Below are 116,564 nucleotides of genomic sequence, written 5' to 3' on the forward strand. Positions count from 1 at the left end.
CCTATCTTACTCCTCCCGACCATCTTCACTTTTTAATCTATTTTGAGGCACAACAACATCCACATCATCTGGATTTGATTCCTCACTCTGCAAGGCAGTAATTAACACCTGTTTCTCCAGTTCTTTCTCTCTACTATAATACAAGTTTAACATGTTCACATGGCATACTCAATATCTTTTTTTTCTATCTGGCATCTTTACTAGGTAGTTCACCTGACTCAACTTTTTCTCAATTTGATAGGGACCACCAAACCTGGCTTTGAAGGGATCTCCTCTCACTGGTAACAGTACTAATAAATCATCCCCTCGGGAAATGTCTGAGTCTCAGAACTTTTATCTGCCACCTGCTTCATTCTATATTGTGCCCTCTTTAGGTGCTGTTTAGCTAACTCACCTACTCGATTTAGTCTCTCCCTCAACTCCAATATATAATCTAATAGTGACATCTCTGACTTTGGTCCTGTCAAATTTTCTTTAATTAATTTCAAAGGGCGCGTCCCACTTTACTAGAGTGGAAACACCTGAAGACTTTCACCTCTTTTCCACCCTATTGGGCTTCTTTTTTAACCTGTGGTAAATTCTTACCAGTGTTGTCTACTCTTGGTTTCATTGTATAGGATCTTCCCTTCTTCCAACTTTTATCCTTCACAGGTCGAAATTCTGGCCGAAAGTTTGTCATATGCACCAACATGTATTTATCTGCTAATTCTGCTGCCCTTCTCACTTCCTGAACTTTATTCTTCCACGTAAATTTTTACCATCTCTGGAAGTGAGTTTTTAAACTCCTTCAGCAGAACAATCTCTCGTACAGCCCCAAAGTCTTATCTATTTTTAAAGCACACACTCAACTATCAAAATGACTATGTTTAATTCTTTTGAACTCAACATAAATCTGACCTGGTTCCTTCTTTATGTTTCTGAACCGCTGTCTATATGCTTATGGTACCAATTCACAAGCACCTAAAATAACCTGTTTAACATCTTCACAACCTCTTGACCCCTCATCTAACAGCGCGGCAAATACCTCATTAGCTCTACCTACCAGTTTAGTCTGAACCAGCATTACCCATAAATCCTCGGACCACTCCAATTGCCTAGCCAATTTTCAAATGAAATAAAGAAGGTTTTGATATTTTCCTCATCAAAATGTGACAGTTTTGACATACTTGTATATATCACTATCTTCTCTTTTAATCTCCATCCTGCTGATTTGACTTTGCTGACTAAGTCACAACTTTGAGTTCAAATTCCGTCTCTCTTTGTCTCTCCCTTTCGTCTCTCTCTTTACTCAGCTAAGAACCTTCTCTCTCTCTCTTTCTCACTCTCTTTTCTCTCTCTCTCTCTTTGTTTATCTTCTAACTCCACTTTTCTCAATTGTAATTGTAAGTTTTTCGACTGCACTTGCCTGTTCTCTGATACACCTAAGTATTTGAGTAATTACCTTCCAATTTCAGCTTTACTTTTGTCTTTGGTTAAACCCAAATCTAACTTATTTGCTAATTCTAAAAGTATGGCCTTTTTCTTTCCTTCTAAACTTTCTTGGCAAATTTGAGAATCATCTTCAAATCCCAGAAGCTCTTTAGCAATTTTAGGAGCCATTTCTCTCACTTTTAATTTATTCAACCACAAGTCACCGAAATAAAACAAATTGTCTCCCCTATGTTTTATTTAATGATCTAGGACACTAACCTGCAAGTGTTTAAATCTGCTGGGATTTTTCATATCCCCAAATCTATTCAAATCTGTCTAAACTAGTTCAAATCCCGGTTGAGCCCCCAAACTGCTGTGACACGTGGTAAACCCCGCACCCCTGCTAGTTTAAACCTGCAACACAGAAATGATTTAATCCGTGCTTAAGATGTTAAAATTCAAGAGGCTAAAAACTATCCCAAAAGTCATTATTTAAAGTACAAAAAATTTAAGAACTTTATTTGTTAAGTCTAACATAGAATATTAACTTACAACTATTTACAACTCTTTTCTCTAACCTATATTTTACTTTCCATTCTACAATACTAGTCCAATCAAACCCCCATTTAAGATTTACCAAAAAATTCAAAATTTCAAAACCAACCAGCTGTCAAGTCTTCTCTTTGTATCTTCCTCTGTCTTTTCTTCTTAGGGATTTCTGTTTTACAGTTCATTGAGAGATAAAGATACCTTTAAAAGAGCTATTCTCCAGGCAGTCTGCATATGTTGGTAGCTTGGCAGTTCTCCTTCAATTGTACAATTTTTCCCGTTCTTATACCCCAAAGCATTGGATCATTTCATTGGTTTTAATATTGTCAAAATATTAAATTAAAACTTGATAGGAGGTTAGTATCTTGGAGTATAATTTAAACTGATTGGCCAAATATGAATTTATTTTTTGTTTCATAGTAACCCAGGTACTGCTAGCTGCTGGACCAAATGTTACATTGTAAATTCTCCAGCACTCTGTGTGCTTGCTAAGTTCTTCAACTCCCTTAAACGTATCCCTTACACCTTCATAACAGTAGCAGAAGAAATTCAATGGAGGGTGAGGGAAATGGAAAGATTAGATGGAAGGGGGGGGGGTCAAGGTCACTGCAAACTTTGGATTTTAAAGGTGAGTTATGTATTAACAATCTCCTTTAACTTAATTTCCAGATGCACCCCAGTTTAGAATCATGCCTATGTGATCTGATTATTATAAGAGTTAAACACGAACAGAACCTATTGAAATCCAATGAACACTTACACATCCATAGTCACAAATACAACGAACAGTAAAAGAATTCCTGTCAGGGTGAAAGGGAAGGCTGGTAGGTATAGGGAATGCTGGATGACTAAAGAAATTGAGGGTTTGGTTAAGAAAAAGAAGGAAGCATATGTCAGGTATAGACAGGATAGATCGAGTGAATCCTTAGAAGAGTATAAAGAAAGTAGGAGTATACGTAAGAGGGAAATCAGGAGGGCAAAAAGGGGACATGAGATAGCCTTGGCAAATAGAATTAAGGAGAATCCAAAGGGTTTTTACAAATATATTAAGGACAAAAGGGTAACCAGGGAGAGAGTAGGGCCCCTCAAAGATCGGCAAGGCGGCCTTGGTGTGGAGCCACAGAAAACGGGGGAGATACTAAATGAATATTTTGAATCAGTATTTACTGTGGAAAAGGATATGGAAGATATAGACTGTAGGGAAATAGATGGTGATATCTTGCAAAATGTCCAGATTACAGAGGAGGAAGTGCTGGATGTCTTGAAACGGTTAAAAGTGGATAAATCCCCAGGACCTGATCAGGTCTACCCGAGAACTCTGTGGGAAGCTAGAGAAGCGATTGTTGGGTGTCTTGCTGAGATATTTGTATCATCGATAGTCACAGGTGATTTGCCGGAAGACTGGAGGTTGGCAAACGTGATGCCACTGTATAAGAAGGGCGGTAAAGACAAGCCAGGGAACTATAGACTGGTGATCCTGACCTCAGTGGTGGGCAAGTTGTTGGAGGGAATCCTGAGGGACAGGATGTACATGTATTTGGAAAGGCAAGGACTGATTCAAGAAAGTCAACATGGCTTTGTGCGTGGGAAATCATGTCTCACAAACTTGATTGAGATTTTTGAAGTAGTAACAAAGAAGATTGATGAGGGCAGAACAGTAGATGTGATCTTTATGGACTTCAGTAAGGCATTTGACAAGGTTCCCCATGGGAGACTGATTAGCAAGATAAGATCTCATGGAATATAGGGAGAACTAGCCATTTGGATACAGAACAGGCTCAAAGTTAGAAGACAGAGGGTGGTGGTAGAGGGTTGTTTTTCAGACTGGAGGCCTGTGACCAGTGGAGTGCCACAAGGATTGGTGCTGGGCCCTCTACTTTCTGTCATTTTCATAAATGATTTGGATGCTAGCATAAGAGGTACAGTTAGTAAGTTTGCAGACTACACCAAAATTGGAGGTGTCATGGACAGCGAAGAGGGTTACCTCAGATTACAATAGGATCGGGACCAGATGGGCCAATGGGCTGAGAAGTGGCAGATGGAGTTTAATTCAGATAAATGCGAGGTGCTGCATTTTGGGAAAGCAAATCTTAGCAGGACTTATACACTTAATGGTAAGGTCCTAGGGAGTGTTGCTGAACAAAGAGACCTTGGAGTGCAGGTTCATAGCTCCTTGAAAATGAAATCGCAGGTAAATAGGATAGTGAAGAAGGCATTTGGTACACTTTGCTTTATTGGTCAGAGTACTGAGTACAGGAGTTGGGAGATCATGTTGCGGCTGTACAGGTCATTGGTTAGTCCACTGTTGGAATATTATGTGCAATTCTTGCCTCCTTCCTATTGGAAAGATGTTGTGAAACTTGAAGGGGTTCAGAAAAGATTTACAAGGATGTTACCAGGGTTGGAGGATCTGAGCTACAGGGAGAGGCTGAACAGGCTGGGGCTGTTTTCCCAGGAGCGTCAGAGGCTGAGGGGTGACCTTAAAGAGGTTTACAAAATTATGTGGAGCACGGATAGGATAAATAGGCAAAGTCTTTTCCCTGGGGTCAGGGAGTCCAGAACTAGAGGGCATAGGTTTAGGGTGAGAGGGGAAAGATATAAAAGAGATCTAAGAGGCAACTTTTTCATGCAGAGGATGGTACGTTTATGGAATGAGTTGCCAGGGGATGTGGTGGAGGCTGGTACAATTGCAACATTTAAGAGGCATTTGGATGGGTATATGAATAGGAAGGGTTTGGAGGGATTTGAGCCGGGTACTGGCAGGTGGGACTAGATTGGGTTGGGATATCTGGTCGGCATGGACAGGTTGGACTGAAGGGTCTGTTTCCATGCTGTACATCTCTATGACTCTATGACAGCTGTTTTTGTGAGATGCTGGAAGAGCAAGAAAGCAACTGCTGTGTGGGGAGAATCAAACAGCTGCTGCTATGGAGAAGCAGAATACTCATTAGAGTTTGCTTTCTATTCAAAAGAGAGGAGAGCTACTTTTGAAGATTTAATGGCCATGGAGCTGCTGGAGTGGAATTTGCTGGTGGGAAAAGTTAGATCTAGAAGATTTGGGCTGAGTGGAATGACTTTTGAAAAACACTGGAAATTATGATTAAATACAAAGGGGAGAATGAGCCTATTGGAAAGCAAAGTAATATGGGATTTGTTCTTGTAATGCTGCACATCTGCAGAAGTGCAGTGCACAATGTTATAGACCAGGCCAGACCCCCTCAAAACATTTTAAGTAGCCCAAAACCTAAGTTTTCTAGTTATTTTAAGCGAATATAAGATTAATATTCCAGGAGCAATGGAGCTGGTCAAATCACTCGGTTTTAAAAAAACAGAATTTATTTGCAGACTATGGTAGAACCACAAAACAAAAGAAAACTCAATTTAGAATAACATAACTATTTGAAAACCCAACCGACACAAAAACGCAATTTAACAGAGTTGTTCCAATTTCCTGCAACATCCCATAAACACCCCTTGGCAAAAAAGGTAAATTCAAACACAGGTCCTTACAGGAAAGTGATGTCAGAGAGAGAGAAGATCAGTATGGAGCTGTTTCTTTGGGTCCCCAGCTTAAACTAACCCAAAACTAGAAAAAGTCCTGAACTGGGACAACTAACGAATCCCCTTTCATTGTAGAAGTGTTTTTAAAATAAAAACTGAAAGCCCTTTCTAGTTGTTGACTTCGGCAGCATCTGTTAAGAATTATTAAAGTAGCCAGTTCAGACATTTCAGCACCTGTGCCATTATGAACCCTCTTGGAAAAAAAACCAAGGACAGAATAATCTTGTTGAAGGAGCAACATCATCACAATAGCAAGAGCTTTTGTAGCCATATTTCAATTGTGTTCATTTATTAATGCAGGAGTGCATGATGTCTCAATGGTTTGCACTGCTACCTCATAGTACCAGGGACCCAGGTTCAATTCCAGCCTCGGGCAACCGCTTGTGGAGAGTTTGCACATTTTCCCCGTGTCTGTGTGAGTTTTCCTATGGGTTCTCCAGTTTCCTCCCACAGTCCAAAGAGGTGTGGGTCAGGTGAATTGGCCATGCTAAATTGCTCATAGTGTTAGGTGCATTAGTCAGAGGGAACTGGGTCTGGGTGGGTTACTCTTCAGAGGGTCAACGTGGACTTGTTGGGCCGAAGGGTCTGTTTCCACACTGTAGGGTATCTAACTAAAAGAAAAAGTCCCTTTTCTTTATTTAGGTATATTAGCTTCATGTAAATTGATATTTGATATACATAATGATTGTTTGTTGAAGTAGAAGCCAATTAGCTGTTTGAAAATTCACTTTTTAAAGATTTTAGGTCTCTACGGAGATGGTAACAAGGAGAAGAGCATTCACAGCGTGTGAAGGCAGAGGCAGGATTTACATTGGTCTTTGGTTCAGAAGGTGCTGTCTAAGGTGCCTTACTGAATTTCTGCAGTGCATCTTGTAGATAGTACCGACTGCTCCTACTGAAAGTTGATGGTGAAGGGGGAAGTTGTTTGTAGATGTGGTACTAATTAAGTATGCTGCTTTGTTCTGAATATTGTCAAGCTTATTGAATGCCATTGGAGCTGTACTCAACAGGCAAGTAGGGATTATTTCATCACATTCTTGACTTGTGCCTTGTGGACAGACTTTGAGGAGTCAGGAGATGATTTGCTCTCTGCAGGCCTCCTTCCTGCTCTTCTCTCCACTGTATTTATATGCCTAATCCAGTTTAGTTTCTCGTCAATAGTAACCCTAGGAATGTTGTTATTGGGTGATTCAGTGATGTGAACACCATATAATGACAATAGATGATGGTTAGATGCTCTCTTATTGAAGATGGGCATTCCTTGGCGCAAATGTCACTTACCACTTTTCAGCCTAAACCTTTTCAGTTCTTGTTGCTTCAGTATCTGAGGAGTCACAAATGGTGTTGAATATTGTATCATCATCAACGATGATAATACAATTTGACCTTATAATAAAGAGAACTTCATTAATGAAGCAGCTGAAGATGGGCCGAGGATACTACCTGAGGAACACCAGTAGAGATGTCCTGGAGCTCAGACGATTGACTTCGAAAAACCACAGCCATCTTTTTATGTGCCAGACATGACTCCAACCAGCAGAGTATTTTCCCCTGATTCTCATTGACTTGAGTCTTGTTAGGGCTTCTAGAAACCACAGTTGTCAACTATGGTTTTGATATCAAAGGTGGTCACTCTCACTTCATCTCTGGAATTCAGCCCTTCTGTCCATGTTTGAACCAAGGTTGTATTGAGGTCAGTAGCTGAATGGCCCTGGCAGAACCCAAACTGGGCAACAGCAAGTGGTTGCTCAGCAAGTTAACACTGTTGATTACTCCTTCGATCACTTTACTAATGATGGAGAGTCTAGTTGGCTGGTTAGGGTTTCTCCTGTTTTTTTGTGGCAATCTTCCACAAAATTGGGTAACTGCCAGTTTTGTAGCCACACTGGAACATTGTGGCTAGGGATATGGCAAGTTCTGCAGCACGAATCTTCAGTTCTATTGCCAGAACGGTGTTGTGGCCCATTGCTTTTGCATTATCCCATGTCTCCAGCTTTGAATTGAATTGAATTAGTTGAAGACTGACACCTATCATTTCTTTTACACTGATGTGCTAAGTTGTTCCCTAATTGAGGATGGAGCTGTTTATAGAGTCTCCTCCTCCAGAGAGTTGTTTAACTGCCCACCATCATTCACGACTGGATGTGGCGGGAGTGCAGAGCTTAGATCTGCTTCACTGATTATGGAATTATAGAGTCATAGAGTCATACAGTATGGAAACAGACACTTCGATCCATCTATTCCATGCCAACCAGACATCCCAATGTGACCGAGTCCCATTTGCCAGCACTTGGCTCATATCCTTCTAAACCATTCTAATTCTTAGCTTTAACTATCACTTATTGCTTATGCTTTTAGACACACGAATCATCTCGCTTCATTTTTATGTATATCTGGTGTTGCTCCTGGCATGCCCTCCTGCACTCTTCGTTGAACCAAGGTTGATTCCCTGGCTTGGTGGTAATGGTAAAGTGGGAGTAGTGCTGGACCATTAAGTTGCAGATTGTATTGAAGTATAGGTCTGCTGCTGCTGGCCCTAGGCACCTCATAGATGCCCATTTTTAAGTGGCTAGATCTGTTCAAAGTCTGTCCCATTTAGCATGGTGATAGTACCACACAAAACAATGTAAAGGATTTTTAATGTGAAGCTGGCGCTTCATCTCAAGGACTGTGCAAATGTCACTCTTACTGATACTGTCAAGGTATCTGTGGCAGATAGATTGGTGAGTATGAGGTAAAGTACGTTTTTCTCTTTTGTTTGTTCCCTCAACACCTTCCACAGACCTTGTACAGCAGCAATATCCTGTAGGACTCGATCAGCTCTTCTCATTAGTGCTGCTGCTGAGCATCTTTTGGTGGTAGACATTGAAATCCCCCAACCAGACTGCTTTCTGCATCCTTGCTATCTTTTGTTCTTGTTGAATGGCTGGTGTTCACCAAGGAGCTTTGACTCATCAGCTGGCAATTGGAGGGGAGGCAAAGGGGTGGTAATCAGCAGGAGGTTTCCTTGTTTGATCTGGTGCCATGCTACTTCACTGTATAGGGGAGTCAATGTTTAGGATTCCCAGGGCAGCTCTCTTCTGATTGTGTACCACAGTATCATCACCTATTCTGAGGCTATGCTTCCAGTTGGGACATGGCATCCTCAGGGATGGTGTGTCTGGGACATTATCTAGATAATTCATACCGTCAGGAAAAACAAAGGTAAGATGGAAGGAGGAAACAGAGGGGGAGGTAAGGTAAGATGCAGGTGCTTTGGTTTAGCAGGGTCACCGTCGCTGACAAGCACACGGTTACCGGCGTCTGCGCTGCGGCCGTTTCCGCAGCTTCGTTTTCCCAAGCAGGCGGGAGCGAGCTCCGGGTAACGTGGCCGCGCGCTCAGCGCGCGCCTCATTGAATGGAAGAGAAACATTGCCAACGCAGCGCGTGCCGGAAACGATGCGCGTCAACGCCTGGGCTCATGTAACCAATTCAGTGACCCAGAGAAGCCGGAACCCAGTCATTACCGCGAGGGAGATACAGTGTATACATACACAGTGAGAGAGAGAGAGAGAGAGAGAAAGCTGAACTTATACCATTCACACTGGCACTGACTTATTGATTGAAAGCTGCAAGGTAAGTAGTATGAGTATTACACCAGGACGGAAACGTTTGAGAAGTTATAATTTTGGATGATTTGGACAACATTAGTTGGGCTCCTGTCACTTGGTGACATTGAGTCGTGCCCGTCCTTCGCGCTGTAAAACCTCGCTTATATTCGTACCGATTTTCCCCACCTTGCTCCAACCGGGAGAGATTCGGCATTTGGAAATAATGAATACTCGCTGTAACTTTACCGGTGAAATATTTAAAAGCTCTGGGCTGGGCGCTGACTTGATTATAACTTAATCGAATTTTAGAAGTTTAGAATGTATTCCTGATGAAGGGCTTTTGCCCGAAACGTCGATTCTCCTGCTCCTCGATGCTGCTGTGGTTTTCCAGCACCACAGTCTCTAGTTTAGAATGTAGTTAGAGTTGGCAACCCGTCTGAGAGAAATAACCCAGAAGCAATATGTTAATTTTGTGCGTCCAAATTTGTATAAAAGAAACATTTTTCTTTGCCTGTATGACGTGCAAAAAAAGGGTGTTTGTAGTTGTTCCAAAACCATGCAACAAAACCCCATCTTTCTCCAAGCTGGTGTTTCACTCCTGGTCATCCTATCTTAAATGATGATGGTAATCAGTATTTTTGAGTAGCGCGTATCTTGTCAAAAAGAATAATTTCGAGCTGGTGTGATTTATTCGGAATATTTACTGACTGGTCTGTGACGTTCATTGTCACAGGGAAATCCCTTGAGTGATCACATTTTTCAGCTAGGTGGTAGGAATGACTCAACTGGGTCAACTTTCTGTTTGTATGCTGATTTTAGCTTTTGAATATGGAAATATCTAATTAAATCTAAAATGCTAAGATACACAACAAATTCTAGAATGGGATTAGTATTTTAAGTGTAGATCCTTCATCAAAAATGAAACTTAAAAGATACGTGTTGTCCTTTCGAGCTGAGCATTTGATCAACTTTCAGACTTTGAGAAGGGGTCTACTACTGAAACAAAACTTTTTATTTTCTCCTGATGAACTTGCTATCAGCTTTTGACATATTCTCTTTATTTTATGAAATGGACAAAGAATCAATTCTTAAATAATAAAATAATTCCCTTTATGCAGTCTTTCTACCAGCCCCACAACATAAATAAGTATTAGTATGGTGATTTTGAAAATAAATCTGTTCGCATTGTGTTAAATCAAACAATGCAGGTCTTAACATTACAAATGCTTTTACCTCTGCATCACCGTACTCAGAATTTTGACCTTAATAATGCAAGATGTGGAAATCATAGAACTCTCAATTTCAGTTCATCTTTTTGATGTCAACTTCAGATTACATATTTAAAATTTCCATTTGAATTAAAATATATTGATTGGTAATCATTGCTGGCAATTGGTATGAAATGACTAACAACAATTAGCTGAATTTGCAACAGATTGAGATTTAAGGCCAACAGAGAAAGTTAAGAGTAGTGTTAAGTATGAATACAAGGAAAGTCTGCTCAAGTACATATAAATGCAGAATGCAAAAGGACGGGGAGACTTTCATGTAAAATCAATGTAAATTCAAAAGGATGGGAAGACTTTACTCTAAATTCAATGTAAATTCAAAAAATGCAAAAAGTACTGCAAATTTGAAGTGTAATTTATTTAATTACCCAACCAGAGGATATAAAAAGAATGTAATGAAACAAAAATAGAAATCGCTGGAGAAACTCAGTAGGTTTCACTGTATCAATGACAGAAAGCAGAGGAATGTTTTGAGTTCAGTGACCCTTCTTCTGGGAGAAAGCAGAGTGAACACTTTCATGTCCAATTTAGAGACTGTTTTTGTGTTCAGATGGAGCGATAATGAGATCCAGCTGGGTGTCATGCGTACCAGTGGAAATTGACATGTTTCTGGTTAATATCACGACGGTAGTCTGTAGATGAAAAATTGGAGGGCCAGTAGTCACATTGTGTCAATTAAAGTGACTGCCCATTATCCTTACTCTTTGTTCCATTCTTTTCTAACCAGGCGTAGCCAGATAATTACTTGCAATGGCTACTTTTCCTGCTGTCTCACCATTGCATTGGTGCCCACCAATAATTTCTGCTTAGCTCCTGGTGTCCTGCAAAATCTGTTTTGGTTCAGAATTATGGTCCAGGTTTATTTATGACTTAGATGATGATGGAATAGAATGCCACAATCAAATTTACAGAAGGCACAAAGACAGACAGCATTAGAGATAGAAGAAAATTGTGCAATAGAAGAATATTGATAAATTAACTGATGGGGGGGGAGGGGGGGAGAGGAGGGAGTGCAGCACAGATTTACCAGAATGAAAACTGGGCTCTGAGGGTTAGATTAGGAGAAGAGTTTAGACAAACTAGGCTCAATTTTCAGGTCGATCATGCTTTGTCATGAAGGGTCATCAACATGAATCATGCACCCTATTTCTCCCCATAGATGATGTCTGGGCTGTTGAGTATTTCCAGAATTTTCTGTTTTTATTGAAGGTTTTCAGCATCTCCAGGTTTTGGGTTTGTGGTAAACAGTTTAGGACTATTTATGTTGGATTATTTGAGGAGTCTTTTTTTGATTTGTTCAGCTAAGTGTTTGATTTATTTTTTACTATTTATGTTCAAATTCTTTTTTTCTATTTTATGCATGCTTAATATTAAATCTGCGGGTAAGGAAAGGTAGTTTATTTTTATAAGGATGCAATTGAGAGCTGCTGCTTGTTAAGCTTAATGTCAGTGAGGGCATAAAAGAGACACTGGGTATGAAGACTAGTAGATTTAAAAGTGATTACACAGCAGAAACAGTCTGACAGATGATTGACTGTCAGGAAAGGTAAGAAGGTAGTTCAGAAGTCTTCTGCAGCTATTCTTGTCTTAAACAGAATTTCTGTTTTGAGTACTGTTGAAAGCGTGAATCTCTCAGAGGAAAATAGAAGTGTTAGTCAGATCTTGGACACCAAGATCTATGCTAAACAGTGCTTGTCAAGAGTTAAAAGAATAATGATTATAGAGGACTCTTCTGTCCGGGGCACAAACAGGACATATTGCAACAGTGAGTGTGAATCTACGACAGTATGTTGCTTTCCTGGTGCCAAGTTTAAGGATACCTCCAAATGTTTGAAACATATTGTTAAAGGGGAGAGTGAGAAGCCAGAGGTTGTTGTACACATTGGTAGGAATGACATAAGTTAGAGAAAGAGCTAAGGCTTTGAAGAGTGAACTTAAGAGGTTAAGTAGAAGTTTAAGAAACAGAGCCTCAAAAGTAGTAATCACTGGTTTATTTCTAATGCCAAGTTCTAATGAGGGAAGGAACAAAAGGATAGGGCAGATAAATCAATGGCTGAAGAGGTGGCACAAAGCATAGGGATTCAGTTTTTTGAATCATTGGGATCTCTCCTGGGATAGAAAAGACCTCTTCAAAAAGGGTGGGTTTCTTCTGAACTGGAAAGGGACAAATATTCTGGTGAGGAGGTTTGCTAGTTCCATTTTTTCGGTGGGTGGGGGGGTGGATGTAGAAGTGTGGAGTCTTCCTAAGTAACAGCGAAGATAGAAAGAAAGAGGAGGATAGTTCTAAATCAGAAAAGAGCAAGTTATTTAGAAAAGACAGACAAGAGCAAGTTAGAGAATGAAGTAATTCTGAAGAACATATGGGAACATGTAAATGGGACATGCGGCTATTACAGAAATATGGCTGAGGGATGAACAGGACTGACTGCTCAATATCCTGGGCTTTAGATATTATAGGAAGAATACAAGAATACAAAGATGGGCAGGAGAGGAGGGGAAGTGGCATTATTGATGAAGGAAAGCTTTATTACTGTAATTGAGAAAAGATATTTCCAAGCAATCATTTAGTGAAAATATATGGGTTGAAATTAGAAATAAGAAAGGGATGATCACCTTGATGGGATTGTACTATATGCCTCTCTTCTCTCTTTTCTACCCCCCCCCCCACCCCTCCACCACCACAAAAAACAGTCAGAGGGAAATTGAGAAGCAAATATGGAGAGCGATCTCAAATGTCTGGAAGAATAAGAAGATTGTAAAATCATGAGGGGCAGAGTCTTTTCCCTAGAGTGGTGGGGAGGTTCAAAATTAGCGGCATATTTTTTAAAGTGAGAGGAGAAACATTTAAAAAAAGGACAGAAGGAACACCTTTTTTAGACAGTGGTTCATGTGTGGAATTGAATTTGAATTGAATTGAATTGATTTGATTGTCACTTGTACCGAGGCACAGTGAAAAACTTTGCCTTGTGAGCAATACAGGCAGATCACTGAGTTAAGTAACATAGATAAGTAAATAATAGGTAAACAGCGGCAAAAACAAAATCACAGGGACAGGTGAACATTAAGAGTTTGAGAGTCCATTCAGTATTCTAACAACAGTAGGGTAGAAACTGTTTCAAAAGTGACTGGTCTAAACTTCCAGAGAAAGTGGTGGATGCAAGTATGGTTACAACGTTTAGAAGACATTTGGATAAGTTCATGAATAGGAAAGGTTTGGAGGGATATGGGCCAAGTGCAGGCAGATGGCACTAGTTTAGTTTGCGAACATAGTTGGCATGGACTGGTTGGACCGATGGATATTTGCTCTTGCTGTATGATTCTATGACTCTGATTATATTTGCTGGAATCCATAACAATAGTTAGTCTTTGGTTGGTCTATACTGTTTTATTTGAACAGTTTAATAGATTTATCTATTGATGGATTTTTGGTGAGTGGTGTCAGGCAAATGAGGAAGCACATAAGGTGAAAGAAGAATTGGAATGTGAGAGGATTAGAGGCTGCCAACAGGTGATGGCAGTGGGGGGTGGGGGGTGGGGGGGGGGGATTTGAGTGATTTTTATGGAAGTTAAAAGGCAGTGGAAGATAAGGACAGGTAAAGGTTATACTGGCTAGAGAAACAAACACAGATATTGCTGGAGAAACTCAGCAAGTCTGGCAACATCTTTGGAGATAGAAACAGACTTAATGTTTCATTTCAGATGTGACACCTCTTCAGAATGGTGTAAAAACAATGACTGCAGATGCTGGGAACCAGATTCTGGATTAGTGGTGCTGGTAGAGCACAGCTGTTCAGGCAGCATCCAAGTAGCTTCGAAATTGACGTTTCGGGCAAAAGCCCTTCATCAGGAATAAAGGCAGTGAGCCTGAAGCGTGGAGAGATAAGCTAGAGGAGAGTGGGGGTGGGGAGAAAGTAGCATAGAGTACAATGGGTGAGTGGGGGAGGGGATGAAGGAGGAGGAGGAGAGGGTGGAGTGGATAGGTGGAAAAGGAGATTGGCAGGTCGGACAAGTCCGGACAAGTTATGGGGACAGTTACTGAGCTGGAAGTTTAGAGCTAGGGTGAGGTGGGGGAAGGGGAAAATGAGGACACTGTTGAAGTCCACATTGATGCCCTGGGGTTGAAGTGTTCCGAGGCAGAAGATGAGGCGTTCTTCCTCCAGGCGTCTGATGGTGAGGGAGTGGCGGTGAAGGAGGCCCAGGACCTCCATGTCCGTGGCAGAGTGGGAGGGGGAGTTGAAAAGTTGGGCCACGGGGCGGTGTGGTTGATTGGTGCGGGTGTCCCGGAGATGTTCCCTAAAGCGCTCTGCTAGGAGGCGCCCAGTCTCCCCAATGTAGAGGAGACCGCATCGGGAGCAACAGATACAATAAATGATATTAGTGGATGTGCAAGTAAAACTTTGATGGATGTGGAAGGCTCCTTTAGGGCCTTGGACAGAGGTGAGGGAGGAGGTGTGGGCGCAGGTTTTACAGTTCCTGCGGTGGTAGGGGAAAGTGCCAGGATTGGAGGGTGGGTTGTTTGGGGGTGTGGACCTGACCAGGTAATCACGGAGCGAACCGTCTTTGCGGAAGGCGGAAAGGAGTGGGGAGGAAATATATCCCTGGTGGTGGGGTCTGTTTGGAGGTGGCGGAAATGTCGGCGGATGATTTGGTTTATGCGAAGGTTGGTAGGGTGGAAGGTGAGCACCAGGGGCGTTCTGTCCTTGTTACGGTTGGAGGGGTGGGGTCTGAGGGCGGAGGTGCGGAATGTGGACGAGATGCGTTGGAGGGCATCTTTAACCACGTGGGAAGGGAAATTGCGGTCTCTAAAGAAGGAGGCCATCTGGTGTGTTGTGTGATGGAACTGGTCCTCCTGGGAGCAGATCCAGCAGAGGCGGAGGAATTGGGAATACGGGATGGCATTTTTGCAAGAGGTAGGGTGGGAGGTGGTGTAATCCAGGTAGCTGTGGGAGTCGGTGGGTTTGTAAAAAAATGTCAGTGTCAAGTTGGTCGTCATTAATGGAGATGGAGAGGTCCAGGAAGGGGAGGGAGGTGTCAGAGATGGTCCAGGTAAATTTAAGGTCAGGGTGGAATGTGTTGGTGAAGTTGATGAATTGCTCAACCTCCTCACGGGAGCATGAGGTGGCGCCAATGCAGTCATCAATGTAACGGAGGAAGATGTGGGGAGTGGTGCCGGTGTAATTAAGGAAGATCAACTGCTCTACGTAGCCAACAAAGAGACAGCCATAGCTGAGGCCCATACGTGTGCCCATGGCTACCCCTTTGGTCTGGAGGAAGTGGGAGGATTCAAAGGAGACATCGTTAAGGGTGAGGACGAGTTCGACCAAACGAATGAGAGTGTCAGTGGAAGGGTACTGTTGGGGACGTCTGGAGAGGAAATAACAGAGGGCTTGGAGGCCCTGGTCATGGCGGATGGAGGTGTAGAGGGATTGGATATCCACGGTGAAGATGAGGCGTTGGGGGCCAGGGAAACAGAAGTCTTGGAGGAGGTGGAGGGCGTGAGTGGTGTCTCGAACGTACATGGGGAGTTTCTGGACTGGGGGGATAGGACAGTGTTGAGGTAGGTAGAGATATGAGTTCAATGGGGCAGGAGCATGCTGAGGCAATGGGTCGGCCAGGGTGGTCAGGCTTGTGGATCTTGGGAAGGAGGTAGAACCGGGCAGTGCGGGGTTCCCGGACTATGAGGTTGGAAGCTGTGGGTGGGAGATCTCCTGAGGTGATGAGGTTCTGTATGGTCTGGGAGATGATGGTTTGGTGATGGGGGGGTGGGGTCATGGTCGAGGGGGCAGTAGGAAGAGGTGTTCTCGAGTTGACGTTTGGCTTCAGCGGTGTAGAGGTCAGTGTGCCAGACTACCACTGCGCCCCCTTTATCCGCTGGCTTGATGGTGAGGTTGGGATTGGAGGGCTGCGCATTGTGAGGGTGAGCGGTTGGAGTGGGGGAGGGAAGTAGACAGGTTGAGGCGGTTAATGTCCCGGCGGTAGTTGGAAATGAAGAGGTAGAGGGCAGGTAATAGGCCAGCGTGGGGTGTCCAGGTGGATGCAGTGTGTTGGAGGTGGGCGAAGGGGTCCTCGGAAGATGGGCGGGAGTCCTGATTGTGAAAGTAAGCTCGGAGGCGGAGGTGACGGAAGAATTGTTCGACATCACGGCTGAGGAATAAAATTAAATTGATGGGAGAGATGAGAATAGCTTTGAATATCACGAAAGGGATGACAAGAGAAGGCACTGGATAAGGGTGTCTTGGTTGAGGTGAATGAGACAATTCAGTTGGTAAAATAGCAAAATGGTAGGCACAATTATTTGTTAACATTACTTAAAAGCTACTCTTAGTACTAAAAATGAACTCTCAGTACCTTTGAATAAATATTGTAGAAACGTGGTCAGCAGAATTTAAAACAACACTTTGTAAAATAAAAATTGAAAGATACAGTTAACGAAGTTTGTGAGAAGATTTGTAGCTCGGGTGCTCGTTGTTGTGGTTCTGTTCGCCGAGCTGGGAATTTGTGTTGCAGACGTTTCGTCCTCTGTCTAGGTGACATCTTCAGTGCTTGGCAGCCTCCTGTGAAGCGCTTCTGTGATCTTTCCTCCAGCATTTGTAGTGGTTTGAATCTGCCGCTTCCAGTTGTCAGTTCCAGCTGTCCGCTGCAGTGGCCGGTATATTGGGTCCAGATCGATGTGCTTATTGATTGAATCTCTGGATGCGTGCCATGCCTCTAGGAATTCCCTGGCTGTTCTGTTTGGGACAACACTACTATTATAGAACAAGCCAAACAGAGAACAGCCAGGGAATTCCTAGAGGCATGGCACGCATCCAGAGATTCAATCAGTAAGCACATCGATCTGGACCCAATATACCAGCCATTGTAACGGACAGCTGGAACTGACTACCGGAAGCAACAGATTCAAACCACTACAAATGCCGGAAGAAAGATCACAGAAGCGCTTCACAGGAGGCTCCCAAGCACTGAAGATGTCACCTAGACAAGGGACGAAACGTCTGCAACACAAATTCCCAGCTCGGCGAACAGAACCACAACATACAGTTAACGAGAAAGATGAGAGCATTATATACAAGTAATATCATCCAGTGCATAAGCCACTGCACAAACTTTGATTTTAAGGAGGGAACAGCCAAAATATTGCTATAAAAGTTAATTCTGAAACAAAATATTTATCATGGAACAAAATTCCTTGTTAGATAACTGTTTCCTTCAATGATAGATGCTGGAAACGGCAGATTTCAAGCAATATAGAAGCATATATGTTCTTCAAATGACACTGAAAACATCAGATGTAATCCTGCCATTTCAATCCAAATAAAATACTTCTTACTTAGACTTTCATATGTATGACCATTTTCAAATCACAACATATGGCTCTTGACGATATTTGTGTTTGCCAATGACCTGTTGTTATTACACAATACCTAGTAAAGATGCCAGATAAAGTACTAAAAATAGTATCAAATTTAAAGAAAAAGCACATAATTACGTACAATCTGGTGGCATGTCAGAACATTGGATGGAAAAAAAAATAAGGAATGACGGAAAGATTAATTAGGAGGGAAAGTTAGAGAAATATAAAATGGACAGTTTTGATAAATATTTTTTTTCACGAGTTAATAAAATGAGTGCTGTTCTTTTAAGAATTGAGACTGGAGAATTAATAATAGAAAAAAAAGGAAATGGAAGGTGAACAGAAACTGTATTTTTCATTTGTCTTCACTCTGAAGGATCTGTTTCCCAGAAACAGGTAAATCAGGAAATGGATGGGAGGGAGAAACTCAGGAAAATTGCAATGACTAGAAAAGTGATATATGGAGTGAATTATTGATGACGGCTATCACCCTACAGTTTTAAAAGAAGTGCTTATGAGATAGTTGATGTGTTTAATTTTCTAACACTCCCTTGATTCAGGGATTCAATTAGATTAGAAGATAGCAAATGTAACTCCCTTATTCAAAACAGGAGGGAAGACATAAAACCAGAAACTATTAGATCAGATAGCTTCTTATAGGGAAAATGATGGAAGCTATGATAAAAGAAGTCAATCATAAGTTAATTAGATAAGTTCAAGGTAATCAGGCAGTGTTAAAGTGGTTTTATGAATGAAAATTCATGTTTGACTAAGCTATTGAAGTTCCTTGAGGTGGTAACATCTGTTGTAGATAAAGGAGAACCAGCGAATGTGTTGTAATTAGATTTCCAGAAGAAGTGTGATATTGCGAACATAAACGCTCATGTTGTAGGGGGTAACATATTGACATAGGTAGAAGATTGACTGGCTAGCATTTGTATAAATTATTGGCACTATGTAACAAGTGGTGTGCCACAGGAAGCTTTGTAACTTATGTATAAGACTTAGATGAAGAGATGCTAGATATGGTTGCTAAATTTGCTGACAGCACAAAGATATGCAGGAAAGTAAGTTGTGAAGGGAACAAGGAGGCGACAGTAAAATAGATTAAGTGAATAGACTCTGGAAAATAGAGTACAAAGTTGAAAAATGTAACATTATTTATCTTGGCGGGAAGAATAAAAATAATCTTATCTAAATGATGAGTGATTACGGAGATATAGAAGGATTTGGTCCACATGCATGAATCAGGAAAGGTTAGTAATCAGGAATAGCAAGTAAATAGGAGAAATGATAGAGCACTACTATTTCTCATGAGGTGATTGAATAGAAAACTAAGGACATTATGCTTCACTTAGACAAACACTGGTGGGGACTGCATCTGGAGTACTGTATACAATATTGAGCATCTTATTTAAGGAAGAATGGAAATGCATTGAGGAAGGTCAGAGGAGGTTTACTAGTCTAATTCCAGAAATGGGCATGTTCTCTGATGTGAATAGGTTAAGCTTGTACTTGCTGGAGTTTAGAAGAGTAATAGGCGACCAGATTGAAATGCTTAAAATCCTGAATGGTGTTGACAGTGTCGATGTGAAGAGAATGTGTCCTCTAAATGGGAGAATCTAGAACCAGGGGTCATTAGTTAAAAATCAGGGATTGCCTGCTTAAAACAGAGACGATACTGGATTAGTGGTGCTGGAAGAGCACAGCAGTTCAGGCAGCATCCAACGAGCAGCGAAATCAACGTTTCGGGCAAAAGCCCTTCATCAGGAACGTTGCCCGAAACGTTGATTTCGCTGCTCGTTGGATGCTGCCTGAACTGCTGTGCTCTTCCAGCACCACTAATCCAGTATTTGATTTTCAGCATCTGCAGTCATTGTTTTTACCTAAAACAGAGACGAGGTGAGCTTTCTTTTTCCACAGGGATTGTGTGTCTTTGGAACTCATTTCCTGAGAACATGATGGAAACAGCATCTTTGAATTTTTTTTTGGTCAAAACTGGGTAGATTCATGTTAAGCTCGATGGTGAAAAATTCAGGGGTTGATGGGAATGCATATTTGAGATTACAACCAGAACAGCAGTGATCTTATTGAGTGATGGAGCAGGCTCAAGGGCTGAATGGCCAACACCCTCCTAATTTGTATAATATGGACTGGACTGGGCCAGGCCAATCTAATGTGACTTCTTTGAAGCTTTGTTTCTATTTAAGTCTTTGGTGAAATAATAACTAAAAATCCTGAATTTTATGAAGCACTGTTGCAAACATATACTAATTTAACTGTGGATGTTTGCTAGTCCCTCTACTGGTAGACCTTTCCAGACTGATATTAGGAAACACTATTGCATGAAATAATGCCAGATAAATTATTACAATTAAAACCAAGTGTTAGAATTTTAATTTCTGAAATTATTCAGGCATATAGGAAAATTTCTAGTCAATAGTGTTATGTTATGTTGAAGATCATCCAAGGTATCATTAAAAGACAGGATAGGCATGAATGATTACATGGCAAAAGTGAGGACTGTAGATGCTGGAGACCAGAGTTTAGATCAGAGTGGTGCTGGAAAAGCACAGCAGGTCAGGCAGCATCCGAGGAGTAGGGAAAAAAAAAAATCAACGTTTCGGGATGAAGGGCTTTTGCCCGAAACATTGATTTTCCTGGTCTTCAGATGCCGCCTGACCTGCGCTTTTCCTGCACCACTCTGATCTAAATAATGACGGATTACATGGCCTACTCCTGTTCCTAGCTTGCCATACAATTTGGTAACCAGCCAGTTAGATAATGGTGGATAGGCATTCAAGGAGAATAGTGTAGTCAGTTGTATTAAAGGCTGAACACCATTGATGTATGTGAGGCAGGATAGTTTATTTCATTCCAGTTCCTATAGAATACCATTTGACTGTTTGATTAAAGCTATTTTGATATCACGTAAACCTGACTGGAGGGAGTTCTAGGGAGGATGGGCATCATTTTGGAAGGGGAGATCATAATCAATGAAATTGGAGATGGAACGAAGATTGAAAGTAAGGTGATATGGTGAATTCCAAGAGAGAAGGTAGCAGATATTTTTTTGAACAACAAATGTGAGAGCGCGAAGTTGTACTAGTAGTTCTTCTAAAACATGATGGTTGCGTTCTTGTGCAACCCTGCTTTATAGAAAAATAGCACCTAAAGTAGATAAGTATGTACCTGTCAGGCAGGGAGGAAGATGATATAGAACGCGTGAGCCGTGGTTTACTAAGGAAGTGGAATCCCTGGTCAAGAAGGTGACGGCGGCTTATGTTAGGACAAAATGTGAAAACTCAGTTAGGGGGCTTGAGGGTTACAAGGAAGTCAGGAAAGACCTAAAAAGAGAGCTCAGAAGAGCCAGGAGGAGACATGAGAAGTTGTTGGCAGATAGGATCAGGGTTAACCCTAAGGCTTTCCATAGGTATGTCAGGAATAAAAGAATGGTGAGAGTTAAATTAGGGCCAATCAAGGATAATAGTGGGAAGTTGTGTGTGGAGTCAGAGGAGATAGGGGAAGCACTAAATAAATATTTTTTCAGCAGTGTTCACTATAGAAAACGAAAATGCTGGCGAGGAAGATACAGAGATACTTGCATCTAGACTAGATGAGATTGAGATTCACAAGGAAGAGGTGTTAGAAATACTGACAAGTCCCCTGGGCCGGATGGGATCTATCCTAGCATCCTCTGGGAAGCAAGGGAAGAGATTGCCAAGCCTTTGGCATTGATCTTCAAATCATCATTGTCTACAGGAATAGTGCCTGAGGACTGGAGGATAACAAATGTGGTTCCTTTGTTCAAAAAGGGTAGTAGAGACAACCTTGGTAATTACAGATCAGTGAGTCTCACTTCAGTTGTTGGTTAAGTGTTGGAAAAGGTTATAAGTGTTAGGATTTATAACCATCTAGAAAAGAATAATCTGATCAGGGACAGTCAGCACTGTTTTGTGAAGGGTAGGTCGTGCCTAACGAATCTTATTGATTTTTTTGACAGTGACCAAACAGGTAGAGGAGAATAAACTGGTTGATGTGGTGTATATGGATTTCAGCAAGGCATTCGATAAGGTTCCCCACAGTAGGCTATTATACAAAATGCGGAGGAATGGGATTGTGGGAGACATAGCAGTTTGGATTAGTAATTGGCTTACTGAAAGAAAACAGAGGGTTGTAGTTGATGGAACATGTTCATCTTGGTGTCCAGTTACTAGCGGCGTACCGCAAGGGTCAGTGTCGGGTCCACTGCTGTTCGTCATTTTTATAAATGACCTGGATGAGGGCTTAGAAGGGTGGGTTAGTAAATTTGCGGATGACACCAAGGTCGGTGGAGTTGTGGATAGTGACGAAGAATGTAGTAGGTTGCAGAGAGACGTAGATAGGATGCAGAGCTTAGCTGAGAGGTGGCAAATGGAGTTTAATGTGGACAAGTGTGAGGTGATACACTTTGGCTGTAGTAATCGGAATGCAAAGTACTGGGCTAATGGTAGACTTCTTGGGCGTGCGGATGAGCAGACAGATCTCTGTGTCCATGTACACAGATCCCTGAAAGTTGCCACCCAGATTGACAGGGTTGTTAAGGAGGCATACAGTGTTTTGGCCTTTATTAATAGAGGGATTGAGTTCCGGAACCAGGAGGTTATGTTGCAGCTGTACAAAGCTCTGGTACGGCCGCACTTGGAGTATTGGGTACAGTTCTGGTCACCGCATTATAAGAAGGATGTGGAAGCTTTGGAAAGGGTGCAGAGGAGAGTTACTAGGATGTTGCCTGGTATGGAAGGAATGTCTTACGAGGAAAGGCTGAGGGCCTTGAGGCTGTTCTCGTTCGAGAGAAGAAGGTTGAGAGGTGACTTAATAGAGACATACAAGATAATCATAGGGTGGATAGGGAGAGCCTTTTTCCAAGTATGGGAATGGCAAACACAAGGGGACACAAATTTGAAGTGAGGGGGGATAGGTATAAGACAGATGTCAGAAGTAGTTTCTTTGTACTCAGAGTATGGAATGCTTTGCCTGCAATGGTAGTAGATTCACCAAGTTTAAGTGCATTTACGTCATCATTGGACAGGCAAATGGACATACATGGAATAGTGTAGATGGGATGGGCTTCAGATTAGTATGACAGGGCGGCGCAACATCGAGGGCCATAGGGCCCGTACTGCGCTGTAATGTTCTATGTTAAAGTGTTGGAGATGTAATTGCTATAGAGCCGATGCACATTTTGAAAGTTTGCTCTTAGAAACAGTGTCCCCAATTTGTCAATTGCATTACAGCAAATTTGCGTTGACGAAACCAATGTTATAGCAAAACAACCTGTACGTGAGCAGAGACAGCTGCTATCATGGAAGTCAGGGGGGATGTTGGGTTGGCAGCAGTTTATTTAGGAACATGGTCAAAGAATCAGAAAATTAGATTTACAGATGAGATGAGCCTGGAGAAGCATGTGATAGGAGAGAAACGTGAGAAGATGTGTGTTCAGGGGAACCTCATAACATTAGATCTTGCAGAGCAAAGGGGCAGACTGTTTACCACCTCAATCTGATCTGACCATCTTATCTCCTTTTCCTAAAGACTGCCTAATTTCACCTCTGCATTATAACCTTAGCTCCCTTCCCCACTTCCCATTCTGAACCAACCTGTGAGTAGAACCCTGTTCCATTGCTCCAGCCTGCATCTAGATGAGCACATCTAAACCACTGCTGTCCTCTCATCCTTGTTAACATTATTTCACAGACTCGCCTATCTCTGAACCCCAACCAGCCCAAAAGCCCACAATAAATTTTGCATTCCCCCTAATTGGACCCCCTTTTGCTTTAAGATTCATAATGGTGCCTTCAACTGTCTGGGCCCTAAGCTTTGTGTTTTGCCTCACCATCTTTCTTTCTTTCCCCTCTGAGTTACTGATTAAAACCTAGCCCATTCCCAGCAATCAAGGTGACAATGAACTGAAAGTAGAATATGCATCAAAAGCATAATGTAAGGTAAAAATTGCACAAAACAGTAACAAAAATAAAATTTGCTGGAAAAACTGAGCAGTTCTGGCAGCATCTGTAGAGAGAAATCAGAGTTAACGTTTCAGGTCCAGTGACCCTTCCTCAGAACTGAAAGTAGAACATAGAGCCAAAGAGGCATACAGCATGGAAGCAGATCCTTCAGTCCATTCTGAACATAATCCCAAACAAAACTAGTTCCACTTGTCTGCTCCTGGCCCATGTCCTTCTATAGCTTTCTTATTCACATAAGAATCCAAATGTCTTTGAGACATTGTAATTATGTCCACATCTACCACTTCCTCAGGAAGTTCATTCCACAAAACAAGCCACCCTCTACATGAAAAGATTTGCCCCCATGTCTTTTTTTTAAAATCTCTCATCTTAAAATGTGTCCCTTAAAAATTGCACAAAAAAAGTGTTTGATTTAACACAACACAGTTATCAATATCAGGGATTTGTTCAGAATAACGTTTATGATAATAATGAGAAATTTGAACACTCATTTACCAAATGGTGTTAGATTTTCTCTTTACCTTCCCTGTACATCAGGAATTGGGCACATCCATCATTATTTTCCAGTCAGTTATTTTCAGATTAAGATGCATCAACATTTTCAGAGTAGAAAAAAATATACCATTCTGGCACTACATGATGAAGACAAACCCAGGTTGGAAATGTCACAGTATTTGTGTTTGTGGTTGCATTATATTTTATATTTTGTGGTAAAATACCTGTAACACTTTCACATGTTCACACCTTTTTTCCCTTATGAAACTCAGAAGATTGTCAGATATTCTGCTTTTTTTGAAATGACCTACCTTCTATTAAAATACATACTGACTCATATTGAGTTTTGTTACAGCTGACATTGCAACAAATAATACATTTTCTAATATATTTTTCACAATTATCTACTATATCCAATAGAAGTAATAATTGCTGGTTATATTCCTGTGTTAGCAAAATGTTCCAAACTACACATTTACAATAAATAATAATTCAGCCAGGGGAACAGGGTGTGTGTGGGTGTATTATGTAAGTGGGTCAGTTATACATGAGCAGTTGTAGGAAACAGGAAAGAGAAGAGGTAACATTAAGAGCACTTTAAATAGCAACGTTTGAAAATCACATTGGTTTTCTTCAAAATCTGATCACTTTATTCTTTAATTTCCAATAATTAGATTTTATTCTGAAATGATTGCTTTTGTTTTTCAAACTTTTTGACAGAATGTCCCAATGGCATCAACTTCATCAACTGGATACACAGCTCCTGGAAAAAGTAGACCAGTTATATGATGATACTTTTCCCATGGAGGTCCGTCAGTTCCTAGCACATTGGCTGGAGCACCAGGATTGGTGAGATCTTTGTTATATTCACCTGCCTTTGATATCAAAGTTTATTTTGGAATGTTGATATATAGATAAATTAACTTTGTTTCTTATAACACACTCATTCATCCTCAAAGTTTTCTTCTTTAAAGCAGGAATAAAGACAGAATCAGGGCATGTCATGATGTGTAAAAAGGGGTAACAAAAGTTCAAATGATTTAAGTCTTTAGGAAACAAAAATCTTGCACAGAAGATCACTTAATACCTGTGAAGAGAAGAGGCAGTTTGGGCAGGACCCAACTTAAGAAGTGAAAAATGCAAGTTGAACAAACACTCCAATAGAATAACTTTAAAATGTAGAGGAAGGGGAAAGATAAAGTAGTTGTGCGATTACCAGTTACTTGCTCAAAAGAAAAACTCTTTAGTTCTGAGAAAGATTATTTATCCAAAACGTTTTGGATATATTTTATTGACTGGCAAACTGCAGATTTTAAATAGGTGTTATGCATCTACAGGAATGTCACACTGGCAGCAGTGGGTATCTTTTAAATGAACCTATATGCAGGGAAACATAGCAGCCAATTTGTGCACATTGAGGCTGGTGGTTGCAGGTGTGGGAACAACAACCGGGGACACAGTTCAGAAATTATTAATAATCAATTAGTAAATGATAGAGCAGGCTAGAGGGGCCAAATGGCCTACTGCTGCTCCAGATTTGCATGTTCATCCATAAAATGAAGGCCCTTCAATTGAATGGCTTGCTTGGCCTTTTCAGAGGGCAATTTTATTTCAAAAGAATCACCATATTCTTGTAGTTCTGGAGTCACCAGATATGTTGTATGAAAATAAACAGTGTTATGACTAATGTAGCACTGGAAAAGCACAGCAGGTCAGGCAGCATCTGAGGAGCAGGACAATCGATGTTTCAGGCTTATGCCTGAAATGTAAATTGTCCTGCTCCTTGGATCCTGCCTGACCTGCTGTGCTTTTCCAGCACCATACTTTTGGACTCCGATCTCTGGCATCTGCAGTCCTCACTTTCTCCTAGTGTTATGACAAATTCCCGAAATTATTATGGTTTCTGGGTACCTACTCACTTGGAATACTCCAAATTGTCAAGTACTGAGTGAGGAGGGCTGAACTGGTTCCCATTTATAATCTCCTGCCCCCTTAATTACCAACAAGGTTAATTTACAAGGGATCCCCTTCCTTATGGATACCTTTTTCCCCAGGTCAAATTAATTTGTCTTTCGAAAAGAGCCAATTTAACATCTCTTGAGTTAACAAAGAGTAAGTTTCTTAGTTACTAAATGTGAGTAGATGTTATAAAATAATGCACATACACACAGATTAAAAATGAAAAGTAATTCTGAAAATATTGTAAACGATATATGATTCAGTCTCCCGGTCATTCAAGAAAAGATGATAATGGAAGGTTGAGCAGTCAATATTGACATTTGATAAATCACCAGGACCAAAGAGCTTCATGCCAGTGTGTTAAAGAGAGGAGTGATAGAAACATTGGATGCATTAATGAATGTGTTTTGTAATTCTATTGATTCTGGAAAGGTTCTTGCTTACTGAAATTTGGCAATGTAACCCAGCTTTTTAAAAAGGGAGAACAGAGAAATATAGACAGGTTCACTTAATACCACTAATAGGTGAAATGTTAAACTATTATAATGGATATCATAACTGCACATTCAGAAAAGATGGCAAATCTGGACATAGTCAGCATGGATTAATGAAAGGGAAACAGTGTTTGACAAATCTGGTGGATTTTTTTTTAAGGCTGTAACTTGTATCATAGACAACGGAAAAAATCAGTGAATGTTGTGTATTTGGATTTTGATAAGGTCCCACAAAAGATTGTAATAGTAATAAAATTAGAGCTTGTGGAATTTTGGGGAATATACTTTTATGGATTGAAATTTAGTTAATAGAAAGCAAAGTCTGAACAAATGGAGTATTCTCAAGATCAAAAACAGAAAATCCTGGTGAAACTCAGGTCTGGTAGCATTTGTATAAAAAACACAGAGCTCTTCATCAGGATGGCTGCTGTTTGTGGGCAACCACAAGGATCAATGCTAGATCCACAACTATTCAACATCTATATTAAGCTAGAGAGGGTTCAGAAGAGATTTATCAGGATGTTGCAGGGTATGGGAGATTTGAGTTATAAAGAAAGGCTGGGACTTTTTTCACTGAAGCATAGGAGGTTGAAATGTCAGTTATACAACATGGAAACAGATTCTGGAATAGGAAAGGTTTGGAGGGATATGGGCCAGCAACAGACAAATGAGACTAGTTTGGTTTGGATTATGTCTGGCATGACTGGTTGGACCGAAGGGTCTGTTTCTGTGCCGTGTGACTCTATCTATCTAAATGATTTAGATTTGGAGACAGATTTTAATATTTCTAAGTTTGTTGATGACTTCAAGCTAGATGGAAACAAAAGTTGAGAAGGATGCAAGGAGGCTTTAAAACAATGTACAAAAGGTGTTACATTACGTTTAACATGACAAACAGATTCTAGAAGAACGGAGGCTTGCAATAGATTGTTGGTGACAATGGATTTGTGGGAATAGAGATGAGTTTCCTTTCCAACTTCCCATCCAATAACGGACTGAGGAACAGTCGTCATAAACATCCTTTGCCTTGTCAAAAATCACAATTTGTAAAATTTGCAGTTGTGGTTTAGTCAACAGACCAACTTGCCTGATATTTTTGGCATCACCAAAGGTTGTACCGTGAGAGTCATAATGCCAAGTTTGTTCCTGCTTTCACACACTCACACTTTCCAGTATATTCAAAGAGAAAAATGTCTAAACTTTCCAGGTACCAGATTCTGGACATGAGATACACCTACAGAATTAGGTTTGTTCATTTCTTTATGTTCTGAATCATCATGGATTTTCCATTGTGGGACAAAGTTTAATAATTATTTTCATTAATGATGTATAACGTAACAATTTCAAAAACTGTTTTAGTGAAGGATGAGGTACTAAGCCTCTATTTAATTGTTTGTCATTGTTTTCAACAGGGATCTTGCCTCGAATAATGATTCACTGGCCACTCTTCTGTTCCATAATTTATTAAAACAAATAGATGACCAGTACAGTCGTTTCTTTCTTGAAAAAAATTTTCTGCTTCAGCACAATCTTAAAAGAATTAAACAAAACCTTCAGGTAAGATTTTAATAATGCTTCCAGACTGTCTTGACTCATTGAAATTCTTGCTTCCCTATTATGTGCCACAAGAAAGTAAGGAGGCACGGGATACAGGGAAATTTGGCTGTCTGGATACAGAATTGACTGGCTCATAGAAGACAGAGGGTGACAGTAGATGGAAAGTATTCAGTCCAGAGCTGGGTGACCAGTGGTGTTTTTCAGAGATCTGTTTTGGGACCTCTGCTCCTCGTGATTTTTATAAATGACTTGATGAGGAAGTGGAAGGGTAGGTTAGTAAGTTTGCTGATGACACAAACATTGGTGGAGTGGTGGATAATGTGGACCGCTGATATAGATTGCAACTGGACGTTGACAGGATGCAGAACTGGGCTGATAAATGGCAGATGGAGTTCAACCTGGAAAAGTGTGAAGTGACTCATTTTGGGAGGTTGAATTTGAATACAGAATACAGTGTTAAAGGCAGGATTTTTGGTAATGTGGAGGAACAGAGGGATCTTGGGGTCCATGTCCATAGATCCTTCAAAGTTGCCACCCAAGCTGGTAGGGTTGTTAAGAAGGCATATGCTGTTCATTAGCAGGGGGATTGAGTTTAAGAGCCGCAAGTTTATGCTGCAGCTCTATAGAGCACTGGTTTGGCCATACCTGGAATATTGTTTTGTTCTAGTTGCCTCATTATAAGAAGCTGTAGAAGAGATTTACCAAGATACTGCCTGGACTGGAGGGCATGTCTTATGAAGAAAGATTGAGGGAGCTAGGACTTCTCATTGGAAAGAAGGGCGAGACGAGAATGGATAGAGGTGTACAAACTGATGAGAGGTATAGATAAAGTGAATAGTCAGAGACAGCTATCATAAGGGAACATAATTTTAAGGTGATTGCAGCAAGGTTTAGGGGAGATGTCAGAGGTAGATTCTTTACACAGAGTGGTGGGTGTGGGGAATGCACTGCCAGAGGTGGTAGTAGAGTCAGATACATTAGGAACGTTTAAGGAACTCTTGGATGATAGTAAAATGAAGGATATGTAGGTTAGTTTGATTTTGAGTAAGGTAAGCACAACATAGAGGGCTGAAGGTCCTGTACTGTGCAATGTTCTGAGTGTGTAATTTGGACTAATGGTTCATCCAGAGTTTGAAATTGATATGTTTTTCACTTTAACATTGATATTCTACATAATCTGGTATATATTAATATTGAAAAGGCAGGAAATACATTTGCATGGTTTATCTAAAGGTTGTGTCTTGGCCAATTTCATTTTGGAAACGTGAGAACTTGAGGTATTAAAGAAGTTATGAATTGACTTTCACAGATCTATGGACAGTTTATATAAAAAAAAGAATGAAGAGGTTGTGGATCAGTGATTTTACTATATAAATTATTCATGTAGAATAGAAAAGCTTTCTTATGCTGTTGACTTTTTCCATATCATCATTGGCACAAGTTCACTGTTACATACATAAAGATGCCAGTTTATTATTTTGTAGGTGCCTAAGACTATTTAATCATTAAATGTAACCTACTGTTGATAAAATTTTGTTTGCTAGTCCATCAAAATAACATTGAAGACAATAATTGGTGAGTGGATCCAACCAGTTGGCACACTGATTTATTCCACTGTTTTTGGACACCAGATTAGTAGGGTAAAACCAAATCTATAGATTAGGAGGAGAAGTACACAATGGCCTAAACAAAGTTAACAGGAAAGTAATGTCTAAGGAGTTGAAGCTCTCAAGGGAGATGGTGTTAAGAGGGAATATCTTCAGTTAAGTACCATGGCAATAGGAGCCAGTAGCAGTTCTTAAGTCACAATACCAATGTTTATTCTCAACCACGAGAGTCAAACCTACATATTTCCCAATACCTTAACAGCTTAACCATCTTAGCAAGGAACAGTACCTAGGAAGCTATGAACACTATGGAATACATGCATGGCATGACGGAGCTGGATAGTAAATTCACAAATGATAGGCTTAACAATGCTGTTGACTCATTTGCCATGGGCAAAAATCCAGATGCTGATTCTATACCATTAAGCCAGGTTTCTTGCTGGATCTGCATGAATGTCTCCGCCTCTGCTGGAGTGAGGGAACAGTGCCCAGGAATATGCATTGATTAAATATTGAGGACCACCATTGTGAACATCAATAGAAAAGTATTTGTCTGTGTTGCCCTTGTCAGATTTCAAATCCCAACTGATCCAACTCAGTTGACCTGATCATTTCTGTGTGGCAGCTATAAGGAAAATGTAAAAATGATAGATCACTATATATTGCCTGAATCAACCTCATGAAGGCATCAGAGTATGTACATAATTACACTGTATTGAAATTCCTGGACAACTTTTGTTGCCTACTGTGGCTGCTCAATATGATCTGCTGTTTCCATGAAAACATGAGAGCTATAATGTAACGTTAAGTCTGATGGAGCAATGTTGAAACTGGTTGTGATCTGCAGTGGGGTTTGGCAAAATTATACAACAGCACTGACACTGAGCATTTTTTTCTCTCTGCTCCTATTGTATGCCATTAGTGTTTGGAAGACTAATGTCATGGTGAAGGTTGAGGACATAAAATCACCATGGACAATGTAACCCTGGATGTTGTTCATTGGTTTACACATATTGGCTTACACATATTGGCTTCACAACCACCGAAAATCGATCGCTTCATGATGAAATCACATATGCTTCACAAAAGGTGCAGCTGTCATGTTATGTCCAAGCTCAATAAAAGTCTGCAATGACAACCTGACTTGAGAACGCCAAACTGTGATTCTTCTCAACTAATGTCATCCTCCATTTTTTAATTCACCAGTAGGACACGGTTGGCAATTGTTGCCTGTCTCTATCAAACTTAATTAATTTATTAAGTACTTAAGTAAATGATACATGCCATAACTACTAAAGATATTTCAACCACAGTCGTTTACTACCCTAGGTTCTGCAACTAACCTCAAACATTATTACCCAGGAGAGTTGGCAGCTGGCTAGGCTGGAACTCTCCTCGATGTCTTCACCACTTCTCCTGCCATATTGTACCCCTTGCAGTGTTATTAGAGTCAGAGATGTACAGCACGCAAACAGACCCTTCAGTCCAATTCATCCAAGTCGACCAAATATCAGAAATTAATCTAGTCGCATTTGCCAGAACTTATCCCATATCCCTCTAAACCCTTCCTATTCATTTACCCATCCAGGTGCCTTTTAAATGTTGTAATTTTCCCAGCCTCCACCACTTCCTCTGGCAGCTCATTCCTAACACGCACCACCCTCTGCATGAAAACGTTGCCGCTTTAGGTCCCTTTAAAATCTTTCCCCTCTCACCCTAAACCTATGCCCTCTACTTGTCTATTTACCCTATCTGTGCACCCAAGGATTTTATAAACGTTTATAAGGTCACCTCTAAGCCTCCAACACTGCAGGGAAAACATTCCCAGTCTATTCAGCCTCTGCCTACAGCTCAAACCCTTCAACCCAGTCAACATCCTTGTAAATCTTTTCTGTACCCTTTCAAGTTCCACAACATCCTTCCTATAGGAGGGAGACCAAGTTGCACACAATATTCCAAAAGTGGCTTAACCAAATGTCCTGTACAGCTGCAACATGACCTCCCAACCCCTATACTCAATGCTCTGACCAATAAAAGGAAAGCAGACCAAACGCTTTCTTCACAATTCTATCCAACTGCAATTCTACTTTCAATGAACTTTGAACCTGCACTCCAAGGTCTCTTTGTTCAGCCACTCTCCCCAAGACCTTACAATTGTGTAAAAATCCTGTTCTAATTTCTTTCCAAAGTACAGCACCTCACATTTACCTAAATTAAACTCCATCTGCCACTCCTCTGCCCATTGGATCAAGATCCCATTGTACTCAGAGGTAACCATCTTCACTGTCTGCTACACCTCCAATTTTGCTGTCACCTGCAAACTTACTAACTATACCTCCTACGTTCACATCAAAATCATTTGCATAAAATGTCAAAAAGCAGTGGACCCAGTACCGATCCTTGTGGCACACCACTGGTCACAGGCTTCAAGTCTGAAAAACAATCCTCGACCGCCGCCACCCTCATTCGTCTGCCTTCAAGCCAGTTCTGTATCCATTTGGCTAGTTCTCCCTGTATTCCATGGTAGTCTAACTTTGCTAACCAATCTACCATGAGGAACTTTGTCAAATGCCGTACTGAAGTCCATATAAATCACTGCCATCATCAATCCTCCTTGTTATTTTTTCAAAAAGCTCAGTCAAGTTAGTGAGACATGATTTCCCATGCACAAAGCTAAGTTGACTATCCTTAATCAGTCCTTGCCTTTCCAAATACATGTACATCCTGTCCCTCAGGATTCCTTCCAACAACTTGCCCAAGATTGAAGTCAGGCTCACTGGTCTACAGTTCCCTGGCTTTATCTTACCACCCTTCTTAAGTAGTGGCATCCCATTATCCAACCTCTGGTCTTCGAGCACCTGTGACTATTGATGATACAAATATCTCAGTAAGGGGACCAGCAATCATTTCCCTAGCTTCCCAGGAGTTCTAGGTTACACCTGATTAGTTCCTGGGGATTTATCCATCTTTATGCATTTTAAGACATCCAGCTCCATCTCCTCTGTAACATGGACATTTTTCAAGATGTCACTATTTATTTCCCCACCTTTTCTATCTTCCATGTCCTTCTCCACAGTAAACACTGATGCAATATACTTGTTTAGAATCCCCCCGACCTCCTGCAGTTCCACACATCAGCAGCCTTGCTGATCTTTAAGGGGGCCCTATTCTCTCCAAAGTTACCATTTTGTCCTTACTGCATTTGGATTCTCCTTAACCCTATTTGCCAAAGCTATTTCATGTCGCTTTTTTGCCCTCCTGATTTCCCTCTTAAGTAAACTCTTCCTGTATTTATACTCTAAGAATTCACTCAACCTCTGCTGTCTATACCTGACATATGTTCCTCCTTTTTCTTAACCAAAACCTCTATCTCTTCAGTCACCCAGCATTCCCTAAACCTACCAGACTTGCCCTTCACCTTAAAACGGGAACATAATGTCTCTGGACTCTCGTTATCTCATATTTGAAGGTTTTCCATTTTCCAGCTATCCCACCCCCCAATCAACTTTTGAAAATTTTTGCATAGTACCATCAAAATCGGCCTTCCTCCTATTTAGAACTAAAACTTCTAGATCTGGCCAATCCTTTCCTTACTATTTAAAAACTAATAGAATTATGAATGCTTTGGAGCTAAGATGACTGACCTCCAATAACCACAACCATCTTCTTGTGTGCCAGGTTTGACTCCAACCAGCAAACAGTTTACCCTGATGCCCATTTATTGCAGTTTTGCTATGGCTTCTTGATGCCACACCTGATGTCAAAGGCTGTCACTCTATCCTCACATGAGATGTGAATAACAGATGCTAGGCAGGAGTAAAAGCAGAGCAGTTTCCACCTTGCTGTTTCAGACATGTTCTTAGCAGGAAAAGAATTTGAACTCCGAGGCCCTGGAGCAGACTAATTCCATCAGCATATAGTCATTGCTAAACAAGTGATGTTTCCACTGCCTTGGCCATTCTGGTTGGATGAGGGCCAACTACTCAAATACCTTCTGTACACTGGATTGGCAACAGAACCACAAACTCTTGGACATCAAAACCTTCGCTACCACATCTGCAAATAAGATATGAAGATGGTGGATATTGACACTGGCAACTGGGAGGCGGTCACTGATGGTTACGGCCTCTAGATGCTAACCTTTTTAGAACAGGTGGAAACAGGTCCTTTGCCCAACAAGTCCACGCCGACCCTCCAAAGAGCAACTCACCCAGACCCATTCACCTACTCTATTATCCTATATTCACTCCTGACTAATGCACCTAACCTACACATTCCTGAACACTGTGGATGGTTTAGCTTGGCCAATTCACCTAACCTGCACGTTGTTGGACTGTGGGAGGAAACTGGAGCACCCAAAAAAATCCCACGCAGACATGGGGAGAATGTGCAAACTCCACACAGACAGTTTCCCGGAGTTTGGAACTTAACCTGGGTTCCCGGTGCTGTGAGGCAGCAGTACTAGACATTGCCCTACCGTGCTGCCCAGTGGGCTGTGGAAGAACTATGGAAGTTGTAAGCAGAAATTAAAATCACACCAGCAGAGAAGACCCAGTGACAAGAGAAACCTGCGCCATTTTAATCCACTGTCCTCATTTGCAGTAAATGTGAGATGAGGTGGATTTATTTAGCCAGAGGGTGGTTAATCTGTGGAATTTATTGTTGCTGAGGGCTGTGGAGGTCAAGTCATTGAGTGTATTCAAGGCAGAGATCAATAGGTTCTTGATTAGTAAGGGAATCGAGGGCTATCGGGAGAAAGCAGGAGAAAAAAAACCCAAAAAATTTACAGCCCAAGAACAGGCCCTTCAGCCCTCCAAGCCTGAGCTGATCCAAATTCACTGTCTAAACCTATCGCCCAATTCCTAAGGATCTGTTTTCCTCTGCTCCCCACCTACTCATGCATCTGTCCAGACGCACCTTAAATGAATCTACTGTGCCTGCCTCTGCTACCAACGCTTTCCAGGCACCTACCGCCCTCTATGTAAAGTACTTTCCGAGTGTATCCCCCTTAAACTTTTCACCTCTCACCTTGAACGCGTGACCACTTGTTATTGAATCCCTCACCCTATCTCTATTCACCTGGTCTATACTCTTTGCAGATCTCAATCAGGTCCCCCCTCAATCTCCTTTTTTCCAATGAAAACAATACTAACTTGCTCAACCTCTCTTCATAACTAGCACCTTCCATACCAGGCAACATCCTCATAAACCTTCTCTGCACCCTCTCCAAAGTGTCCACATCCTTTGGGTAATGTGGCGACCAGAACTGTACACAGTATTCTAAGTATGGCTGAACCAAAGTCTTGTACAATTTTAACATGACTTGCCAATTCTTATACTCAATACCCCGTCTGATGAAGGCAAGCATACCATATGTCGTCTTGACCTCTCTATCCATCTGTGCAGCTACCTTCCGGGTACAACAGATCTGAACTCCCAGATCTCTCTGCCCATAAACTTTTCCCAAGGCTCTTCCTTTTACTGTGTAGTTCGCTTTCAAATTAGGCTTCCCAAACCTCATATTTGCCTGGATTGAACTCCATCTGCCTCTTCTCTGCCCAATCTCCAGTCTATCTATAGTCTCCTGTATTCTTTGACAGTCCTCTATGCCTTCTGCTATTCCACCAATCTTTGTATCATCTGCAAACTTGCGGATCATACCGACAGTGCCCTCTTCCAGATCATTAATGTATATCACAAACAGTGGCCCCAGCACTGGTCCCTGTGGAACACCACTGGTCACCCTTCTCCATTTTGAGAAACTCCCTTCAATTACTACCCTTTGTTTCCTGTTGCTCAATCAGTTCTTTATCCACCTAGCTAGAACACCCTGCACACCATGTGACTTCACTTCCTCCATTAATTTGCCATCAAATGCCTTACTAAAGTCCATGCATATGACATCTACAGCCCTTCGTTCATCAATCAACTTAGTCACTTCCTCAAAGAACTCTATCAAGTTGGTAAGGCATGATCTTCCCTGCACAAAACTTTCCTGTTGCCAATCACTGATAAGCCCATTCTTTTCCAAATATAAATAGATTTTATCCCTCCGTACCTTTTCTAGCAACTTTCCCACCATTGACGTAAGGCTCACTGGTCTGTAGTTACCTCAAATATCCCTACTACCCTTGTACAGGGGGAAAACATTAGGAACCCTCCAGTCCTCCGGCACCTCACCTGTGTTTAAGGATGCTACAGAGATGTCTGTCAGGGCCCCAGCTATTTCGGCACTTGCCTCCCTCAGCACATGAAATCTGGTCCTGGGGATTTGTCCACCTTAACATCCTTTAGCCTACCCAACACATCTTCCCTCCTTATGTCAACGTGATCCAGAGTAAACAAACTTCTGTCTCTAATCTCAACATTCATCACGTCCCTCTCCTCAGATGGAACCCTGATGCAAAGTAATCACTGAGAATCTCACCCATTTTCTCAGGTTCGACACACAGCCTTCCTTCCTTCTCCTTTAGTGGTTGAGAAACCATAAAGCCATTATTGAATGGTAGAGAAACCTTGATGGGCCGAATGGTTCAATTCTGCTCCTGTATCTTATGGTAGAGACTGATTTAGCAGAGTGGGGCTCCTGAGCTATATCACTTAACACAGAATTGACCACCATCTTATAAGACAGAAGGTTGCTACTGACACTTGTTACTTAATCTGATGCCCTTTATGGTGCATTTTCATTCAACCTCTTCTCCAGGTAAAAATTTGGAGAGTCAGACCATTGACAGTATGTTCAGTGCAATGGAGATAGTATTCCTTTAGTTGCTTTGTTAATAAGATTGTAAATGCATTTGTAAAACTTTCTTTCTCAATATTGTTATGATTCACTGGGTTAAGTATTTTGGAAATCAAGCCCTGCTATTCCTCGAGTTTTCACATAAATCTTAAGATTTAAAAAGTACTTAAAGTTCCCCAGGTTACCAGATTTTTAGACCCGGACTGATAGAAAGCACAGATCAGATTTCTACTGTGGAAGAATTATTATTTATTACAAGTAAATAGACTCTAGTTACAGGTAAACAGTTATAAACTGTTGGCATATAATATTGATAATTACAACTCTAGTCACTTTATAGACTCCCCTCACACATTTTACCCTGTCACAACTAAGTTATTGACAGAGGGGAAAAACTGGAAAGATAATTTAGTTGTCTGCTTCCACTGATTGGTAAGAGGCAGAAGGTGGCTGCTTCCCTTATAAAAAGTCTCCTGACTTATTAGTTAAAAGTCATAGCGTACAAGAATGTTGCAGGAAATATAAACTTGGTTTACTTCAGATTTAAAAGTTAGCTTTGACTGCAGAGAACAGTGAAACAGCTCCCTCGCTGGGAAGAACAGAACACTTCTCCCCCTCTAACTTGTTCCCAGCTCCAAGCTGTTCATTCACCTGAGAACCAATGACAGAGTTATTGGCAGGCACTGTGGTCTCTTCATTAGTAATTGGTCACTATTCTATAGACCAATCAACAGCTTGTTGCCTGCTAAAGCCGCAAATGTAACGTCCTCAGTTCCAAAATATCTGCTATTCAATTGCTGCATGGTCAAACAGCTATTTACGATGCTTACCATGAATATTAAGTTATTTGCTTTCAAAACTGCAGCCATTCTTTCCAACACTGTCATTTAAAACAGTTCTCTCTCATTTCAGTCCACAGCTTTTAAGAACATAAAAGTATTTTGAGAAATGTCTGCTAAAATATCATGCTTGTAACTGCATTAGAAATATTGAACAGAAAGAATATTTAACAGACATGTTGAGTAATGTTGCTACTGACTAGAGAAATGTTTATCCAGTGTTGTTCAATGCTTAGGTATACCACAACAGTTTAAAACCACATGACTAGCATAACAGCTTTTCACTTCAAAACCATACTAACTCTGGCACAGATCCAAAAGTAGCATTGCCTGTTTGTAAATGTTTCAGCTGCATAAGCATGCACTATAGATGGCCAGTAACCTCTCTGAACTAATTGAATTTGTCATTGTATCGTGATGTTTAATTTGTAGTTTATTGTAACATTGCCAGATGAATGTTGGGCAAGTACCTTAGTTATTCAGTATCTTAGTGTGTGAATATTCTGCACCAGAGAGTTGCAGGACCCCAGTTCTTGTTCTGCAGACTTCAATGTGGCTTAGTTTTCCATCAAAGTCGTCATTGAAAGATGCTGAGCTACTAGGAGGAACTTTGCTGTGATAGAAGGGGAGAAATTAGAGGGGCAGCAAACCACAATGGCTGTCACATTCTTCTACATGCCTTATCAGAGTAGCTTTGATTAAAAACTTGCAGACCTATTATCTGAATAGCTTCTAAACCTGCAGAGAAAAAAGATTAAATATGAAAGAAGAGTTTTTAATTAGAAGATTGTTAGAATTTCCTCCAAACTGATTTCACCTTTAGATTATCTGCATAGAGTCAGAGTTTTTACAGCGTAGAAAGAGACCCTTTGATCCAAAATTGTCAAATTGGACACTTTGGAGCTGAGGAGGTTGTCTGTGCCATTCTTCAAATATCCATCTTTGAATCCTATTTTCCAACACTTAAGCCATAGCCTTGTCTGCAGTGGTATTTCAAATGTTCATCTAAATATTTCTTCAATATCTTGAGGGTTCCTGTCTCTACCATTCTTTCAAGAAGTGAGTTCCAGATACCTACAACACTGGATAAAAAAGCTTTTATTAAATCTGCTCTAAGTCTCCTCCTTCCCTTGAAATAAGAGTCCTCTGGTATTGACCCCTCTACCATGGAGAATCATTCCTCCCTGTCTACGCCCCTCAGGAATTTCATACACCTCCAATCAGATATCACATCCCCCAAACGCCTCAAACTTGCCTGCTCAAAAGAAAACAGCCCCAGTGTATCTAGTCTCTCCTCACAGCTGAATAGCTCCAGCCCAGGCACCATCCTGGGTAATCTTCTCGGCACTCTCGAGTGCAATCATATCCTTTCTCTTTCCATCTTTTAATTTACTTTGTAAAACATATGTTGAATACTTTATTAATGTCTCAACAAGTTTGAATCATTGTGTAGTTGAGCCAGAAACTAAACAATAGTTTACAGTTAGCAAAATACTAACACAGATGCTTCTCAGGAGTATAAATCAGAAATCAGTGGTGATTTGGTCGTAATCTCACTGGAACTGGGGTGGGTGGGGGGGGGGGGGGGGGGGTGGGGAGGTGCGGGAAGTGGAAATGAGGAAGCTGTTGAAGTCCACATTGATGCCCTGGGGTTGAAGTGCTCCGAGGCGGAAGATGAGGTGTTCTTCCTACAGGTGTCTGGTGGTGAGGGAGCGGCAGTGAAGGAGGCCCAGGACCTCCATGTCCTCGGCAGAGTGGGAGGGGGGAAGAGTTGAAATGTTGGGCCACGGGGCAGTGTGGTTGATTGGTGCGGATGTCCCGGAGATGTTCCCTAAAGCACTCTGCTAGGAGGCGCCCAGTCTCCCCAATGTAGAGGAGACCGCATCGGGAGCAACGGATACAATAAATGATATTAGTGGATGTGCAGGTAAAACTTTGGATGTGGAAGGCTCCTTTAGGGCCTTGGAGAGAGGTGAGGGAGGAGGTGTGGGCTCAGGTTTTACTGTTCCTGCAGTGGCAGGGGAAAGTGCCAAGATGGGAGGGTAGGTTGTAGGGGGGTGTGGACCTGACCAGGTAGTCCCGGAGGGAACGGTCTTTGCGGGAGGCGGAAAGGGGTGGGGAGAGAAATATAACCCTGGTGGTGGGGTCTGTTTGGAGGTGGCAGAAATGTCAGCGGATGATTTGGTTTATGCAAAAGGTTGGTAGGGTGGAAGGTGAGCACCAGGGGCGTTCTGTCCTTGTTACAGTTGGAGGGGTGGGGTCGGAGGGTGGAGGTGCGGGATGTGGACGAATTTTTACAAACCCACCGACTCCCACAGCTACCCGGATTACACCTCTTCCCACCCTACCTCTTGCAAAAATGCCATCCTGTATTTCCAATTCCTCCGCCTCCACTGTATCTGCTCCCAGGAGGACCAGTTCCACCACAGAACACACCAGATGGCCTCCTTCTTTAGAGACCGCAATTTCCCTTCCACGTGGTTAAAGGTGCCCTCCATCGCATCTCGTCCACATCCCCCACCTCCGCCCTCAGACCCCACCCTCCAACCATAACAAGGTCAGAACGCCCCTGGTGCTCACCTTCCACCCTATCAACCTTTGCATAAACCAAATTATCCGCCAACATTTCCGCCACCTCCAAACAGACCCCACCACCAGGGTTATATTTCCCTCCCCACCCCTTTCCGCCTTCCGCAAAGACAGTTCCCTCCGTGACTACCTGGTCAGGTCCACGCGCCCCCTGCAACCCACCCTCCCATCCTGGCACCTTCTCCTGCCACCGCAGGAACTGTAAAACCTGCACCCACACCTCCTCCCTCACCTCCATCCAAGGCCTTAAAAAGGAGCCTTCCACATCCAAAGTTTTACCTGCACATCCACTAATATCATTTATTATATCCGTTGCTCCCGATGCGGTCTCCTCTACACTGGGGAGACTGGGCGCCTCCTAGCAGAGCGCTTTAGGGAACATCTCCGGGACACCCGCACCAATCAACCACACTGCCCCGTGGCCCAACCTTTCAACTCCCCCTCCCACTCTGCTGAGGACATGGTGGTCCTGGGCCTCCTTCACCGCCGCTCCCTCACCACCAGACGCCTGGAGGAAGAACGCCTCATCTTCCGCCTCGGAACACTTCAACCCTAGGGCATCAATGTGGACTTCAACAGTTTCCTCATTTCCCCCTTCCCCCGCCTCACCCTAGTTCCAAGCTTCCAGCTCAGCACTATCCCCATGACTTCCTACCTGCCTATCTCCTTTTCCACCTATCCACTCCACCCTCTCCTCCTTGACCTATCACCTTCATCCCCTCCCCCACTCACCCATTGTACTCTATGCTACTTTCTCCCCACCCCTACCCTCCTCTAGCTTATCTCTCCGCCTTTATTCCTGATGAAGGGCTTTTGCCCGAAACATCAATTTCGCTGCTCCTTGGATGCTGCCTGAACTGCTGTGCTCTTCCAGCACCACTAATCCAGAATCTGGTTTCCAGCATCTGCAGTCATTGTTTTTTACCCGGTCATATTTGGAGTCAGGAAGATGGTGGTGGAGTAAGATGTTGCAGCCAGATCTCTTCCACTTTGCCCTTTTCCTTCTCTTTTTCTCCATCTTTCCTCTGCCTCAGCCACCTGGGCCAGCCTCTACAGCGGGGTCGGCAGAGACCCCAGTGGCCGGGAGTTGGGATGCCAGCAACCAGAGGCCCAGTGCAGAGTGGGAGTAGTGACCTGGTGTGGGAGCAGGGATAGTGGCCCAGTGCAGAGCATGGCAGCAGCCAGCAGTCAGACCATGTGAAGGCCCCCTTTTACTGGTTTGCTGCAGAGGTCCCTTGGAGAGACTGTGATGTTTGTCTTTGTAACTTGCTTCTTGTTTTTATTCTGACCTAATGTCATACTGTGTATTGTTATAATGTATCTCCTTTTCTTAATTTCTCTATTCTGTCGCTAAGGGTTGTACCTAGGATGGCGCTGTAAGGAGCGACTTAGAAACTTTGTATTGTACTCATTTGAGTACATGTAACAATAAATCTAATTCAAATGAAACAAAAAAAGTGCTTCTTTGAAAATTATGTTTTCTATGTAGTTTTCTTTGCTGATGTGCATATTTCAAGATTAAATGTCATTAGCATTGTTTATCAGATCAAAAATGATTTACTCGAGCATGGAAAATATTTGCTTTCTGAATGGTTAGCAACGTCCTGTTCAATTATGTTAAGTAAAAATTTGGGGTGTAGTGCAGAGGAAAATGTATTGCTCAACATATGACATTTATCACTCATTATTTCAGTCTTGTAGATTTCAATTACTCTTGTTGACTGCTCTTTCCTCAGGCAAGGTACAGGAAATGATGGTTAGCATTGAACGTGCTGTTATTTTTAAGTGCTCTAAATTAAATAAAGCTATGCTAAAAAATACAAAACTACTTTTTAAGTTGTCACATTTTTGCATAGTTGCAGTTGGGGCCATAAAATACATTTTTTTGACATGTCTTCTTCTTGAAGTATTTAATAGACCTCCTAAGAGCTGTTGAATTTCATTTTCCCAATTAGCAATGATTAACTTTAGGATCTTCTTTTGAAGAGTTTGACTTGCCTTTCAGATGCAAAGCTACTGCTTAAACATCCAGGATGTCTGGGATATGATGCATGTGTGCCAGTTTTATTCTTTAGCCACTAAATTGTTTTGGGTCCTGGGGAAGGAAGCTGAACATTGCCCACAGGCTGCTGAGTGTTCATAACAGGAAACCTGTCAAAAAGATACTCTTGTCACGTGGAGAGGCAGGACTGTACTCCACCTCCAAAATTGAACTTCTTGCAGTACTGGTATGCAATCAAATGATTTTGAGTGGGCAAGGTAATATATTAGACACTTTCCCCTTGAATTCTAGCACTGTTCACTTCATAAAAGGAAAAGGGCACGACTTCACAATCTTGTCTCATATGATTCGACGTCACTCCAAAAGCTAGTGTGCTTCCAATTAAACCTGTTGGACTATAACCTGGTGTGTGATTTTTTTAAACTTTGTCTCATATGGCTATCCATCTGCTTTAACGTATCTTAATAATTATTTGACAAGCAACTCAATACCCCTTTTCTCCATGTCAAATGAATGTTATTAAATCATCTTTCAGCTGTTCTGTGACACTTGGTGCACACTTTTTTTAAACTGATGGCCTTTAATTAATTTATTAAATATCGACAAAAACTGGTCCCCCATGGTTAGCTGATACAGAGGATTAAGTCACAATGGATCCAGCATGAGTTGGCAAGTTGGATACAAAATTGGCTTGGGCAAAGACGACAGAAGGTAGTCCGTGGAGGGGGGTTTTTTCAACTGTGACTAGTGTTCTGCAAGGATCAGTGCCGAGACCCCTCTTACCTAAAGGATTTGAATAAAAAGGTCAGTGGTCGGCTGATAGGTTTGCAGATAATTGAAAAATTGGTGGAGCTATGAATAGTGAGGAAGGTTATAAAATGATACAGTAGGATACAGATCAGTGAAAAAGCTGGGCAGAGAAATGGCAGATAAAATTTTAATCTGGACAACCGGGAGACGATTCATTTTAGGAGGACAAATGCAAGAGGAAAGTGTTCTACCATTTACTGAATACTGAGGAGCACTGATGTATAGAGGGATCTTGGGGTTCATAGTTCCCTGAAAATGGCCACGCAAGTGGATAAGGTGGTAAAAGGCGGCAAACAGCACACTTGCCTCCATCACTTGGGGCATTGAGGAAAGAATCATTGAAACAGCCCCTTCAGTCCAACCCAGTCCACACTGACCATATTCCCAAAATAACCTACTCACACCTGCCTGTGTTTGGCCTGTATCCCTCCAAATCCTTCTTGTTGACGCACCTATTCAAAAGTCTAAATGTTGTACCTATAACTACAACCACCACTTCCTCTTGCAGTTCATTCCATACACTGTCTACTCTATTTAAAAATAAAGTTGCCCCTCGTGTCCTCTTTCAATCTTCATCATCTCACCTTAACAATATGCCCCTAGTTTTGAACGCCCCTACCTTAGGGAAAAGACCTTTGCTCTTCCCTTTCTGTTACCCCTCATGCTTTTATAAATTTCTAAAGGTCACCCCTCAACCTCCTAGAGAGAGTGGAAAAAAAAAGTCTCATTCTCTCCAGCCTATTCTTAAACTTAAATTTGCTGTTCCCAACAGCATCCTGTTAAATCTTTACTGAACCCTCTCCAATTCAATAATATCCTTCCTACAACAGTACTTAAGAAACCCCATCAATGCCCTGAATAATCCAAACTCCTATAGTCAAAAGGTCTGAGGAATAAAGGCAAGCATATCAAACAGCACCTTACACCTTGTCTACATGAAATAGACCCTTCGGTCCAACCCGTCCATGGCAATCAGATGTCCAACCCAATCTAGTCCCACCTGTGAGCACCCAGCCCATATCCCTCCAAACCCTTCCTATTCATATACACATCCAAATGCCTTTTAAATGTTGCAATTGTACCAGTCTCCACCACATCCTCTGGCAGCTTATTCCATACACTTATCACCCTCCATGTGAAAACATTTCCCTTAGCTCTCTTTTATATCTTTCCCCTCTCACCCTAAACCTATGCCCTCTAGTTCTAGACTCCCGACCCCAGGGAAAAGACTTTGCCCATTTACCCTATCCATGCCTCTCAATTTTGTAAACCTCTATAAGGTCACCCCTCAGCCTCCGACGCTCCAGGGAAAACAGCCCCAGCCTGTTCAGCCTCTCCCTATAGCTCAAATCCTCCAACCCTGGCAACATCCTTGTAAATCTTTTCTCAACATCTTTCCAATAGGAAGGACACCAGAATTGCACACAATATTTCAACAGTGGCCTAACCAATGTCCTGTACAGCTGCAACATGACCTCCCAACTCCTGTACTCAATACTCTGACTAATAAAGGAAAGCATACCAAACACCTTCACTATCCTATCTACCTGCGACTCCACTTTCAAGGAGCTATGAACCTGCACTCCAAGGTCTCTTTGTTCAGCAACACTCCCTAGGACCTTACCATTAAGCGTATAAATCCTGCTTAGATTTGCTTTCCCAAAATGCAGCACCTCGCATTTATCTGAATTAAACTCCATCTGCCTCTTCTCAGCCCATTGGCCCATCTGGTCCAGATCCCATTATAAGCTGAGGTAACCCTCTTCGCTGTCCACTACACCTCCAATTTTGGTGTCATCTGCAAACTTACTAACTGTACCTCTTATGCTGGCATCCAAATCATTTTATGTAAATGACAAAAAGTAGAGGGCCCAACACAGATCCTTGTGGCACTCCACTGGTCACAGGCCTCCAGTCTGAAAAACAACCCTCCACCACCACCACCCTCTGTCTGCTACCTTTGAGCTAGTTCGGTATCCAAATGGCTAGTTCTCCCTGTATTCCATGAGATTTAAGCTTGCTAATCCGTCTCCCATGGGAACCTTGTCGAATGCCTTACTGAAGTCCGTATAGATCACATCTACTGCTCTGCCCTCATCAATCCTCTTTGTTACTTCTTCAAAAACCTCAATCAAGTTTGAGAGACATGATTCCCCATGCACAAGGCCATGTTGACTATCCCAAATCAGTCCTTGCCTTTCCAAATACATGTAAACCCTGTCCCTCAGGATTGCCCACCGAGGTCAGGCTCACCAATCTATAGTTCCCTGGTGTGTCTTTACTGCCCTTCTTAAACAGTGGCACCACATTTGCCAACCTCCAGTCTTCTGGCACCTCACCTGTGACTATTGATGATACAAATATCTCAGCAAGAGGCCCAGCAATCATTTCTCTAGCTTCCCACAGATGTAAACAGATGTTCTCTCTCTTCTACAATATTACTCAGAGCCCTATCATTGATTGTATAAGTCCTGCTGAAATAACTGCACTGAAGCGGATATCCCATCACCAAGTCACCCTTTATTTACTTGGGGCCAGCCAGCTCAGACTCAGTCACTTGAAGAGGGGAGATTCTAATCTCTTAGTTAGATTTTTCATTTTTTTGTATATTTTCCCCAGCATCCATGGGTGTGAGACACAGTGAAAGACAACAGCTGTACAAATCTTTATTCATCTCCTAGGTTATGTTGCTCAGCCAGGGCATTAATGATTGAGATTATTAATCTTGGCCAATGACCACTAGTCAACAAGGTCAACCTGGTTCCAATTACTACATCCCTCCATGCCCTCAGTCCAGACATGTAGGCCTGGTGTTTTGCTTTAGCTTTTCCTGCCACATTTTCATCCTAAGTCTGGCTCCTCAGAGCCAAACTCTGACATTGGTATTGTGTACTGGACCATAGCTCACCTCTTACATCCTGAGTATCTTCAGAGAGTTTCCTCCTCCTCTTCCAGCGATAATGGTATCAAGGCTACACCTATCTTGGACTGAGATTTGTTTGATAGTGAACAGGGGGAGCCTCTGACTGTTCTGAGGGGCCAGATATGTTTTGCTCCTGGCCCATTTGCAAGGTAGTAACTTTGAACAAACAAGTGCATCACCTGAAAGCTATCACTTAAAGTTCAGGTAAAGGAAGAACCTGACCTCACATCAACCTTGACTTGTATCCATACTGAGCTACTTCTGGTTCTGGTACTAAACTTCATCCCCTGAATTAAATTGGCTCTTGCTTAGAGGAAGCATGGGGTTTGCATTGACATTCCTGCTGCTGTTTTTCACCCCCACCCAGATTTAACCTGGTGCAGAGTTTTCTCTCCCTCAACAACTCTGCTGGAGCTCTCCCTGGTGTTGCGTGTGGCATGATCGTATAATCAAACAGAAACCAAGACAATTTGGTATCAATTGACACTGTAGGCTACTTCTTTAAACCTACCTTTAATGTTTGGACCACTCTTTTCACTAGATTACTGGACGATGAATGGGGTGCAGAGTTATCCTTATTTCCTAAAGCCAAATAGCATTCGGCATATGTTGAAACTCCCTGCTGCTAGATGACATCCTATTGTCTGTGACCAATTAGTCTGTGGGTCCATATATCACAAACTATCCTCACAGTTTCTCCATCATCCCTGAGTTTGCAGGATGAACTTTATGCACATCTAACTGCATGGAATGGGTGTCCGCAATGACCAGGAACACCGAGCCAATGAATGGACCAGCTTACCCCAGCTCCAACGTTCAGGCATGTCCTGTTTTCCCCCATCGCCACTGAAGTAACTGCACAGAGGCCAACATCCTGTCATCCTTTATTTACTTGTGCAGAGTACACTGGCTGTAGCCAGCCGGCTTGGAGTTACTTACCTGAACTGAGGAGATTCTGATCTTTATTTTATTAAAACAATACAAAATAAATAGTTAGCAAGAAACAGAAAGCAGCAGTTCACAAAAACTGCAAAACCAAACCTCAAACCCCACCATTCAACCAGTTTTCAGGGAGAGGAGGACAAACCTCAAATCCCACTTCTATTCATCACAAAGATAACAGTAACAAACACAGGCAAGACAGTGCAGTCAAAATCACAAAGTGCACAGAACACTGACTCAATATAGCTATATAAAAAAAAGACACCTGAAACCCCCCCCCCCCATACTATCAAGACCTCCTTGACTAGCCTTCCTATAGGACAGTCAGTCATCACCCTTCTGGCCTAACGACACCCTGCGTACTGACTGACCCTCCCCAGCCCACTTTCTCCAGGACAATTGCCGGCCACTGGCTCCCGGTCACCCCGCGTACTAATCAAACCACCCCCAATCTGCTTCCCTGTTGTCGGCCTTCCAGCACCCGGCCACCCCGCGTACTGATTGACCCCTTCCCCTGGCCAGCTTTCCTACAGACCAGCCATTGGCTGTCCGGCTCCCAGCCTCCCTGCGTACTGACCAGACCTTCCCCGGTAGGCCTTCCTACAGGCTGCTGTCAGCCTCCTGGTTCAGGCTCCCCGTGTACCAACCGGCTTGCCTTTTCCCAGCTTTCCTGCAAGGACACAATCAGTTGCCTGGCACCACCCGCCCCACATACAGATAGGCCCCTCCCTTGACCAGCTTTATGACCACGCGAATTGGCTGCCTAGCCCCGAGCCACCCTGTGTATTAACAGACCCACCCCCCTGCCCGCCCCACTTTCTCCTTGGCTGGTCATCTACCCTCCAGCTCCCTCTAGTCCACTCTGGCCCATACAAACAAAGTTATAGAACCCACACAATACAGTAACAGAATTCACAAAATCCTCAATATATAGTTTCTAGTACAAAGGCAGAATCCATGTCCAAACTCCAGGATGTAGCAAATGCTCACATCCCAGTGTATACACAGGTTTCAGTCTCCATAAAGGCCTGGCCTTCCAGGGAGAACTAGGCCCACTCTCAGAAACAGTACAATGTGAAGCTGCAGTTAATCCACAGGGGTTTGGTCCAGTACCAAAGGCAGAGTCGTCTCTCAAAAGGCAGAGTCCATGCCACACACACACACAGGTATCCAGTCTTCACAGGCCTTGACCACCCAAAGGACCAGGCCCACTCACAGGAACACAGTACAATGTAAAAGGTGCAGTTAACTCTCAGGGGTTTGGTCCACCCCAGAATGCAGAGTCCACTCCAGAATTCAGCAATTGTTCACCTCCCAGCACACGAACAGGTGTTCAGTTGTTACAGTGGCCTCCTTACCCACAAAAGGACCAGTCCTCTCCAGCTCATCAGGAAAGATGTATTTTCTCACAAGGGCTCAGTCCAAACACCAAAAAAAAGTTTAAAAAAAATTCCAAAGAGAGAAAACCAGAGTGCAAGGGCTAAGCCCTACCACAAAATCAGCATAGTTCTTTTCTCAAAAAAAAGAATGCAGAGGCTGTAACCAGCCAATGAAACAACAGTTCCTTAATGAGAACTGAGTTACCCCTGAAAGACTGTGTAAATCAGGCAGTTTATAAATCAGTCAATAAAAAAGGAATACCAGGCAACAAAGTGACTAATTAATTCAGCAAATACAGGAATCTGGTTTCCCCCCAAAAAAGCAGAAACCAACTGCAGCAGTGACACACTGTGCTCAGCCAGCACATAGTCAGTCCCCTAGACTGAGGGGATTCTAAGTCTCTTGTTTAGATGTTTTATAAGCTATGTTGGATCTGTGTTCTATGTATTGTTACTGATTTGATTGCACTGTTTTGACTGTTACTGTTATCTTTGTGATGAATGGAAGTGGGATTTGAGCTTTGTCCTCATTTCCCTGAAAACTGTTTGAACAATAGGGTTTGGCTTTGCTGTCCTTTCGCCTGTATATAGTGAGTTTTTTTGTGAACTGCTGCTTGCTGTTTATTAACTATTTTGTACTGTTTAATAAAAAGATCAAAATCTTGTTTACATTTTTATTTTAAAAAATACAATTTACAAAACAAACAGTTAAATGTTGTTAACAGTTGTATTCAAAGAAACAGCAATTTTACAAGGGCATCAAGCACCAAAGCCAGGCCCCAAACCCTACCATTCAACCGGTTTTCAGGGAAATGAGGACAAACCTCAAATCCAAATTTCAAACCTCACAAAACAGTAACAATGACAAGTACATATAACAGTCCAATTTAGATTTTTAAAAACTGTACATAAAATACAGACCCCTTCCCAACAAGCCACCCGGCCCTCCCCCTTCCGCCTCTCAGTCCGACCTGACACCTTCCCGCCACCACTAGGACAGCCCATCCTGTTGCCTCAACCCTCCCAGGTTGGTAGCGATCAGGATGGCCTGCCCACCTTCTAGCTTCCCTAACCGTTCCTCACATCTTCTAGCCACCCGAGACAGCTCACCCTGATGCCTGCCCAGGGTGATAGTGCTGAGGCTAGCCCACCTGCCTTCCGATTCTTGGTCTGCCCCTACCGACCCTGATGCACCATCTGGTCTGTGGACTGCCCGGACACACCTTTCAGCTGCCTCAAGGACAGCCCATCTCCTGCACTGGGACGATGGTACACAAGGCAGCCCACAGGCTTTCTGGATCTCAGTCTGCCCCTACACACCTTCTGGCTGTCTGCCACACCTCCCGACCACCTCTAGGACAGCCTGACTTAATTACCCCTTCTCAGGACGGCAGCACTCAGAACAGCCTATCCACCTTCTGGCTCTCAGGGCCACCGGCATCAGGGTAACCTACCCATCCTCCCACTTTCAGGACATCCTACCAACCTTCTGGTTCACATGATGGCCTACACACCCTCCAGCTCTCAGGGTAACAGCTTTCAGGATGACCTATGAGCCTCCCAGCTCACAGCGAGGCCTGCCACACCCAGGGACACAGAAGACACTACAGGTGATAGACTCAACAAGCAACAAGACAAAGTCAAAGTCAATTATCAATAAAGAGTCCTTTCTGGTACAGAGTCCATTACCATGAACAGTTGTTACCTTCAAAATGTAGAGTCCATTCCCAGAAATGAGAGTCCACTCCAGTATACAAAATGCATGGTCAGAAATGGAGTCCACTCCAAACTAGAGTCCATTGCTAAAAATCAGAGTCCACGACTGAAGGCAGAGTCCAGTCCTGAAGTCAGCAAATGCATATTCCACAATACACAGGTGTTCACTCTCCATAAGAGTCCTGGCCCATCCTTGAAGAACCAGGCCCAATCACAAGAACACAGTACATTGTAAAGGTGAAATTAACTCATAGGGGTTTGATTCACTCCCAACAGTAGGGTCTTCTGCTAAACTCCAGCATACAGCAAGTACTCACCTCCCAGCACACACATGCAGGTGTTCGGTCTTTACAGAGGCCCAGTCTCAAAGCTAGGCCTTCCCACAGGAACAGCTCATCTGGTAAGATGTATTTTCTCATAAGGACTCAGTCCAAACACCAAAAAAATCAGTAAAGACACATACAAAAAAAAAACAAAGAAAATTAGAGTCCAAGGGCTAAATCCTGCCACAAAATCAACATTGGCATTTTCTCAAAGAACAAGAGGAAAGAGTAACATGCAGACTCTAACCAGCCAGTGAAACAACAATCTCCTAATGAGAACTAAGTTACACCTGAAACACATTGATTGTGTAGATCAGGCAGTTTAGATATCAGTCCTCACTAAAAAAGGAATACCAGTTAACAAACTGGCTATATAATTCAGCTAGATCAGGAATCAGCTAAAGCAGAAACCGATAGCAGCAGTAACATAGTATCTAGCCAGCACAGAGTCAGTCCCCTAGACTGAGGGGATTCTAAATCTCTTGGTTATGATTTTAATAGCTATATTGGGTCTGTGTTCTGTGCACTGTTATTTTTGTATGAATGGAAGTGGGATTTGAGGTTTGTCCTCATCTCCCTGAAAACTGGTTGAGATGGGGTTTGGTTTTGCTGCCCTTTTCTCTCTATATAGTGTTTTTTTTGTGTGAACTACTTTGTTTATTATCAACTATATTTGTATTGTTCAGTTTAAAAAAAACCTCTTGTTTATGTCTGTAAGCAAGCTTTTCTGATTGGGGTTGTTAATCCGGGCCAATCAATCACCTCATAGTCAATGAGGTCAACCTGGTTCTAATCACTACATCTGCCCTTGTTTGTTTTACCATAATAAAATACCTTGCATTTATCCAAATTAAACTCCATCTGCTTGTCCTCAGCCTATTGACTCAATTGATCAAGATCTCTTTGTAATCTTAGAGAACCTTCTTCACTGTACATTTGCATTTAAAATTATTCAGGGATTTCTAATCCTGGACTATAGCAACATTCTTGGCATAGAGCTTTAATAATTCTTTTACATTTTTCAAACTACTTCCAAAACTCTCTAAAATACATTTTTTTTAAAACAAGTATTGATATAACCTTCCCAGTTGTAGACAGCAAAGGGTTGGTGTACTTTCCCTCTCTACTTGTGATGATTTTTGCCTTTTTATTCTGATGAAATGGCATGTTTGCACTCTTCCTACATTAAAAAATTTCTGATATTTTTAATAAAATTTTCCCTACCTCTGAAATGCTTTACTGGACTTTAATCTTCTTCCACAGTAGACTTAAATTTTTGTAAACATGTATCCAATACTCAGAATCTTAGAACCAACTGAATTCTGTTTATTGTAGAACTAAAGGTCAAGTTCCCACAAGACTTATAAGATCCAGAGGTTGGCAAAGTCACATTGTAGCTGTATAATATTTTAGCATATTTAAAGTACTATGTGCTGTTCTAGTCACCACACTAGAGGAAAGATGTGAAAGCTTTGAAAAGTGTGCAAAAGAAATTTACCAAGATGTTGGCAAAAGTGAGGACTGCAGATGCTGGAACTTATAGTCAAGGTTAGAGTGCTGGAAAAGCACAGCAGGTCAGGCAGCATTCGAGGAGCAGGAAAATCAATGTTTCGGGCAGGAGCCCCAGATTCCTGATGAAGGGCTCCTGCCCTTGGATGCTGCCTGACCTGCTGTGCTTTTCCAGCACCACTCTAATCTTAACAAGATGTTGCCTGACTTGGAGTGGATTAGCAACAAGAAGAGGGTGGACAAATTTGGATTGTTCTCGCTATAGTGTCAGGAGTGAGAAGCAACCTGATAGAAGTATATTAAATTAGGAGAGGCATGGGTAGGGTGGATAGTCAGAGTCTTTTCCCCAGGGTGGAATGATTATAAACTAGGGGGAAAGTTTGAAGGCGATTTGTGAGGCAAGCTTTTTCTCCAGAGTGTTAGGTGCCTGGATCACACTGGCAGGGGTAGTGGTAGAATCAAATACAGTACCAACCTTTATGAGACATTTAGACAGAAATATGAACAGGCAGGGAATAGAGGGAGAAGGACCATGTGCATGCAGCTGGGATTAGTTTAGAATGGCATCATGAACAATACAGACATAGTGGGTGGAAGGGGGTCTGCTCTTGGCTGTATTTTTCTGTGTTCTATGTTCTATGTCCAGTATATGCTACACAATGCCATAAGATGTATATTATTAAAAAAGACATATCCAAACTGAAACCACTCATGCCCTCTGGTGTGAAGATGATGGAGCTCCTTAGCCCCCATGCTCTTAATGTGAAGACAAACAAATCGGGGTCATTTGTTCAGTTATTTACCTGACTTTGGTATCGTTATCATTAAGGTAATGTGTCAGTGTTCTTGGAATTTACATGAGAAATTATCAGAACCAAGACAGTGCCTCTAATGCCATAAAAAAGATGCAATTCTGGTAATTTGGGAGAGAAAAAGTAATAGTCAGCATATCAGCTTCCAGACCATGGTAGCTGTAATATGTGCTGTTATTTTTCAGGGTCTGCTCTAACTCTATTAGATCACCTATTAAATCAATCAGTCAGAGATCCAGGATACAGTGAAATGGTAATAGCTGGAATCAACTTGCTGGTACTGTTATTTCTGAATGGGAACAGCACCATACCAGTAGAATGTAGAAAGGTAGGTAACACTACCTAGAAGCAAGCTCCAGAGATGCAGCCAGTTGTATATTTCTCCCAGAAGTGAACTGTTGTGCAAGGCAGCCCCCCACAGTCCTATGAACCTTTCCTAAAACATGAGTAGTCAGCCACCTCTGATTTTATTTTTGATTTATGATTGTCAAATGTGCCGAGATGTGGTAGAAAGTATTATTTTGCATGCTCACCAGACAAATTATATATCAGGGTAATAGAACAGAATGCAGAATATAGTGTTACAGCTACAGAGAAGGTGCAGAGAAAGGTCAACTCTAATATATGAAATGTCTGTTCATAAGAGTGATAACAGTGTTGGTATGTGTTTTCAAACTTTGGTTATTTCTGCCCATTGGAAGAGAGTGGAAGAGAGTATAACCGGTGTGGGAGAGGTCTTTGATTCTGTTGCCTGCTTTCCCTAGGCACTGGGAAATATGGGTAGGGTTAATGGAAGGAAGGCTGGTTATCATGATGGACTGGGCTGCATTCCCAACTCTCTAATTTCTTGTAGTCTTGGGTAGAGCAGTTGCCATACCAAGCTGTGATGCATCTGGATAGGATACTTTATATGGTACATCTATAAAAATTTTTAAGAGTCATTGTGGACAAGCCAAATTTCCTTAGTCTTCAGAGGAAATAGAGGATTTGGTGTGCTTTCTTGACTGTAGCATCGAGCTGCATGGACCACGTTAGATCATTGATCCTCAGAGCTTGAAGTTCTTGAGCACTTCCATTTTAGCATCATTGATACTGATGGGGATGTTCTCCACTCTGCTTCCTAAAATCTATGGAAGGTGAGATATGGTAAGAGCCAGAGGGCACAGCAGAATTTGGAACCGTGATTTAGGGGCTGGTACCCAGTGGTAAAGACTCCAGTTTTCTGTCAAAAAATTATTTTTTTCCATTGCATGCGAATATTAGATCAAAACACTGGAGAAATTTAGAATTTGTTTTGTACATTATTGACAAAATATTTTAAAACATTCTTCTTGTAGTCTTGTTATTGTCTTTGAGAGCGTTATTGTAGTCAGATGGTACATAGTGGATAATGGTACATTTAAAAAGTCAATTTTAATTGATAATTATTTTGCAGAACAGAAATAGGACTTTTTTTTAGTTATTGCCAGTGTAGTTCCCATAACCTTTATGTATTGAGCAAAACTGTTAACTCACAAGTCAATGTGGCATTCTGCCAATCAGAACAAGTTTATTTGTTAACTATGCACAACATTATAATCTCAAGCTAAACCTTTTTATGCTGCAGTATATCTGAATGTAATATTAGTAATTTGGGAGATCTGTGTTTTGTGCCAGCAGCAAAGAAGTCCTTTAATAGAACAGAATGTTTTAATCTAGATTGACAGTGAAGGATAAAATTGGTGCCTTGCCTTTACACACCAACAAGCCTTAAAAGACATGCAATATGAAAATGCATATCCTGACACAATGGCCACAATTTTAGGCTGCTCCAATAATAGGAGTGCATGAGTTTTCCCTGTTAGTGCACACCACCTGTATAGAATTAGTACGCAGTTATACATATGCAGCATACATCTTGTGGTCCAGTGATAGCATCCATAGCTCTGAATCTGGAGGCCCAGATAAAAGACCCATCTACTCCACACATGTATAATAAAACGTCTAAATTGGTTGATTAAAAATACTTATAAAAGAGAAAAAAGGATGATGTGGTACTGTGAAAAAACAAAAGAAAGTGTGCATTAATAACAGAGAATAGACGTTCATTGTGTTTCTCTGAACCTTACTTCAGACTGTTCAACAGATCATAATATAATGTGGCTTTTGTGACACGTTGGCAGTGTCCCTACCTTTGAGCCAGGAGGCATAGGTTCAAGTCCCACATTCTCCAGAAGTATTTAGTAACATCTCAGAACTGGCTGATTCAGGAAAATATCCAAGAAGTGAATTGGGTGGCGCAAGGATGAATGAGGTCGGAAGGATTAATGAAATGCAGTCATCATTAGTATGAAAACTAGAAGAAATATAAACGAGTTATCATTATTTAATGTTTCGACGTGCCTCATAATTTGAATATCTCTATTAAATCTCCATTTAACCTGCTCTGTTCAAAGAATAATGAGTCCACTTGCTTAAATCTCTATCACAATTGAAGTCTTTATTTCTGGCTGAGAAAATATCCTGGCCCCTGCAGTCAACTGCATTAGCTTTCAAAAAGGAAGGTAGTTCAGCCAATTATTAAGCAGCAGTGCTGTGGTGGCCTGTCAGCATCAGGGAGGTCAGCTTTCATTATGTGGCCAAAGTGTCAACCTCTAAAAAATATTAAACCCACTGAGAAGTTAAATTTGAAAATCTTCCACCATGTTTTATTTGCCTGTCATTGCATTTTTGCTAAAATTTGTGAAGATGGGAATTTTACCTCATTGGTCTGTAAATTTTGAATGAAAGTTGGGGAAATTTCTGCCTCCTCCTTATCTCCACCTACTCATCCAGTTATCTGTTTAAAAAAACTTTTAACGTGAGCTTTGGATTTCTGCAATGGCCCTAGACTTAATTTAAAAATTAAAATGAGCAAGAATAATTGCTGTAAGTGACATTATAATTAGTTCAGGGTGTTTTTAAAACCAAATTTGGTCCAACTGGATATAACTTCAGGGCAAGACACATTTGTGTGGGAGACTGTTTTGCTTGTAAGTGCTTGTCAATTCAACTCCTCCCACTCATTTTCAATATGGAAGTCTGATTTGGAAATTTCCAGTGAAGGCAGAAAATTTTGGCGTTAAATTTTATGACTTCATCTCCAGAACTGAATATGTTGTTTACCATTCACTTAACTGTGGAGATTTGGATTCACAGAATCTCAAAAGACAACGTTGTGAATGATGGTGGTATTATTGTTACTGATAGTATTGTTATGATGGACGTGATCCAACAATTTACTGCACTACTTAGTGTATGGTAAAATTGAACTTACAATGTAAGGTAGGAGCATAATCAATAAAGCAAGTTGACTGATCTGCCATTTCATTGGAATGGAGTCAAAAGTGAAAAACGTAGGTGTCCTGGACAAAACAAACATAAAGTGAACCTGAGGGCAGATCGAGGAGAAATCAAAAATGTTGTGGATTGAGGGGAGCTAGGAAGGGGCAGGGAGGTGGCCAGCAGAGCCAGTTGAATGGTTAGCAGAGAATGTGGAACCTGGTCATCCAGATCAGTTGTGGGCCAAAATTGGGATCTGGGCCCCATGTAACTCAAGGATATGTAGATGAGAACCATGCCTGGAGAAGCAACCAGAATAGGAGAGTTTAAAGGTTGTGGTAATATGTGGAAATTGAAGCTCGATCAAGGGGATTGTTGAGCAAACAGACCATTGCTGAAGTATCATGGCAAATGGAGATGAAGAGCTTGGCAGCTGGGAGTTTAAAAGTATAATTTATTAAGTATTTTCAAGCAGAATATTCTCTAGGTGTGATCTCACAAGCAGTAGGCTTGAAAGAGGTTTGGGAGACCCAGTGGTTGGATATAAGGAGGTGTTTGGAGATAATCCAGTCAGTGATTAGGACAATGGAGGTGGAAAAACCTTAGGTGATGGTCATGTTGAAGAGGATAGTCATGCATACGGGTAAGAGAGGTCTCATGGAAGCGGGAGTTGAGGAAGTCCATGAATTCAGGAAAAATGGAAAGAGGAAATAACGTTAACATTTACTCCTCTGCAATTTTGCTGAAGGAGTAAATGTAATTACAGATGCTAGTGCTGCAACTTTAGGTTCAAGATAAGGAAGAATTGTCCAGTGGCACAGTTTCAAAGTATTAACAAACAATTTCAGTTATTTGTTAGTTGTTTTCCATTGGCTCTTGCTTTGATTGTAGTAGTATTCAAAGTTGTTTAAAGTTGCTTAAGTATACAGCGTCTTTGTGTGGCATGTGCTGAAGAAATTGGTCCTGATTTCAAGGATTCTGCACAAGCTGCTTGCTCCGAGACTTGAGGTTGTATACATCCCCTTTGGATTACTGCATGCAAAGAGAATGACAAATACTTCACAGAGCAGAATATGTTGTTCGAAGAAGGTGGAAAGAGAGAAGAGAGGAGGCTATATCCTCGAAGCATGTTCAGCGACAATTCTCCAAATGAATTTTTGAGAAGCATTGCCAGACATCACTGCATTGCTAAGGGGGTTACTGAAATTCGCCACCTGCTAAACCAGTAGCTGCAATGCCAGAGAATAACGAAGAAAGCAATTTGTGTCTATGAAGGTGACTTTGCTCATGAACTTGTATACCTGGAGCGTTCCAGGTTGGAGCAGCCGATAGTTACAACATCTCTCCATTTGCCATCCATTGATACATTAAGAAGGTCCTAAGTCTCCATGTTTCAAGCTGCTGAACATATTTTGTTCTTTCTTTGTAGAGAAAACTGTGGAACAAACATATGCATTTGTCAGGATTTCAGGCCTTCTCAAGATGCAAGGAGTCATTAATTGAACACACATCTGTTTACAAACACTGCATGTCAATTTTGTGATGTACTATAACCAAAAGAAATTCCTCTAACTTAACATCAGTATATCATGCAGTTCAGTATACAATATCTCAGCAGTAATTATTCTAAGCAGTCTATTTTCCATCACCATGGCAAATGAAGGTGGCTCCTGGATGAGGGGAGCAATCTTTTGATGTTGTGACACCCTACTAAGCTACAGTTACCCACACACAAGTAATCAGCTTGCACATAACAAAAGGCATATTTTTGATGGAGCAAACTGTTGTGTTGCTTAAACAATGTTTCTGTTGGCTGGACTGCTCTGGAGGAGCTATGTACAACTTGATAAGGTGAGGTTTCAAACACTGGGAGGGCAACTTGAAGCTCTAAATGCTTGCTTGGTGTGATAATTGACAAGTATTATTTGTAGGTGTGTTTTGTGGGGATGGTGGATGGAGCAGTCTATGGCACTTGTAGTGGAATTGGTAGGGGATAGCATTAATGATGTATCCATTGACCTATCTGGTTCCGTTGTCTTTGTAAGATTTGTTTCCAGGGTTTCGTGGATCTTTGTGGATTGATGACATTTTCCTGCTCTTCAGCTTCTACACCAAAGTCTGACACTGCAGTATTGGGAAAATCTTTAGGCCTGCACAATGTTGTGCCATTTTAATGTCTTTCTCAAGTCAAACAAATTTTACAAGAGATTTCCAGCACCTTCTCCAATTAAAATACAACTTCCGTTTTAAATTTTTTAATGCTGGTTTTAAGAATAAAGAGTGGAACCCATTCTGGATACTCCAAAATTTGGATCCCTTGATGAGTCAACAGTCACTTAACAGCCTATATTGTTTACCTGCTACCATCAATTAATTGCATTGGCAAACCATGTTTGCATTGTGTCTGCATCTAAAACAAGTGGCAAAAGTTGGCTGCTAATCATGATCCGTCTAGATATTCTGGGAGAGTACGTAATGACCGGTCAATAAGCCATAGGATACGTTTGTAACTTAATATGGATAGTTTTTTTTATTTTTCATAATGTTTAAATTTAGTATAAAACTGAGTAATGTTGATGACTCCCTTGATTTTCCTTTGAGCGCAATGACAGTTAATTAAGGGCCCATTATGAACGTTAATAATAACCAAGTTCTTTGATGTGTCAGTGAAGTGGAAAAATCTTGCCATTTGACATTTGAGTAGCTAATTTCTCCAGTCATTTTTCATAGACTTCCTTTATTAGATTGGAAAAATCTGGTGTTATTGACCACATCGGCTAGTCATCAGCTGAAAGCCAAAAAAAACCCTGTTGGTCAGTAAACAAGATTTCAGTGCTCTTACATTATGCTCTTTTGAAGTATTTAAAAAACAATTCTCAAATCATAAGTACAAATTATTTAAACATATGCAGAAAATATGAACATTTCAACTGAAAAACCTATAATACTCCACAACCTTGCAGTCTGAGAATCTTTTCTGCCATTTAATTTCTAAACCTCAACATCTGTCAGTTCAAAGGTTATTTTCCACTCAATTTAATATCCCATCATCCTTGCTATGAAACTTTTCAGTGGTATCTGTGAAGCAGTTTTAACAAGTTTTATGAAATACATGTTAAATCTGAATGAGAACTAGTTTAAGCCAAAGTACGTTCCTTTTAAACTGCATGATTGCTTTGAAGACCTGCATTAAATGGTTGATTCCTGAATGCGTATTTCTGGCAGAAGTTTGAGAAATCATAAACGCAATTCCCTTGATCTTCTATCCATTAAAATTCACTCAAATCGATGAAAAGTCACTTAAATCTAATAATTCATATTCTGGAGGGCAGTCATTCTTAAACCAAAATCTAATTTACTAACTAGTATGTTTTACTCAATTTCTTTCAAACCAAATTGTTTAATTGCATCACAATATCAAAGTATGTCCAGAATTTACAGAACAGAAAGAAGCCATTCAACCTTTGGTGATTGTAACAAGGTCAGCCAGCTGGACCTCATAGAATGAGTTCCCTGATTGCGCCTGTTAACCTGGTCAAACCAGGTCTGACTGACAAATAAAAAGAGAAATGTCAGAGATTCTGGCACTCTGAGAGCTGACTCTGAATAGGTAGTACTAGAGTCAAGGATTCTTCATGCATAAGTAAAGGATGATTTGGTGACAGAAAACCGGCCTCTGGAGTTATTTCACAAACTCCTCATTGCAACTTATTAATATACCGTTCTGCTCTGGTTTCCCTCATGAATACTTAGCAGTCTCATGATTTCAGAGAACAGAATAGATGTGATCCATCCCTAACATGTGTTATGGGCAGCTTTCTGCAAATAAGAGTTTGAGTAAGAATTAAGATCTTTAGATATTAAGCTGAGGCATCACCTGCCCATTCTGGTACGTGTAAAAGCTCCTGCAGTATTGTTTTGAAGAAGACAGAGGAATCATCCCTGGTGGCCTGGCCAATATTTATCCCTCAATCAATGTCATAAAAACAGATTAAATGATCCTTTATCTTATCATAGAATCATCGTTATCATCGTTATAGTGCTGAAAAAGCAGTTGGACCATCCTGGCCATGTCAGCTATCTGCAAAAGCAACTCCACTATTTCCATTTCCCTGTAGCGCTGCAACTTTTCCTCTCCAGATAATTATCCAAACCTCTTTTTAAAGCCAGAGTTGAGTCTACCTTCACTGAACCATATGTTTGCATTCCAGATCCTAACCATTGGCTACATTTAAAAGAAAGCTTTTCTTTATGTCACCACTGCTTCTTTGCAAATTGTTGTAAATCATGTCTTCTGGTTCTCAATCTATCCACCAATAGGAATGTTTCTTCTTATCTACTCTATTCAGACTCCTCGATTTTGAAAAACTCTATCATATCTCTGCTTCTCCAACCCTAACCCTAACCCAAATTAACCGATCTATGGATGCAACTAATGCTCCATATCCTTGTAACCATATGTATGATTTTTTTCTTGTGCACCCTCTTCAATATCTTAATATATTTCGTAAAGTGTGGCAACTAGAACTAGACATAGTACTTTACTGAGGTTGAATCGGTGTTTCATGTTGGTTTATCATGGCTTCCTTGCTTTTGTACTCCATGCCGCTATTGAAAAGGCTCAGGATACCAAGTGCTTTATTCACCATCTCCTCAATGTGCCCTGTAACCTTGAATAATTTGTGAACTTGTACTCACCCGGCCCCTCCATTCCTGCATCCCCCATAGACTTCTACCCTTTATTGTATGTTGCCTCTCTGTGTTCCTATTAAATTAGGTCACTTCAAACTTCTCCACTGCATGAAATTTCATCAGCCAGTTATCCCTCTATGCCACACGCAAGCCTATGTCCTGTTGATGTTTCACATCATTCTCTTCATTGTTCCACAATAGTTCCAGTCTTGTATAATTTCATGAATTTTGAAATAGTGCCCAGCTTACCCAAGTTGATTTCATTACTATAGATCAAAAAAGTAGGGTTACTAACCCCAAACCTTCCATTTGAAAATCAACTGTTCATCACTACTCTGTTTCTGATTTTTCAGCTAATTTCATATATATTCTGTTCCCAGCCTTTTTATTCCACGAGCTCTAACTCTGTTCATAAGTCTGAAAACTTCACTTTATCAATTCTTATTTTAAATTCACTCATGGTTCATAAGTATTGATGGCTGGTGATCTGTGGTGTCTATCAGCTCTGTGGTAAGCTGGTAATATGGATACAAAACTGGCTTGGACATAGCAGAGAGAAAGTAGCAGCAGAAGAGTATCTTTCTGACTGGAAATCTGTCCTGTGGTAGTGTTCAGGGATTAATGCTGGGACTCTATTGTGCAGTGCTGGAAAAGCACACCCGGTCAGGCAGCTTCTTTGGGTGGCACGGTGGCTTAGTGGTTAGCACTGCTGCCTCCCAACACCAGGGTACCAGGTTCGATTCCAGCCTCGGCGACTGTCTGTGTGGGTTTCCACCAGGTGCTCCGGTTTCCTCCCACAGTCCAAAGTCAGTTAATTGGCCATGCTAAATTGCGCATAGTGTTAGGTGCATCAGTCAGAGGGAAATGGGATTGGGTGGGTTACTCTTCGGAGGGTCAGGATGGACTTGTAGGGTCGAAGGGCCTTTTTCCACACTGTAGGGAATCTAATCTCGTAAGATGTATAAATGATTTGAAGAAGAATGTGGGTTGGCTGATCAGTAAATTTATGGATGATACAAAGGTTGGGGGAGCTGTAGGTGCAGCAGGATATAGATAGGCTAGAGACTTGGGTGGGGAAATGGCAAAATTTAATCCAGACAAATGCGAGGTGATGTATATCTTCCAAAATACAATAAATGGCAGAACTTTTCGAAGCATTAATATACAAAGGGATCTGCGCATACAGATTCACAGTTCCCTGAAAGTGGCAACTCAAGTGGATAAGAGGGTCAAAGAGGCGTATGGTGTGTTTGCCTTCATTGGTTGAAGCAGAGTATAAAAATTGGCAAGTCATGATGCAGCTATTTAGAGGTTTGCAAAGGCCACATTTGGAATATTGAGTACAGTTCTGGCTGCCTTATGACCAGAAGGCTTTGGACAGGGTACAGAAAAGGTTTTCCAAGATTTTGCCTGGTTTGGAAGGGATTAATTATGATGAGAGCTTGGGCAAACTGTTTGTTTTCATTTGAACATAGGAGACTGAGGGGCTACCTAATAGAGATTTATAACATTATGAGAGGCATGGATAGAATGAATGGTTGGTTGGAATCTTTTCCCCAAGGTAAAAATGTCAATTGATAGGGTGCTTAGGTTTAGATAAAAGGGGGGAAATTTAAAGGATATGTGAGAGGCAAATTCTTTTTGCATAGAGGGCAGTAAGTGCCTGGAATGCACTGCCAGAGGAGGTGGTAGAAGCAGATATAATGACAACATTTAAGAGATACATGAATAGCAGGGGATAGAGGGATACAAATGGCATAGAGGCAAAAGATTTTTAGTCATGTGTCAGTGCAGACTTGGTGGGCTGAGGAACCTGTTGCTGTGCTGTACTGTTCTTTGTTCTCCGTTGCCCTTGAGAAGGTGGTGGTGAGTCATCTTTTGAACCACTGTTGTCTGTGGGCTATACCTCTAGCAAGTTAGCTGAACCTGATTTGCTCTCAACAAATCCACACAGACTTTCCATAACTAATTCACACTTGCTAAGTGACCCAAATCATTTTGTTCTGAATTATTGTTTCTAACGGCTTCCTCACTGCTGAGGTTAAACTGACAGACCCATTGTATCTCTTTACACCCTTGTTCAAAATCAGCATAACCTTTGCAATTCCCTGTTCATCTTCCACCATGCCTGGATCTAAAGAAGATTTGAAAATTGTCTTCTGGCTGTTTCTGGAACGTTCATAAATTGACTGTCGGTTTCCTATTTTACAACAATTACTGCAATTCGGTAGTACTTAATTAGTTATGAAATTCTTTAAAATGCCTTAGGATCACAGAAGGTACAATAAATATATATTCTTTTCATTTATCTAAGTTTGTACATTTCACCAGGAATGGATAGAGGAATAAATAATGTTCAAGCAGATTCAAGAGCCATAATGAATGTGTGAAAGTACACATAGTCTGTGAATGAAAAATAGCTTTAGCCTTCAGCTAGTACCAAGTTAAAGCCACAAAATGTTTAACATATTTGTGATAGAGTGTAGGATTTGCATTGTGTGTTACTAATATTGACATTGCAAGAGTTTTTTTTTGTTTAATGGCACTATTGAAATTTACCATAGAATTCCTCTTTCATCCTCAGAACCTTACATACAATGTTTGCATCCATAACCTATGAATATGGACACTGCACTCACTTTGTCCACTGGCTCCTTATCAAGGTTGCTGCACATTTTCTCTTGCAGAAGGGTTCTCATTGGCTCCAATCATGGCCATTTTTCACTTTAAACAGCCGTGTTCCTAAGCAGCTGTTAATCTTTCACAAACTGGATTGCCTGTGGATATGTTTTTAAAGCTGATATAATGACATTGGATATGTAGTCCAGACTGAGCTTTTTCCCTGTTCTACGTTGAATAAATTGCAAAACTGCGAATAATATGAAAAAGGAATAATAATCTTTCGATTGCACCATCACAGTTCTAATAGTGTACAAATGTAAGGCATAAAAGTAATTCTGTCTGGGTTGTTAGCACTGAGTCTAATATTTTGTTATTACATTATGATTTATGCTGCAGGTGCAGTATCTGGACAACCCTTTGCATATGGCATCTGTTATTGCAAATTGCCTGAAGGAGGAGCGGAGGATTCTAACAACAGTGAACACACCTGAACAGGTAGGCAATATTGTCTCTGATCTTAGATATCCATGTTATAGTTTCTTTATTTGTGTCTCATTCTGTATAAACACTGATCAGTCACTTAGCAAATGCGCAAACTAATAGCAAAAATAGCACATTAATGAGTGGAAATTGGTTTTGGTCAGTAATGCACAATGCGTAATAACAAAATGACAGTTTGTTTCATACTCTGCAAAAATGCATTTTCTGTTTAAGTTATTAAGCATAGATTAAATGTAACCAAATACATTGAATTGTAGCTTTTTTTTAGGCTGCATGTATTATCAGAGATAAAAACACTATTGACTGTGAAATCCTTTCTCTCCCTGATTTAATGAGGTAAGAAAAACGTAACTTGCTAAACCTGTACAGCAGGCAACTGAAAAAGTAGCCACTGATAAGAATCGGGCTGATTTGCTCAGTGTTTATTTTGTTAAATTGCTAGAAGCCTAATTAGTTTCCATTGGTATTATTTTTAATATATAATAAAACAAAATGAAATGACCGATTACTAAAAGCAGGGGAAATTCTAACTCAATCAGCAAACATCATACCAATCTTGTTCATTCTATGTAGGATTGAAAATTTTTAAAATAAAATGCAGACACTTTCTGAAATAATCATTTTCATGTTATTCAGTTTTGTAATAATTATTTGCAAAATGTCACTACAAATGTAGCCACAATGTTTATATGGTTGATCCAGTTTATTTTGTAAATGGTAATCTTCAGAATATTGATTGGCCCATCGGCTCATCACTGACACACAGTGGCAGCAGCTTGTACTATCTACAAAATGCATTCCAGTAACTCTTATTGCACCTTTCAAACCCATAATCTCCTCCATCTAGAAGGCAAAGACAGCAGATGCATGGGAACACAATCACCTGTGAATTTCCCTCCAAGTCACATTCCATGCTGACGTAGAATTATAATCACCGTTTCTTTACTGTTGCTTGTCAGAATCCAGGAACTCCTTTCCTAAAAAGCACTGTGGGTGTCCCAAGGACTGCAGTGGCTCAAAGAGACAGCACACCACCACTTTTTGTAGGGCAATTGGGGATGGGTAATAACTGTGGGTGAACTAGTGATGCCCATCCCATGAAGTAATAATAAAAAATGTATTTAAACAGCAATGATACAGGAAGACCTAATTGGCAATGCAGTCAATACCATTGCTTGCAGATCTAAAGTCAACTTATTACAAAGCATTTAAAATGAGCAAGACTTTACATCAAAATTCAGACCATTGATATGCTGTCATATATACACCCATCAATTATGTACAAACACGTGCACAGGTATTTCTGCGCTTTAGCATTAGGATCAACTATATTGTGCATTAGCTATTATATTGATTATAAAATACATCTGATTTCAGTACTCCATGTCATTTCTATGATCGACTATTGCACATTTTAGCCTCACCGTATTTCAACCCCAGGATCAATTCTTGTATAGTCAGCTCCAGAGTGAGCAGCAGAATCATGGCAGTTAAGGTTGAAAGATCCACTGTTGGACCTATTTACGACAACATTAGGTGGATCATTTATCAATTTCATGTAGTGTGCCTCAGCTATGAAATTGGATACAGCTCTCAAGATCACTTGCCTCAAGCGTGGAGCTATTCTCCAAGTATATTTGGACTTCACAAAGAGAAGCCCCAAGAATAATCAGTTGTTTACAATCCTTCTTAAAGGCAACATTAATCCTCTGCTGTACTTGGGATTTTGTTCAAAGTAACCTCTTGTCAATATACACTTCCCTGGCACAACAGTGAGATCATTTTCATTCTCCAACTTGGCTTTAACACATTTACTTTCCTCATTAATATATGTTGTAAATACTTGTAGCCCTAACACTGATTCCTGTGGCACTCCACTAGTTGCCGTCCTCAAAATGTCCCCCTTATCCAAATTCTGTCTTCAACTGTTTAGTATCCTGTCACAATACAACTGCATATTCATGCTAAAATACCACTTCCAACACCGTGGGCTCTTATTTTACTAGGCAGCCTAATGTACAATATCTCATCAAACACCTTCTTCAAATTCATTTTCATTTGGTGGAAAACACCATTATACCATCAATGAATTACGCCAAGACAACCATATCCTGTTTCATTCATTGGTGTATTTTCTCTCCTAAATTTTAATCTTGTTTATGTATACAAGGGGCTTGAGGAAAAATTACTACAGAACTCCATGATTTCAGAAAGGCAAAGAGGTCTGGAACACAGAATGACTGCCATAAAAGCGAATACACAGGTATGTTTATAGGGAATCTATATAGGCATCTACTTAGCCTGTTTTATCCAAAAGATGAATGTATCCAATTGGTGAACCAAATGGGAAATACTTAGAGTCAGAGGCTACTAAAACACAACCTCATTTGCCAGCAGTTCATGTTGGAAAACTATGAATACAGTAACATTAGGCTTCTGAGATGTGTCTCCAGCAGGTGAGATTTCACATGGTTAGTGCAGGCTTAAAAGGTTACCCACATTCATCCATGTGCAATAAATTGGAAGGAAGGCAAATGTAAGACCTTATTAAATGCTAAACATGTTTATCAGGGAGTAGCTGAATTATAATACATGAGAAACATTTGCATATTCTGTCCTTAATCTATTCTGAAATAACAAATCTCAATGGGACGACCATGGAGGACGACAATTGTCCCAAGAGACACATACGTTCTACAATAATGGGCAGGATTGGGTTCAGCTGTCTTATCACCTTAGATCCAAGTGCACCATATTCAATAAATTCTTGACTATAGAGTCCAAGGGTGTCTGGTACATATACAAGTGTAACAAGTGAGGTAGACAACAGTTTTAGAGATTCTGGATTAATGGTGCTGGAAGAGCACAGCAGTTCAGGCAGCATCCAAGGAGCTTCAAAATCGACGTTTTGGGGAGTAAGGTAGAGATATTTGGAGTAAAAAAGGTTGAAGATTTGGCTGCTGATTGATACTTAACTTGACAAACACTCACAAGTGGAACCTGCAAGGCCAGTTTGCCAGTGGTGGGGTATACAGTGCATCCAATACTTGTACCTGAGACTAATCTTAATGGATTCATATTATCTTAGATCTTCTTGACATTTTGACCTCCAAAGCTTTAGTAGCAACAGTGGGAGAGAGATCTATGAAGAGGCAAGACTTGCATTTATATCATCATAGAGATGTACAGCATGAAAACAGACCCTTCTGTCCAACTCATCCATGCTGACCAGATATCCCAACCTTGTCTAGTCCCATTTGCCAGCACTTGGCCCACATCCCTTGAAAACCTTCCTATTCATATACCCATCCAGATGCCTTTTCAATATTGCAATCGTACCAGCCTCCACCACTTCCTTTGGCAGCTCATTCCATATACACTCCACCCTCTGCGTGAAAAGTTGCCCCTTAGGTCCCTTTTATATCTTTCCCCTCTCACTCTAAACCTATACCCTCTCGTTCTGGATGACCCCACCCCAGGAAAAATACTTTGTCTATTTATTCTATCTATGCCTCTCATGATTTTATAAACCTCTATGAGGTCACCCCTCAGCCTTTGATGGTCCTGGGAAAACAGCCCCAGCCTATTCAATCTCTCCCTGTAGCTCAAATCCTTCAAACCTGGCAACATCCTTGTAAATCTTTTCTGAACCCTTTCAAGTTTCACAACATCCTTCTGATAGGAAGGAGACCAGAATTGCATGCAGTATTCCAAAAGTGGCCTAACCAACTGTACAGCTGCAACATGACTTCCCAACTCCTATACTCAATGCTCTGACCAATAAAAGAAAGCATACCAAATGCAGCTTTCACTTTCTGATCTACTGCGACTCTACTTTCAAGGACCTATGAACCTGCACTCCAAGGTCTTTTTGTTCAGCAGCTCTCCCTAGGACCTTTTCATTAAGTGTATAAGTCCTGCTAAGATTTGCTTTCCCAAAATGCAGCACTTTGCATTTATCTAAATTAAACTTCATCTACAATTCCTCAGCCCATTGGTCCATCTGATAGATCCTGTTGTAATCTATTGTAATCTGAGGTAACCTTCTTCACTGTCCACTACACCTCCAATTTAAGTGTCACCTGCAAACTTACTAACTATACCTCCAATGTTTATATCCAAATCATTTATATAAATGACAAAAAGTAGTGGACCCAGCAAAGATCCTTGTGGTACTCCACTGGTCACAGGCCTCCAGTCTGAAAACCAACCCTCCACCACCACCCTTTGTCTTCTACCTTTGAGCCAGTTCTGTATCCAAATGGCGAGTTTTGCCCTGTATTCCATGAGATCTAACCTTGCTAATCAGTCTCCCATGGGGAACCTTGTTGAACGCCTTACTGAAGTCCATATAGATCACATCTACCACTCTGCCCTCATCTTTGTTACTTTTTCAAAAAACTCAATCAAGTTCGTGTGACATGATTTCCCACGCACAAAGCCATGTTGACTATCCCTAAGCAGTCCTTGCTTTTCCAAATATGTATAAATCCTGTGCCTCAGGATTCCCTCCAACAACTTGCCCACCACCGACGTCAGGCTCACCGGTCTAAAGTTCCCTGGCTTGTCCTTACCACTTTTCTTAAATAATTATACCACGTTAGCCAACCTCCAATCTTCTGGCACCTCACCTGGGGTCTTCTAAGAATTCAAAGTGTCCCAACATGCTTTACAACCAAGGACAGATATTTGAAGCATAATCACTGTTATAATGTAGGATCCAATAGATTTCTGGTGTATTTCTAAAGTTGATGTCAGACTAGAATAATGGTGTTCTCAAGCTAGTCATATGAGTTTGTGGAGAAAGTGAGGACTGCAGATGCTGGAGATCAGAGCTGAAAATGTGTTGCTGGAAAAGTGCAGTAGGTCAGGCAGCATCCAAGGAGCAGGAGAATCGCGTTTCGGGCATGAGCCCTTCTTCAGGAGGGCTTCTTCATGAGTTTGTGTGTGTACATATATACGTATGTTGTGTTGTATATTCTAACATTCTTCTACTGCCATTAACTCCTCTCCACTTATGTACTGATTTATCCAGTACTACATTTTGAAACCTACTAACTGCATCCTCCAGCATGTGTAGCATTATGAATTCTTGCACAAATTGAACACCCAGTTAGGTGATGTATGATGCAATCTAGTATAATGATGTGCCACCAGATTGTAATCAAAGAAAAATACATCTAATTCCAGCTACACAATTTACCCTCAAAGAATTTATTTAGGAATATCCCATTTAGACGATGTCTATGTAAAAGCTATGTGACAATGAGATTGAAGTGGGACAAGTTCAAAGAGTGGGATGGCATTGCCTGTAAGTCAAGAGGGAAATCTTCAGGTTCCCTTACTCTCTTCAGACCTTGCACAGAACAAATGACTCATAGGAAAACATCAAGAGTCTTAATATTTGTGCCTGTCTGTTTACTTAAATAATATGCTGGCCTATGCAAGTGGAAATATTGTTCTTGTGATATTGAAACTTGAAGATGCCCACACAGCAACAGACACAATAACAACCTGCAGCACAGGTTGTCCTTCAAAGATATAAATTGCAATATGAATGGGAACCTTGCTCAATTATTTACAAATGTGGAATGCTGCAATGAACTATTAGATTCATGTGAAGTGTGGATAGGAAGGTAATTCACTGCTGCCTTTTCAAAGGCAGCTTGATTGGGGCACCAAATGTTGGCCTTGCCAGCCATAGAGTCATAGAGGTGTACAGCATGGAAACAGATCCTTTGGTCCAACCTGTCCGTGCAATTCATAAAAAAATAAAAGGAACAAGTTGACAAGCAACTATCTGCAATATGCATACTTCCGCTACTTAACTAAATGTAGCTACCCTCACCATTTAATTCTGATTCCAATCACATTTTCTCCATCAGCATCTATTTTCATGTTAATTGTATCACTCAGCACCACACTTTCTTTATTACATCTCCTGCTGAAAGCCTCATTTATGATTTTATTACCTCCAGACTTGACCATTGCAAAATATTCCAGTCAACCTCCCATCCATTAGTGCTATTTAATTGAAATATGCAAATCTCGGTAGGCTAGAGGAACAAAGGGATCTTGAAATAAAAATACATCAGTTGCTAAATGTTGCACCACAGGTTAACATGGACGTTAGATAAGAAAAACCAAACACCTGGCTCTATTTCTAAAGGGATAGAATTTAAAACAAGGGAGTTATGCTGAACCTTCAACAAACTTTGCCGAAGGTGGCACTTAGAGTAATTCAGATCACCGTATTATAAAAATGTGATAGAGGCACTGGAAAGTGTGCAGTGAAGACATACAATGATATTATGAAAAACTGTGAAATACATCTCAGGAAATGATTGACAGGCTGGGTCATTTTTCTCATGAGAAAGGAAAGCTAAGAGGTGTCCTAATAGGGATGTTTAAAACTAAAATACATTAAAAATTTAAAATGGATTCAGAGAGAATTGTTTGCTCTTGTGAAGGTGAGCACAACTTGAGGCTATCTATATATGACGGTCACCAAGTAATCCAATAGGAAATTCAAAAGAAACTACTTCACTCAAAGAGTGGTAAAAATGTGGAACTCTGAAATACAGAGTGCTTGAAGCAAATATTATAGATGCCTTTAAAGGGAAACTAGAGTAATGAAGAAATACCTTGTTATGTGAGAAGATTCGGGAGAAGGTTTAACTGATGATAAACATGGCATGAACTCATTGGGCTGAATGGCCTGTTTCCATGCTATGTATATTAATGTAAGCTATAAATCCTCAACCTTAAACTCTGCTGCTATTCTTTAAGGAAAGAAATAAAATTAATTACAAGAAAAAATGCAGCAGTTAAAATCTTTATAACCAAAGTTTCTTTCCTTTCTTTTTAATAAAACAGTTGGTAGAACAAGATGTCAAATATCTTGAAGATCTGCAGGATGAATTTGATTTTAGATACAAGACACTACAAACACAAGGTAATTTTAGTGAAGAGTTGTTTTTACTCTGGCAGCCAAGAAGCATTACTTGTGATGTCTTAATATAACTGGATTGGGGTTAATGCTGATGCTTGTTACCTTTAATTTGAGTATGGGTTAGTGAGTACTTTTCTCTGTTTTGGCAACAGTGTAAATATTGGATTTAGGTTTCACCTCTAGTAACAATGGCAGAAAATCAAAATATACTCACGTAGAATGTCAATGGAAGTGAAGTGCAGGTAACATTTAAATGAAAGTCAGTAATTAAATGGATGTGGCAGAATATGGGGATTAACATTGTGATAGCCTTTTATAATGCATCTTAATTAATGAGCATATTTTGTCATGAATGAATACGGACAAAGAATAAACAGATTAAATAAAGGAAATTAAGGATCTGAGTGACAAGAACAGAACAGTAATATTATTGAATTATGAATTGAATTGATTTGAATTTATTGTCACGTGTACCGAGGGGCAGTGAAAAGCTTTGCCTTGCAAACAATACAGGCAGATCACATAGTGGATCTTTAAGAATGCTGGTGGCCTTTCCTTGACAGTGGGCCTGGTAGATGGATTCGATAGATGGGAAGTTGGCCGGGCCGAGTTCACCACTCTGTAACCTGAATGGTACAGTTGCCATACCAGGTAGTGATACATCCAGAGAGAATGCTCTCGATGGCGCACCTATAAAGGTTGGCAAGGGTAATTGCCATCCTGTCAAATTTCCTCAGCTGCCTGAGGAAGAAGTAACCAGTGCGTCCACATGAGTCCAAGAAAGCTTGTTGTGGATGACCACTCCCAGGAACTTGACACTCTCCGCTTGTTCCACCTCTGTGCTGTTAATGTGTGGGGGGGTATAAGTAACATCCCACTGAAAGTCAATACCGTGGTGCTATCTGGAATCAGCTGATTGTAATTTAGGGGCACAAGCTAACCCTCCTGTGACACGAAGTTTAAATATGTCTAGAATAAAATTGATAATCTGGTCATAAAAACCCACATGGTTTACTCATGTCCTTCAGGTGAGGAAATCTATTCCAACACAATCTAGTCCATTTGACTCAAGTTCCAATTGTTAGATTGACTAATATGTGTTTTCTGGAATAGCTGACAAACGCTGAGTTGTATGAAATTTACAGAAAGGTCAAATAAATAAAACAAAACAGAGGGCCTGTATGTAGCTAGGCAGTGGAAATAACAAGAGTAGACCCAGCCAAAGTTGTCCTCACCACTAATCTTGGGGACTTGTGCCAAAATTGGGATAGCTGTCCCATAGAGTTGAGCAAGAGCCTTACAGGCAAAATCCTAGATTCCTCCATCACTGGATCCAGTGGAGGAAGTAGCAGAGTGATATGCAGTCAGGATAGAGTGACTTGGGAATCTTCAATATTGGCTCATGCCAACATGAAATTTCATGATATTAACTCATGCAAATGCAAAGAAAGTTCCTCCTGATCACCACCTCCTACCCTCCTTGGGCAAATGAATCAGTAATCCTCCATGTTAAATACCACTTCTGAGTGGGACCTTTTGGAGATGATAGGGACCTCAAAGAATGACTACAGAACCAATGAAACCACCCTCTTGCTACTTCTACAAAAGGCTGGTTCCACCTTATTTGAGTTAGGCACTTAACAGGCTCATGGCATTTCCCCAAAATTAAGGGTGGTGGAAGTCCCATCTGCTCAGAGCTGCTGGCATGTCAGACATTGGCAGCTCTGTTGTGTTTAGCACCACCACTGGCAAGGTGTTTGCAGCTTTCAGTATTGCATCTGTTTGATAGGAGAAAGTGATGACTGCAGATGCTGGAGATCAGAGTTGAGAGTGTGTTGCTGGGAAAGTACAGCAGGTCAGGCAGCATCTGGGGAGCAGGAGAATCGACGTTTCGGGCATAAGCCCTTCATCAGGAATTCTGGCACTGGAAATAACATGAGTAGACCCAGCCAAATTCTTCTGCTCCTCGGATGCTGCCTGACTTGCTGTGCTTTCCCAGCAACACACTCGTGACACTGCATCTGTTTGATGTCTTGGATCAAAGAATGGCTCCCCGCCCAGCTGAGTGAGGGTGAGAATGGGGTCTCAGTGGAGGGAGGGACTCCCATTGCTGATATCAGATCTTTTTAACCAATCACTGCCTTTGAATGAGAGATCCAACCTTTCTACCCCCATGCCTAGGAGCCAACATGTTTGCTTGAGTGCTGCCCATACAGCAATCTGCCCGCTCTGGGTTAATACCACTGGTGGTAGGATGAGTCCCTTATGCAGTCAGTAATTGCCTACTTAGGAGCTTGAATTGGCAGAAGGACACCCAGACCATCTACAGACTACCCTGCCACAAACAAATGGGTGGAGGTAGTAGGTGGCAGGGTCCTCACCCATTATCTTTCCTGTCATCACACTGTGGACATCCTTCCTTATGTTCTGCACACCTTGCAAAATGCTAAGTAGGATAGATCCTAGGATCGAGCAGCTTCCAAGGAGCAGAAGAATTTGGCTGTGTCTACTCATGTTATTTCCATTGCCAGAGTTCCTGATGAAGGGCTTATGCCCGAAACATCGATACTCCTGCTCCCCAGATGTACCTGACCTCCTTCAGTCATCCCTTGAAAGTGCACTTCTGACATTTTTCTGTTCTTGGTCAATATGCTCCATTTAACTGATAAATAGTGACTGCAATGAACACATAGAATGATGTCAGTGTCTCCCATGTATCTTTATCAGAGTCAACTTTATTTTCTCAGAACACAGTGATAGAAACAGTGTTCATGTGAAAGAAGAAGTTTTTCGGTTGCAAGGAATGCTCAATCAACTGGATCATAAACGAAAGGTAACATGCTATTATGCAACATGAGTAAAATCATTTATTGTTATGGTACAGTGACTTTGCCAGCTGAAAAAGAGCTCTCTAACCCCATCTTAATCTCCAACCATTGACCATAGCTGTATAGGTCAGGTACTTCAAATGTGTATCCATAATTTATTTTAACAGCAACAAAAGTTTCTGCTCCAACCACCCTTTTGAGCAAGGAGTTCCAGACCTTCATCTCCAATTTACCTCTCCTTAGCCTCCTCTATTTCAAAGAAAACAAATCCAATCTATTCAATGTTTGTGGACTGGACTAGTTAAAAAAGGCATCACCTCCACAAGGGCAACTAGGGATAGGCAGATGAACTTAAGATTTGGATTAGTATCTGGGAGTATGATATTATTGCTTTTACTGAGACTTGGTTGAGGGAAGGGCATGATTGGTAACTAAATATCCCAGTATATAGATGCTTCACGCGGGATGCAGAGAGAGATAAAAGGGGTGAAGCAGTTGCATTACTGGTCAGAGAGGATATCACAGCTGTGCTGAAGGAGGACACTATGGAGGACTTGAGCACTAAGGCAATATGGGCAGAGCTCAGAAATAGGAAGGGTGTGTAACAATGTTGGGGTTGTACTACAGGCCTCCCATCAGCGAGTGTGAGATAGAGATACAAATATGTCAGATATGGAAAGATGTAAGAGCATCAGGGTAACATTCACTTGGAGTCACTTAGTGTTAGAGGTCAAAGTGGAGCAGAATTTGTAAGGAACATCCAGGAGGGTTTTATCGAGCAGTATGGAAATATTCCAACTCGGGAAGGGGCCGTACTGGACATGGTGTTGGGGAACGAGCCTGGCCAGATGGTTGAAGTTTCAGTAGAGTATGACTTTGGGAATAGCGATCACAATTCGATAAGTTTTACAATACACATGAACAAAGACGAAAATGGTCCTAAAGGAAGAGTGCTAAATTAGGGGAAGGCCAACTATAGCAAAACTTGGCAGGAATTAGAGAATGTGGATTGGGAGCAGCTGTTTGAAGGTAAATCCACATTTGATATATGGGAGACTTTTAAAGAGAGGTTGATTAGAGTGCAGGACAGACATGTCCCTGTGAAAGTGAGGGATAGAAATCCCAAGATTAGGGAACTTTGGATGACAGGTGAAATTCTAGGACAAGCTGAGAGGAAAAAGAAAGCATACATAAGGTCTAGGCGACTGAAAACAGACAAAGCTTTGAAAGAATGTTGGGAAAGTAGGCCATCCTGAAATTAAGAATTAAGAGAGCTAAAAGGATCATGAAATATCTTAAGCAAACAGGGTTAAGGAAAATCCCAAAGCCTTTTCTTTGTATATAAGTAGCAAGAGGATATCGAGAGAAAGGGTTGCCCCACTCAAGGACAAAGGAGGAAAGTTATGCATGGAGTCAGAGAAAATGTGAGAGATTCTTAATGAGTACTTTGCATGGGTATTCACCGAGGAGAGAGACATGACAGATGGTAAAGTTAGGGATAGATGCTTGATTATTCTAGGTCAGGTTGGCATAAGGAGGGAGGACGTTTTGGGTAGTCTAAAAGGCATTCAGGTGGACTAGTCTCTGGATCTGGATGGGATCTATCCCAGGTTACTAAGGGAAGTGAGAGAGGAAGCAGCTGGGGCCTTAACAGATATATTTGCAGCATCCTTGAACACAGACGAGGTCCTGGAGGACTGGAGAATTGCTGTTGTTGTCCCCTTGTTTAAGAAGGGCAGCAGGGATGATCCAGTTAATTTCGCCCAGTGAGCCTGACATTAGTGGTAGGGAAGCTGCTGGAAAAGATACTGAGGAATATATCTATTTACATTTGGAAGAAAATGGGCTTTTCAGTGATAGGAAACATGGTTTTGTGCAGGGAATGTCATGTCTTACCAACTAAATAGAATTCTTTGAGCAAGTGACAAAGTTGATTAATGAGGGAAGGGCGAGAGGTGTCATAGACATGGACTTCAGAAAGGTGTTTGATAAGGTTTCCCATGGTAGACTGATGGAGAAAGTGAAGGCGCAGGATGTACTAGCTAGATGAATAGAGAACTGACTAGGCAGCAGGAGACAAAGAACAGTAGTGGAAGGGAGTTTCTCAAAATGGAGAATTGTGACCAGTGGTGTTCCACAGGAATTAGTGTTGGGACCACAATTGTTTGTGATATACATAAATGATCTGGAGGAGATTAGCAAGTTTGCAGGTGACACTGAGATTGGTGGAGCAGCAGATAGCGAAGGGGACTGTCAGATGATGCAGCAGAATATAGATAGGTTGGAGAGCTGGGCATTAAAATGCAGATGGAGTTCAATCTGGCAAATGAGAGATGATGCATTTTGGATGATGCAATTCGAGAGCGAACTATACAATAAATGGAAAAGCCCTTGGAAAAATTGATGTACAGAGAGATCTGAGTGTTCAGGTCCATTGTATCCTGAAGATAGTTCTTTAGAGAAGTCAAGAAGGCATACGGCATGCTTTCCTTCATTGGATGGGGTATTGATTACAAGAGTTGGAGGGTCATGTTACAGTTGTATAGGACTTTGGTTCGGTCACGTTTGGAACACTGAATACTGTTCTGGTCACCACACGTGGTGATGTGGATGTTTTGGAGAGGGTGCAGAGGAGGTTCACCAGAATGTTGCCTGGTATGGAGGGTGCTAGCTATGAAGAGAGGTTGAGTAGATTGGGATTATTTTCATTAGAAAGACAGAGTTGAGGGAAGACCTGATTGAGATATACAAAATCATGAGAGGTATAGACAAAGTGGATAGCAAGAACCTTTCTCCCAGAGTGGGAGCCTCAATTACTAGGGGTCACAAGTTCAAGGTGAGAGGGGAGAAGTTTAAGGGAGATATATATGTCGAAAATTCTTTACGCAGAGGGTGGTGAGTGACTGGAATGCGTTGCCAGCTGAAGTGGTAGAGGCGGGCATGATAGCATCATTTAAGATATATCTAGACAGATACCTGAATGAGTCGGGAACACAGGGATACAGATCCTTAGAAAATAGGTGACAAGTTTAGATAGAGGATCTGGATTGGCACAGGCTTGGAGGGCTGAAGGGCCTGTTCCTCTGCTGTAATTTTCTTTGTTTTTTGTTCTTTGAATGCTGGCTAGCCAGTGATGCTCACATCACGTGAGTGAATTTAGAAAAATACTGCAGTCCTGGGAACATCTTTATAAATCATCTCTGTACCCTTTCTTGAGTGGTCAAATATTTCCAGTAATGAGCTGATCATTACTTGTGGCCTAATTAGTACTTTATATAGATTAGGGCTATTATATTGTCTGTCTCAGCTAATAATGGAAATTACCCCATTTGTTGTCTTCACACCTACCTTTCTTTATGGATTCATGAATGGGCAGCCCAGGTCTTTCCATTCTTCTACAATTCTCAGCATCCAGCTATTTATTTTCTACACTTATGTTGTGTTTGGCCTCCCCAAATCAATTACCTCACATTTCTCCAGATTGGATTACACTTGTCATTTTTTTGTCTGTCTTGCTAGCCTTTTAATATCTTCCATATTTTTATCTGCATCTATCAACCACATAACTAATTTGTGTCATTCACAAACTTCTTAATCATGGCTCCTATGTTTTGTACTTCCTACAAAAATAAAGGAATTTGGTATTATGCCCCACAGATATGCCTGACAATTTTGAATAACTGTTTTGAATCTCCTCTTGGCCTTCTCTTCTCACAAGATAAAGAATTCTAATTTCTTCAAACTATCTTCTACACAGTAGAAAAAAAAATCTTCAAGGGAATTGTCAAACGAACCTTTCCCTCCCCTCAGCAGCTGAAAAACATTGCTTGCTGAGATTTAAGTGCATTACGTAACGTCAGAACACAGAGGGCATTCATAATGATCCAGCTGGCAAATGTATCATAGATAAGAATGGTGAACAAATGGTTTCATTAGGAATATTTTGTGATAGAGTACTGCTATAGGGGATAATCCAAATGATCATAGCCAGTCAGCCTAAGCTTATCTGGGCAAACTATTGGAAAAAATATTCTGACTGAAAGTACTGAGTGCCATTTACCAAGCCAGGGATTTGTTAAGGGAAGATCGTGATTAACTTAATTAAATTTCTTTGAGGAGACACAAGTAGTTCCTTAGGTTAATGATGCATTTTGGTCGATAATGTTGTCTACATAAATGTTAGCAAGGTTTTTAACAAGATGACACATGGTAGACAGGTCAAAGAAAGGCCCATCATTCACAAGAATGATCCTGGAATCAAAGGCTTATCAAATGAGGAATCTGGGTCTGTACTTGATCTAGTTGAGAAGGATGAGGAGGGATCTCATTGAAACTTACACAATAGTGAGAGGCCTGGATAGAGTGGATGCAGAGAAGATGTTTACACAAGTAGGAGAGACTCGGACCTGAGGACACTGCCTCAGAGTAAAGGGACGACCCTGAGAACCGAGATAAGAAGGAATTTCTTCAGCCAGAGGGTATTGAATCTGGGGAACTCATTGCCGCAGGAGGCTGTGGAGGTAATTGAAAACAGAGATAGATAGTTTCTTGATTAGTAAGGGGATCAAAGATCACAAGGAGAGGGCAAGAAAATGGGGTTGAGAAACATATCAGCCATGATTGAATGATGGAATAGACTCAATGGACCAATGTCCAAATTCTGCTCTTATATCTTAATGGTCATTAGATGCAATGGGAAATGGCAAGTCAGATCTAAAATTGGTTCAGCGGCACTGAGAAAAAAATGGACCTGGACAAAGTGAATACATAGAAACTGTTCCCACTCTTGAAATGATCAAAAACAAGTGGGCACAGATTTAAAGCAAATGTCAAAAGAAGAGAAAGGTGATAAAACATATTCACACAATAAGTGGTTAAGATCTGGAATGCACTGCTTGAGAGTATGGTGAAAGCAGGTTCAATGAAGTCATTCAAAGGAAATTAGATTGTTCCTTTTCAGGTAATAATGTGCAAGAGAATGACATGAAGTGAGTTTCTGATTTGCTAGTGTAGACTCAATTATTCAATGAGTTGCAATTTTCCTTTTTGCAACTAAATGTGGGGGCAGACATATTAAATGTGGACAAAGTTAAAAATCACACAACACCAGATTATTTTCCAACAGGTTTATTTGGAAGTACTAGCTTTCGGAGCCCTGTTCCTTCATCAGGTAGCTATCATCCCAGTCAAATACCATCACCTCCATATCATATTAAATGTGTACTAACCATCCCCCACCACTGAGAAAATTCAATTGATTGTTACCAGCTGACTTGTGAGGTTTTGCAAGCATCTCAGCTATTGCAGTCCTCACCAGCAGCTTCTGGATAGTTAAAGATAATCTGTTAAGATCTACACCTCAGGGAATCCAAAAGCAAGAAAGGGGAGCCTTTTCCTTTGCTTCTGTGATCTTTCAGATGTCATCCTTTTGTCCTCTATCCATGTCTCCAATTGCACTTAGATTAGGTAAATTAGAGTTCCCCCTCAAAACTTGGTTGGCAGGTCACACTGGTTACCCAATTGGAAAACGAGCCTCTTTTCTTGCAGAAAGGCAAATAATCAAGGCGACGTCAAGTTGATTGACCACATAATTGACTTGAGATTAAGGACATCCCCAATGGGTTTTCTTGTCCAGAATTTAATTGCTGAGGTGGCAAGACTTGGGCCAAGAATCTCTTCAAGGCCATCTTGCCCCATTATTTGCCTCTTCTGCAGGTAGTGAATGGTTGGTGGAGGAAGGAGTAGGGGGAGGGAATTCTGTCTGTATTTAGATCATACATATTCAGGACCTACTCATTCTTGAATCTCTGTATGAACCAGGAGGTACTCCATAAAATCACAGAATTGTTAAACCAAATGGATTTTCTAATGAATAGACAACTGTTTGAAGAGCTAACAGAATGGAAACGACGACAGCAAATTGCTTGCATTGGAGGTCCGCACAATACCTGCCTTGATCAACTGCAGAACTGGTAGTGTACGCTGTATAAGAATTATTTTAATTTTCAGTATAGTGCATGGTGTACTTGAGTGATGTAAATTCTTTTGATTTAGGTTTACATTGTTCGCAGAAAGCTTATTTCAGGTCCGAAGACAGCTGAAAAAACTCGAAGAACTGTTGCAAAAGGTGACTTATGAAGGAGATCCAATGCCTCTGCAGAGACCACATTTGGAAGAAAGAGTGAACATTTTGATTTACAGTTTCATCAAAAGGTATAAACCTTGATTAAAACAAAAAGGCAGCTTATTTAGATATTGTAATCCAGAAGTTCTGGTCCAGAAGATAGCTTTTTAAAGAAAAAATGTGCATGGGATGTGACAATTGTTGGCTATTCTAGCATCTATTGTACATTCCTAATTGTCCTTGAAAAGATGTTGGCCATGTTTTTTTTTCCATAAGTTGCATGTGCGTGTAGGAGTGGTGGCTACATCTGTGAATCTGATAGAAAATTTGAACTGCCAGCAATAGTACTCTGGGCCTCTGTGATTCGGTTTCTTCTGGAAGGCAGTATTCAGATGGCCTAAGTGCTCATGTTCATCACGGGGACAGATAAAAGCGAATGTCAGATCTGTATAATCATGAACCTTGTTCTGGATTCCCATTGGATATGGCAAAATTGAGGAAGATTTGGTACATGCACCAGCTTTACATCGGTGCTCCTGTACTGGGTCATATAGTAAGTGGAATCAGTCCATGATAGAGAAGAGGGTTATCCCTTTGCTACCTTATAAAAGTAACAATGCTGAATCTGTATCCGACACAAGTGCAATCCTAGTCATGCTTCATAAAAAGCCCCACCAGTACCTGCGAGAGCATTACCGAAGTGGACACCTGACTAAATTTATCTCTGCCTTTTTTCCTCTGTTCAGAAAATTGCAAAGGTGTCCAAATGTTTCTTCTCACTCGACTCAAATGCAATACCTGGTAAGCTAAACCAAAGAGCAGCACTGATCATGCATGTGCCTGTAGCCTTAGCTGAAAATGTGTTGCTGGAAAAGCGCAGCAGGTCAGGCAGCATCCAAGGAGCAGGAGAATTGACGTTTCGGATATGAGCCCTTCTTCAGGACTCATGCCCGAAACATTGATTCTCCTGCTCCTTGGATGCTGCCTGACCTGCTGCACTCTTCCAGCAACACATTTTCAGCTCTGATCTCCAGCATCTGCAGTCCTCACTTTCTCCTCCTGCCTGCAGCCTTACACTTGCTCAAGGATAGGATACAGAGTTTTAATCTGGGACGGAATAAAATGTGAAACTGGGAAAAAAGAAATCATGTACGCAATTGCATATTAGCAAATGTAGTTCGGTTGTAAGTTGTTAAAAAAAACTATGCTTAGTGAAGCAGCCACTTCATTTATACCCAAATCCACAGTGATTTAGCTATTTAAATTGCTAGAAAAATAAGTTGATTTTTAAAAACTCTGCATCTCCTATGAAGGCAGTGACTTCTGCTGTAGCATGGTTCTTCAAGGGAGTTTCTTGAAGGTTCAGTGCTGGGGCCACTGTTGTTTGTAATATCCATAAATGATCTGGAAGAGGGCACTGTTGGTATGATCAGCAAGTTTGTAGATGACACGAAGATTGGTGGAGTAGCAGAAAGCATAAGGGACCGTCAGAGAATACAGTAGGATATAGATAGACTGGAGAGTTGGGCGGAAAAGTGGCAGATGGTTTTCAATCCAGAAAACTGTGAGGTGATGCATTTAGGCAAGACTAATTCTAGAGCGAATTATACAATGAACAGAAGAGCCTTGGGAAAAGTTGATGGGCAGAGAAATCTGACAGAGTAGGTGTAGGTCCATTGTATCCTGAAGGTTGCTGCACAGGTGGATAGAGTGGTCAAGAAGGCATATAGTATGCTTGTCTTCATTGGACGGGGTATTGAGTATAAGAGCTGGCAAGTCATGTTAAAATTGTACAAGACATTGGTTCGGCCGCATTTAGAATACTGTGTACAGTTCTGGTCGCCACATTACCAAAAGGATGTGGATGCTTTGGAGAGGGTGCAGAGAAGGTTTACGAGGATTTTGCCTGTATGGAAGGTGCTAGCTATGAAGAAAGGTTGAGTAGGTTAGGTTTATTTTCATTAGAAGAAAGGAGATTGAGGGGGAACCTGATTGAGGTTTTCAAAATCATGAAGGGTATAGACAGGGTGGATAGAGACAAGCTTTTTCCCAGGGTGAAGGATTCAAGAACGAGAGGTCACACTTTCAAGATGAGAGGTGGAAAGTTTAAGGGGGATACATGCAGTAAGTACTTCACACAGAGGGTGGTGGGTATTTGGAACGCGTTGCCAGCAGAGGTGGTAGAGGCAGGCGCTGTCGATTCATTTAAGATGCGTCTGGACAAATGCATGAGTAGCTGGGGAGCAGAGGGCTACAGTGCTTAGGAATTGACCGACAGGTTTAGACAGTACATTTGGATCGGCTCAGGCTTGGAGGGCTGAAGGGCCTGTTCCTGGGCTGTAAATTTTCTTTGTTTCCTTCTTTGTTTCTTTTTCATGAAAAGCAGTACTGATACCTTACTAAAATAGCAATTCTTCACGTATGAACATAGGCAGTGAGTGACAACAGGTTCTTTAACATAAGAGGTCATTATGAATGGGTGTGATCTAGTCTTTGGCCAATGTCTAAATAAGCATGCATATCAGCAGTAATCCCTGAAGTGTGTTCAGGAGCAGCGGTAAGGTGACTTTGATTTTGTCCACTGATTAACCCAATAAAATCAAATTCCCTTTTTACATTGTTGATGTCATTCCATTTGACAACAACGAATTCTCAATGGCATTTACAAAATCTGATCTGAATGGTTCAGCGTCTTGCTGGGTGGTAAAGTTTTGTATTAAGTCAAGGACAAGTAATCTTGAGGTTTTACCACAATTATCATTTTGCACAATCTAACTTTTAGCACTAATAGACTATAGTCATAATTATAATTTCAAACCCTCATAATAAGAGTGTTTATGGCCTATGTAAGTAGCCACAAATTTTATTTTCTGTTCAATTTATTTCAGTTCCTTTTTAGTAGAAAGACAGCCTTGTATGCCAACCCATCCACAAAGACCAATGGTCCTAAAAACAGGAGTGCAGTTCACTGTGAAATTAAGGTGAGCACGCTTTTTTTTCTGATTAATAGAAGAATGCTATGATGAAGTTTTATTCACTTAACATTATCACATTTGAATATTCTTGGGCTGTGATTCTGGCAGTAACAGTGACATTGAGCTCCCTGCTGCCCTCAGAGAATGTGGAGTCAGTGCGTGGGCACTTCATCTGCATTCACCATTAAGTTTCTGCATGACGATGTGCATCTGTCAGCCCTACACTGCCAAAACCTGACTGGCTGACATCCATCAGGGAGTTTGATATAAAATGTTTTTATTTAAAGTTATCATCCAATTTGGAGTCTTAGCCTGGAAATCATTCCTCCAACCTTACAGAATCCCTATAATATGGAAGCTGGCCATTCGACACATCTACACTGACCCTTCAAACAGCATCCCACCCAGACCCACCCTGTCCCTGTAACCCTGCATTTACCATGGCTCGTTCAGCACATCCCTGGACACTGAAGATCAATTTAGCACAGCCAGTTCACCTAACCTGCACATCTTTGGACTGTAGGAGGAAACCAGAGCATTTGGAGGAAATCCATGCAGACATGGGGAGAACGTGCAAACTCCACACAGACATTGACCCAAGAGTGGAATTGAACTGGGGTGCCTGATACTGTGAGACAGCAGTGCTAGGTACTGTGGGGCATAACCACTGTGCTGGAGATGCTCACTTATATCCTTTATGTTGGCATGCCAAACCTCACAAGGCACACTGACCTATAACTACTTGCAAGTTCTACAGATGTTGAAAAGGCAGCAACTCCAAGAGTAAGAATTATTATGTTAGCTGGAGTATTGCGTACAGTTCTGAGCACTGCACTGTAGGATGTGAATACCTTGAAGCGAGTGCAGAAGCAATTTACTAGAATGTTTCCAGGGATGAGGAACTTCAAATATGAGATAGACTGAAGAAGTTGGAATGTTCTGATGGAGAGAAGAAGACTGCGAAGAGATCTGGTAAAGATGTTCAAAATCATGAGTAGACTAGATAGAGAGTAGGAAGAAACTCATCAAAGAAACAAAAACAAGAGGGTGTAGATTTAAGGTGATTTGCAAAATGAACAAATGTGACTTGAGAAAAATACTTTTTCATACAGCGAGTAGTTAGTATATGGAATGCAAATTGTATAAATGTCATGCGCAAGGATATGGCAAAAAGCAGGATACTGACTCATGGGGATTAACGTACATTTAAAGGGTTGGCTAAGATATGATGGGCTGAATGACTTCCTTCCTTTAGTGCTATAACACGTTTTGGTTCTGTGATAAGAAATCCTGCCCGAGGACCTGCCCCCATCCACTTTGGGATACTAGCCCTTTACTCTGTTGCAGTCTGACAAACTCCTACCAGAATTACAGAGACAGCGCCTGCTATAATGGCTGAGTAAAGTCATTTCACCAAAGAATTTGTCTTATTCTTGAATGAGCACATGTTTTAAAAGATAAAAATAAATTGTCATTTTGCAACATTACTACACAACAACTGAAATGTTAGTAGTTTAATGTTAGCTAGTAAGTTTGAAAAGATTTTTCTTGACATAAGTTATGGCCATAAGAGAATGGAGTTAGACTCAGTGATCCCTTCCTAGACAGACACAGATAGGGAGATGGCTGTTGCAACCTTATAAAAGTTAACTCAGGGTAGCAGCTCACTAACCATCATTCCTCCAACCTTACGGTGGCATGGTGGCACAGTGGTTAGCACTGCTGCCTCACAGCGTCGGAGACCCGGGTTCAATTCCCGCCTCAGGCGACTGACTGTGTGGAGTTTGCACATTCTCCCCGTGTCTGCATGGGTTTCCTCCGGGTGCTCCGGTTTCCTCCCACAGTCCAAAGATGTGCAGGTCAGGTGAATTGGCAATGCTAAATTGCCTGTAGTGTTAGGTAAGGGGTAAATGTAGGGGTATGGGTGGGTTGCGCATCGGCGGGTCGGTGTGGACTTGTTGAGCCGAAGGGTCCTGTTTCCACACTGTAATGTAATCTAATCTAAATCCGGGAGCAACTGCAGAAAATACCTTAATGTCATTTGTAAAAGTGTGTTTTTTTGCTTTATAGGTTTTTGGTAAAGTTACCTGAGTTGAACTATCAGCTAAAGGTGAAAGCTACAATTGACAAGTATGTTAAAATAATATTCTATTTTCAATCTAATGCATAGTATTTCAATTCTGCAGTAAGTTTTTTTGGTTTTTCTATTCATTGTTTTCTTTTGTTTGCAGAGAAAGTTCATCAGCAAGAGGGTAGGCAAATAGAAGTTAAAAATTACTCAACTAATTTGAAAAACTTTGCAAGTTGTTGGCAACATTGTAATGGCATGCTCTTTATTCACAGATATCGCAAGTTTAATATATTAGGCACTAACAGCAAAGTAATGAATATGGAAGAGTCAGTCAATGGAAGTCTTTCTGTGGAATTCAGGCACCTGGTAATAAAAAATGTTTATCCATTTCAAAATGAACAAATGATGCCTATAATATAATTAATCTACCGGACTGAAAATACTAATTAGGTTTCCCTGCTTAGCGAGTAATACCGCATAACCTGATATGATATTAAACCACCAAGAATTTCCTAGATTTATTTTTATTTTGTGCTGAGCTGGGTTCTTTGGGCAGGATATCTGTACCGGCAAGTGTTCCTACACCTATTTGTGAAATAATTGGATTAGAACAGGTTTGGTCTTAGCTATGTCATCTTCCAGAATAGGCTGTTGGCATTCATTTCCTTATATGGTCACTGGAAAATGGTTAGTGAGCTGCTACCCTGAGTTAACATTTATTTGGTTTCAATCTAACATTGGGTCAAAAGGGTCACAAAAACAGAAATTGCTGGAAAAGCTCCGCAGGTCTGGCAGCATCTGTGGAGAGAAATCAGAGTAAATGTTTTGGTTTGAGTAACCCTTCCTCAGAAAGGTACTGGTTTAGAGTCATAGAGTGATGGAGATGTACAGCATGGAAACACACACTTTGGTCCAATATGTCCATGCTGATCAGATACCCCAACCCAATCTAGTTGCACCTGTCAGCACCCGGCCCATATCCCTCCAAACCCTTCCTATTCATATACCCATCCAAATGCCTTTTAAATGTTGCAATTGTACTGGCCTCCACCACGTCCTCTGGCAGCTCATTCCCTACATGTACCACCCTCTGTGTGAAAAGTTTGCCCTTTAGGTCTCTTTTATATCTTTCCCCCTCACCGTAAACCTATGTCCTCTAGTTCTGAACTCCCCCATCCCAGGGAAAAGACTTTGTCTATTTATCCTAACCATGCCCCTCATAATTTTGTCAAACCTCTATTAGGTTACCCCTTAGCCTCCGACACTCCAGGGAAAACAGTCCCAGCCTATTCAGCTTATCCCTATAGCTCAAATCCTCCAACATTGGCAACATCCTTGTAAATCTTTTCTGAACTCTTTCAAGTTTCACAACATCTTTCCAATAGGAAGGAGACCAGATTTGCACGTAATATTCCAAAAGTGGCCTAACCAATGTCCTGTACAGCCGCAACATGATCTCCCAACTCCTGTACTCAATACTCTGACCAATAAAGAAAAGCAAACCAAACACCTTCTTCACTATCCTATCTACCTGCGACTCCACTTTCAGGGAGCCTCATTCAAAGGCTGATGCTTTTGTTCAGTAGTGGGAGATGCTTCATTAGAAAGTATTTTGCTGCATCAGATGCAAATTTTAAAATGTGATAATTCAGAGAAGAGCAGGGACTTCTAATTTCATGACCAAAGTTCTTCCATTAACCCAAGGAATTTCCTTCCAGTCATTCTATGATTCTGATAGTTTGTTAACGTAGAATGCTAGGCTGCACATTAATCAGTATGTTGCAGAAATAATTCACTGTGTGAAATGTTTTGATATAAAATATATGGAAAAATATTGGTGTCTACCAATAACCATTGGAAACAAGCACCTTTAGGAGAAAATTTGAAAATGTAACTATTTTACTATGTACATGTTTTGACAGCAACTCAAAGAACAGAAATCCTCTGCAGGAACTAAAGGAAATGAGGTAAAGCTTTCAAATCCTCTACTAATCAATTCAGTTGTACTCAAAAAGCCAACATGATAGAAGAATATTTTCTGCTGCTCCTAAAACAGTAACATTACGCAGTTAAAATATTTAAAGCTTCTGAATCCATGATTTAAGAGATGAATTCTTGTTAAAGAAAGCATAAATGCATCATGATGACTGGATTATAAGTCTATAATTGTAATGCTGATGGGCTATTTCCATTGGAGCAGAAGAGGCCAAAAACAGATTCAGTTGAGTTGTTTTAAAAATGCTGAATAGTTTTGGTATGGTGAACAAAGAAGGATTATTTCTTCTCATTGGAAAGTGTGTAATGAGTAATCATCAATTTAACACATGACGGCGAATAAGCAGAAAGGTAAGAATAAGTCTTGTTATGCAGAGAGGTGTTCGAGTTTTATATATTTATATTTTATAACAATTTATTTAACCCTAACAGTGAACACTAACAAAACTATTAACAAACCGAACACTCTTCCCCTAACTAACCACTATCCTTTAGTTGACCACAATTTTACTAATATGCTGCTCTAATAACACAACCAATAGTAACAGGAAATTAGCACTTAATCTCTTAAAGTCCACACAGAAGGTCTTTTCTCCTTCCTGCAGCCTTCCTTTCTCTTTTTCCTGAATCTACTGTCTTCTCCTGGGTTGTCTTCTTACTTATTACTGCAAGTATTTTTAGCTATTTGAGACTTAGATCTGAAGGTTGATAAGTCCCCGGGGCCTGATGGTCTACATCCCAGGGTACTGAAGGAGGTGGCTCGAGAAATCGTGGATGCATTGGTGATTATTTTCCAGAGTTCGACAGATTCGGGATCTGTTCCTGCGGATTGGAGGGTGGCTAATGTTATACCACTTTTTAAGAAAGGTGGGAGAGAGAAAGCAGGAAATTATAGACCAGTTATTCTGACCTCAGTGGTGGGAAAGATGCTGGAGTCTGGATGAAATTACGACACATCTGGATAGTAGTAACAGGATAGGTCAGAGTCAGCATGGATTTCTGAAGGGGAAATCATGCTTGAATAATCTTCTGGAATTTTTTGAGGATGTAACTCTGAAGATGGATGAGGGAGATCAGTAGATGTGGTGTACCTGGACTTTCAGAAAGCTTTTGATAAAGTCCCACATAGGAGGTTAGCGAGCAAGATTAGGACGCATGGTATTGGGGCAAAGTACTAACTTGGATTGAAAGTTGGTTGGCTGATAGGAAACAAAGAGTAGTGATAAACGGCTCCATTTCAGAATGGCAAGCAGTGACCAGTGAAGTACCGCAGGGATCAGTACTAGGACCGCAGCTTTTTACAATATATGTTAATGATATAGAAGATGGTATTAGCAATAACATTAGAAAATTTGCTGATGATACTAAGCTGGGTGGCAGGGTGAAATGTGATGAGGATGTTAGGAGATTACAGGGTGACCTGGACAAGTTAGGTGAGTGGTCAGATGCATGGCAGATGCAGTTTAATGTGGATAAATGTATGGTTATTCACTTTGGTGGCAAGAACAGGAAGGCAGATTACTACCTAAATGGAATCAATTTAGGTAAAGGGGCAGTACAGAGAGATCTGGGTGTTCTTATACACCAGTCAATGAAGGTAAGCATGCAGGTACAGCAGGTAGTGAAGAAGGCTAATAGCATGCTGGCCTTCATAACAAGAGGGATTGAGTATAGAAGCAAAGAAGTTCTTCTGCACCTGTACAGGGCACTGGTGAGACCACACCTGGAGTACTGTGTACAGTTCTGATCTCCAAATTTGAGGAAAGACATTCTGGCTCTTGAGGGAGTGCAGCGTAGGTTCACGAGGTCAATTCCTGGAACGGAGGGATTACTTTACACTGAAAGACTGGAGTGACTGGGTTTGTATACCCTTGAGTTTAGAAGACTGAGAGGGGATCTGATTGAGACATATAAGATTACTAAAGGTTTGGACACTCTGGTGACAGGAAACATGTTTCCGTTGATGGGTGAGTGCCGAACCAGAGGACACAGCTTAAAAATACGGGTAGACCATTTAGGACAGAAATGAGGAGAAACTTCTTCACCCAGAGAGTGGTGGCCGTGTGGAATGCTTTCCCCCTGAGGGCAGTGGAGGCCCAGTCTCTGGATTCATTTAAGAAAGAGTTGGATAGAGCTCTCAAGGATAGTGGAATCAAGGGTTATGGAGGTAAGGCATGAACAGAATACTGATTAAGGATGATAGCCATGATCATATTGAATGGTGGTGCAGACTCGAAGGGCAGAATGGCCTACTCCTGCACCTATTGTCTATTGTCATTGTCTATTGTCTATCAAATGCCTTGGTACATTTTTAAATTAAATGGTGCCTTTTTAGAAACTTGTTTCAGAGCTTTTCTTGTTAGATGGGTAGTTCTACAATTTTTAAAAATCCCAGTTGTATATATTTCATATATTTGATATATTTTGTATATTCCTGAGGATGTTCCAAATTCATACAACATTTTTGGTTTCAGGCTGTAAACACCATCTGTAGCCCTGCCTATCAGCTCAGTCTGAAGTAATATTTCCCACAAGTTCTCTGGCTAATCCATCTGCCTAGCCAATTTTTCAAATGAAATAAAAAAAACCTTTGACATCTTTTTCATCAAAATGTGGTTTGCTTAACATATTTGTATATATCACTACCTTCTCCCTTCATATCCATCCCTTTTAAATTGACTTTTCTGACTGATTTGCAATTTCTGAAGTTCAAACTTTCTCTCTTGGTCAGCCAAGAATCTCCTCTCCCTTACCTTATCCTCTGCTTGTAACCATCATTCAAACAGTTTAATTTCCATTTCCCTTTCTTTTTCTTTTACTTCTAGCTCGAGCTCCTTCATTTTCAATTAAATTTTACCCATTTCCAAAGATTCTGATGACTTTTCCAGCACATTTAAATGCCAAGCTTTTTCTGCAAATTACTTTTCTTCACAGACATAGGCAACCCCAACTCCAGCCTATCTGCCAATTCCAGTAGCATTTCATTGTTCACCTTTTGTAAAACTCCCAAAGTCATTTCTTCCATCCCTAGAAAGCATTTAGTAAAGGAAAGTGCCATTTCTCTCACTTTTAATGTAACCAACTACAAGTAATCAAAATTAAACATATTTTCTCACCAAAGTTTTTTTTATAGATCTAGGACACTAACCCTCTATTTGAATCTGTCCAAATCCATTCAGTTTCCATACATGAACCAGCCAGATCTCTGTGGGCATCACGGTGGCACAGTGGTTAGCACTGCTGCCTCACCCGGGTTCAATTCCAGCCTCTGGCGACTCTCTGTGTGGAGTTTGCAATTTCTCCCCGTGGCTGCGTGGGTTTCCTCCGGGTGCTCCAGTTTCCTCCCACAATCCAAAAATGTGCAGGTTAGGTGAATTGGCCATGCTAAATTGCCCGCAGTGTTAGGTGAAGAGGTAAATGTAGGGGAATGGGTCTGGGTGAGTTGCGCTTCGGCGGGTCATTGTGGACTTGTTGGGCCGAAGGGCCTGTTTCCACACTGTAAGTAATCTAATCTAATCTAATCTCAGAGTCAAGCTCCTACCTGCTCAAATCTGGGACCTGAGCCCCCAATCTGGTAAAATTCCAGATGACGAACCCCCAATCTGTTACTTTGTCAGAGCATAATGAAAGCAAAGGACATTACACATTTTTTAAGGTAAATTACTTAGATATTCAAAGCAGAGGAATATTCAGGGTTTTGAGGCAGATGAAGTACAGTGAGTTTGGTTTTGGATTGCTGTCGTGAGGAACTAGCACAAACATAACTGAGTTGCCAAGTTCTCTGCTGTCAACATCTATGCTTACTTTCAAGTGCAAGTTCATACATTTTACTGATATTGTACAATATTGTCAGCATTTTCTTTCTAAGTATCGTATCAGCTTGATTCAAATTCATTATGTATATATTGACAAAAATAATTCTAGTCAACAAACTTATATTAAAGTTCAGCTGTATTAAACATCACACCTCTCTAATACGTACATCTCAATTGATTACTTGTTAAGCAATCATCCCTTCTTGAACCTTTTGCTAAATTCCCATCAACACGATTTTTATACAGTTACTTGTTCTTTTTGCTGAGTCTTCCTTTTCGTTTGTCACTTTTCTAATTGTTGTTACTTTTCCCAATTTTACAGGGTCCTCTGATTGTGACAGAGGAACTTCATTCAATCAATTTTGAAACACAGTTTTGTCATCAAGATTTGGTCATAGATTTAGAGGTGAGTTGATTCATGCACTTATCAGGAGATTACATCAGTGACATCACATCAGCCTACTAAGGTTACTTACCGCAGGATTCTTAACCCCTGACCTGCTCTTGTACCATAGTTTTTATTTGGCTAGTCTAGTTCAGTTTGTGGTCAATGGTAACCAGGTGTTGATAATGAGAGATTCAATCATGGTAATGCTATTAAATGTCAAGGGGTGATAGTTATTACTTGGTACTTGTGTGGCATGAATGTTACTTAAATTTTATTAGCCCAAACTGAACATTAGTCATGAATGATGCTAAATATTGTGCAATCATCAGCAAACATCCCTATGGCTCTCTTGATGTAAGAAATGTCATTGGTGAAGCAGTTTAAGTGGGTTGGTCTTACAACATTGCCCTGAGGAACTCCATGCAGATGTCCTGGAGCTGAGATGACAAAACTCCAACAACAACAACCTTCTTTTATGCCAGGAATGACTCCAACCAGCAGATGGCTTTACCCCTGACTTTCATTGACTCTTGTTTTGCTAGATTCCTTGATATCAATGAAGTCACTCTCACTTCAACCCTTTTACCCCTGACTTCCAATGACTCCCGTTTGACTAGATTCCTTGATGCCTTGATGTGAACGATTGTCTCCCTCACCTCAACTCTGGAATTCAGTACTCTTGTCCATGTTTGGAAAGCTATCATGAGGTCAGGAGCTTCCATACTGGCAGAATGAAAACTGCCTCTCAGTGAGCAGCTCAGTGTTGAGCAAGTGCCAATTTGATAGCATTGTTATTGACCCCTTCCATCACTTCACTGATGATCCGGAGTAAAGTGAAAGTGCTAGGTTCGTTTTGTGTATGGGACATACCTGGCAATGTTCCACATTTCCTATAAATCTCAGTGTTGTAGCTGTACTAAAACAGCTTGGTTAGCAGCACTGTACTGACATAGTACTGAGAACATGTGCTACAAAACTGGCTGTGCTCCAAGCCAAGCTGTTTTATTGGGGCACATATCCTTTGCAGTGTCAGTGTCTTCATCTATTTCTTAAAATCATATAGAGTAAATTGAATTGGCCAAAGACTGGCATCTGTGATGCTGCTGACTTCCAGAGGAAATGGAGATTGACTATCTTCTCAGAATTACTGTTGGAGATTATTGCAAATGTTTCAGCTTTATCTATTATTGTGATGTGCTGAGCTTCCCCATCATTGATGATGGAGATATTTGTGGTGCCTCCTCCTTCAGTGAGTTGTTTATTTGTCCATTACCATTCACAACTGGAAATGGCAGCACTGCAGAGCTTAGATTTGACCCATTGGTTATGTATTTACTTAACATTATCTATCACATGCTTCTTATTCTGCTTGGCATATCTGCAGTCCTGTGTTGTAAATTCACCAGGTTGACACATTTTTTTGGTATGCCTGATTGAGTTCCTAATTGGAGTAGGAATCCTCCTGCTGGGATTTCCTCTCTACGGGGCATATTTAATATTTACACCTGTCCAGGTCAGGTGTACATCTCACTGCTAAAAGCTACCAGCTGATCAGAGGCTGGCTGCTCCCTCTTCCGGCCAATGCACCTGGAAGCAGTGGCTGCTTCCTAAAAAAAATACTTGGGTCTTTACCAGGATCATTATAGAGAAAGGTAGGTGACATGGGGTCATGGGGATCGGATAGCCAGAGGGTGGATGGAGAGAACAGGGGGCCAGTGGCTGTGGGTTGTCAATGGATTATATGTCCCTTGACCAGACATCCAGTATTTTCCAACAAGGGCCTTCACCCACCTCCTGCAAGGTCAGAGGCAAATCAAATGCTACATGCTTGTTGGTCTCTGAGAGTATTGAATTCTCCAACCATCACTCACTGAATGTCCAGCAGAGGTTGGATGAAGCCCTTTAAATGGGCATTAATTGCTTTCCAAGCATATACTGGGAGTAGTGGGCAAGGCTGGACGCTGCACCCTTCTGCTATCAAACTGCTCCCCATCCTCAGAATTCACTTTGGGAGGTCATTAGTTCCATCTTTTGTACTTTTCTTAGACGATTGATGTGTATTATGTTGAAGTTAACCGTTGTCCTTGTCTTTATATTTAAATGACAGACCAGTTCATTGCCTGTAGTGGTCATCTCCAATGTAAGTCAACTGCCTAGTGGCTGGGCTTCAGTTATATGGTACAACATGTTAATGAATGACCTCAAGGTAAATTCATCAATCATCTTTTTTGTCAGCATAGAAATGAAAACATTGTGCACACCATTAACATCATACCTCTTTATACATTTTTTCATGTTTTCCATTTTACGTGAATTTGTCTGCATTATAGTGTATCCTGCCGATGTGACCTTATCATTGCTGTAATTACATCCTTCTGCCAGGAGTGGCACTGCTTCCCCCTACTACCTGACCTGCTGTGCTCTTCCAGCTCCACATTTTATTGATTGTGACACTGCAGCAGATTACTTTTGCATCTCCCAGCGTTAGTTTGCAGAGAAGCTCCAACAGCTCTAGCACTCTGTCTCAAATTGTTAAATTATTTACCAGAACAACTTTTAATGTAGGAATTTGCATTTGTTAAAGGCTGAATGAAAAATTGCCAAAGCCAAGTAAGAAACGTTTGTGAGAGAGAGTTTAAAAGAAACTCATAATTAGAGAATGTGGAAATACGGGGAAGCAATGACAGAGCAGATTAGTTGAAAACCATTTCTCTGACAGAGATATAGATAATTCTATAAGAAATGCTTTTCACATTTTAAATAAGCTTTATTTTCCAATTGATTCTAAGGAGATGGACATTGCTTGTAAGGCCAGCATTTGCTACCCATGCATAGTACCTCATTGCTTGAAAATCTTTAACCAGTGTCCAAGGTCTTCAATTTCCTTGTTCTAGAATTCATACATACTCCTGAGGCAGATGACATTCATCCTCACAAATACCAAGCAATCATGTCCCATCCCATCAGGGTACCGTCAACACTTCATTTTTTTTCAGTGACAGCCTCCAAACAACTACCCACTATTTCTACATCTAACAATCCCTGGCTTGTTCTTGCAGCAACACCCCAAATGCTGCCGTGTTCATGTTCTTAGCCTCAATTGATATTGTACCTTTACTCACAGTGCTTTTGGAACCAGAGGCTCCATGATACTCCCTGACCACTGCCCCATGTTGCGACATGGTGACACCATCTCTTATACCCACTAGTCCTCTGTAACTGCTTTTCAATTCCTCCAAGTACTACGGTTGCTCTTTTCAATATTCTTAGATTCTGCAAATCCTTTCTGATTCCTCTAATCTCTCACATCATGCAAGCAAAAAGAAACATTAAGTTTAAGAACTAAACAAAGCCAGTTGTGTGTGTGTGTGTACGCATGTGTGTGAGTGAGAGAGAGAGATATGCAAAAAAAGCTCCATGTATTCTATCTTACCTTCCAGTGTGGGTTTCTGCTTTAAATGTAATGAGGGTTTCTGCCTCTACCATTCATTTAAGCAGTATGTTCCAAATGACCACCACCCCAGGTGGAAAGAATTACTATTTAATTCCCATCCAGTCCTTTCATTGACGACTTTGAATCTTTCCCCCTTGCCCTCCTCTGTTCTAAAGCAAACAAACCCATTCCTGGCAGCACTTGCATAAATCCCTTCTAGAAACAGAATATAGGACTAAAGTAGACAACTCGGCCCTTCAAGCCTGTTCCGCCATTCAGTATGATTGTGGCTGATCATCCAACTCAATATCGTATCTTCACCACATGCTCTTTGATCCCTTTTAGTCCGAAGAACTACATCTGAATTCTTCTTGAAAACCCCATATTATTGCATCCTCCCAGTAATTAAGATAATAGTCAATTTGCCATATTCACAGTTTTCCTCCCTTGGCCTCTACAGGAAATGCCTTCTCGTGCTTGGTGATTTCAACATTCATGAAAGCACATCATGCTGTCCCTCCTCTAAGCTCATTGCCCTGTTATCCGTCCTAAATCTCACATTTCCTGTAAATTCGCCAACCCATATTCACTACTTCCCTTTTAACTTGTCATCTCATGTGGTCTTGCTTCTCCCATCAGATCAGTTATCAACAGGGCCATCTCTGATTGCTTTTTTTTATCCCTCACCAGTCTCATTCCTTTTTACTCTCCAACACTCTCTCCTGTATCTGCCTCTGGAACCAAAGAACTATTCCACAATTCACAACCAACTTTCAAATTCTCCAGTATTTGCCCCTTTGTTTGTCACAGCATTTCAGAACAAATGATCTGTCTCCTCAGTTTCACTGACCCACCCTGGCTACTAAACTATAACATTTTGATTTTAAAATTCTCATTCTGATTGACACATCCCTCCATGGAGTGACTCCTCCCTTTCTTTTGTAATCTTCTCTTGCCTAATAATTGTTTAAGATATCTAAGCTCAACCAATTTTGACCTCTTGGGCATCCCTGTTTAACTACTCCACCTTCAGCAGCTGCATGGGCTCCAACCTCTGGAATACCCTTTCTATGCTTTGGACTGAACAGTAGACCAAGCTTAATCAGCTGAAAGATCTACTCCTGTTCTCATGTTCCTGTTAACTTCCTAACCTAGCTTATACTATCTGTAACATTGGGGCTCCCTTGTAATGTGTTCCACAATTCTGTAAATGTTTTCATCGGAAGTTCATCTGACATTCTGTCTTGAAGCTGTTGTGCAGCAGTTTCAGCAGGCTGTGCAGGAATTTTCCCCTTTAAGTTGATGCAAATGCGCGGACACTCAAAGGAATTTTAAAGATCTGTGCACTTAAATAAATCACTTGTCTGCTTCAGAAAAGAATTAGCAGATATATCATTGACTTCCCTTCTTATTCAACTTCCCAGTTTGGGATTGTCGTTGAATCCTTCATGATGGTGAATAAGTTGTCTATATCAATTTTGTCAGTTTCCTCAAAATTCCTGCACTTTTGTAATATCATGAATTTTCTAGATGCTTTTCATCTTTCTGAGAGTATTAACAACTATTCTTTGATTAGTTGCTTAGACTGCATAAAATACATTGGCGTATGAGCATAATGTTTATGGTAATAAAAGTGCATGCATTTTTACAAGTGGCTTCACGGTGTTTGATAACCGATTAACTGTATGAGAAAACTGTTATTGCTGGGAATACCCTGTTAGTATCTGTTAAAACAAAAGTCAGATGTTTTAGGTGTAACATCTAACAGCAGCTCTATTCATTTTGATAAAGGTCACACAAGAAATGCCAGCTTGTGTTTTCTCTTTGCTGTTAGAATTGCTGGGTATTTCCAGCATGTTATGTCTTTGCCTGAATATATTGAAAGGTAAGTTGCTGAATTTGTTGTGTCTCTTGCATTTTGCAGAATTTGGCCTTGTTCACCAGTCCTCCTACTGCTACTTGGAGTCAGTTGTCAGAGGTGCTGAGTTGGCAGTTCTCTTCCTATGTGGGACGAGGTCTGAGTTCTGACCAGCTCAACATGTTGGCAGAGAAGTTGCTGGGTAGGTACAAGGAGATCAGTAATTAGCTGGATTTGGTTGATACATCTCAATGCACAAGTACTTTCACAAATAGAATTAAAAACGAGAAACCAACAGATTGAAGTTTCAGGCCTCCCTTGAAAATTGTGGGCAATAGCTTAATGCTTTGTTGTCACCATGGCAATGTTTTCCTATCATGGATCACCAGAATAACCCAAAGCCAGGCAACAGGACCATTTAAAACTTTGGTTATAATCCCATGACACACTTAGGATTCCAGTTGCTAGTTTTGGCCTGACGTGTGTATGCTCTGACCAGAGCATGGCTAAAATTCTCAAGATGTAAGGAAGCCTTCAATCTACAGAAAGGATTCTGGGCACGTTTCATTCCTCCTAATTCACCTTCCTAACACTGCAACCTCTTTGAGCAGGCAAACCCTCCCCGTGTCAGATTAAAATTGCCTCCAATTTCTCATAGAATACACCTTCAGTTATTCATGAGGTCACATACAAGGTTTCATTGCAAGTATTTATTACTTAACTCAAATCTTCTGTTTTTTAAGATCAGTCTAAAATTTTTCGTACTTCATACTTTTATCTACTCCAATTCAGCAAGTAATGTAATCCAAGCGTCTAATTATAAGGCTTATGTTTAATGTTCAGCATGATTGATAGGTTGGTGAACAAGCACCACCTGCTGCTCTCCTCAGTGTACTACACCTTAAGATGAGTATTAGACTGTCAAAAGGTTGAAAATGGAAAGGCAGGAGGAACCATAGGAGAGAGACAGAAGATTACTGTCCAGCCGCAACATGAATTCCTATACTCAATGCACTGACCAATAAGGGCAAGCATACCAAACGCCTTCGTCACTAGCCTGTCTACCTGTGACTCCACTTTAAGGAACTATGAACTTGCACTTCTTGGCCTCTTTGTTCAGCAGCACTCCCCAGGACCTTATCATTAAGTGTGTAAGTCTTGTCCTGATTTGCCTTTGGATTACAGCACCTCATATTTATCTAAATTAAACTCCATCTGCCACTCCGGATCATCAGCCCTTCTGGTCAAGGACCCATTGTACACCTTCGCTGTCCACTACACCACTAATTTTGGTGTCATCTGCAAACTTGCCAACCATACGTCCTATGTTCACATCCAAATCATTTGTATAAATGACAAAAAACAGTGGACCCAGCATCAACCCTTGTGGCACACCAATGGTCACTCATCTCCAGTGCGAAAAGCAACCCTTGAGAATGTAACAGTGAGCTGCCTTCTTAAACTGCTGCAATTATTTGATGTGGGTACAACCACAATGCCTTTACAGTGGGAATTCCAGGACCTGACCCAGCGCACCTGAAAGAACAACAATATGTTTCCGAATCAGGGTGGTGAGTGGCTTGGAGGGGAACTGGCAGGTTTCCACATGTTCCCATGTATTTACTGCCCTTGTTCTTCTAGATGGAAGTAGAAGGGAATTTGGAAGGTACTGTCAAAGGAGCCTTGGTGAATTTCTGCATTGCATCTTGTAAATAGTAACACTGCTGCTACACTGAGCATTGATGGTAGGAGAAGTGAATGTTTCCAAATGTGGTGCTAGTCAGGCACCCTCCTTTGTCTTGGGTAGTGTCAAGCTTCTCCAGCATTGGTGGAGATACAATTATCCAGGCAAGGAGGGAGTTTCCATTCACATTCCCGACTTGTGCCTTTTAGATGGTGGACAGGCTTTGGAGTGTCAGGTGGTGATGTACTCACTGTAGGATACCTAGCCTCTGACTTTCTCTTGGAGCCATAGTATATATTCAGCTAGTCAAGTTCAGATTCTGGTCAATGCTAACGCTCAGGATATTGATAATGGGAGATTCAGCAATGGTAGTGCCATTGAATGTCAGAGGTCAATGTTTATACTCTTTCACACTGGAGACAATCATTTTAAGGAAAATAGTACATGCCACTTATCACTATGCCTGGAGCAGTAGGTGATAATCAGCAATAGGTTTCCATGTTTGTGTTTTGCCTGATGCCATGAGACATCAATGTTGAGGACACCCAAGGTAACACTTACCTGTCTCCATACCATCATGCCATCACTCTGATGGGTCTGTCCTGTGACAGGACTTGCCCTGGTACGGTGATGATGATGTGTGGGACACAGTCACACACAGATTTATACCTTTCAATCATTGCCAGACTGTTGTTTCATTAGACTGTGGGTCAGTCTCCCAAATTTGGAATAAGGTCCCAGAAGGTTTTGCAAGATTGACAGGGTTCTGTTTGCCATTTTAGTTTTGGGTCCTAGGTCAATGTTAGGTGATCCATCAAGTGGTTTTGATGCAATTGAATGGCTTATTAGGCCATTTCAGAGGGCAATAAAGATTCTACAACATTGCTGTGAGTCTGGAGTCACACACTGGTCAGAGCAGATTTCCTTCTTTAAATTATATTAGAGGGCCAGATAGGTTTTTAAATCAACCAACAATGGTTACATGTTCACCACTGGAATAGCTTTTTAATTCCAGTTTTTAATTTTATTGAATTGATGTTTCACCATCTGCTGGGGTAAGATTCAAACCCATGTCACTATCATGGCTGTTCTAATGGCAGGTTAGGACTGTGTCACCTCTTCCATGAAATATTAGCATTTGGTTGTTTGTAAATTGAGTAGAAAGTATTATTGCAAAACTTGCATTTTCAGTCATTTAAATTTACCACACCTTTTCAATTTAGTACCCCAGCAAAGTTCACTTTGTGTAAAAATGTTCACTGTAACAGATAATGAAATATTCTTTACGCTAATTAATCCAAAAACATTTGAAAAAGTAATGCTGTTTTCATTGGCTATTTTTCAGTTCTTCTGTGGGGTTTTACCACACTGCAAGAGTGAATTTGCTTTAGAATTGCTGCCAACAAAAACTATCTTTCAGTAGTAAACTTGACAAGTCAGTTAATTCTTCTGTCACTGTTCACAAAAAATAGTTTATTTTTAGTGCAGTGGAAAATCATCTATGAATGACCATGTTTTGTAAGGCCTACACACTCAGCGTTCGCTTGTGTGTATGTTTGAGCTTTTTTCAGGTAATTCATGATAATCAATAATCCTATTGTAAGGATTGTGCCAAGAGTTAAAATTGAGTAATTTGTAGACTTGGAAGTGAAAATAAAAAATTCATGAGTGGTGAGGTGCATAAAAGTGAGGAAATGTAAAGTATTAGGGTTGGGGAATGGGTCTGGGTGAGATATTTTTCGGAGGGTTGATGTGGACTTACTGGGCTAAATGCCCTGTTTCCACACTGTGGGAATTCTATGATAAATGATTGACCAATGAAGGTCTGCTCTACCATGTTGCTCACTGGCTGCCAAGATTCTGCAAATGGGGCTGTGTATTGTGGTATGTTGTTGAAAATGTCTTTCAATAAAACATATTTCTTTCATCTTTGGGGGTCAGTTCAGCTCAGTTGACTCATGAGAATGTGGCCCTCTGATCTGGTAAGGCTATGGTGACATAAGTACATAACTTTCATTTACATTGTCGAAATAAAGGAAAATGAATTAACTTAACCAAAATAGCTGCACACACATGGAACATGTTGGTGCATTAATAAAGAGCTTATAAGGTCCAACCAATGACCAGTTTAATCATTAACTGTTAAGCACCCAAGTAGCATAACATTGTGATAGCGAAGGGAGTTTCCTGTTGCCATGTAAGGAAAAGTTTTTTGTTTCAATTTTCCATAAAACTACTGGTGACCTGTTATAGAAGCCGACTGATCCTCTGTTCTGTTCATTTTCAGTGACTAAATTATATACACGAAACAGTGAGTCATGTACCACGTAATGGAACCTCATTTATTGACCGAATGTAATGTCATAATCATTAGCCATGCCTTTAAAGTGCAAACATTTGTTAATTATGTTAAACATCATGCGCTTTGTACCTTTAAACACGTAACCTGTCAGCTCTATACTGGTGCTGAAGATGACATATCAAATAGGTTATAGAATGCAGTGTATAACTCACCTCCTGATTCTACAAAGACTGTACAACACCTACAAGGTGCAGAACAGGAATGCAACCTATCCATCACATAACAACCTATCCATCACCCTCCAATGTTCAGTCCCTTCACCACCTAACCATAGTGGCAGCAGTGTGCACCATCTGCAAGTTGCATTGCAATTACATATGGAGGCTCCTCTGACAGCAACTTGCAAACCAATGACCTGTACCACCTAGAGGGTTAAGGCAGTAGATGCATGGGAAGAGCAATCCCTGAAAATTCTCTTCCAAGTGGCACACCATCTTGACTTGGAACTGTGTTGCTGTTCACTCACTGTTGCTAGGCCAAGTTACTGGAATTCCCTTCCTAACAGCACTTTGGATGTCCCTATACCCAAAGACTGCCATGGTTTAAGAAGGCAGCTCACCATCACCTTCTCAAGAACAATTAGGATGGCGATAAATGTTGGCTGAGCCAGAGACATCCACATCCCATGAATTAATAAAAATCCCAAATGAACAGAATGGAAGTGGAACTGGGGAAGAAGTTGCTGCTGCCCAGTACAACACCTGAAGTCTTTGATCATCACTGTACCACACACTCAGATCAGTGATGCTAATGTTGCAGCATGATCACCATGATGTAGGGAAAGGGATCAGTAACTAGGGTGAATTGGTGGAGAGTCAGTACTTTGGTTCGGCACTGAGTATAACATGGGACAGGTCAACACCCCACGTTCCCCAACCCCATCCCCTGGACACCTAGAAACAACTTGTCAGGATTTGCTTGTTCCACCTGCTGTTTAATTAATTCCAATGGATATTAATTTTCATTTTAAGAGTCTCAACCGGTGACAAAGCAGAAATCCCATCTATGAGCATGCCCACTATTGACTTAATAACGGTGGAGGTGGGTCCCAACTCACTATCCCCCAACTTGATGAAATGTCCCTGGTTTGAAACTCTCCCATGAGTGGAAACATCCTTTCAGGATCTACCAGACCAAACTCCCTGAACACATTCCAATAAGACCATCTCACATCCTATTAAGTTCCAGTGTGTATCTGGCCCAACCCTGTTCAATGTTGCTTCATATGACAATGCTTATTTCCCAGGAATCAGCTTAATAAACCTTCTCTGTGCTGTTGTACTGTTGTCATTGCAGGGTATATTTTTCCTAGGTAAGGATATCAAACTATACACAGTGCATTGGTTGCAGTCTCACCAATGCCAACAGTTGTAGCAGACTTCAATACATTTAAACTAAGCCTCTTGATAATAAAGTCTAATATTGAATTTGTCTGAATATTTATCTGCTGTATGTACAAGGATGCCCAAATTCTTTGTTCCTCAGAATTTTGCAGTCTCCCGTCTTTCAAATAACATCCTGCTTTTTTTATTCTTCTTGTCTAAATTAACAACTTGCTATTTTTCTTCCTTATCGCACCATCTACCAGACATTTGTCCACTCACATAACCTATTCTAATTCCCTTAGCAAACTCTTTGCATTCTCCTCACAATTTACTTTCCTGCATATCTTTGCATGATCAGCAAATTAGGCTACAATGCTATTTATCCTTTCATCCAAGTCATTAACATAGATGGTAAATAGTTGAGGCCCAGCACTGATCCCTGTGGAACTTCACTAGTTATACTTGGAAAAATTCATAGAAAAATGTCAAGGATTGTACCATTCATTTAAAAATCATAAAGCTAAAAGCATGCAATTTATCTATGGCTCTTTGCCTCAAAAGAGAGTGAAAAGAAAATGACAGAACTTTAAATTACAAACTTTCTGCAGAATGTGGATACTTTTGACACCATGTACAAATTTTAATACCCTCCCTTAGTGAACTGTACAATCCTCGATAACCAAGGAACAAATGCGCTTTTTTTTGGATGAAGAATTATGAAGGAGTGGGATTCTGCTGTGTACTTATAGCAAGAGGAGAGTTCCATTAATTAATCTATGATTTTGCTTCATAAAGTACCCAGGAAACTGTTGTTTAAATAAATTTTAAATATTATGTAAGTAGCAGTTTAATATAGACTTAAATAATCAACACAAGAATGGGTAATTCCGAACTTCAGGCAATTATATTCAACTTATTTTATATACTCATTTGATATTTTGTTCCTCGTTTTTAGGACAACAACTGAGTTACAATGATTGTCACGTTTCATGGAATAAGTTCTGTAAGGCAAGTAGCTTTTGTTTTAATCTGTATTGGCATAATGTTCTTAAAGGACTAATTGATGCCTTTGTTTGCATATGCCACATGCCAATCTAGTTTTTAAGAATATAAAAATCCCAATAATACCTGCAGCCAGAATTGTACAGTTTAACTTTCATTGTTGAGTATACTTTTCCTTTCAACAAAACATACAACTTGACATTTTTCGCACTCCTTTCTATTCAAGAGAGCAAGATACTGTCAGACAAAGAAATTATTATACAAATTACTTTCTTTTTACATGACACATAGTTTATCAACCATCTTCAGTTTGAAGTTAATGTTATTCACAGTACTGCTAAACGCCTCTCCAAACCCCAGTGAACCTCATGTTATGTCGGCACTCTGTGATGTGCATAACTAACACCCATTACAGTCTTTACATTGGTATCCAACTGAGTAAGTTATCCTTCATGATCAATGCTGCACAACTAACGATTAACAAATGTCTTCACTGTTTCACTTCTTTAAAAACAAGAAGTAAAGTATCTACACATGTTTATTGTTCATTACATCAATGCACCAAAAAACTAACATCCTACATTTTCAAATGAGCTGTTGTCTGATTCATCTACTCCTATGAATCACTTTGTATTCTGCTTTCTTCAAATAGATCAGTCCTTCCCATTTCTCTTCAGAACCATATGAATCATGACTGATGTGAGGCAGTAATCTAATTTTACTGATCCAGAAAGTGAAACAATCGTGAAATCCTTTTTAAATTTCCTGGTAAAATGCTTCAGTACACAATAGTTTCCATATTCCAGCACTATATCCAACAAAATGTTTTCTTTCATGCATCTCACAGCAATTTTTAAATTTATAACATTAAATAATTGGCCCACTCGATTGATTTGAGTAATCAATATGGTTAAACTAAAAATGAATTTCACTAAGTGTAAATATTGGTGACCAGATTGATTCTGAAATTTTCAGTTAAAAAACATCAAGTTAGTTATTTTGCTTATCTTGTGTCACTTTTGATTCAAGATCAAACCCAAAATTCCACTGAATAATAAAATTAAAAACCCAAACTCCAAAATTGGCTGAGTAAAGAAGCAATAAAAGGATACATTTACATTCATTTACTTTATCCCCCCTTTTATTGTCTTATTTTTCTTTTGCTTGCAAACTCAAGAATCATCTTGCAATTAGACCATTCCTACAAGGATCCATGTAAAGTCTTGTTTGGTTCTTCATGGGAGACTGATTAGCAAGGTTAGATCTCATGGAATACAGGGAGAACTAGCCATTTGGATACAGAACTAGCTCAAAGGTAGAAAACAGAGGGTGGTGGTGGAGGGTTGTTTCTCAGACTGGAGGCCTGTGACTAGTGGAGTGTCACAAGGATCGGTGCTGGGTCCACTGCTTTTCATCATTTATATAAATGATTTGGATATGAACATAAGAGATAGAGTAAGTAAGTTTGCAGATGACACCAAAATTGGAGATGTAGTGGACAGTGAAGAGGGTTACCAAAGATTACAATGGGATCTTGATCAGATGGGCCGATGGGCTGAGAAGTGGCAGATGGAGTTTAATTTAGATAAATGCAAGGTGCGACATTTTGGGAAAGCAAAATTAGAAGAAGTTATACACTTAATGGTAAGGTCCTGAGGATTGTTGCTGAACAAAGAGACCCTGAAGTGCAGGCTCATAGCTCCTTGAAAGTGAAGTCACAGGTAGATAGGATAGTGAAGATGCCGTTTTGTGTGCTTTCCTTTATTGGTCAGTGTATTGAGTACAGGAGTTGGGAGGTCATGTTGCGGCTGTACAAGACATTGGTTAGGCCACCTTTGGAATATTGCATACAAATTACCATGTGGGTGGTATAGTGGCTCAGTGGTTAGTATTGCTGCCCCACAGTGCCAGGGACCCGGGTTCAATTCCCATGTTGGACAACTGTTTGGAGTTTGCACATTCTCTCCATGTCTGTGTGGATTTCCTCCGGCTGCTCCAGTTTCTTCCCACAGTCCAAAAATGTGCAGGTCAGGTGAATTGGCCATTCTAAATTGCCCATAGTGTTAGGTGCATTACTCAGAGGGAAATGGGTCTGGGTGGGTTACTGTTTGAAGGGTTGATGTGGACTTGTTGGGCTGAAAGGCCTGTTTCCACACTGTAGGTAATCTAATCTAATCATATGCTGAGGTGAGCAACCTCCAGCTGAGTTCTCAACAATTATATAAAAGGTGTTGCACTTTTGCCCAGAAAGCCTTCAAAATACCTGAGAAAATTCAATCAATAGGGTTGTGACCAATTTCATAAATGTCATTCCCATACTTTGGAGCAGTAGGTTCATTAGCAGCTTCTCAATCTGTGTAGCAAGCACAGGTAAAGAGGCTAGAAATACTGTTGTGTGGAACTCACCTCCTGCCTCGCCAAAGTTGGCCCACCATCTGTAAGGCACGAGTCAGGTCACGTACAGTATGTGGACTACAATGGTTCAAGAAGGCAGTTCACCACCATCTTCTCAAGGGCAGCAAGGGCTGGGCAATAAATGCTAGCCAGACAGTGACATTCACATCCCATGAATGAATTTAAAAATCTGTGATCTTCTCTGACCCTGTACCACCAACTCTCTGTTTTTCTGACTCCAGCTTCCTTTATATCCCCACTTTCGATCAAACCACTGTTTGTAGCTATAACTTTAGCCTTCTAGATCCAGTACTTTGAATTCCTAAATTATCCCATACCTACCCCCCCCCTTCTACCAAGATCTCAAAAATATTACTTTGACTGACTCATTTTAATAGCTGCTTTATTTGACTGAATGTTTTTCGCTCTTTACACCTCTATGAAGCACTGTGAGGTATTTTTCTCTGTTAAAGATAATTTGAAAAAAATAAGTACATTCAATGGAGATCTACGGCACAGAAAAATACCCCTTGGCCGACCAGTCAAAAACAACCACCTAAAATAAAGTCACCATTGTCCCAGAGGGTCATAGGTCTGTTCTGTCATTAGAGAGGGAGAAAACTGATGATGAGTTTAATCTGAAAGTCACCATGCCTCAAGCAAGGAGCATATTTGAGAATGTGGCACCTTCATGGTAACTTTAACTCGTGTAGGGTTTCCTGATGAAGGGCTTTTGCCCGAAACATCGATTTCGAAGCTCCCTGGATGCTGCCTAAACTGCTGTGCTCTTCCAGCACCACTAATCCAGAAATGGGAATTGAACCCCCACTGTTGGTGTCACTCTGCATCACAAACAAGCCATCCAGCCCACTGCACTAATCAACTCCTTCTGTTAAAGATATTCAATTGCTATGAATTGTCATAATCAATAATCATTTCTGTTTGTATTTGTGCATAAATTGCATCCCTAATCTTATATGTACATATACTCAAATATTTTGATAATACAGGAAGCAATGTTTCAGCTTTGATTCTAAGCAGTTAAAACTTCAAGAATTTGCAGAATCACTGAATTCTATTTATACAAATTCTGATAACTTTTTTTTGTTTCCTTTACAGGAGAATCTTCCTAACAGGTTCAGTTTCTGGTTGTGGTTAGATGGAATCCTGGAACTCATCAAGAAACACCTATTGGCTTTATGGATAGATGGGTAATTAAAAGCCAACAACGGATCTTATTGATTACTGTGGAAGTTACCAGTATATTTAGTAGTGAAGCAGTCATTTGATTTAATTTATGGGACAACCTGTATTGTAGCAAATAAGATTTAATTTAACACATTAAAATCCAGTTTCAATCTCAGCACTTCAATATGTGAACATCAATTCTACATTATTTAACCTTCAACTGTTACATTTGAAGAAATTACATTCTATGGTATCTATAGTTTTCAAATTCCTGCATTAGTATATCTGATTACGTCTGTTCTATATTAACCTTTTCTCTGATTGTTAACCAGTTATTCATTCAGCTCATTGAACCATCATTTTCTGTAGTTCTCTAATACATTAATAATCAGATTGCATGCCCATGCCTTTTAATTTTGAACACTTATCTTCTGTACACTCTCAATTCTCTTTGCCAGTCTCAATACATCAATAACCATTTAAGATAGAGTCTAAAATTACACATTCTAAATGTGGCCAGAGAGTTTTATACAAAAGCAAACTAGTGCGGATGCTAGAAATCTGAAATAAAAAGAAAAAAAAAGGCAGGAGTACTGCATGAGTCATGCAAACTATGAATTGATTCCATCCAGGATAATTTCAATACCTAAACCAGCCCATACATTTTTCCAGATCCCTGGAGTACGAAACAGCTTGCTGATTAAAATGGCAGAATTTGGTTAGGTCGAAGGATAGGTCTGATTGATGAGTGATTGTTAGGGGTCCAGGGGAGGGGTTTTGGTGTATGGAGTTCAGGGAGGGTGTGGTTGGGGTTTTCAGTGGTTGGTCAGGGGTTCAATTTAAGAGTGGCCCAGGAGTTGGAGTACCTTTTTCATCCGCTAATTTTTTCCTGTGTAACTTCTAAGCTTAAGTGAGTCAGAAGCTTCTGAATTCTCCAAATTTACTGGGCTCTTTTGAAGATTTCTGGACTCATGGCAAAAAGTCCAGAAAATTCAAATTCCCAAATAATTCCCACAGAGTCACTGCATCAAAGGTTCTGCAGTATCTCAACATGCAACACTGGACTGCGTATCTGACAACCCTCTGGCCTTTGGAATATCTTTGCCATATATTCTCAGTCACAAATATATCAAAGTCTTCTGAAAATCAGTGTGACAAACCCAATGAGGAACCTCATCTCTTAATTTCATCTACTACTTTAACTATGCCTTCAAAGAGTTTATGTGGAACTGTGAAACATGTATTGCTTGTAAAACTACACAAATTCGTACTTAGAGAAACATTGAAATGTCAGTAGTAGGAAAAATGTTAAAGGTTATTCTCTCTGATACTAAGACTATGATTTATTAATGAGTGTCATAAAAGACTTTTGAATATGTAAGGCATGCACCAGCCATCTTCATCTCTTTTTAAAAAAGATCTGAATTGTCAGCTTAAACACTGTTGGAGCGGTTAGCTTTAAATCAAGGTAATAAGATCTGTCTCACATTATGTCATTTCAACTAGCAGAGAAGTTTACAACCTAGGTTCCATTGCCTAATTTCTTTTTATTTCAAAAATATACTTTATTCATAGAAATCTTTGGTACCTGTACAGTTGATGATGTCCTTCAGATGTATACTTTACATGTCTTTACATCCAGAGAACAGACTGAGTCATTGGTACCATCCAGTCTCTTGGCCTTTAGCTGAGGTTTCTGCAGGGTCCAGTTACTGAATGGGCCCTTGTTCCATGGCCTAAATGAGTTAGTTGCTCTAAAACAACAATCTCTATGCAAAATGGGACCTAACACCTGCTTCAGGCCTTTTTGCTAGGTTTTATTGCATATGGCCGTAGCACACATATTCAACAGTTGCCTAGCAATCAAACCTGAAGTTCTAAAGGGGTCATTGAAGCTTGCCATTGGAAAGGGAAATTTCAACTTTTTTGCTTCTTTTAATAAGGACGAGCAGGTGTGAGCTGCTGTAAGTCTGCAAATGACAGTTAACCCAGTTCCTGACTGCCAATTGATTGTCCACTAGAGCCAGCCAATTTTTCAGCCCTCTGGGGTATTGACTGCCGCAGAGGCATGCTGGCAATAAGTAAATGAGTCTGGGTCCTAACACATACCTCATTTGGACATATTCATCATACACAGCACTGGGTTCATATCAATTTAAAACATTGCATTGTCCAGGCCCTGGTGTCTAAGGCAGCACCAGTACTCTGCCATATAGAAATCTCCATTGATCCCAATCTTAGCCACAGTGGGGTGCTAGTTGTGGCCTCAACACCTACAGTTATGTTTGACAGAAGCCAACAAGGATTTTTGTTCTTAGTGAATGCCCATAAGCTTTTATTGGGAAGTGTATGTGATTCATAGATGAAGAGTAATAAATGGGCAAATTACTTACCATTGGCCTCCCAGCAGTCATATACCATTCTACAACTAGACTATGCATCTTCGGATGAGGATATATGAAAAGGAGGACTTAACCTTTGCACAGCAAAATCCTACTATGGAAAGTTGTTTAAAAAATGTTGACTTGTGTCTTTTTAGGTACATTGTGGGATTTGTGAGTAAGGAAAATGAACGTGCTTTACTGAAAGATAAACCTTCTGGCACATTTTTATTGAGGTTCAGTGAGAGCAGCAGAGACGGTGCCATTACGTTTACCTGGGTCGATCGATCTGAGAATGGTGAGATAGTAATGGACTCTCTTTTTCTGTTGCTTGGGACAGAGCCATAAACATAAAACAATTTGGAATAAGCATACTCCAAGATAAATAGATTTGTAAACTATAAACAGCTGGAAAATCTCCCAGCTATTTTCAGTTCTGTTTACAATAAAGAGATGGAGAGTAAACAAATGGAACCATTTATTGCATAGTTGGACAAATCCTAATTCAGAAGTCAAAATCTTATCTACTGACATTTAGTCTTGGTACTTTGCAGATTGTCTATAACCTAAACTTTCTTCACAATGTTATATATCTTTCATATATGTGGTTCTGAATTAAAAATTCACTGCTTTAGCATCATTAGTTTTAGTTGCAAGTACATCCCAAGTTCTGTGTGATCAGGAATTGAGTTCTTCCAATTCTGTTGGTCTCAACCAATCCATTTTGAGCAGTTAGGTTACTCTTGTGTACCTTAGCGAAGATTTTTCAACCTGACTGATTGAAGAACCTTGCTGTTTTTCCACTTCACAAGTACTACAGATTCTTCACCACATACCGTCAGGTGACCAGTTACTGTTATGGAGTTTTGACTTCAGAGCATGGATTAAAAGCTCAATTCAGCCTGTGATTTCATCTGCTTTTTGGTCAGTTTTCAAAAGGAAATCCAAGATAAGTGGGTTTGTAAATTATAAACAGCTAGATATTCTCCAAGCATATCATTGCTCAAAAGCCTGCAACAAAATATATCAATGTAGCGAGACAGAAAATGATGCTCAATTTTTATTAAAAAATCTATTGGATATAAAACCAGTTACTACAACCTCTGACCTTCCTGATCTATCTTTTGATCCCAAATAGAAAGTTTATATCCTCTCCATTCCTACATCAGCATCTTAAAAAGCTTGGGTTTCATTTAATTTCATGCAATTTATTTACTTGACCATCCCTGTGCTTTATAAAATCAATCTGCCCAAGACTTGAAATCAGAACATTTCCACACTTGGATAAATGCACCCTTAGGTACAATAAGTGATCTGGTTTTAGCCCCCAGCTTTCAATTACTTCCTACTTCACAACCTTTCTTGGCTCTAATATATTGCTACCACTATTGTCACTGGTCTTTTGAACTTGCTTCCCTTGTTTAGTTGAGGTTCTGAATTTGTTGTCATGTTTTTATATGCTAATGTTGGCATAAATAATCAACAAATATTTAGCATGTGGCTAATTATGAGTATTATTGTTCAGTATAGATGGGAGCTAAATAAGTTATGCCATTTGATAGAAAAGATGCATGATTTCATGACCAACAAAGTAAATTATTTCCGGCTAGATTCCATTAGATTCTACAAAGAATAATTACAATACCTGAATTTGATAGGATAGGATTGAAAGTTTGTAGTCAAAATGTTATCCAATACTTGAATGTTAAATTCACTTTTTAAATTCATAAGGATCTGAACATAATCTTTAACTTGTTGTTTTAGGGGAAATGAAATTTCATTCAGTAGAACCTTACTCCAAGAGTCAGTTATTAGCGGTTCCTTTGCCTGACATCATCCGTGATTACAAAGTAATGGTGGCTGAGAATATTCCAGAGAACCCGCTACAATTTCTATATCCCGATATTCCAAAGGACAAAGCTTTTGGAAAGCATTACAATAATAAGCCAAAAGAAGGTCAGTATTGGCAGTCTGTGCTGGTATATTAATAACCCAAATGATGTTATTAATTTGTCATGAAATCACATCTAGCAGACTGATTAGAAAATGTAGAGAAAGCTCTGGTTAAACTCAGCTGGCAAAGAATGAGAAGATCTAGACACCACACCTCACAAAGGATATATTACCTTTGGAGGGAACACAATATAGATTTGTTGGAATGATATCTTGACTCCAAGCATTAAATTATGTGGATTAAATTATCACGCTAACTGTTGTCTATTCCCTTAAACGTAGAAGGACATGAAGTGATTTGATTTAAGTTTTCAAGATATTAATGGAACTACATGGTAAATTGGGGAAACTGTTTCCACTGTTTGGGATTCTATAGCTAGAGCCATAATTCTTAGAGTGAGATTAGGAAGCACTTCTTCTTTCAAAAGGTGGTATAAGTTTGGAACTCTCTTCCACAAACATCAATTGATGCTAGATTGTTTGTTAATTTTAAAATTAAGTTTCTTTTAATTAAAACTAAGGGATATAAGACAATGGCATGTATGTGGAGTTATGTCACAGATCAGCCATGCTGAAGATTGGGAGTGGTGGAGGGTCTGTGGTGTGGAGAGGTGAGTGGAGAGTTGGAGACAGAGACAAAGAGAGAAAGATATGAAATGGGTAGGCAGACAAGGGGACGGGCATATTTTCTACAATCCAGCAATTTGTTTCAGATCTCCAGCATCCACAGTTCTGTTTTATTCTAGAGATTTTATATTGCAGTATAAGGAAGTTGGTCTCAATATGTAACAAATCATTGAAATATATCAAGTGCTTACATTTATAATTACTTCTTTTAAATAGTATCTGAACCAACAGAGACAGAGAAGAAAGGCTACATTTCCTCAAGGTTTATCCCATTCTCTGAATTGTAAGTATCAACAACCAATGAACTTGCTCTGAAAATTACTGTGTTTTGTGTGAATTATCAATTTGTTCTGTTTTTTTCAGTCCAAATGCTTCAACGGCTCCGGTTTCTTCATCAGACCTACTTCCCATGTCACCAGGAGTGTATGCTGAACTGAAACAGCAGCTGAGTCCAGCAGAAATAGAGACTGCTGTATGTTTTGAAGCAATGATTTAACTAGAATTAACCTCCATAGTTCTTTTTACAATAACTCAGACAATAACTCCCTACACATCTAAATTATAGTTAGATGTCCAATAATACTTCATTTTAAGAGGGTGCAACAAGCTCTTTTATAACAATGCAATTGTAAAACACAAAACAATGCAAATGTATATATATATGCACGAGCTTACAAATGACATTGATATAATACTTCATCTCTAATTAATTGCTATGTTACAGATTTGAATTTCAGACATTGTATCATGCAATGGAGATCTGTCAAACTAAAGTTACACTGCTCACCGCAGTTCAATGTAGATGGTCGGACCTCAGTGTGAAAAGGATTGTGTATGTAAACATTTGAATACTTGGTCAGTGTATCACAATATGGGAGACTAATGTTTAATATTGTGAAAGTACAAATAGGAGTTGCTTCTTTCAAATATTAAAAACATTCCAGATAAAACTTGTAAAGCTTGAAAGAGCACAAACAGGTTACTTCAGTAATTTTAACTTGTGGCCATAGACTATATTACACACATTGCAAAGTTTTTGAGACACGAGCCTACCTGTTGATTGATTGAGATGTCATGATTTCTGATTTTAGTACAAACTGAGATCAAGTGATTGAGCTAATTCACAAGTTTCATAATTCACACTTTCATACTGCCCATCTGAAACACTTTGTATTGACAACAGGGTGGAAGTTTAATGAATAATGCAACAATGATATTTACATTAGTGCTATATTTCTTGCATTGTACATGTAATATACTTGCATGGTCATATACAATAACATAAAAAGTCTTGGGTGGAATTCTCTGAACCGCTAAACAACATGGGCACTGGCAGGTCAGTTGAGAAAACACAGCAAGAATGGAAAATGAGGTTCTTAATATCAGGAGAAAAAAGTCAGATTTTTAACCCAAGATTTCCATGGTCAGAGGCCTATTTGTATGTATTTACATCTCATCATTACCTAATCTTCTCTTATTTATACAAAAGTTCCTATTCTACCATGTGATGGGAGTGAACTAGATGGCAAGAGTTTCCAATATAAAACTCAAAGCAGGTAGCTAGCGGTTCTAGTTCACCACTTACTACTCCAGTCTCTAAGTTGGTCAGCAGTCCCCAGCATATCTGAGTGTGCTGCAAAAGCAGAGAACATTGTCCAGCACATCCTGTCCACAGAGGCTGGTATCAGACACATACCAGCACCACCATTCCCTTATGACACATCTCCAACTCTCTTAGAACACAGTTCTCTACTTAATTGCTGCACTTTGGAGTGCACCAACATCTTTCACAATAATGCAGTTGCCAGGCTGCTTTGTTTGCAGGGAAAAGCTCCCACTATTGTGCATCAGAGCATTTCCAGGCACTTAGTTTGCTTTCTTAGCACATCCTCACTTCATGTCTACTTGGCTGCTTGCAGCATTTCTGCCTTGCCTTGTCCTTGTGCACTTTACCCTCTCATTCTTAGCTCAAAGGTGCACTGTACTTGGGTCTTGCCTTGCCTTTATGTATATATGCAAAGCCAGCACATTGTCATGATTGCCAACAATACTCAGTAAAGGGGGTGGACATGTTGTTGTATGGCATTGTGCTATAGCAGTATCACACCTACAGCATGTGCCTGCAGCTTACTGACCAAACACACACCATATGCATCAAATAAATGACCATTTCTCAAAGTCTAAGGGCAATTGTTATCAGTCAGGGAATCCTGTTACAGTTAGTCAAGGACAGCATCCAATTTTAGGCTAAGGGCTTGGAACTGGTCAGATCATCTAGTGAGGTAGTCAGGGGTTCCATATTATTACAGACTGTTAGTAGGGTCACAGTCAGTCGTCTGGTTCCAGAATAACCTATCAGGGGATTAGTGGTATGTTTATTGGTCAAGATATTGGTCAAGGATCTGGTCAGTCGTCAGTCAGGGCTGTCCTTCCAAGTCAGTGAGGGAGAGGAGTGGGTTAGAGACAGTCTTCAAGGTCCGTTCACTGAAAGTCGAGGGTGACAGTATCAGGGGCTACTGCTGTGTTCGGAAACTCAATGGTGAGGATTCAAGGCAGCATGCTGGGATAGAGGTACGACTCCAGATAGAAAACAATGGTACAGTGGACAGCATGGCTTACTGAAAGAGGAGCTCATTAGCAGTCACCATCACCCTGGCTTCAATGGGAGTGGTGGGGGAACAGTACATAACAATGGTTGGCATAGTAGGATAAAGATTGACACAACATCAAGGGGGGATGGGTCTGTACGGTGCTGTGCTATTCTATGTTCTATTCTAGATGCAAGCCTAGGTTCAAGGGTTAAAATTGGAAGATGAAGACTTTAAAAAAGAAGTTGGTTGGAAGATTTGGATGCTCAAACCCAATAGTGCTCAAACAACAAGTACAAGGAAAAAAGGGACAGGAAAGTTAGGACAGTCCCTAGATTACCAGGATCAGACTGTGAGTCACTCATCAAAGTACTGTCGATGTTACTCGTCATCCTCACCCAAATCGTAAATGTGCAAAGCAAATATAAAATAGATGCCACGCTACCTAGAGTTGGCCGAGTAAGTAGTTTTTCCTGTCTGAGCACACAAGCTGTTCTTGGGAAATTTGTGAGGCTATTCAAGTGGCAGTTAATCAGGTACTTTCAGAGTAGAGACAGAACACATCTGTAATTGTAGTATTCCACATGAGAATTTGTGCAATGTATGCGAGCATGTGATGCAAAACCTGGTCAAAAGTAATCCTGACCATGTCCTTTGTCTTTACAAAATGATCTTGATAATTTCTGCAAAGCAGAAGCAATCCCAGGTAAAGTGGCAGCTGCAGGTCACAATTCACAAAGCCAATCCAAGATCTTACTGGCTGCATGAGGGCACAGAGCTGATTTCCTCTCGTGTTGAACTGTAAATATTGATCAACGTACTTTGAAATACAAGGCTGCCTTTTTTGGGTGATGGGGGTGGGGTGGACACTGTTGCAGTAATTCTTCACTTACAATCTCCTACCGTATTTGCATGACATGGCATGGCTTGTGCTGCACACATCAGAATAACGTTACTATGTCAAAGATTTGTGTAAAGGCTTTCCACAGCCCTCCTTGTTGGAGTCCTCCATTTCTCATGGTATTGAAAATGACGCTAAACCTCATTTTGTTCTGTGAATGCTGACTGTTCACATAACTAAGGACTTGCTTTGTGTAAAAAATAGATTTGTCCTGTTTCTGACATTCCATCTTGGATCTATGACCAATGGATTCAGCCACAGCAGGTAGCATTGTCCCATTCGCCAAGTACACCAAAGATGCAGAGAAATTGAGGACCACATCTGCCAAACCTAGGAGACACAGGCAACCTCCAGAGGCTGTTGAATAGCCTCCACATGAAAAGGTTGAAGGTGAAGGGCCCCTCAGGATGCGAAGAACGTACAGAGTTGTATCATCCTCAATACCATTTCCTTCAGACAAGTGAGGTACCTTGTAGCAGCAGGCTAAGGATGTTCCAGGACTTTGATACTGAACTGTGTCATCTTCTAGAGTGGGACTTGTAACCTGAAGGTGGCCATCCCATCCCAGTGACTATCAAAGTGACGGCTGTGCTAACTTTTTATCTAACTGCTGCTTCTAAGGATCCACTGGGGAACTGTCAATGATTTCTCAATTGTCAACCCACAAATATATCAAGGCTGTTAAAAATGTGACACCACCTCATCTTGTTTCTCCATGATGGGAATCAGCACTGCACCCTGAGCAATAGGTATTTTCAACATCACTGCCTTCTCCATTGTGTACCTTGTCTACGTTGTGTTGAGAGCATCACATCAAAATGTGGCTGACTTCTTCAGCAGAATAGGATTCCATTCCATCAATGTATAAGCCATTTATGCCAGATATCCTGAACCTCTACAATACCTGTATCCTTGAGAACTCTCATGTTCCTACTACATTTTAAGAGAAGGATGCCTTGAAAGAATGGTTATTGGAAACTGAGGGCTACTCTCTACAATCATAGCTAATGACTCAGTTATGCAACTCTCTGAGTGAGGCTGAACGTAGACACTTCCAACCTCGTCCGGAAACCCCGCACTGCCCGGTAGATGCAACACAGTCCATTCTTTCCCCTGGGCTATCGTGGAGCAAATAATGGGCCTCCTGATGATGAGTTTCTGATGTCTAAACCTGTCTTGAATCTTACAGTCCATTGCTAAAAGAGTGTTGCGTGGTGTGCCCTGCACATCTGGAGCAGGCAAAGAGGGGACACGATGCTGAAGAGCTGGGAGAGCGGCAGCAGTTTTCCAATGAGAAAGATGATGAAATTGAGCAGAAAAACATCACCTTCAGCCTGAGAAAGCAATGCAGCATTGGATGCAACAAACCAGGCAGGACTTACTTCACACCCAGTTCCAAAACAAGTGATCTGGGTGATGTCTCTATTTCATTCTCTGTAAATTTATTGTTAATCAAAAGGCAGGTGCCTGTTTGTTCTCTGAGAAAATGCAGCTTTTTTGATTGTCACTTCTTCACTTTCCCTTTTCAAATGTTTGAAGACTTTCCACCATGTAATACTCTCAAGTCATACAATGACCATGGGGTGGTATTCTACACTGGGCATTAGGGAAAATGTAGGATCATTCTTGTAGCTACAGTTAAAATGGCAGTCACTCAGACAGTGATGGTGTAAAGTGGCAGTATATTTCTGTTTCTAGTGAAGAGTGACCTAGGCTACTTACATGTCCTGAGAAGCTGTCCTTTACCATTGCCCTTTCACTTGTTTACTGTGAAGCACTATTTGTGGCTGGTAGTGATTGACTGGTCTTTGACTGCCTGAAGAAAACGGTGTTCAAGGAGAACATCATTATACCCATGATTTGGAGATGCCGGTGTTGGACTGGGGTGTACAAAGTTAAAAATCACACAACACCAGGTTATAGTCCAACAGGTTTAATTGGCAGCTTTTGGAGCGACGCTGCTTCATCAGGTGATAGTGGAAGGCTCAATCATAACATAGAATTTATAGCAAAAATGTACAGTGTGCTATAACTGAAATTATACATTGGAAAATTGATTGTCTGTTAAGCCTTTCATCTGTTAGAATACAGTGATAGTTTCACTTCTTTCATGTGTAAATCACAAAACCTTTCTTTCAAAGTTGCA

At 40.8% G+C, this 116,564-nt stretch overlaps 1 protein-coding gene across 1 annotated transcript; it reads left to right on the top strand.

The window, feature by feature from the left end:
- Window positions 1-9,031: 9,031 nt before the first annotated feature.
- LOC140482065 (signal transducer and activator of transcription 4-like) lies at window positions 9,032-116,357 on the top strand. The gene is made up of 23 exons (XM_072578973.1): window positions 9,032-9,135; window positions 24,974-25,102; window positions 28,119-28,263; window positions 63,470-63,568; window positions 65,745-65,837; window positions 70,451-70,529; window positions 73,274-73,359; window positions 79,175-79,326; window positions 79,409-79,567; window positions 82,367-82,459; window positions 84,524-84,583; window positions 84,685-84,705; window positions 84,797-84,890; window positions 86,447-86,491; window positions 90,657-90,740; window positions 92,830-92,928; window positions 96,080-96,215; window positions 102,340-102,392; window positions 105,900-105,991; window positions 108,508-108,647; window positions 110,114-110,305; window positions 111,146-111,212; window positions 111,293-116,357. The coding sequence occupies exons 2-23, from the start codon at window positions 24,975-24,977 to the stop codon at window positions 111,423-111,425; spliced, it is 2,250 nt and encodes a 749-aa protein (XP_072435074.1). The 5' UTR covers window positions 9,032-9,135; window position 24,974; the 3' UTR covers window positions 111,426-116,357.
- The last annotated feature ends 207 nt before the right edge of the window (window positions 116,358-116,564 follow it).

The sequence above is a fragment of the Chiloscyllium punctatum genome, chromosome 10 (genome assembly GCF_047496795.1).
Source record: "Chiloscyllium punctatum isolate Juve2018m chromosome 10, sChiPun1.3, whole genome shotgun sequence".
Taxonomy (NCBI): domain Eukaryota; kingdom Metazoa; phylum Chordata; class Chondrichthyes; order Orectolobiformes; family Hemiscylliidae; genus Chiloscyllium; species Chiloscyllium punctatum.

What these genes read in the sequence shown, in the direction of transcription:
- LOC140482065 (XM_072578973.1), top strand. Translation starts at nt 24,975, where the DNA reads ATGTCCCAATGGCATCAACTTCATCAACTGGATACACAGCTCCTGGAA. An exon ending in CAAGACACTACAAACACAAG is followed by an intron (nt 70,530 to 73,273) that starts GTAATTTTAGTG and finishes TTATTTTCTCAG; the next exon opens with AACACAGTGATAGAAACAGT. An exon ending in CAGGAACTAAAGGAAATGAG is followed by an intron (nt 86,492 to 90,656) that starts GTAAAGCTTTCA and finishes CCAATTTTACAG; the next exon opens with GGTCCTCTGATTGTGACAGA.